The sequence below is a fragment of the Coregonus lavaretus genome (genome assembly GCF_964263955.1).
Source record: "Coregonus lavaretus genome assembly, chromosome: 10".
In the NCBI taxonomy this organism is placed as follows: domain Eukaryota; kingdom Metazoa; phylum Chordata; class Actinopteri; order Salmoniformes; family Salmonidae; genus Coregonus; species Coregonus lavaretus.
Genome location: NC_139997.1, coordinates 41,491,258 through 41,635,436, shown reverse-complemented (window position 1 = coordinate 41,635,436; position 144,179 = coordinate 41,491,258). Strand labels below are relative to the sequence as shown.

General features: G+C 44.6%; 3 pseudogenes across 3 annotated transcripts in view; 1 reads left to right on the top strand and 2 right to left on the bottom strand.

Annotated features, from left to right (window-relative positions):
* The window catches only part of LOC311136339 (peroxisomal sarcosine oxidase-like), a 20,904-nt pseudogene extending 18,815 nt beyond the window's left edge, over positions 1 to 2,089 (top strand). Inside the window, exon 8 of the transcript in view lies at positions 1,969 to 2,089. The product of the transcript in view is annotated as a peroxisomal sarcosine oxidase-like (transcript). The remainder of the gene's footprint in view (positions 1 to 1,968) is intronic.
* Positions 2,090 to 26,135: 24,046 nt separating this feature from the next.
* LOC311135696 (unconventional myosin-XVIIIa-like) lies at positions 26,136 to 138,778 on the bottom strand (annotated as a pseudogene). The gene is made up of 40 exons: positions 137,783 to 138,778; positions 104,732 to 104,797; positions 103,714 to 103,801; positions 103,385 to 103,491; positions 103,050 to 103,226; positions 98,796 to 99,006; positions 98,432 to 98,675; positions 98,135 to 98,198; positions 97,718 to 97,862; positions 95,343 to 95,546; positions 92,719 to 92,809; positions 92,386 to 92,578; positions 91,589 to 91,675; positions 87,062 to 87,191; positions 85,768 to 85,927; positions 85,498 to 85,684; positions 83,234 to 83,441; positions 82,950 to 83,059; positions 81,307 to 81,372; positions 79,558 to 79,686; positions 67,696 to 67,839; positions 67,384 to 67,473; positions 64,850 to 64,969; positions 64,570 to 64,684; positions 63,246 to 63,373; positions 62,963 to 63,117; positions 61,901 to 62,024; positions 61,562 to 61,762; positions 61,371 to 61,481; positions 60,719 to 60,823; positions 55,935 to 56,081; positions 55,569 to 55,682; positions 53,711 to 53,827; positions 53,320 to 53,403; positions 51,767 to 51,904; positions 51,179 to 51,364; positions 50,947 to 51,089; positions 50,278 to 50,322; positions 28,269 to 28,391; positions 26,136 to 27,624 (listed from the first exon to the last, which is right to left on the bottom strand). The product of its transcript is annotated as an unconventional myosin-XVIIIa-like (transcript).
* LOC311135764 lies at positions 106,346 to 108,175 on the bottom strand (annotated as a pseudogene). Its single transcript has 3 exons — positions 108,137 to 108,175; positions 107,879 to 107,908; positions 106,346 to 107,109 (listed from the first exon to the last, which is right to left on the bottom strand). The product of its transcript is annotated as an uncharacterized misc_RNA (transcript).
* Positions 138,779 to 144,179: the final 5,401 nt, after the last annotated feature.

The window sequence follows — 144,179 nt, the reverse complement described above, 5'->3', positions numbered from 1 at the left end:
TTCTTGGGTATGACGCTACAAGCTTGGCACACCTGTATTTGGGGAGTTTCTCCCATTCTTCTCTGTAGATCCTCTCAAGCTCTGTCAGGTTGGATGGGCAGTGTCGCTGCAGAGCTATTTTCAGGTCTCTCCAGGGATGTTAGATCGGGTTGAAGTCCGGCTCTTGCTGAGCCACTCAATGACATTCAGTCATTGCTGAGCCACTCAATGACATGTCCCGAAGACACTCCTGTGTTGTCTTGGCTGTGTGCTTAGGGTTGTTGTCCTATTGGAAGGTGAACCTTCGCCCCAGTCTGAGGTCCTGAGCGCTCTGGAGCAGGTTTTCATCAAGGATCTCTCTGTACTTTTCTTTGTTAATCTTTCCCTCAATCCTGACTAGTCTCCCAGTACCTGCCGCTGAAAAACATCCCCACAGCATGATGCTGCCACCACCACGCTTCACCGTAGGGATGGTGCCAGGTTTCTTCCAGATGTGACGTTTGGCATTCAGGCCAAAGAGTTCAATCTTGGTTTCATCAGACTAGAGAATCTTGTTTCTCATGGTCTGAGAGTCCTTTAGGTGCCTTTTGGCAAACTCCAAGCGGGCTGTCATGTGCCTTTTACTGAGGAGCAACTTCCGTCTGGCCACTCTAGCATAAAGACCTGATTGGTGGAGTGCTGCAGAGATGGTTGTCCTTCTGGAAGGTTCTCCCATCGCCACAGAGGAACTCTGGAGCTCTGTCAGAGTGACCATTGGGTCCTTGGTCACCTCCCTGACATTTACATTTTTACATTTTAGTCATTTTAGCAGACGCTCTTATCCAGAGTGACTTACAGTTAGTGAGTGAGCTACACGGCGCCCTTCTCTCCCGATTGCTCAGTTTGGCCGGGCGGGTAGCACTAGGAAGAGTCTTGGTGGTTCCAAACTTCTTCCATTTAAGAATGATGGAGGCCACTGTGTTCTTGGGGACCTTCAATGCTGCAAAACATTTTTGGTACCCTTCCCCAGATCTGTGACTCGACACAATCCTGTCTCTGAGCTCTACGGACAATTCCTTCGACCTCATGGCTTGGTTTTTGCTCTGACATGCACTGTCAATTTTGGGACCTTATATAGACAGGTGTGTGCCTTTCCAATTCATGTCCAATCAAGTTGTAAAATGATCAATGGAAACAGGATGCACCTGAGCTCAATTTCAAATCTCATTGCAAAGGATCTGAATACTTATGTAAATAAGGTATTTCAGTTTTTTATTTTAAATTTATAATAGATTTGGAAAAATAAATAAAAACCTGTTTTCACTTTGTCATTATGGGGTATTGTGTATAGATTGAGTATTTTTATTTATTTAATCCATTTTAGAATAGGGCTGTAATGTAACAAAATGTGTTAAAAGTGAAGGTGACTGAATACTTTCTGAATGAACTGTTTATCTAACATCACTGACTGCAGGCCTGAATAGTAATGAATCCGTCAGGATCAGACAAAATAGATTCTGCTAGCCCTATTGCGTATCCTCTCTCATTCTCTTGTTGTACCCTCTATCCCTCCTTCCCTATCTCTGTGTGACACTGTATGCCTGTCATGGCCGGGACCTGTTCCCTTAGGTCTGCCTCCTCTCACCTCAATAAGATTAATGTATTTTGGGGACAGCACAATCACCCTTTCAGTGGTCCTCTCCTCTCCTCCCCTCACCTTCCAAACGCCTCTGTCCTCTTATCTGCTTGAACAGCTATTCTTATAGAAAAGTGAGAGACAGAAAAGAGTGAAGAAATTGAATGAGGTGAAGTGTGAAAAAATACTATTACCTGATTATAGTTATTAAGCAATTCAAGGTCTCCCACATCCTCCATAATGTTCTCATTCTGTAGAGCCTTTTGTTCGTAAAATATTTACTCTTAATTCTACACAGATTTTTCTTTAGACACTATTACTGTATATGCACATTTTGGACTGACATAAGGTCACTGAACTCTTTATTTCCCCAGGTCATGGTTTCAAGTTTGGCCCAGTCGTTGGGAAGATGCTGTGTGAGCTGAGCCTTGGACAGATGACCTCTCACCTTTCAAAATCCAGCGGTTCCAGTCCAACCCCAAATCCTCTTTATAGAACTAATCACAAAGGGGGGAATTCCGACCCAAGTTAAGTGTGCGTAAATGGAAAGTAATTCATTTTTATGCACTTTTCTCTCTATGCGTATTCTGACCTTGAACTTAAGCATGAGAATAGCATGCTATTCACCTACTATTCATTTGGGGTGGAGATCAAATAAATGAAGGTGTGGCAGAGGTGTGTCTACAGATACACCGTTTTCGAACATTACTTAATTCCCTTATAATTCCACCACCTTTAGACGCAAGGAAACCATGAATAAGGTCACGCGAACCTGCCGGTTCCAAGTGGAAAAAGAATCTACTTTATTTTTTTCGATAGAATCTCCATTCGCTGTAATTGATAAATTGATATGAGCTATTGATAAGAGCTAGGTAAATTGGTAATCTGTTTGGGGAAGGGGATTGTAAATAAACATAGCCTAGCAATTGCTTTAGACAATTTTTCCTTATGTGGAAATTTCATCCTTGCAAGTTATAAGGCCAGCATTTCATAAACTTCACTGTATAAAAAGGTGATATAGTATGTTGTTATGCTTCAGTTTGCTGCCATATGACTGGTTTCACATTTGTCTCCAGCAATCATAAGGTAAAATAGATCTAAAACAATTATAATGTATATTTACAATATCCTTATCCAAACGGCTTACTAATTTACCTAGCTCTTATCCATTTGTAAATAACAGTGCATGGAGAATGGTGTTATTTCTATGGAACTGACAGGTTGCTTGACTTTATTCATCGTTTCATCGCGGGTAAAGGTGGAGGAATTCTTAAGGAATTAAGCCAAGTTCAGAATACGGCATATCTATAGACACACCTCCACCACACCTTCATTTCTTTGATCTCCACCCCAAACGAATAGCGGGTGAATAGCATGCTATTCTCATGCTTAAATTCAAGGTCAGAATACACAGAGAGAAAAGTGCATAAAAAGGGAATTACGTTCCATTTGGCGTGCTTAACTTGGGTCGGAATTCCCCTCAAAGTAAACAACTGGAATCCGTAGGAAGTATTGATCCACTATGTTTAATCTGACCACAGACTGACAAGTTCCAATGTGAACATTGTTATGAAAGCGGAGTATCCAAGTGAATATGATTAGAATACCACCTCTTTGTGAATGATGCAAAATACCATAAGGACTACTGTCCCACTAGGAAAAAACTGGTTGAATCAACGTTGTTTCCACGTCATTTCAACCAAGAAATTCAATGTGTATCATAGGTTTTCAATCCTTGCCTTGGCACTCCCTTTGATTTTCTCCCCCAGTGTTTCTCCCTGTAGTGACAATCCCCTCATAAAGCAAACACATTATTAAAACGTCATCAGCTGTGAAGCCATTAGTCTTCTGCCTTGGCAGCTAACTGCTAGCCCAGTAATCACCGTACCTGTTCTCTCTGTAAACATTTTATCACTAATCAGCCAGACACACAATGACCAAAGTTCATCAGCTTCAACTGAGAAATTATACAATGAGTACATCACTGGGATATTTATTCACAGAGCTGGAAATGAATTTGTATTGATTGAGCCAGCCACATAAAAAGGCCATTACACCAGCAGCACAGGGCTAAATCCATGCCTCTCCCTAAGCAGGAGCAGAGACTGCAGGAACAGAAGGAGACAAGCATTACATTACATTACACCATTTACATGAGTCATTCTCCGGACAAATTAATTTGTCGGGTGATTTCATCATTTGGGCCATTTTTACACCTCATGCATTCTGCTGCCTTCAGCTGTTAGTTTGATGTTTTATTTTGGAACAGTTGGATCTCTACAATGAGCTAGCCTTATATTAAAATAGCAAGCTGAAATCGAGCTTCAGTAGATGGGGTGATTTGAAACAGGCAACACATAAGATAATACTAATGACAAAACACCCACATTCAGAAGAGCACCTGCAACACACTTCAAACTCGAGTCTATGGTCCTGCTTTTCTGACTGTGTTCAGCATGTAACGAAAAGCCTTTAGAAACTCATCAGATCTGTGACTTCTAATGCTCTTAGCATAAATTATTCCCAAACACAAGAGCAGGAAGATGGGTCAATGAGCATAAATTCCTATGAGCACATTTAGCCAATTTAGCTAATTCCATCATCGCTTATCTTGCTGCACTCCTGTCCTCTATTCAAACAGAATTTGACAAAGTGAGATTCACGGCTGCTTTTAGGGAAACAAGAATGCAACGTTTAAGGGTTTCTTTCCAGCTTTTCAACGCCATATTTCGTGGTGGCCTAGATTACTTATGATTTATACAACAAGGACGTTTGAAATGAAACACAGGCATAGTAAATGCAAGGTGTCAACAGGTAACTATGACAACACCTTGTTTTCAAGTGGAGAAAGAACAATGGGTGTGAAATCACTTAGAAGGGAGTGGGGGCTCACATTGGTGCCAAAATGATATAATATAATAATAATATAATAATAATATATAATATAATATGCCATTTAGCAGACGCTTTTATCCAAAGTGACTTACAGTCATGCGTGCATATATATATATTTTTGTGTATGGGTGGTCCCGGGGATCGAACCCACTACCTTAGCGTTACAAGCGCCGTGCTCTACCAGCTGAGCTACAGAGGACCACATGATAGATTGACATTCACTTCTTTACCTTCTGATTTGAAATATTTCATATAGAGTTCAAGATCACAGACCTGGCCAGTGGGGGAAAAATGCATGAGCTATACTGAAAAGTCAGAAGACAAACAACACTTCCCTGCAGCATGGGTTACATGAAAATGCAATGAAAAAAATCACTGTATGCATTACTGCATGTGGAGGTTTGTGCATCATACATTTTAAGGAAAGTCTAAGCAAAGTTACACCAAAGCAAAGTTAAAAAAGCAAAACATTGATACTCATGAATGTTGCCAATAGGGAGACAGAGAGGGCAGGTGAGATTAGACAACAGGAATAGAATCACAGCACAGCGGTGAAACCAGCGGCCATATTTAGAAGTGTAATGAGCTTGGTGCTTTCGGGAGAATGTGAAAGTGTCAGATGGTTTTTCTACAGCTTCTCACTGTCAGAGGGCCTTTAGGGAGGATTTCTCGCTCCCTCTTTTCAATCCCTAAGACAGAGCAAGCTGCTCTGGGAAACATCCTGAGACCTCATCACAGAGGCACAGCACTTCCACTTTGGCAGGGACACAGAGCATGGCAGGAGTGTTTTGGCCACCTGCATGCTTGCAGTTGCAGTAAAGAGCTCCAGTGCTGAATTTGGTTGGAGACATAACAGCGTTCACTTTTTTCCACCCAAAGGGTTTTAATGATTCTGTTTCTGGCTCACAGTAAGCTTGAATATAGCTGTGTGGTAAGAAAAAATGGAATCAAATAGTTTCTCCTATACAGGCGATATCATTGAATCACCCACACACAGAGGGGAAATGCTTGTATTGTTCCCCAGGCCCTGTAAAGACCTATGCAAAATATAAACATTGTTTGAGCCTACCTCTGAGCCCTCTGACAAATCCCACTACTGTGCAGTGTTCATTAGAGTGGAAATGATGTGCAAACAAAGGCAAGCGACCAAAGCAACACTCCACTGAGTCTTTTCATCTCAGAATTGCAAACGAATGCAGCTTCCTCACCTGGCTCCTGAAGGCGGTATCCCAGCGCCTCCAATCATCCTGTTATTGACAGAAGGTTGCCTGCAGGAAACTGTGAGCACTAAGCACAGAGGATGAGGCCTGAGTTAAGACACATCTCCTCTGCCTGCCGGTACCTTGGCGGGCCGCACCATCCAAGGTCAAAATGTGGAAATGTCCCCTGATCAAATGGAATGCCACACACCAACACCTGCTGGGTAAGATACTAATCCACTATTTTTAAGTGACATCACACTTTAGGATGAATGAACCCAATCTCCTGGGTGGACGTGGACAGCATTCTAGACCCAGCCAAATGCAATGTCTGAATAGGGCAAGTGTGGCCGCATATCGACTCATTGTAACAGAGAGCTATGTGGGGCCATGACAGCGAGTGAAACTCCAACAACAGTGATGGTAAACAGCTAAAGAGCTCAGTAAAAACACCAATGCCTGCCATTGTTAGGGTGACGCCTCCCTGCTCCATTGAGTTGTGTAACAACGTTACCGCCAAATAAGTAAATCAGGAGGAGAATTTAATCTGCCATTCAGTGGAAAGGCTTTAAAGCTAGAATCCTTAATTTAAACAATAACAAAGTGGTCACCCCACCTCTGTTTTGGTATATAGCTGAGGGATGGGCCCAGATAAATGTAACCACTCAAATTCATTGATAGAGCTATGGATGCAAGGACTGACCATCCACGAAAATTATACACTGCTCAAAAAAATAAAGGGAACACTTAAACAACACAATGTAACTCCAAGTCAATCATACTTCTGTGAAATCAAACTGTCCACTTAGGAAGCAACACTGATTGACAATAAATGTCACATGCTGTTGTGCAAATGGAATAGACAACAGGTGGAAATTATAGGCAATTAGCAAGACACCCCCAATAAAGAAGTGGTTCTGCAGGTGGTGACCACAGACCACTTCTCAGTTCCTATGCTTCCTGGCTGATGTTTTGGTCACTTTTGAATGCTGGCGGTGCTTTCACTCTAGTGGTAGCATGAGACGGAGTCTACAACCCACACAAGTGGCTCAGGTAGTGCAGCTCATCCAGGATGGCACATCAATGCGAGCTGTGGCAAGAAGGTTTGCTGTGTCTGTCAGCGTAGTGTCCGGAGCATGGAGGCGCTACCAGGAGACAGGCCAGTACATCAGGAGACGTGGAGGAGGCCGTAGGAGGGCAACAACCCAGCAGCAGGACCGCTACCTCTGCCTTTGTGCAAGGAGGAGCAGGAGGAGCACTGCCAGAGCCCTGCAAAATGACCTCCAGCAGGCCACAAATGTGCCTGTGTCTGCTCAAACGGTCAGAAACAGACTCCATGAGGGTGGTATGAGGGCCCGACGTCCACAGGTGGGGGTTGTGCTTACAGCCCAACACCGTGCAGGACGTTTGGCATTTGCCAGAGAACACCAAGATTGGCAAATTCGCCACTGGCGCCCTGTGCTCTTCACAGATGAAAGCAGGTTCACACTGAGCACATGTGACAGACATGACAGAGTCTGGAGACGCCGTGGAGAACGTTCTGCTGCCTGCAACATCCTCCAGCATGACCGGTTTGGCGGTGGGTCAGTCATGGTGTGGGGTGGCATTTCTTTGGGGGGCCGCACAGCCCTCCATCTGCTCGCCAGAGGTAGCCTGACTGCCATTAGGTACCGAGATGAGATCCTCAGACCCCTTGTGAGACCATATGCTGGTGCGGTTGGCCCTGGGTTCCTCCTAATGCAAGACAATGCTAGACCTCATGTGGCTGGAGTGTGTCAGCAGTTCCTGCAAGAGGAAGGCATTGATGCTATGGACTGGCCCGCCCGTTCCCCAGACCTGAATCCAATTGAGCACATCTGGGACATCATGTCTCGCTCCATCCACCAACGCCACGTTGCACCACAGACTGTCCAGGAGTTGGCGGATGCTTTAGTCCAGGTCTGGGAGGAGATCCCTCAGGAGACCATCCGCCACCTCATCAGGAGCATGCCCAGGCGTTGTAGGGAGGTCATACAGGCACGTGGCGGCCACACACACTACTGAGCCTCATTTTGACTTGTTTTAAGGACATTACATCAAAGTTTGATTAGCCTGTAGTGTGGTTTTCCACTTTAATTTTGAGGGTGACTCCAAATCCAGACCTCCATGGGTTGATAAATTTGATTTCCATTGATAATTTCTGTGTGATTTTGTTGTCAGCACATTCAACTATGTAAAGAAAAAAGTATTTAATAAGATTATTTAATTCATTCAGATCTAGGATGTGTTGTTTAAGTGTTCCCTTTATTGTTTTGAGCAGTGTAGTTTGAGACATGTTTTGAGGCTATACAGTGTGTTTACATTTACATTGTTTACAAACATTGTAGTAAAACAAGCTTAAATTTTGGGTTCTCATGGGGTATGACAGTTGAACTAAGCTCCTGAGGCATTTATAAGTGATATTTTTCAAGAATCAATGGTTATATATCTTTCATTTCTAAGTCCATAAATGTATGTAGCAACTAAGAATTCTAGTTTTAAGGAAAGAAAGACTCACGCAGTCAGATTACTGGGGAAATTCCCCATCGTAGGGGGCAGCACAGAACGGTTCGTGGTGAGGAATAGAGGATTACAGATTGGGTGGATGGGGGATTCTAGATAGTAAACAGGGGATTCTAGATAGTAAACAGGGGATTCTAGATAGTAAACAGGGGATTCTAGATACAGTGGGGGAAAAAAGTATTTAGTCAGCCACCAATTGTGCAAGTTCTCCCACTTAAAAAGATGAGAGAGGCCTGTAATTTTCATCATAGGTACACGTCAACTATGACAGACAAAATGAGAAAAAAAATCCTGAAAATCACATTGTAGGATTCTTAATGAATTTATTTGCAAATTATGGTGGAAAATAAGTATTTGGTCACCTACAAACAAGCAAGATTTCTGGCTCTCACAGACCTGTAACTTCTTCTTTAAGAGGCTCCTCTGTCCTCCACTCGTTACCTGTATTAATGGCACCTGTTTGAACTTGTTATCAGTATAAAAGACACCTGTCCACAACCTCAAACAGTCACACTCCAAACTCCACTATGGCCAAGACCAAAGAGCTGTCAAAGGACACCAGAAACAAAACTGTAGACCTGCACCAGGCTGGGAAGACTGAATCTGCAATAGGTAAGCAGCTTGCTTTGAAGAAATCAACTGTGGGAGCAATTATTAGGAAATGGAAGACATACAAGACCACTGATAATCTCCCTCGATCTGGGGCTCCACGCAAGATCTCACCCCGTGGGGTCAAAATGATCACAAGAACGGTGAGCAAAAATCCCAGAACCACACGGGGGGACCTAGTGAATGACCTGCAGAGAGCTGGGACCAAAGTAACAAAGCCTAACATCAGTAACACACTACGCCGCCAGGGACTCAAATCCTGCAGTGCCAGACGTGTCCCCCTGCTTAAGCCAGTACATGTCCAGGCCCGTCTGAAGTTTGCTAGAGTGCATTTGGATGATCCAGAAGAGGATTGGGAGAATGTCATATGGTCAGATGAAACCAAAATATAACTTTTTGGTAAAAACTCAACTCGTCGTGTTTGGAGGACAAAGAATGCTGAGTTGCATCCAAAGAACACCATACCTACTGTGAAGCATGGGGGTGGAAACATCATGCTTTGGGGCTGTTTTTCTGCAAAGGGACCAGGACGACTGATCCGTGTAAAGGAAAGAATGAATGGGGCCATGTATCGTGAGATTTTTAGTGAAAACCTCCTTCCATCAGCAAGGGCATTGAAGATGAAACGTGGCTGGGTCTTTCAGCATGACAATGATCCCAAACACACCGCCCGAGCAACGAAGGAGTGACTTCGTAAGAAGCATTTCAAGGTCCTGGAGTGGCCTAGCCAGTCTGCAGATCTCAACCCCATAGAAAATCTTTGGAGGGAGTTGAAAGTCCATGTTGCCCAGCGACAGCCCCAAAACATCACTGCTCTAGAGGAGATCTGCATGGAGGAATGGGCCAAAATACCAGCAACAGTGTGTGAAAACCTTGTGAAGACTTACAGAAAACGTTTGACCGGTGTCATTGCCAACAAAGGATATTTAACAAAGTATTGAGAAACTTTTATTATTGACCAAATACTTATTTTCCACCATAATTTGCAAATAAATTCATTAAAAATCCTACAATGTGATTTTCTGGAGAAAAAAATTCTCATTTTGTCTGTCATAGTTGACGTGTACCTATGATGTAAATTACAGGCCTCTCTCATCTTTTTAAGTGGGAGAACTTGCACAATTGGTGGCTGACTAAATACTGTACTAAACAGGGGATTCTAGATAGTAAACGGGATTGTAGATAGTAAACAGGGGATTCTAGATCGTAAACAGGGGATTCTAGATCGTAAACAGGGGATTCTAGATCGTAAACAGGGAATTTGTTAGGTTGAACGTCAACAAGTGTAGTAAACTATAGTAATCCATTACTTAGCATCTACAGTACCCGTCGAAAGTTTGGACACACCTACTCATTCAAGGGTTTTTCTTTATTTTTACTATTTTATACATTGTAGAATTATAGTGGAGACATCAACACTATGAAATAACACATATGGAATCATGTAGTAACCAAAAAAGCGTTAAACAAATCAAAATATATTTGAGATTCTTCAAAGTAGCCACCCTTTGCCTTGATGACAGCTTTGCACACTCTTGGCATTCTGCTTCATAAGGTAGTCACCTAAAATGCATTTCAATTAACATTAACTACTCCTGAGTGGCGCAGTGGTCTAAGGCACTGCATCGCAGTGCTAACTGTGCCACTAGAGATCCTGGTTCGAATCCAGGCTCTGTCGCAGCCGGCCGCGACCGGGAGAATCATGGGCGGCGCACAATTGGCCCAGCGTCGTCCAGGGTAGGGGAGGGAATGGCCAGCAGGGATGTAGCTCAGTTGATAGAGCATGGCATTTGCAACGCCAGGGTTGTGGGTTCGTTTCCCAGGGGGGGGCCAGTATAAAAAATATAAATGTATTCACTAACTGTAAGTCGCTCTGGATAAGAGCGTCTGCTAAATGACTAAAATGTAAAATGTTAACAGGTGTGCCTTGTTAATTTGTGGAATTTCTTTCCTTCTTAATGCGTATGTGCCAATCAGTTGTGTTGTGACAAGGTAGGGATGGTATACAGAAGATGGCCCTATTTGGTAAAAGACCAAGTCCATATTATGGCAAGAACAGCTCAAATAAGCAAAGAGAAACGACAGACCATCATTACTTTAAGACATGAAGGTCAGTCAATCTGGAAAATTTCAAGAACTTTGAAAGTTTCTTCAAGTGCAGTCGCAAAAACCATCAAGTGCTTTGATGAAACTGGCTCTCATGAGGACCGCCACAGGAAAGGAAGACCCAGAGATACCTCTGCTGCAGAGGATAAGTTCATTAGAGTTAACTGCACCTCAGATTGCAGCCCAAATAAATGCTTCACAGAGTTCAAGTAACAGAAAAAGCAATTTCTCAGACTGGCCAATAAAAAGAAAAGATTAAGATGGGCAGTCTGAGATATGGCTTTTTCTTTGCAACTCTGCCTAGAAGGTCAGCATCCCGGAGTCGCCTCTTCACTGTTGACGTTGAGACTGGTGTTTTGCGGGTACTATTTAATGAAGCTGCCAGTTGAGGACCTGTGAGGCGCCTGTTTCTCAAACTAGACACTAATGTATTTGTCGTCTTGCTCAGTTGTGCACCGGGGCCTCCCACTCCTCATTCTATTCTGGTTAGAGCCAGTTTGCGCTGCTCTGTGAAGGGAGTAGTACACAGCGTTGTACGAGATCTTCAGTTTCTTGGAAATTTCTCACATGGATTAGCCTTCATTTCTCAGAACAAGAATAGACTGATGAGTTTCAGAAGAAATACATTTGTTTCTGGACATTTTGAGCCTGTAATCAAACCCACAATTGCTGATGCTCCAGATACTTAACTAGTCTCAAGAAGGCCAGTTTTATTGCCTCTTTAATCAGCACAACAGTTTTCAGCTGTGCTAACATAATTGCAAAAGGGTTTTCTAATGATCAATTAGCCTTTTAAAATGATAAACTTGGATTAGCAAACACAAATTGCCATTGGAACACAGGACTGATGATTGCTGATAATGGGCCTCTGTACGCCTATGTAGATATTCCATTAGAAATCAGCCGTTTACAACATTAACAATGTCTACACTGTATTTCTGATCAATTTGATGTTATTTTAATGGACAAAAAAATTGCTTTTCTTTCGAAAACAAGGACATTTCTAAGTGACCCCAAACTTTTGAACGGTAGTGTAGGTAGAGTTAAAGTGACTTTGCATAGATAATAAACAAAGAGTGGCAGCAGCTTAAAATATGGGGTCGGTGGGGAGGAGGGGGACAACACAAATAGTCTGGGTAGCCATTTAATTAGCTTATGGCTTGGAGTAGAAGCTGTTAAGAATCCTTTTGGACCTACACTTGGTGCTCTAGTACCGCTTGCCATGCAGCAGCACAGAGAACAGTCTATGACTAGGGTGGCTGGAGTCTTTGACAATTTTTAGTGCCTGGTGTGGTCCTCTGTAGCTCAGCTGGTAGAGCACGGCGCTTGTAACGGAAAGGTAGTGGGTTCAATCCCCGGGACCACCCATACACAAAAATGTATGCACGCATGACTGTAAGTCGCTTTGGATAAAAGCGTCTGCTAAATGGCATATTATTATTATTATTCCTCTGACACCGCCTGGTATAGAGATCCTGGATGGCAGGAAGCTTGGCCCCAGTGATGTACTGGGCCGTACGCACTACCCTCTGTAGTGCCTTGCGGTCAGAGTCCGAGCAGTTGCCATACCAGGCAGGGATGCAACCAGTCAGGATGCTCTCGATGGTGCAGCTGTAGAACTTTTTGAGGATCTGAGGACCCATACCAAATCTTTTCAGTCTCCTGAGGGGGAATAGGCTTTGTCGTGCCCTCTTCACGACTGTCTTGGTGTGTTTGGACCATGATAGTTTGTTGGTGATGTCGACAACAAGGAACTTGAAGCTCTCAACCTGCTCCACTACAGCCCCGTCGATGAGAATGGGGGTGTGCTTGGTCCGCCTTTTCCTGTAGTCCACAATCATCTCCTTTGTCTTGATCACGTTGAGGGAGAGGTTGTTATCCTGTCACAACACGGCCAGGTCTCTGACCTCTTCCCTATAGGCTGTCTCATCGTTGTCGGTGATCAGGCCTACCACTGTTGTTTTGTTGGCAAACTTAATGATGGTGTTGGAGTCGCGCCTGGCCATGCAGTCATGGGTGAACAGGGAGTACAGGAGGGGACTGAGCACGCACCCCTGAGGGGCCCCCGTGTTGAGGATCAGCGTGGCAGATGTGTTGTTACCTACCCTTACCACCTGGGGGCAGCCCGTCAGGAAGTCCAGGATCCAGGGAGTTGTTTAGTCCCAGGGTCCTTAGCTTAGTGATGAGCTTTGAGGGCACTATGGTGTTGAACGCTGAGCTGTAGTCAATGAATAGCATTCTCACGTAGATGTTCCTTTTGTCCAGGTGGGAAAGGGCAGTGTGGAGTGCAATAGAGATTTCATCATCTGTGGATCTGTTGGGGTGGTATGCAAATTGGAGTGTGTCTAGGGTTTCTGGGATAATGGTGTTGATGTGAGCCATGACCAGCCTCTCAAAGCACTTCATGGCTACATACGTGAGTGCTACGGGTCTGTAGTCATTTAGGCAGGTTACCTTAGTGTTCTTGGACACTATGGTGGTCTGCTTGAAACATGTTGGTATTACAGACTCAGTCAGGGACAGGTTGAAAATATCAGTGAAGACACTTGCAAGTTGGTCAGCGCATTCTCGGAGTACACGTCCTGGTAATCCGTCTGTGAATGTTGACCTGTTTAAAGGTCTTACTCACATTGGCTACGGAGAGCGTGATCACACAGTCGTCCGGAACAGCTGATGCTCTCATACATGCTTCAGTGTTGCTTGCCTCGAAGCGAGCATAGAAATAATTTAGCTCGTCTGGTAGGCTCGTGTCACTGGGCAGCTCGCGGCTATACATCCCTTTGTAGTCTGTAATAGTTTGCAAGCCCTGCCACATCCGACGAGCGTCGGAGCCGGTGTAGTACGATTCAATCTTAGTCCTGTATTGACGCTTTGCCTGTTTGATGGTTCGTCAGAGGGCATAGCGGGATTTCTTATAAGCGTCCAGGTTAGAGTCCCGATCCTAGAAGGCGGCAGCTCTACCCTTTAGCTCAGTGCGGATTTTGCCTGTAATCCATGGCTTCTGGTTGGGGTATGTACGTACAGTCGCTGTGGGGACGACGTCATCGATGCACTTATTGATGAAGCCAGTGACTGATGTGGTGTACTCCTCAATGCCATCGGAAAAATCCCAGAACATATTCCAGTCTGTGCTAGCAAAACAGTCCTGTAGCTTAGCATCTGTGTCATTTGACCACTTCTTTATTGACCGAGTCACTGGTGCTTCCTGCTTTAATTTTTGCTTGTAAGTAGGAATCAGGAGGATAGAATTATGGTCAGATTTGCCAAATGGAGGGCGAGAGAGAGCTTTGTACGCATCTCTGTGTGTGGAGTAAAGGTGGTCTAGAGTTTTTTTTCCCTCTGGTTGCACATTTAACATGCTGGTAGAAATTAGGTAAAACGGATGTAAGTTTCCCTGCATTAAAGTCCCCGGCCACTAGGAGCTCCGCCTCTGGATGAGCGTTTTCCTGTTTGCTTATGGCCTTATACAGCTCATCGAGTGCGGTCTACAAAAAATATAGATGAAAACTCTCTTGGTAAATAGTGTGGTCTACAGCTTATCATGAGATACTCTACCTCAGATGAGCAAAACCTTGAGACTTCCTTAATATTAGATTTTGTGCACCAGCTGTTGTTTACAAATATACACAGACCGTCACCCCTTGTCTTACCGGAGGTGGCTGTTCTATCTTGCCGATGCAGCGTAAACCCCGCCAGCTGTATGTTAACCATGTCGTCGTTCAGCCACAACTCGTGAAACATAAGATATTACAGTTTTGAATGTCCCGTTGGTAGGATATTTGTGATCTTAGCTCGTCTATTTTGTTATCCAATGATTGTACGTTGGTTAATAGGACTGATGGTAGAGGCAGATTACCCACTCGCCGTCGGATCCTTAAAAAGGCACCCCAACCTACGTCCCCGATATCTCTGTCTCTTTCTCCTGCGAATGATGGGGATTTGGGCCTTGTCACGTGTCTGAAGTAAATCCTTCACGTCCGACTCGTTAAAGAAAAAAGCTTTGTCCAGTACGAGGTAATCGCTGTCCTGATATCCAGAAGCTCTTTTCGGTCATAAGAGAAGCACAGACCAAAGTTATATTTCTAAGATACAGTTGAAGTCGGAAGTTTACATACACTTAGGTTAAAGTCATTAAAACTTGTTTTTCAACCACTCCACACATTTCTTGTTAACAAACTATAGTTTTGGCAAGTCGTTTAGGACATCTACTTTGTGCATAACAAGTAATTTTTCCAACAATTGTTTACAGACAGATTATTTCACTTATAATTCACTGTATCACAATTCCAGTGGGTCAGAAGTTTACATACATTAAGTTGACTGTGCTTTTAAACAGCTTGGAAAATTCCAGGAAATTATGTCATGGCTTTAGAAGCTATTGATAGGCTAATTGACATCATTTGAGTCAATTGGAGGTGTACCTGTGGATGTATTTCAAGGCCTACCTTCAAACTCAGTTCCTCTTTGCTTGACATAATGGGAAAATCAAAAGAAATCAGCCAAGACCTCAGAAAAAACATTGGAGACCTAGTCTGGTTCATCCTTGGGAGCAATTTCCAAACACCTGAAGGTATCACGTTCATCTGTACAAACAATAGTATGCAAGTATAAACACCATGGGACCACGCAGCTGTCATACCGCTCAGGAAGGAGACGCGTTCTGTCTCCTAGAGATGAACATACTTTGGTGTGAAAAGTGCAAATCGATCCCAGGACAACAGTAAAGGACCTTGTGAAGATGTTGGAGGAAACAGGTACAAAAGTATCTATATCCACAGTAAAACGAGTCCTATATCGACATAACCTGAAAGGCCGCTCAGCAAGAAAGAAGCCACTGCTCCAAAACCGCCATAAAAAAACCAGACTACGGTTTGCAACGGCACATGGGGACAAAGATCGTACTTTTTGGAGAAATGTCCTCTGGTCTGATTATACAAAAATAGAACTGTTTGGCCATAATGACCATCGTTATGTTTGGAGGAAAAAGGGGGTTGCTTGCAAGCTGAAGAACACCATCCCAACTGTGAAGCACGGGGGTGGCAGCATCATGCTGTGGGGGTGCTTTGCTTCAGGAGGGACTGGTGCACTTCACAAAATAGATGGCATCATGAGGATGGAAAATTATGTGGATATATTGAAGCAGCATCTCAAGACATTAGTCAGGAAGTTAAAGCTTTGTCGCAAATGGGTCTTCCAAATGGACAATTCCCCAAGCATACTTCCAAAGTTGTGGCAAAATGGCTTAAGGACAACAAAGTCAAGGTATTGGAGTGGCCATCACAATGCCCTGACCTCAATCCTATAGAAAATGTGTGGGCAGAACTAAAAAAGTGTGTGCGAGCAAGGAAGCCTACAAACCTGACTCAGTTACACCAGCTCTGTCAGGAGAAATGGGCCAAACTTCACCCAACTTATTGTGGGAAGCTTGTGGAAGGCTACCCGAAACGTTTGAACCAAGTTAAACAATTTAAAGGCAATGCTACCAAATACTAATTGAGTGTATGTAAACTTCTGACCCACTGGGAATGTGATGAAAGAAATAAAAGCTGAAATAAATCACTCTACTATTATTCTGACATTTCACATTCTTAAAATAAAGTGGTGATCCTAACTGACCTAAAACAGGGAATTCTTACTAGGATTAAATGTCAGCAATTGTGAAAAATTGAGTTTAAATGCATTTGGCTAAGGTGTATGTAAACTTCCGACTTCAACTGTAGCTGCTGGGATGGTGTAAATAAAACTAGGCTGCATTACACACTTCAATGGATATTCCAACCCTGAGCCCTGGCCTGCTCTGGCTGATCAAAACCTTTTTTGTGTGCTGCCTAACCAATGGCTGTGCTGTGTAGGCCTACAGTGGCAGATCAGGAAGAGAGTCAAAGGCTTCTTCTGAAAATAACTTTTGATTAGGCCTAGTCCGAAAAACACCTATATCCTATGTTCTGTTCAGTTCAGTTTGAGAAGGAGAGCGCGAAGATGAGGAGGAGGCCCGGAGGTCAACTTTGATAGCTTGCTACTACTATAATTGATTTGATTAAAAACAATGTTTCTAGCCCATGATGTAGGCCTATTTATCAGCGTTATTGACCTCACAATAAGCCAGATTCGAGTAATTTATAGTGCCTTCAGAAAGTATTCATACCCTTGACTTATTCCACATTTTGTTGTGTTACAGCCTGAATTCAAAATGGATTGCATAGATTTTTTTCTCTCACCCATCAGAAGTCTCATTTACAGTGTAGATTTGTCCTTGTGTTTTAGGTTATTGTCCTGCTGAAAGGTGAATTAATCTCCCAGTGTTTGGTGGAAAGAAGACTGAACCAGGTTTTCCTCTAGGAAAACTGACTGAGGGACCTTACAGATAATTGTATGTGTGGGATACAGAGATGGGGTAGTTATTTAAAAATCAGGTTAACCACTATTATTGAACACTGATTGAGTCCATGCAACTTATTATGCAATTTGTTAAGCACATTTTTACTCCTTAACTTAATTAGGCTTGCCATAACAAAGGGGTTGAATACTTATTGACTCAAGACATTTCAGCTGATTTTTTATATTAATTTCAAACAATTTCTACAAACAAAATTCCACTTTGACATTATGGGGTACTGTGTGTTGATCAGTGACACAAATGTAATATTCAGACTAACACAAAATGTGGAAAAAGTAAAGGGGTGTGAATACTTTCTGAAAGCACTATACATTGTGGTGTTGAAACTTGAAGCAGCAGCTGCGGCACAATCAATCGGAAATGGACAGCTCATGGTGCTGAAAGTAGGCATAATTAATTTCTAACAACAAGAGGGCTTTGTGTTGTTGCCTATTTTTTCCTATTTAAGAAATGAGGTAGGCATACCTGTGTTGACAAACGAAATTAGGCTATATGCTGCTATATCCATAGATTTGTCGGTCAATTCCTCCACCCACCATGCACTCTTTAAATAGCCTACATCCCTGTCAGTGAAGGGCTGATAAGTTCAAACCAAGACTCGAATTGAGAGGGTATGACATAGGCCTACCTTTTATTAAAGAACATTTAAAAAAAATCAAAAACACAGGACTACCCCTTAGTTAGCTTAAGATAAGAAAATAAAACAGATCTGATTATGTAAAGTAATCTATAACAGCGCTTTGGTCCGTGATGCTTTATGCTAGAAACAAGCTGTAAAATGCCCAGGAAAGATGTGACTGATGCATATGGGTATATCAGCGTTTCTTTTATTTGACATTCAGAGGCTGAGTTACAACCTCCTATAGCCAAGGAGATACATTTTTGCTTTTGCTTGGGAGTGATCTAATTGTCACTATCAATTGATTAAGCTATTTACTTTCTGTACAACAGAAGATGTTGAAACCAAGACCGCTTTTAGGGAAACACGTGACCTTCTCTGGTTGGGTTAAGCCACAGAAGAAGAGTAGCCAGCAGTTAAAGATTACATTTTTCTGCTAGACCTACTCTGTCTGGGGTGGAAAGGTAAGCCTAACTTTTGAAAGTACCATGCTCAGATTCCTAAGATGTCACAGATTTAATTATTTGCAAACAGGGCCAGTTTCGTTGCAACAAGACACACTGATTTGGCATTGGAGAAATCTGATTAGATAAACACATTAGGCCCATTTCTCAGTCCATTCTTAGCCTGTAATTTCAGTAGTTTGTGTGGTATTAAAAAGGATTCTGCTAATATGTAAAATGACATAGAATTGCATGAAATGTTTATAAAAAGGGATATTTTTTCCTCTGACCTGCAAATACGAGGAGATTTATGCAATGCTTTTACTATAAAGGATATCTTTCAACCACTACTCTTGTCCACGGTGGTCTGCGAACCCACAACCTTCTGGCCCGCAACCCTGTGCAAAATTCCTGCGTTGCCATGTAATGCTTAAAGTACGAAAGAACATGTTCTAAAGCTGTACAGGCTCTGGTGTGTCCAAGAAGTGAGGGTAAACGGTAGGCATGTTTTCTGCTATCCACTTAATGTTTTAGTTATTATTTTGGGTATAGGGGAGGGTCACTTATTTTTTAAGCGTTCAGGGAGGGTTTAGGTCAAATATATTTTGCTGAAGGGAGGGCCATCCATTTTCATTTCTGAGTGGTCCGATTTTCTCCATGTAACCCTTATTATAAATAAACGTTCACTCCCTTAGTCTTACATTTTGTTTACCGGTATAAGCTAGTTGCATAGTTCGTTAACAACACGACAGTGAGTGTGAGCAGTGTTCAGACATTTGCTGTGGTTGTGTCTGGTTGTAATTATTCATTTCAATAAAGTGTTTGTTTTCTCTCTCCTCTCCAGGGGAAAGATGGATGGTATGATCAAGTGATGCACTTGAGATGAGAAAAACATTTCTGTCAAGCACATCAGTAAAATGGTCCTGCTGTTGTCAATAAATAGCTCATCCTTATTTCCATTAAAAACATTTCCATAGGATGATGAATTCTGCTCCAAACTATAACCGTATTACCATTCCACCACGCAATAAGACACAATGTTACTGAAAACAAACACCTGCATTTATTTACATTAAAACTAAAGCAAAAAATAATTCCTATCACAAGTGGTAAATTGTTCAATATGATGAAAATAAACAAACCAGTTTGAAAAGCTATGATAAATCATACAATCATTTCAAACATTTTATATATTACGTGTGTAAAGCCAAAAATGCCTCTTAAGATGCAAACATAAATTGTATTTAACAAATCACTACTCAGAAGCATTGACATCAAATTGTCCTGTGTTCCATATTAATATTCGTATCTAATGCATAGACAAACTGGAAATGGAAAAAGATATGCAGAGTTATGCTCCCACTGAGAAGATATGCAAAATAGTCTGTCCCACACTTTAAACATGTCCTTCCAATGCACATGAACAGACAGGAGCAATGGAAACATGGACACATGAAAACACCCTTGTGGACATGCACGCACGCATGCGCACACTACATAGAGATACATAATTTGCATATTTATTATTGAAAATTCATAAGTTCACATTAAACTAAAGCATAGCATTGTCACTCAGTAAGGCCAAATTCATTCCATGAAATTAGCGCCTTTTGCATCCTTGATATTTTATGTAGAAATTGTACACCAATATTGCATTTCTAAAAGCCTGTTGTATTAATTGAAGTGCCCTTTAATATAGATAACATGGAGAATTCAATAAATCAGATTTTTATATGTAAAAAACAATTTAATCATTTTGACATGTCCCTCAGTGCACCCTCTGAGATATTAGACCGCTTAATCCCAAAATATCTAAACATTTTCACCATCGTTGTTAAGCCCTAGTTATTTTGTTGTTTTGACAAAAAGTCATTTCTGAAGAATATTGTTTATTTCATGTGATTAGTGATTTGTTTACATCTGTCCCTCATTTTAAAAGTTATTTTTTACAACCAAATCTCTATTTTCTATGTACATGGCATGTTATAAAACATGAACAAAGGCTCCAAAAACACCAAAATATATCCTTTTAGAAACGACAAAGCTCTCAGTATAGTGACACAGGTCTTTAGATGCTGTACACATGAAATTGTGTCATTCTTTACTTTATCCGCACTGTTATATTCCCTTTTGTGCGACTCAAGCCATTTCCCCTATCCAGCGGTTCCATTCTCTGTGTAGCCTGATGCTACAGGTAACTGCCAAAAGAAAGAAAACACCAATATAAAAAGTGTCTTAATAGGGCGTTGGGCAACCACGAGCTGCCTGAAAAGCTTAAATGCGCCTTGGCATAGATTCTACAAGTGGCTGGAACTTCCTGTGTGGAAGCACCCCATGCTTTCAATAGACTATATACTTTGTTTCACTCATTTACTCACGTGTTTCCTTTATTTTGTAGAAGGTACCGAGCGGTATCGCTCGAGTCACAACAAAATGGAATAGATCATTGCGGATTCGAAAATGACTTATTTGGGTATTTTTGGAGCCTTTGTTTATGTGTTTTGTGGGCCCACCTACTACACAACGAGGATGAGAAAGTGATTTGCTGTTTGGGGTAAGTTTCTCAAAAACATGTGAAATCACAAAAAGGTGTCTGGACCTGTCTATAACATGCCATTTACAATCAAAAATAAAGATCTGGTTGTAAAAAAGAAAAATATGTCTCCTTTAAAGTCAACCCTGCTATGTGAACTGAACTCTCATTTTAATGTGGTGAAACTATTCATTTTCTTATATTTTATTCTAAAGAAACATTGAACACCTAATAGTCAAACCATAGTGTAAAAGCAGGTGAGCTGGTTCTACTCTTTTTGGCCATGTTCTGGTGTTTTGTGGTGGAAAAGTGAACGGGTTGAACATAACATGTCAACTCTGTTACCGGTAGACAGGCTAGACATTTAACAATTATACTTTTTTTGTGAAGCTTACTTTCAATTGCCCCTCCCTGTTGCACACAACAAACGTCCATTCCTCCTGTCACAAAGGCTGTTTTAACATTAAATTGTCAACCCTTTTACTTTAATTTGGCACTTAGTCACTTACTAGTCATTTCTTTTCATTTACCCTCTTGACATGTTGTTTATGAAGGTGCATGTGCTCTTTATGACAGAATGTTAAAATTAGGTGTTACACTACTCAAAAGGCAACCAATTAGTGGAACGACACAGGTTTATCCTACATGAGAAAATTCATCATGGGATTATATCAGAACTTCTGTTGCAAACATGCTTTTTTCCCAGTGAGGGACAGGGAGCTTATAGCACTTAGGGCAATTTGCCTCATAAAACCAATTATTTCCCCTGATATCCAGTGCATGTATATCTTGATAACTAAGGAAAGAGAACAAGATCCCTAGAAAGCCCCTGTCATAGCAGATAGTAAATGCATTCCCTTTGAAAACCAACAGACATGACACGAGGAGACAAATGCATGGCTGAGCTTCAAACGAGCCAGACCAAAACCATTACAGCATCAACTACTGTATGCAAATGTACCAGATCCAATGCATGTGACATAAAGCACAATCCCCTCACAGCAGCTCTCCCTCCCATTCTCTAAGAACCATAAAAAATCTAAACAGTATTGAAGCAAGATAAATACTTGAGTGTCTTTCTTTCTTCTATACACTGATATTGGCTAAATATTCCTTGAAGCGCAAGAGCAGATACAGTCCAAACACATGTAGAGGAGACAAATGCATTTCTAAGTGGTAAGGAGGATATGCTGGAGTGTCAGGCGTATGGACCTGCAGTGAGAAGTCAGGTTGTAGGGGAGACAGCCTGCTACAGTTCTTTGAATAAACCACAAGCTCTCCAGCCCTCAAACAGAGATGACAACAGGAGCTTAAAGATGCACTCCGGGATCCAAATTCATAACATATTGCACGAATTGGATTCGTAACGTATCACACAAATTGCAAAATTCGTAACATATCACATGATGACGTACTACCCAAAAAACAGGGACCACTATTGGCTCGTGAGCACCACATTATACAAAAGTTTGAGAATGTATCTTGAAGTTAGCCTATGAAAAGCAGTTATCTTAAATAAGCCAGTGGTGATAAACTCTACAGATAGCTCTTAAAATATGTCAGTGGTGCTAAGCTCTATTTATATCACTTCAAAGCTGTAGAGCTGAGGTGGACAATATGTTGTGAGAGATGTTGTGAGAGATTGTTATTTTCAAAGCTCTTAGTAGCAAGCGAAAATGGCTATACCACGTTTTATTTCAATAGAACCACGATGAGTTGTATGTGCACTCTAACTTTCCCCTGCCCTTGCCTCTGGTGCTAGCTAGCATTGCTCACTGATGTTCATATGAGGATGTATGGGGGAGGGGTATTATGAGTATATAAAGGATGGTATATCAGTCTCTGGTGTGTTCGTGTAGGATGGTGGTGGAAACGAGAGATGTAGCATTAGTCTCTGTTACGATGTGGACTCTGCCAGCTTTGCATCACTGTCACATTCCTTCAGGGACTGTCTGCTGGAACCCCGCTCCTTCTCATCCTCTTCACTGAGGTGTCTCCGGTACAGAGGAGGGCTGTGGGAGGAGAGAGAGGGCTTTATATAGGAGAAACACTGCTGAACTGAACCCTGGCTGAAAACTATGGGTGTTTGAGATCTGTAGAGGTCACAGGTCACATATCAAGTTTCCTCCAGGGGTCAGGGTCAGGGTCAGCAGTATAAGCTGCTCCAATAGCAGTGCAGCACAATGACCCTTTCCACTGTATCAATCAATACTGCAGCAAAGATCATGCAGTGCTGCCAAGGGCCAAACAAACCAAAACACTGGATTTCAAGGTCAGAACATATGCCTGTGTTTAACATTTTTGACAGTGTTATTTTCATTTCTCTGGAAGCTTTGTAACAGCCATTTGGTGAGGTGGAAGGATAGAGTGAAAATAGAAAGGGTTTAAGGTCAGCATGGTTAGGGTTCAGGCTTTCATAACCCTGACTCAGGGCTAAAGTAGAGTTCAGTGTTTACTTTCAACATCATAACGAAACAAAGACAAAGCAGTGGTACAGTAAATATACTATGATGACTCTGCAGGAAAGCTGGGTAACTTCACATCTATAGTCAAAGTGACACTGCCCACATTTCTATAATTCTCATGCTGTTAAAGAAACTGACCATTTTGTTGTATTTATTTTTCTCATTTTGTTTTATTTTTCTCAACACTGTTGTTGTTGTTTTATTGTACTTTTTTTATAAAAAAAATAAATGCATTGTTGGTTAAGGGCTGTAAGTAAGCATTTCACGGTAATGTCTACACCTATTGTATTCGGCGCATGTGGCAAATAAAATTTTATTTTATTTGACCTACGGTATGTAAATAGTTACCATTAATGTAGCATATTAAATACATGGTGGCTATATGCAGTAATCCGTGTTCATGTTCAATTAGGTGTATAGTTATGTCTTGTTGAGGCCTGGAGGGACCACATTTAAAGTGGTCGTGCTTGATGGATGGTTGTGTACCAGGGCTTGTGCTGTACTGCAGTCATTAATCACATGGGCACCTAGCTGTCTATTAGTTTGTACACCAACATGCATTTAGCATTCAAAACATCACCATGCATCACGTTCAGGGAGAAATTTATATTTACATGCACAGCCAATTACAGTGGGGAGAACAAGTATTTGATACACTGCCGATTTTGCAGGTTTTCCTACTTACAAAGCATGTAGAGGTCTGTAATTTTTATCATAGGTACACTTCAACTGTGAGAGACGGAATCTAAAACAAAAATCCAGAAAATCACATTGTATGATTTTTAAGTAATTAATTTGCATTTTATTGCATGACATAAGTATTTGATACATCAGAAAAGCATAACTTAATATTTGTTACAGAAACCTTTGTTTGCAATTACAGAGATCATACATTTCTTGTAGGTCTTGACCAGGTTTGCACACACTGCAGCAGGGATTTTGGCCCACTCCTCCATACAGACCTTCTCCAGATCCTTCAGGTTTCGGGGCTGTCGCTGGGCAATACGGACTTTCAGCTCCCTCCAAAGATTTTCTATTGGGTTCAGGTCTGGAGACTGGCTAGGCCACTCCAGGACCTTGAGATGCTTCTTACGGAGCCACTCCTTAGTTGCCCTGGCTGTGTGTTTTAGGTCATTGTCATGCTGGAAGACCCAGCCACGACCCATCTGCAATGCTCTTACTGAGGGAAGGAGGTTGTTGGCCAAGATCTCGCGATACATGGCCCCATCCATCCTCCCCTCAATACGGTGCAGTCGTCCTGTCCCCTTTGCAGAAAAGCATCCCCAAAGAATGATGTTTCCACCTCCATGCTTCACGGTTGGGATGGTGTTCTTGGGGTTGTACTCATCCTTCTTCCTCCAAACACGGCGAGTGGAGTTTAGACCAAAAAGCTAAATTTTTGTCTCATCAGACCACATGACCTTCTCCCATTCCTCCTCTGGATCATCCAGATGGTCATTGGCAAACTTCAGACGGGCCTGGACATGCGCTGGCTTGAGCAGGGGGACCTTGCGTGCGCTGCAGGATTTTAATCCATGACGGCGTAGTGTGTTACTAATGGTTTTCTTTGAGACTGTGGTCCCAGCTCTCTTCAGGTCATTGACCAGGTCCTGCCGTGTAGTTCTGGGCTGATCCCTCACCTTCCTCATGATCATTTATGCCCCACGAGGTGAGATCTTGCATGGAGCCCCAGTCCGAGGGTAATTGACCGTCATCTTGAACTTCTTCCATTTTCTAATAATTGCGCCAACAGTTGTTGCCTTCTCACCAAGCTGCTTGCCTATTGTCCTGTAGCCCATCCCAGCCTTGTGCAGGTCTACAATTTTATCCCTGATGTCCTTACACAGCTCTCTGGTCTTGGCCATTGTGGAGAGGTTGGAGTCTGTTTGATTGAGTGTGTGGACAGGTGTCTTTTATACAGGTAACGAGTTCAAACAGGTGCAATTAATACAGGTAATGAGTGGAGAACTGGAGGGCTTCTTGAAGAAAAACTAACAGGTCTGTGAGAGCCGGAATTCTTACTGGTTGGTAGGTGATCAAATACTTATGTCATGCAATAAAATGCTAATTAATTACTTAAAAATCATACAATGTGATTTTCTGGATTTTTGTTTTAGATTCAGTCTCTCACAGTTGAAGTGTACCTATGATAAAAATTACAGACCTCTACATGCTTTGTAAGTAGGAAAACCTGCAAAATCGGCAGTGTATCAAATACTTGTTCTCCCCACTGTATGTGTCCCGTTTTATATGCTTAGAGATGGGGAACCTTTTGCCACAAAGTATGTTTCATCTAAGCAATTGTCATGAGTCATCTTTACTCCTCAAAAAGAAATGCATTATTCTGTGGTATTTCACATCTACCTGGACCCACATTGAGTTGATGAACACTTATTTACATTATAGTCATTTAGCAGAAGCTCTTACCCAGAGCGACTTACGGTAGCAATTAGGGTTAAGTGCCTTGCTCAAGGGCACAGACAGATTTCTTACCTAGTCAGCTCGGGGATTCGAACCAGCGACCTTTTGGTTACTTGCCCAATGCTCTTAACTGCTAGGCTACCTGCCGCTAGGCTACCTTCAAGTTCATACCTGGCATGAACTTGTATCAAATGAATAAATACGTAATCAAACAAGGTTAACATGTTAATAATGTTGCTGTAAAGTCAACAGGTTTGGTTAGAGTCACACCATGCTTTCACTCCATTCCCAGGCATAACCTGGGCCAGGGGCTTTAGTCACTATAAGGATTGTAGAAATACTTCATCACTGTGCTGTCCAACTTTTCTTCTTCTTCTCGTCCTTCTTACTTTGGGGTCTCTGTTCAGCGCCCCCTTCCTCATCTGAGGCAGGGCGGGCTGGACCTCTCTTCACACTGTTGGAGCTGCGGTAGGAGTCAGTTGAGGCCGAGCTGGAGGAAGAGGACACCGAAGAGGAGGCTTCAGACTCGCTGTCCTCCTTCCTGGAGCCCTTCCTGGACTTCTTGCCTTTCTTCGTGGAGCTCCTCCTGTTGTGACGGTCGTCTTGAGTCTGAGTACCTCTTCTTCTTGGCCTTGCCTCTGTGGGAGCTGGAGCTAGTGGTGCTGCAGGAGCTGAAGCTGCTGGAAGACCTGGTGCTTTAGTCCACCGCCGAGCCAGACACTGAGCGACGCACACTGGACGCACTACGGCCCAGACCCTAATCATCCCCGTTCACACTGTGCAAACTCTTCATCATCCTCCTCTTCCTTCTTCTCCTCCTCTTCTTCTTCTTCTTCGTCTAGTTTGCTGCGTTTGAACTTGATGGGCTTGAAGCTGAGGACCTAGTTGATGGCCTTCTCCAGGTCAGGGTCAAGGTAGTTGCGGTGGGTGACAGCCTTAACATCGGAGGTGTCTGGGGGGTTGTTGTCAGAGGAGCGGGGCCGGGGTGGAGACGCTGCAGCCCAGGCAGCAGGGGCTGTAGGCAGAGGTTCCCTGACTGAAGGCCATGCTCAGAGCATCATCATTGTTGTCGTCGTCCATGTGCAGGCCGAACTCACTAAGCCAGCTGCTGCGGGCCACAGATATACGAGAGTCAGCCTTGCTCACGCTGCCTGGGCTGTAGCCCCCAGAGCGCCTGCTCATGCTGGGGCTGACCGAGGTCCTGTACGAGTCGCGTCGCCCGTCGTCCTTCCAGGAGGTGCTACGTCGCAGGCCACGGGGGCTGGTACGGTTCACACTGGTGATGCTGCTAATGGTGGACATATTGTCATCATCCATGTTCGGCATGCTTCTACGGGTGGACCTGCTGGGGGCCAGGAAGGACACCATGGAGTCCTTGTCAAGGTCAGGGCTGTGTGGGGCCCAGCAGCACTCCAGAACCTTCCTGGCCCTGCTGGTGGCCTCAGAGTAGGCCTGAGAGATGACCGAGCCATGATCATCATCTTGGGACTTATTTTAGGAGCTGACCGACATGCTATCGTCCTGGTCTGTGGACTTAGACTTGGCTTAGGGTTAGACTTGACTTAGACTTGGCCTTGCATAGGGAGGAGCGGTCCAGGGTGTTGGACTGTTCCTTCAGCGTACTGAAGAGGGAGCTCTCATCCCCCTGGCCTCCGATGGAGTCTTTCAGGATGGAGCACTTCCTGTAGCTAAGGGAACTCATCACAGACACCGACCTGCTGTCTACTTCTTTGCCTTCCTTGCTCCCACCTTTCATCTCCCTACCCTCTTTCCCTTCCTTGGCATCTACATTCACTGCATTTCTAAGAGGCCATGAGGAGGAGGGTGTAGGAAACATGGACACCATGGAAACAATCAATAGAGATACATGAAAGAAACAGAGAGAAAACAGATGAGAATTTAGAGACTTGAGAGAGAAATTATTAAATTAAAGCGAGTCTAATAAGGAAAGTTAGGTTGTGAGTTGATTTACTAAAGCTCATCAAAGAGAGCAGGTATATACGGGGCTAACCTGTGCTGTCTGCCAGGGGGGAGGAGATGTGTTCATCTCAGGCAGAGCAGAGAGGGGGGGCATTTAGCAGGCATGCCAGCTGGCCATGGGCCACTTCAATAAATCTGACAGGCAGCACAGCGCCCACTTCCCTCTTCCCTCTGCCTGCTGTCATTAGAGGGATGATAGGGAGGCAGAGAGAGATGACACCTAATCTCATGAAATACTTACCCTTCCATTCCACCCTGCCTCAGGTAATCCTGGGCTCTTTAGCTCTCAGCAGGGTAAACGCATAAAGGATGGGAATGAGGAGGCCTGCACTGCTCTATCAGGGACCAGCCAGAATGAAGGGGGGTGATATCATAATGAAGAGCCTGAGGACTGAGGAGGATGATAAACAGACCGACAGACAGAGAAACACACACACAGAGACAGACAGGACAACACAACACTGACCTGGAGCTCTTCAAACTGCGCTCTTCTGAAAGGGTCTTGGTGGAGCCCTTATTCTTGGACAGCCAGGACTTGACACCGTCCACACGGTCCTCCACCTCTGAGTCCGTGTCCGACTCGTCACCACTGTGAGAAAGAGACCGAAGGAGAGCAAACAGTGTTATGTTGTTGTTGTTGGCAGGAGGCAGAGCTGTTTGAGCCCAGTGAGGGCTATTGCACAGGAAGTACAATACAGAGATGACTCACACACACAGACCAATCAAAGGTTTTGAATGTCATAACATAACAGCTCTCTAATGCAGTTAGTCAAACAGCAGATCATGGTAGCAATAAACTGTGGTTAGAGCAATGTAAAGGCAGGCAAGGTTTAGGGAGACAACAGCAGCCTATTGACTTCGAGCAATGACAGATCCATATGCACCCATTCGCAAACTAGTTTACCAGTCAAAAGTGTTGTACTCCTACTTCCTGAATATTAATCAAAATATCTATCACGAAGCTAAAGTTATGCCAAATTAAATACGTTTAATTAAAAAACTAAAACAAAGCTAATTTGAAAGCAAGAATAAACAGCTATTAGTTAATTGGTGCATCCATAAATATGGGTACAGTGGCAGGAGTGCCGCCGGAGAAGATGGCTGCCGTTTTACAGCCCTCTCACAACATTCACAAGGCCGCAGGGCCAGACGGATTACCAGGACGTGTACTCCGAGCATGCGCTGACCAACTGGCAAGTGTCTGCACTGACATTTTCAACACGTCCCTGACTGAGTCTGTAATACCAACATGTTTCAAGCAGACCACCATAGTCCCTGTGCCCAAGAACACTAAGGTAACCTGCCTAAATGACTACCGACCCGTAGCACTCACGTCTATAGCCATGAAGTGCTTTGAAAGGCTGGTCATGGCTCACATCAACACCATTATTCCAGAAACCCTAGACCCTAATTTGCATACCGCCCCAACAGATCCACAGATGATGCAATCTCTATTGCACTCCACACTGCCCTTTCACACCTGTACAAGGGGAACACCTACGTGAGAATGCTATTCATTCACTACAGCTCAGCGTTCAACACCATAGTGTCCTCAAAGCTCATCACTAAGCTAAGGACCCTGGGACTAAACACCTCCCTCTGCAACTGGATCCTGGACTTCCTGACGGGCCACCCCCAGGTGGTAAGGGTAGGTAACAACACACCTGCCACACTGATCCTCAACACGGGGGCCCCTCAGGGGTGCGTGCTCAGTCCCCTCCTGTACTCCCTGTTCACCCATGACTGCATGGCCAAGCACGACTCCAACACCATCATTATGTTTGCCGACGACACAACAGTGGTAGGCCTGATCACCGACAACAATGAGAGAGCCTATAGGGAGGAGGTCAGAGACCTGGCCGTGTGGTGCCAGGATAACAACCTCTCCCTCAATGTGATCAAGACAAAGGAGATGATTGTGGACTACAGGAGGAAAAAAAAAAGAGGACCGAGCACACCCCCATTCTCATCGACGGGGCTGTAGTGGAACAGGTTGAGAGCTTCAAGTTCCTTGGTGTCCACATCACCAACAAACTATCATGGTCCAAACACACCAAGACAGTCGTGAAGAGGGCACGACAAAGCCTATTCCCCCTCAGGAGACTGAAAAGATTTGGCATGGGTCCTCAGATCCTCAAAAAGTTCTACAGCTGCACCATCGAGAGCATCCTGACTGGTTGCATCACCGCCTGGTATGGCAACTGCTCGGCCTCCGACCGCAAGGCACTACAGAGGGTAGTGCGTACGGCCCAGTACATCACTGGGGACAAGCTTCCTGCTATCCAGGACCTCTATACCAGGCGGAGTCAGAGGAAGGCCCTAAAAATTGTCAGACTCCAGCCACCCTAATCATAGACTGTTCTCTCTGCTACCACACGGCAAGTGGTACCGGAGCGCCAAGTCTAGTTCCAAAAGGCTTCTCAACAGCTTCTACCCCAAAGCCATAAGAGTCCTGAACAGCTAAATAATGGCTACCCGGACTATTTGCACTGCCCCCACCCCATCCCCCTCTTTTCCGCTGCTGCTACTCTGTTTATTATTTATGCATAGTCACTTTAACTCTACCCACATATTCCCTCAACTAGCCAGTGCCCCCGCACATTGACTCTGTACCGGTACTCCCCTGTATATAGCCTCCCTACTGTTATTTTATTTTACTGCTGCTCTTTAGTTATTTGCTTTTATGTTTTTTATTTTACTTTTTCTTTAAAAAACTGCATTGTTGGTTAAGGGCTTGTAAGTAAGCATTTCACTAATGTCTACACCTGTGGTATTCGGCGCATGTGGCAAATAACATTTGATTTGATTTGAGTGCTCTCTCTTCCCGTTAAGTGTATAATCTCTTACGACGGGGGCGGTCGAGCGAAACAACTCGTGGTGCCTCCGAGCAGAGCAGAATGCAAATGAATGGAGCTCATGAAGGCGTAATTAACTCGGTGGCCATAGGCAGGCTGTTAAGGCCTCTGTGGTGTGTGGCTGAGCGTGGCCTGTTGATGTAGATTGTTATTGGGGCTGAGCCGATGACAGCCCTCTAGCCCTGGGCTTGACAATAACAAGCAGTAAACAGAGACTGGAGGGAACCCAAGGAGAAAGTATATTAGATCACGCCTCGGAAAGGTCGGCAGGCACATTTCAATCCAGATTCATCTGTTCCTCACTCCCAGAGGTGAAGCATCTCTGCCTCAGCATTATGCATCTGTTTGCCTCAGGGAGAGGAAGAGAGAGGGGAGGAGGGGAGAGGGAGGGCACCCACAGGGGCTAAATACTTAGATTATGAACAAACATGTCTGAGAACCATTAAACCTAGCAGTGTTCATTAGTTTATAGTAACAGAATGAGCTATAAAGGAACATCCTCAAAGAACACACACTGCAGTTGAGGAGCAATTTACATTTTAGTCATTTAGCAGACACTCTTATCCAGAGCGACTTACAGTTAGTGAGTGCATACATGTTTTGTTTTTTTCATACTGGCCCCCCGTGGGAATAATTTGGATCATAACCAACAGGCAGTGTCTGATGTCAATCAATACAACAATTTTCAGTTTCTGTTGTGACGTGACATCAATACAAATTCCAAAGCAAGGCACAGATCTCCTTCGTTCTTTGACTAGCTTATCTGGTAAGACTGGGACAGAATGCAAAAGTGCCAACATAGTGCATCATATTCAAAGAGGTCTCCAATGACGGCCTTCTTTAATGGTATAGTTAAATGGTATAGACCGCTGGGCTGCATCCCCCTGCTCACATATTTACATATTTATTAGCAATATGTTGCTCAGGGCAAGGCGATCTATCACACGTTCAATCAAGTCTCCATGGAGAACAAAGTGTTTTTGTTGCCTCCTCTCTACCTGCATGGGGACAGAGACAGTCTCACGGACTGGATGGAGAGACCGCTTTGGGGGAGAGGAATAGAGCCAAATCTGGCCATTGCGGCAGTCTGTGGACATCAACATTCGCTACCTTATTAGATTCAGTCACTCAGGGTCTCTCTCATTTTCAATGTACATTTACATCATTTAGCAGACGCTCTTACCCAGAGCGACTTACAAATTGGTGCATTCAACTTATGATAGCCAGTGGGACCACCACTTTTTTTTCATTTTTTTTTTATGGGGGGGTGGGGGAGGGAGGGGTAGAAGGATTACTTTTATACTATTCCAGGTATTCCTTAAAGAGGTAGAGTTTAAAGTGTCTCCGGAAGGTGGTCAGTGACTCCGCTGTCCTGGCGTCGTGGGAGAGCTTGTTCCACCATTGGGGTGCCAGAGCAGCGAATAGCTTTGACTGGGCTGAGCGGGAACTGTGCTTCCGTAGAGGTAGGGGGGCTAGCAGGCCAGAGGTGGATGAACGTAGTGCCCTCGTTTGGGTGTAGGGTCTGATCAGAGCCTGAAGGTAAGGAAGTGCCGTTCCCCTCACAGCTCCGTAGGCAAGCACCATGGTCTTGTAGTAGATGCAAGCCTCAACTGGAAGCCAGTGGAGTGTGCGGAGGAGCGGGGTGACATGAGAGAACTTGGGAAGGTTGAACACCAGACAGGCTGCAGCGTTCTGGATAAGTTGTAGGGGTTTAATGGCACAGGCAGGGAGCCCAACCAACAGTGAGTTGCAGTAATCCAGACGGGAGATGACAAGTGCCTGGATTAGGACCTGTGCCGCTTTCTGTGTGAGGTAGTGTCGTACTCTGCAAATGTTGTAGAGCATGAACCTGCAGGATCGGGTCACCGCTTTGATGTTAGCGGAGAACGACAGGGTGTTGTCCAGGGTCACGCCAAGGTTCTTTGCACTCTGGGAGGAGGACACAATGGAGTTGTCAACCGTGATGGCGAGATCATGGAGCGGGCAGTCCGTCTTGCCGAAGAGCAGCTCCGTCTTGCCGAGGTTCAGCTTGAGGTGGTGATCCGACATCCACACTGATATGTCTGCCAGACATGCAGAGATGCGATTCGCCACCTGGTTATCAGAAGGGAAAGGAGAAAATTAATTGTGTGTCATCTGCGTAGCAATGATAGGAGAGACCATGTGAGGATATGACAGAGCCATGTGACTTGGTGTATAGAGAGAATAGGAGAGGGCCTAGAACTGAGCCCTGGGGGACACCAGTGGTGAGAGCACGTGGTGCGGAGACAGATTCTCGCCACGCCACCTGGTAGGAGCGACCTGTCAGGTAAGACGCAATCCAAGAGTGAGCAGCGCCGGAGATGCCCAACTCGGAGAGGGTGGAGAGGAGGATCTGATGGTTCACAGTATCAAAGGCAGCAGATAGGTCTAGAAGGACGAGAGCAGAGGAGAGAGAGTTGGCTTTAGCAGTGCGGAGAGCCTCCGTGACACAGAGAAGAGCAGTCTCAGTTGAATGACCAGTCTTGAAACCTGACTGGTTTGGATCAAGAAGGTCATTCTGAGAGAGATGGCAGGAGAGTTGGCTAGAGACGGCACGCTCAAGAGTTTTGGAGAGAAAAGAAAGAAGGGATACTGGTCTGTAGTTGTTGACATCGGAGGGATCGAGTGTAGGTTTTTTGAGGAGGGGTGCAACTCTCGCTCTCTTGAAGACGGAAGGGACATGGCCAGCGGTCAAGGATGAGTTGATGAGCGAGGTGAGGTAAGGGAGAAGGTCTCAGGAAATGGTCTGGAGAAGAGAGGGGATAGGGTCAAACGGGCAGGTTGTTGGGCGGCCGGCCGTCACCAGTCGCAAGATTTCATCTGGCGAGAGAGGGGAGAAAGAAGTCAAAGCATAGGGTAGGGCAGTGTGAGCAGGACTAGCGGTGTCATTCCAGCCGTGTGCCGACCACGGCCTCGGGGACGACCAGGAGGACGCGGAGCAGGGCGCGCGGGATGGTCCCGGTGGAACTCCGACAGGAGAGATGGGTCTAGGATGTCCCTCCGCGGTACCCAGCACCGCTCCTCCGGGCCGTACCCCTCCCACTCCACGAGATACTGGAGACCCCCCATCCGGCGTCTTGAGTCCAAGATGGACCGAACGGTGTACGCCGGAGCCCCCTCGATGTCCAGTGGGGGCGGAGGAGTCTCCCCTATCTCATTGTCCTGGAGTGGACCAGCTACCACCGGCCTGAGAAGAGACACATGGAACGAGGGGTTAATATTCTTATACTCAACAGGTAGATGTAACCTATAACACACCTCGTTCAATCTTCTCAGGACTTTAAAGGGCCCCACAAACCGCCGACCCAGCTTCCGGCAGGGCAGGCGGAGGGGTAGGTTTCTGGTAGAGAGCCAGACTCGATCTCCGGGTGCGTACACCGGCCCCTCACTGCGGTGGAGATCGGCGCTCGCCTTGTGACGAAGGACGGCCCGCTGCAGGTGAACGTGGGCAGCGTTCCACGTCTCTTCCGAGCGCCTCATCCAATCATCCACCGCAGGGGCCTCGATCTGGCTCTGCTGCCAAGGTGCCAGAACCGGCTGGTAACCTAACACACATTGGAAGGGGGTTAGGTTGGTAGAGGAGTGGCGGAGAGAGTTCTGGGCCATCTCGGCCCAGGGAATGTACCGTGCCCACTCCTCCGGCCGGCCCTGGCAATACGACCTCAGAAACCTACCCACATCCTGGTTGACACGTTCTACCTGCCCGTTACTCTCCGGGTGGTACCCTGAGGTAAGGCTAACCGAGACCCCCAAACGCTCCATGAACGCTCTCCAAACACGGGAGGTAAACTGGGGGCCTCGATCAGACACTATATCCTCGGGTACCCCGTAATGCCGGAAGACGTGGGTAAATAGGGCCTCAGCGGTCTGTAGGGCAGTAGGAAGACCCGACATAGGGAGAAGACGACAGGCCTTAGAGAACCGGTCCACAACGACCAGGATGGTGTTATTCCCCTGAGAGAGGGGAAGGTCTGTCACAAAATCCACCGAGAGGTGGGACCATGGTCGTTGTGGAACGGGCAGGGGTTGTAACTTACCCCTGGGCAGGTGTCTGGGCGCCTTACACTGGGCGCACACCGAGCAGGAGGAGACATAAACCCTCACATCCCTAGCCAAAGTAGGCCACCAGTATTTAGTGCTAAGGCAATGCACTGTCCGGCCAATACCCGGATGTCCAGAGGAGGGTGACGTGTGAGCCCAGTAAATGAGTCGATCCCGAATCTCGAGCGGAACGTACTTCCGACCCTCAGGACACTGTGGAGGGCTGGGGTCGGTACGCAACGCTCGCTCGATTTCGGCATCGTCCTCCCACACCACCGGTGCCACAAGGCAAGACTCCGGTAGTATGGGAGTAGGCTCAACGGACCTCTCCTCCGTGTCATACCGCCGGGACAGCGCATCTGCCTTACCATTCTGGGACCCAGGGATGTACGTGATTTTAAATACGAACCTGGTGAGAAACATACTCCATCGAGCCTGGCGAGGGTTCAGTCTCCTCGCTGCCCGGATGTACTCCAGGTTCCGATAGTCAGTCAAAATGAGGAAAGGGTGTTGAGCCCCCTCAAGCCAATGCCTCCACACCTTAAGGGCTTGAACTACAGCTAACAGCTCCCTGTCCCCAACATCATAGTTACGCTCCGCCGGGCTGAGCTTTTTTGAGTAAAAAGCACAGGGGCGGAGTTTAGGTGGCGTGCCGGACCGTTGAGAGAGAACGGCCCCTATACCAGCCTCAGACGCATCTACCTCAACCTGAAAGGGTAATGCGGGATCCGGATGCGCCAGCACCGGAGCCGACGTAAACAGGTCCTTCAGTCTCCTAAAGGCCCTGTCCGCATCAGCTGACCACTGCAGGCGCACCGGACCCCCTTTCAGAAGGGACGTGATGGGAGCTGCCACCTGTCCAAAACCCTGGATAAACCTCCGGTAGTAATTCGCAAAGCCCAAGAACTGCTGCACCTCTTTTACAGTGGTTGGAGTTTGCCAATTACGCACAGCGGACACACAATCCACCTCCATTCTCACCCCTGACGCGGACAACCGATAACCCAAAAAGGAGACCGACTCCTGGAAAAACAGACATTTCTCTGCCTTGACATATAGGTCGTGCTCCAACAGCCTCCTCAATACACGACGCACCAGGGTTATATGCTCGGGTCGGGTAGACGAGTACACCAGAATGTCATCAATGTACACGACCACCCCTTGTCCCTGCATATCCCGGAAAATGTCATCTACGAAGGATTGGAAGACTGATGGAGCATTCATCAACCCATATGGTGATACCTGACGTGGTACTAAACGCTGTCTTCCATTCGTCGCCCTCCCTAATGCGCACCAAGTTATACGCGCTCCTGAGATCCAATTTTGTGAAAAACCGCGCTCCATGCAATGACTCTGTCATGGTCGCAATCAGAGGGAGTGGATAACTGTATTTCACAGTAATCTGATTGAGACCATGGTAATCAATGCACGGGCGCAACCCTCCATCTTTCTTCTTCACAAAAAAGAAGCTTGAGGAGGCGGGAGAAATGGAGGGCCGAATGTATCCCTGTCTCAAAGATTCGGCTATGTAAGTCTCCATAGCTTTTCTCTCCTCTTGAGACAAAGGATACACGTGGCTCCGTGGGAGCACTGCTCCTGCCTGGAGATCAATCGCACAATCCCCCTGTCTATGAGGAGGCAACTGCGTCGCCCTAGTTTTACTAAACACGAGAGCTAAATCCCCATATTCAGGCGGAATGTGCAGTGCGGGCACTTGGTTTGGACTTTCCACCGAAGTCGCCCCCACGGAAACACCCAGACATCGCCCCTCGCACTGAGCAGACCACCCTTCGAGAGCCCTCTGTTGCCACGAAATAGCAGGGTTATGGGTGCTTAACCAGGGAATTCCCAGCACCACTGGGTACGCAGGAGAGTCGATCAGATACAGCTGTATAGTCTCTTCATGACCCCCCTGCGCACACATCCTAAGTGGTGCTGTGATCTCCCTAATCAACCCCGACCCCAACGGGCGGCTATCTAAGGCATGAACGGGAAAAGGTTTGTCAACAGGTAGGAGAGGGATCCCTAAATCTAAACAAAACTTCCGATCAACAAAATTCCCAGCTGCGCCTGAATCTACTAGCGCCTTATGCTGGGAATGAGGTGCAACCTGTGGAAAACACACAGGTATACAAAAGTGCGCAACAGAAAGATCTGGGTAAGTGGGACGTCTACTCACCTGGGAGGCCCCCCCAGTGCGTGGCCTGTTGTCTTCTCCCCCGGAGAACCCTCCCCAGCACCTGGCCGCAGTGTGCCCTCCACGACCGCACTTGGTGCAGGAGACAGGCCCCCTTGGGCTCCTCCTCCTCCTTTCTCTAGCGCCGGCACCCCCGAGCTCCATAGGGCTCGGCTCGGAGGTGCCGGAGGGCGGAATGGACGGACCCCCCTCGGGACATCCACGGGTGGCCAGCAGGGTGTCCAGACGGATGGACATATCGACCAACTGGTCGAAGGTGAGATGGGTATCCCTGCAGGCCAACTCACGTTGAACGTCCTCCCGTAGGCTACATCGAAAATGGTCGATGAGGGCCCGTTCACTCCACCCTGCGTCCGCCGCTAGAGTCCGGAACTCTAGAGCAAACGCCTGTGCGCTCCTCCTCCCCTGTCTAAGGTGGACTAGACGCACCCCCGCCGCTTTGCCCTCAGGTGGATGGTCGAACACGGCCTTGAAGCGGCGGGAGAACTCGGCGTAGGAGATGGTGTTGGCGTCCATCTTCCTCCACTCGGCGTTAGCCCACTCCAACGCCTTGCCCGTGAGACAGGAGATGAGGGCGGAAACGCTCTCGTGTCCCGAGGGCACCGGGTGTACAGTGGCCAGGTAGAGCTCCACCTGCAGGAGGAACCCCTGACACCCGGCAGCTGTTCCGTCATACGCCCTCGGGAGCGAGAGCCGAATCCCCCTGGGTTCCGGACCTGGGACTGGTGGACCGGCCGATGGGGTTGGCAGGGTAGGTGGAGGTGTGGGTACCCCGCTGGCCTCCCATCGGTGCAGGGTGTTGATGACATCCTGTAGAGCGGTCCCCAGTTGTCGTATCTAGTCATCTTGGCCGCGAACATGCTCCTCGAGCGACTCAGGCGTAACTGCAGATCCTGCTGATTCCATTCTGGTGTGTGATTCTGTCATGGGGTGCTGAAGGTGGGTGTGGTGCATGAATCAAGCGCAGGACGCAGAAGCTCAGTCCAAAAGACTTTAGTGCAATATTCACGTAGAAAATAAGCACAATAAGCCCGAAGGCGAAATAACGGCGCACACAGGCGTCAAACAAACGGCGCACTAACATGTGCGAAAAACCTCTCCAAAACACTGGAGGGAAGTACGTAGCTCCAACACAAAACAGAAGAGCAATCACACACAAAGACAAACACACACAACGAGAACTAAATAGGACACTAACGAGGACTAACAAGACACAGGTGTACAACATCAAGACAAAACCAAACGAACATGAAACATAGATCGGTGGCAGCTAGTACTCCGGAGACGACGACCGCCGAAGCCTGCCCGAACCAGGAGGAGGAGCAGGCTCGGCCGAAACCGTGACACAAAGCTTTATGGGAAAGATAATTTAAGGACTGACACCCACATAGTCTACACGGCAAAACTACTCTTTCCCACAGACACACAAACACCTGCACTGGAGCAGCTGTGGGACAGACAGAGGCGGCTTGTAATCAAGTGCTTTGCAAATGGTGTCACACAATTTATGTCCTTGGCCTCACACCACTTGCTAAGCAGCGCTGAGGCTCCAGGGAGCACCGGATTTAGAGCTCGACATTAATGGCTTCTGACAATCGGTCTCCACTGGTTGTATATCGCCGTTACACATACTTATATACATCATAAAGCTCCTATGGATTGTTCCTGTCTACCGTACTCTGCACATAGATCGTCTTGGTCCCAGCATCTCAGAGACAGTTCCACTAAATCCATGTCATTTGAGCACTGTGTACACACACAGACTCACATACGGTACTGTACACTCATCAAGGATTGGTTTTGTGTGATCTTCCTATGACCATGACAGGATACATTGGACAAAGAACTGCCTGAAATAGAATAGTGCACTGGAAAGATGACATACTTTCCTCTTTTAATGTTTAAAGTGCTTCTCAGAAAACATGGAAAAAGATGTTCAAACGTTTCAGACCTTTTCATTATTCTTTATCCCTTTTACTCGCACACAAAAATCAATCCTACCATTGTCACCTTTTTACTGAAGCAATTACTACATTTAAAGAACAAATGAGAACACTAATCCGTCTGAACATTCCCTTCACAATTCACTGACAAATCAATTATTCCATTATTGTTTATCTCGCTGCTATTACATACAGATCAAAGGTGGGGACAAATTTGCTCCTAAGTAACCATGGGTATTCACTTTATTTTCTCTTGAGCATCTAAGTGAGGAATCCACAGGCTTGACGCTAACATACAAAGACAGTGCACTGTGCTGATTCACATGAGCTGCCTGTCTGTCTGCTGGCAAATGAATGAATAACAATAAGAGGAATTGAATCACAGGGCAGGGAAGTGTTCTCTATTGGAACAAGCAATTAGAAGTTAATACTGATACAAATAATGCATGCTGAGAAAATGAACTGCTAACTAACTACAAATCACACTCTTTCATCCAAAATAGTGATGCACATTTGCATTTTTTTATCAAAACATGACGAGCTACAACTGGAATAGGAATGTTAACTTTAATTATGGGTCTTTAGAATGAATGCTTAACCAGAAACAGACTTTTATGTCGAAGTCGAAAGTGAGTAAGCTAGACCATATTAAACAAGCAGCTCAACCAGACTCTACAGAGAGCGAACCTACCCTACCTACAAAGACTATAGGGCGATTCCATGCCAGCAGAAAATATTTTTTGGTATCTCAGATTGTTCGGGCAAATCTCACATAGAAACTTCATTTGGAGGAAGGATGTTTGACATGCTTTTTACATTATCACAAACGATTTGAGAAAATCTTATTTGAGAAAATGTTAGGCCCTTTTTAGACCTATACATGTCTCCCGTAAGACTATGATCTATGAACATGATACAGACATCTAGGTGTCATTATGCTCCTTATAGTGTGCTCTAAAATACGGATCACTACTCTGAGCTTTTAACACAATGCACATTAGTGATATCTGCTGGTAATCAATAAAAGCAGTGTTCAATGCAGTTTTAAGAAAAGGGAAAAAAAGTGTTAAGTAAAAAATTGATAAGTAAAAAACAGTAGGGAGGCTATATACAGGGGGTACCGGTACATAGTTAATGTGCGGGGTTACCAGTTAGTCGAGGTAATTGAGGTAATATGTACATTTGGGTAGAGTTAAAGTGACTATGCATAGATAATAAACAGAGTAGCAGCAGCGTAAAAGAGGGGGTGGGGTGGGGGGGCAATGCAAATAGTCCGGGTAGCCATAATTGTTCAGGAGTCTTATGGCTTGGGGGTAGAAGCTGTTAAGAAGCCTTTTGGACCTAGACTTGGCACTCCGGTACCACTTGCCGTGTGGTAGCAGAGAGAACATCTATGACTAGGGTGGCTGGAGTCTGACAATTTGTAGGACCTTCCTCTGACACCGCCTGGTATATAGGTCCTGGATGGCAGGAAGCTTGGCCCCAGTGATGTACTGGGCCATACGCACTACCCTCTGTAGTGCCTTGCGGTCGGAGGCTGAGCAGTTGCCATACCAGGCCGTGATGCAACCAGTCAGGGTGCTCTCGATGGTGCAGCTGTAGAACCTTTTGAGGATCTGAGGACCATTGCCAAATCTTTTCAGTCTCCTGAGGGGGAATACGCTTTGACGTGCCCTCTTCACAACTGTCTTGGTGTGTTTGGACCATGATAGTTTGTTGGTGATGTGGACACCAAGGAACTTGAAGCTCTCAACCTGTTCCACAACAGCCCTGTCGATGAGAATGGGGGCGTACTCAGTCCTATTTTTATTTCCTGTAGTCCACAATCATCTCTTTTGTCTTGATCACGCTGAGGGAGAGGTTGTTATCCTGGCACCACACGGCCAGGTCTCTGACCTCCTCCCTATAGGCTCTCTCATTGTTGTCGGTGATCATGCCTACCAATGTTGTGTCGTCGGCAAACTTAATGATGGTGTTGGAGTCGTGCCTGGCCATGCAGTCATGGGTGAACAGGAAGTAACGGAGGGGACTGAGCACACACCCCTGAGGGGACCCCGTGTTGAGGATCAGCGTGGCAGATGTGTTGTTACCTACCCTTACCACCTGGGGGTGGCCCGTCAGGAAGTCCAGGATCCAGTTGCAGAGGGAGGTGTTTAGTCCCAGGATCCTTAGCTTAGTGATGAGCTTTGAGGACACTATGGTGTTGAACGCTGAGCTGTAGTGAATGAATAGCATTCTCACGTAGGTGTTCCTCTGGTCCAGGTGGGAAAGGGCAGTGTGGAGTGCCATAGAGATTGCATCATCTGTGGATCTGTTGGGGCGGTATGCAAATTGGAGTGGGTCTAGGGTTTCTGGAATAATGGTGTTGATGTGAGCCATGACCAGCCTTTCAAAGCACTTCATGGCTACAGACGTGAGTGCTACGGGTCGGTAGTCATTTAGGCAGGTTACCTTAGTGTTCTTGGGCACAGGGACTATGGTGGTCTGCTTGAAACATGTTGGTATTACAGTCAGGGACATGTTGAAAATGTCAGTGAAGACACTTGCCAGTTGTTCAGCGCATGCTCGGAGTACACGTCCTGGTAATCTGTCTGGCCCTGCGGCCTTGTGAATGTTGACCTGCTTAAAAGTCTTACTCACATCGGCTACGGAGAGCGTGATCACAGTCATCCGGAACAGCTGATGCTCTCAAGCATGCTTCAGTGTTGCTTGCCTCGAAGCGAGCATAGAAGTAATTTAGCTCGTCTGGTAGGCTTGTGTCACTGGGCAGCTCGCGGCTGTGCTTCCCTTTGTAGTTTGCAATAGTTTGCAAGCCCTACCACATCCGACGAGCGTCGGAGCCAGTGTAGTACGATTCAGTCTTAGTCCTGTATTGACTCTTTGCCTGTTTGATGTTTCGTCGGAGGGCATAGCGGGATTTCTTATAAGCGTAAAGGTTAGAGTCCCGCTCCTTGAAAGCGGCAGCTCTACCCTTTAGCTCAGTGCGGATGTTGCCTGTTATCCATGGCTTCTGGTTGGGGTATGTACGTACGGTCACTGTGGGGACGATGTCATCGATGAACTTATTGATGAAGCCAGTGACTGATGTGGTATACTCCTCAATGCTATCGGAAGAATCCCGGAACATATTCCAGTCTGTTCTAGCAAAACAGTCCTGTAGCTTAGCATCTGCGTCATCGGACGACTTCCTTATTAACCGAGTCACTGGTGCTTCCTGCTTTAGTTTTTGCTTATAAGCAGGAATCAGGAGGATAGAGTTATGGTCAGATTTGCCAAATGGAGGGCGAGGGAGAGATTTGTATGCGTCTATGTGTGTGGAGTAAAGATGGTCTAGAGTTTTTTTCCTCTGGTTGCACATTTAATATGCTGGTAGAAATGAGGTAGAGCGGATTTAAGTTTCCCTGCATTAAAGTCCCCGGCCACTAGGAGCGCTGCTTCTGGATGAGCATTTTCCTATTTACTTATGGCCTTATACAGCTCATTGAGTGCAATCTTAGTGCAAGCATCGGTTTGTGGTGGTAAATAGACAGCTACGAAAAAATCTTGGTAAATAGTGGGGTCTTCAGCTTATCATGAGATTCTCTACCTCAGGCAAGCAAAACCTCGAGACTTCCTTAGTATTAGATTTTATGCACCAGCTGTTACAAATATACACAGACCGCCACCCCTTGTCTTACCAGAGTCAGCCGTTCTATCCTGCCGATGTAGCGAATATCCCACCATATGTATGTTATCCATGTCGTCGTTCAGCCACGACTCAGTGGAACATAAGGTATTACAGTTTTTAATGTGCCGTTGGTAGGATAACCTTAATCTTAGGTCGTCCAATTTATTTTCAAATGATTGAACATTGGCTAATAGGATTGATGGAAGAAGCAGTTTACTCGCTCGCCGTCGGATTCTTACAAGGCACCCCGACCTACGTCCACGATCCATCTCTTTCTCATGCGAATGACGGGGATTTGGGACTTGTCGGGTGTCTGTAGAATATCCTTTGCATCCGACTTATTGAAGAAAATATCTTCGTCCAATACGAGGTGAGTAATCGGTGTCCTGATATCCAGAAGCTCTTTTTGGTCATAAGAGATGGTGGCAGAAACATTATGTACAGAAAGAATTACAAATAACGCGAAAAAAACACATACTAGTACAATTGGTTAGAGCGCTGTAATACATCAGCCATCTTTTCCGGCGCCATTCTATCTACCGCCATAAAAAGTCAAACAAAATCGTGTGCTATCTAGTCCGACAATTAATCCATAGATTAAAGGGGAAACCTAGTTCGTTTCTAGTAATCTCTCCTCCTTCATTCGTCTTCTGTGGACTTTATATATTTTTAATTTCACCTTTATTTAACCAGGTAAGCCAGTTGAGAAGAAGTTCTCATTTACAACTGCGACCTGGCCAAGATAAAGCAAAGCAGTGCTAAAAACAACACAGAGTTACATATGGGGTAAACAAAACATAAAGTCAAAAATACAACAGAAAATATATACAGTGTGTGCGAATAATATAATAATAATATAATAATAATATGCCATTTAGCAGACGCTTTTATCCAAAGCGACTTACAGTCGTGCGTGCATACATTTTTGTGTATGGGTGGTCCCGGGGATCGAACCCACTACCTTGGCGTTACAAGCGCCGTGCTCTACCAGCTGAGCTACAGAGGACCACAATGTAGTAAGTTATGGAGGTATGGCAATAAATAGGCCATAGTGCAAAAGAGTTACAATTTCGTATTAACACTGGAATGATAGATGTGCAAAAGATGATGTGCAAATAGACATACTGGGGTGCAAATTTGCAAAATAAATAACAATATGGGGATGAGGTAGTTGGGTGGGCTAATTTCAGAAAGGCTGTGTACAGGTGCAGTGATCGGTAAGCTGCTCTGACAACTGACGCTTAAAGTTAGTGAGGGAGATAAGAGTCTTCAGCTTCAGAGATTTTTGCAGTTCGTTCCAGTCATTGGTAGCAGAGAACTGGAAGGAATGACGGCCAAAGGAGGTGTTGGCTTTGGGATGACCAGTGAGATATACCTGCTGGAGCGCAGACTACGGGTGGGTCTTGCTATGGTGACCAGTGAGCTAAGATAAGACAGGGATTTGCCTAGCATTGATTTATAGATGACCTGGAGCCAGTGGGTTTGGCGACGAATATGTAGTGAGGGCCAGCCAACAAGAGCGTACAGGTCACAATGGTGGGTAGTATATGGGGCTTTGGTGACAAAACGGATGGCACTGTGATAGACTACATCCAATTTGCTGCGTAGAGTGTTGGAGGCTATTTTGTAAATGACATCGCCGAAGTCAAGGATCGGTAGGATAGTCAGTTTTACGAGGGCATGTTTGGCAGCATGAGTGAAGGAGGCTTTGTTGCGAAATAGGAAGCCGATTCTAGCTCTAACTTTGGATTGGAGATGCTTAATGTGAGTCTGGAAGGAGAGTTTACAGTCTAACCAGACACCTATGTATTTGTAGTTGTCCACATACTCTAGGTCAGACCCGCCGAGAGTAGTGATTCTAGTTGGGTGGGCGGGTGCAAGCAGCGTTCGGTTGAAGAGCATGCATTTAGTTTTACTAGTGTTTAAGAGCAGTTGGAGGCTACAGAAGGAGTGTTGTATGGCGTTGAAGCTCGTTTGGAGGTTTGTTAACACAGTGTCCAATGAAGGGCCTGATGTATACAAAATGGTGTCGTCCGCATAGAGGTGGATCCAAGAGTCACCATCAGCCAGAGTGACATGATATACACAGAATAGAGTCGGCCCGAGAATTGAACCCTGTGGCACCCCCATAGAGACGGCCAGAGGTCCAGACAACAGGCCCTCCGATTTGACACATTGAACTCTATCTGAGAAGTAGTTGGTGAACCAGGCGAGGCAGTCATTAGAGAAACAAAGGCTATTTAGTCTGCCAATAAGAATAAGAATGCGGTGGTTGACAGAGTCGAAAGCCTTGGCCAGGTCGATGAAGACGGCTGCGCAGTACTGTCTTTTATCGATCGCGTTTATTATATTGTTTAGGACCTTGAGCGTGGCTGAGGTGCACCCATGACCAGCTCGGAAACCAGATTGCATAGCGGAGAAGGTACGGTGGGATTCGAAATGGTCGGTGATGTGTTTGTTAACTTGGCTTTCAAATACTTTCGAAAGGCAGGGCAGGATGGATATAGGTCTATAACAGTTTGGATCTAGAGTGTCACCCCCTTTGAAGAGGGGGATGACCGCGGCAGCTTTCCAATCTCTGGGGATCTCAGACGTTACGAAAGAGAGGTTGAACAGGCTAGTAATAGGGGTTGCGACAATTTCGGCGGCTAATTTTAGAAAGAAAGGGTCCAGATTGTCTAGCCCAGCTGATTTGTAGGGGTCCAGACTTTTCAGCTCTTTCAGAACATCAGCTGTCTGAATTTGTGTGAAGGAGAAGCGGGGGGCATGGCCAGCTGTAGCAAAATGGTTGTTGAAATTCTCTATTGTAGAAGATTTATCTGTGGTGACAGTGTTTCCTAGCCTCAGTGCAGTGGGAGGAGGTGCTCTTATTTTCCATGGACTTTAGTGTCCCAAAACCTTTTGGAGTTAGTGCTACAGGATGCACATTTCTGTTTGAAAAAGCTAGCCTTTGCTTTCCTAACTGATTGTGTATATTGGTTCCTGACTTCCCTAAAACGTTGCATATCGCGGGGGCTGTTCGATGCTAATGCAGTACGCCACAGGATGTTTTTGTGCTGGTCAAGGGCAGTCAAGTCTGAGGAGAACCAGGGGCTATATCTGTTCTTAGTTCTGAATTTTTTGAATGTGGCATGCTTATTTAAGATGAAGAGGAAAGCACTTTTAAAGAACAACCAGGCATCCTCTACTGACGGAATGAGGTCAATATCCATCCAGGATACCCAGGCCAGGTCAATTAGAAAGGCCTGCTCGGTAAAGTGTTTTAGGGAGCATTTGACAGTGTTGAGGGGTGGTCGTTTAACCGCGGACCCATTACGGACGCAGGCAATAAGGCAGTGATCGCTGAGAGCCTGGTTGAAGACAGCGGAGGTGTATTTAGAGGGTACATTTGTCAGGATGATATCTATGAGTGTGCCCATGTTTACAGATTTAGGGTTGTACCTGGTAGGTTTGTTGATCATTTGTGTGAGATTGAGGGCATCTAGTTTAGATTGTAGGTTGGCCGGGGTGTTAAGCATATCCCAGTTTAGGTCACCAAGCACTACGAACTCTGAGGATAGATGGGGGGCAATCAGTTCACATATGGTGTCCAGGGCACAGCTCGGGGCTGAGGGGGGTCTGTAGCAAGCGGCAACAGTGAGAGACATTTCTGGAAAGGTGGATTTTTAGAAGTAGAAGCTCAAACTGTTTGGGCACAGACCTGGATAGTATGATAGAGCTCTGCGGCTCTCTCTACAGTAGATTGCAACCCCACCCCCTTTGGCAGTTCTATCGAGACGGAAAATGTTGTAGTTGGGGATGGACATTTCAGAATTTTTGGTGGCCTTCCTAAGCCAGGATTCAGACACTGCTAGAACATCAGGGTTGGCGGAGTGTGCTAACGCAGTGAATAACTCAAACTTAGGGAGGAGGCTTCGGATGTTAACGTGCAAGAAACCAAGGCTTTTACGATTACAGAAGTCAACAAATGATAACGCCTGGGGAGTAGGAGTGATACTGGGGGCTACAGGGCCTGGGTTAACCTCTACATCACCAGAGGAACAGAGGAGGAGTAGAATAAGGATACGGCTAAAGGCTTTAAGTACTGGTCTTCTAGTACGTTGGGTACAGAGAATAAAAGGGGCAGATTCAGGGCATTATGTACAGAAAAGGATATGGAAGGATATGAGTACAGTGGAGGTAAACCTAAGCGTTGGGTAACAATGAAAGAGATAGCATCACTGGAGGCACCGATTGAGTCGGTCTCCGTGTGTATGGGGGGTGGGACAAAGGAGCTATCTAAGGCAGGTTTAGCTGGGCTGGGGGATCTACAGTGAAATAGTACAATAAGAAATAACCGAAACAGCAATAAGCAAGGCATATTGACATGGGAGAGAGGCATAAAACAATCACAGGTGTAATTCGAGAGAGCTAAGACAACAGCTGGTAATGGCGACAAAGTTTGGGCTGAGGCTAAACATAAACAGGATGCGGTACCGTAAAAAGGAACAGTCCAGCAGGCATCAGCTGTATAGCTGAGTTATCATAAGGTCCGGTGAACAGCAATAGGAGTTCGGGGGCTGCTATAGCACTAGTGAGCAAGAGGCCACGGCTAGCGTGTGCTAGCAGGCCGGGGCTAGCAGATGGATCTTCGTGGTCGACGTCGTAACGGGAAGCCTGTTGTAACCACATCAGACGATTTCGTCGGCAGACCAGTCGTGTTGGATCGGCGGGGCTCCGTGTCAACACTAGGAGGTCAAGTCCGGTTGACAGAGAGGTAGATAGCCGGGAGATGGGCCTGGCTCAAGGATAGCTCAGGGCTGATTAGCCAACCACAACGTCCATTTGGTTGCAGCTAGCTAGTAGCGATGAATCCGGTGTTAAAGGTCCAGTGATTCAGTGATTCCGGCAGAAAAACAGATATGTTCTGGGTTGATAACGCGCTGTGCAGACAGTGAAGACTGGCCGAATAATAGTCCAGGCTAGAGCTGGCTGGTAGGTAGTGCAGGCCACGGACAATGGTGAAAAACCGCTAACGGTGGCTAATAGCAAGTAGCTAGTTAGCTGGCTACTCCCGTCCGGTAGACAGAGAGGTAGATAGCCGGGATATGGGCCTGGCTCTAGGCTAGCTCAAGGCTAACTGCTGCTTGCATCGGGGGCAGTGGTGATTAGCCAAACAGCAACATCCATTCGGTTGCGGCTAGCTAGTTGCGATCCGGTGATTAATGTCCAGTGATTCAATTATTCCGGCAGAAAAATCAGATGTTCTGGGTGAAAACCGCTAACGGTGGCTAATAGCAAGTAGCTAGTTAGCTGGCTAGCTAGTTTCAACTGGAGATTCTAGATAAAAGGTAAGTCAATAATAGAATCCGTTCCACATTGAGTGAGGCGGGTTGCAGGAAAGTATATTTTGTAGAAGGATGAAAAGTGTGATAGGGAAATATGTACGAAAAATACAAAAAATACAAACAAAAACAGGCTATTTACAGACACACAACAAAGAACACGACCGCACTGCTACGCCATCTTGGATATGGCGGTTGGCAACCAACTTTAAGGTGCATTATCACCACCAACTGGATATGGACCTCAGTTAATTTTTCAATCACCCACGAGGGTATATGCTCCAAAAAAACAATGAGGAGATGGGAGAGGTGGGACATGCAGAGCGTCAAGCATCAAAAATAGAACCAAGTTCTATTTTAGCGCCTGGCTACGCAGACGCTCATTGACACGCGCAAGTCCCACCTCTCCCATCTCCTCAGTGGTTTTTAGGAGCATATTTCCATGTAGGTGATTGAAAAAGGAACTGAGGTCCACAGTCCAGTTGGTGGTGGTAATGCACCTTAAATCTGGTTGCCAACCGCAAAAAGACGACGAAGTAGAGAACACACGATTTTGTGTGACTCAAAATTGGGTAAAATTCTACAAAGATCCAGAAAAAAAGGACCTTGTGCATTTCAGGTAAAATACCAACCCAATGTTTATATCCCAGGACAAATTAGCTAGCAACAGCAAGCTAGCTAGCTAAATGTCCATGAATGTTTCATGTGTTTCGACCTGTCCCCAAATTAATACAGTTGGTTCAGAGTTCATTTTGATGGATGTACAAAATCAACATGCACGCGATGGTGAACGCACACGCGTGCCTGGTCTAGTCAGCATGTTAGTCACAAGTCTAGTAGCCTACAATCAGTTACCAGAGCAGGTTCACACCTTCCATCATGCTTCCCTTTTTTTTGTTGCTGTGAATCCAATTTATTTGCTATCAAAAATGGTGAATCTATGGCATTATTTAGGATGCTTAAGACAGAAGCTTATACTTTACTAAATACAACTAATTGTTTGAACAATGTGCAGAAAGTGTGGTGTCAAATAAAACGATTTTCAAAATAATATCACTTCGCAGGGATTCGACCCCATTCCCTGTTGTCTGTGAATGGTTCTGGTCCCCGAGACCCCGACTCTACCTGTTAGGGATACCGTTCAAGTGATGCTACATGAAAAAATCCTTACTACATTGGAAGTACGGTGTCCAATAGAGGTTGGTGTTTGAAAGCAACTTGGAATCGAAGACACTGGAACCACGGCGAAATCAGTGGGATTTTGCATTTTTCAACACACTGTTTGAAAAACCACATGATCAAACTAAGCTTCAAGACGTCATTGATCACATGATAATGTTTATTTGAAACGAGCATTGGAGCTCCGTTATCAATCATCCCATCACTATAAATGTATATGTATAAAATTGATCACCTCATTAAAAGTACCAGAGAGCCGACTCTGGAAATTTGACGTTTGAAAAGTATATGGTTACAAACAATGTAAAGAAATTATTTTATTTAGTTTATTTAACCTTTATTTAACTAGGCAAGTCAGTGAAGAACAAATTCTTATTTACAATGACGGCCTACCCCGGCCAAACCCGGATGACGCTGGGCCAATTATGTGCCGCCATATTGGACTCAATCACGGCCAGATTGTGATACAGCCTGGAATCGAACCAGGGTCTGTAGTGACGCCTCTAGCACTGAAATGCAGTGCCTTAGACCGCTGTGCCACTCGGGAATGAACACTTGTATTTCAGAATCTACATATCTACATACCCCATATTTGAGAGAACACTAAGGAGTATGACACCATTAGGAGGCATATATCGGTTTAAAAAGGGCCTGAAATGACCAATTTCATCATGATTTTCTCAAAAATAATTTGTAATACAATATTAAACATCCTTCCTCCAAATGAAGTTACAATCTGAGAATTGCCAGAACAATCTGAAATACCAAAAATATTTTCCGCTCCCGCCTGGAGTGGAATTGCCCTTGTGTTATTAATAGGTTGTACTGTAGAGAAAAGTAACAATGCTCTTAAACGCAATGAAATGAGTTAATAGGTTGGTTATTGAAAGTATTAAATGCATGCATGTAGAATGGCATGTCACATAACACAGGATGCAGGGCAGAGGTCCATGGTTGTTGTGTAAACAGGACAATGGCTAATGATATTTCATGGGAAAGTGATGCAGTATCTTCAGGTATTCTATTTGTTTTTAATTTTCCACAGCGGTGAGAATCCCTCAAACAGTAAGATAGAGACGTTAACCTTACAGTAATTTGAACCAAGTTCCTTCTGCTCAAAATGTCATCATAAACAGCAGAAGTGCAATGTCTCCTGAATACAGCACCATTCTCTTGTGTGGCAGTGATTTTAAAACCAGGAAATCAAACAATACTGAGAAAAATAATGGATGCATTGTCCATTCTCACGTTTTGTTCTTTCGTTTCTGATACTTTGTCACCATGCCTTGTAAACTGGCCGATTAGTGGGAGAGGAAACAACAAAAAAAGGGGAAAAGAGAGAAACAGAAAATAAGAAATACAGCCAACAGATTGTGAAAAATAACAACCCGGGGATGTAGTGTGCCTCAGGATAGATGGAGCTACATTGTTCGCGAAAAGAGGACAATAAGCCTGAAAACAACTGCTGCAGAAAATCTGATGAACATCATCCATACTGCACAGTTTTGGGCATTGATTCAGAATACCAACTCACTCATTCTCTCTCTGACCCCATTGTTTTAAAAGGGAAGAGGGAGTCTAAACTCATTCTCAGAGGCCATGTATGGCTGCCATGTTTACTTCAGTGGTGCTCAGAGGTAGTGTAACCCTGAATCTGCCCATAAAGAGACCTCAGCAGGCAGCTAAACAAGTGGAAAAACATTTAGCACAGGGGAGCAGATTAAACCAGGATCATTGACCAATAGCTGAGAGGATACAATAGCTGAGAGGAGAAAAGAGAGGGAAGAGAGAGGAAAGAGAGAAAAGAAGAGAAGAATGTGGAGAAACTACAAAATCTGGTCAAAATAATGAACAGGTGTTTTCTGACAATTTTATTACTAAGATAAACCATCCTTCAGGAGAGAGGGAGGGACCTACTTGTTTATGAGGTCATCTTCTCCGTCGCTGTTGACCATCTCGTCCTCGATGGCAGCTTGCAGGTCTCCGATCCTCTTGAAGGCCAGTTTGAGGTCCGCCTGCAGGCTCTGATTGGCTGCTTCCAGACTCTCTATGTCCATGTCCTATTGGGTCAGGATGACACAGAACTAGTGACCGTCACCCCAAAACGCTTGCCCCACCCCACAAATGTGGACTGCACGCTCTTCCTTACCAGCTCGTGCTTCTTGCGGCTGGCCTCAGCCTCCTTCTTGGACAGCTCAGCCATCTCCTCTTTGATGTCCCTCATCTGTCTCTGCATGCGTTTGTTCTGCTCCTTCTCCCTGTTCTCGCCGTTCCCGCGGTGGTCTCTCTCCTCTGTCATCTTCTCCAGGTTCTCCTTAAGACGGCCCGTCAGGCTCTGGGGACGAGGAGACGGAACCGGGTCAGAACTTTCTAGAACCTCATTGAACACACAGCTGAGACGTCCTGCATAGGTGCCGGAACAAATTTCACTTTGAAGTTTGTGGTTAATGTAGTTGGAGAAGGGTTAAATTGAGGCCACTGAGAATTTCAATTGAGCCCAGGTGTGAAGAAATCACAGCTGGCCAGAGAAAGATAGTATGGCTGTCGTAAAATTTGGTCAATGACCCAAATGTGGCCTCACAGCTTTCCCTCTACCTCCCACATACAAGCCCCTCTCTCTCACTTGCTCACACACACACACAAACAAAACTCTCCCTCCCTCCTTTTCCCACCCCCTCGCTACCTCCCTTTACCTTCCTCTCTCTCTCCCATTCCCTCTCTACCTCCCTCGTCTCACCTCCAGGCGTTTGATCTGGGTCCTCTCGTACTCTAACTTGGTCTCCAGCTCGCGGATCTTGGCCTCCTGCCTGCTTACCAGGGACTTCTCCACCATTGACTGCTCCTGGAACTCCAGCTGGCTATGCAGGGATTGCATCTGGAGGGGGGCAATACACACAGAAGAGTACTATTTACACCGCTCTGAACACCCCCACTCTGCCCTACACAACAGACCTCTCTCTTCTCTAATCAATACTAGGCCGCCATACTTTTACAACAGATGAGTGTTTATGGCAAAAATAAATACATTCTCCTCTTCCCTTCATCTGCATTGTGAATAGCATCTCTCCCAGCTGAATTTATGGGAATCTAGCCAGCATTATTGTTGCCCTACATGCTATGCGTATCTAATGTTAATATCCAATAAGCCAAGGATAACATAACCCCAGTAGCCTGTAATGGCCAGAAGGAGAGGTGGAGAACCAGGCCTGAATAACGATCACAGATTCCACTACACAGCTTTGTGGAGGGGAAGAAGATCAATGCTTTGCAAACTTGTTCCATCTTAAGACTTTTCTCATAACTGATAAGAGGATGAAAGAGATACACTAAATAAAAGTACCCAAAATGCACCAGGGCTACTAATGAGGAGCTTTGCATCTGATAGGAGGATTTGGAGCTGGCCTTTCATGTGATTAAAGAACACAGTGTTCCTATCATAGTGGATCTGTTAATCACTACAGGGCTACAGGATTTAGATGGCTATCTATTGCTGCCTTTGGTGGCAGCTCTTAAAACCCCCTTACAGCCAGCAGTGTTAGCGGTAAGATCAGGCACTAAGCACACAGACAGAGCTCTGAGCCTCTCCAGGTAAAGGTCAAGGTAATAGTGTAGGACAACATGTATGACTGTGCTGAGGGCATGTTGTCCTCTGAGCGGCTGACGAATGTGCAGGACTCCAGTCACCCGAGCCAGTCTGATGACCCTCTTAACATCTGGCAAACAGTATCGGCGCATCGGGTCTCAGACCAACAGGCTCCGAGACCGCTTCTACCACCAGGCCATCAGACTGGTGAACAGCTAACCCTAGCTGTGTACCTGCTCAGACCTGCATCTTAGACTATTTGCATTGACTATCCACACATCCAACCCGTACACACAAGCATACACACACAGTCAACGCTGCTGTTCCATTTATTAAACTGCAGACAAAGACACTATCCACTTTATATTTGTAAACACAGTCATACTCGATGTTACACATTCATAATTTATACTGAATATCCTATTATTGTGTACATATCAGCTTTATTCTTTTTCTTACTACTTACTTCTACTTGTTATTTTAGATTTGATTGATTGACATTCTACTGCACTGTTGAGGGAGCCTGAAAGTAAGCATTTCACTGCACTGTTTATACCTGCTGTGAACTGTGTATGTGACGAATAACATTTGATTTTATTTGTAGATAGGTGTGACAGGGATGGGTAGAGGGGGATAGGTGGGGGACATTCAGTGGGATCGGGGTTCCCCTGGCGGGCAGCCATGGCAGTTTGTGTTGTAATGTGTACCTTGTCCTGGATCTCCTGCTTCTCTTTCATGGCTTCCTCCAGCTGGGCCTGCAGGTCACTGATCTGGGCCAGGTCTCTGGCAGACTGACATCACAAACGCACAAGAGACAGTTACAGTAGTTTCTTATGTGGAATGGTAACATTGAACGTAGGTATTTCTTCTTAGGAGGTGGGTTAATATCCAATAGTAAAGTATTCCAAATAATATATATTGTCGCAATCTTATTATAATTAATATAATCTCTTGTGGAACAGATTTAATCTCTCTGAATGCTATTTAGTGGCATTTATCTCTAACGTCCCAATAAAGTAGCTGAGAGGGATGTATGTGCCATAGTTACAGTGCAGGTCTATAGAAAAGAGGGTGTGTGGGTGTTGGGGGCAGGGTTACCTGGGAGGCGGCAGCCTTGTGTTTCTTCATCAGCTCGTTCATGTCCTCCTGGTCCTCCTCCATACGAGACTGCAGGTCGTTCTTCTCCCTCTGCAGACGTGACACCTGCTCCTCAAGCTGAGAGAGAGGGGGGAGAAAGAGAGAGAGAGAGAGCAAGAGACAGAAAGGCAAACTTTAGCACCTAATATTAAGCTGTTTTTCAACCAGAGCCAGTGAAAGTAATCAATGGCCATCAGCTGGTCAGTCCCAGACCCAATAAGTATTGAATGGCCATCAGCTGGCCAGTCCCAGACCCAAGCAGTGTTGAATGGCCATCAGCTGGCCAGTCCCAGACCCAAGCAGTGTTGAATGGCCATCAGCTGGCCAGTCCCAGACCCAAGCAGTGTTGAATGGCCATCAGCTGGCCAGTCCCAAGCAGTGTTGAATGGCCATCAGCTGGCCAGTCCCAGATCCAAGCAGTGTTGAATGGCCATCAGCTGGCCAGTCCCAGACCCAAGCAGTGTTGAATGGCCATCTAAATGGATATCAACCCGTGGCCTGGCCCTGGTGGTGGATTAGTGTGATTTACTATAAAACCTGATTGGGTCATTTAGGCCTTCAGACAGACCTGTGTGGCCAAAGCACCATGTATTGGCACTAGTGTCCTAAGGCAGATCATCCGATCTTCTCTGAAGGGAAAGACACCTGTAGGCTCGGCCCTAATTTATGTGCTCTCTGTCACCTGGAAAACAAAGGACAATGCCCAAGGACTAGTCAGCCCTTTCCCCTCTGAGGGGGCCAAAATGTATCTCTGTTACAGTATACAGAGGACTGACTACTGTGATAGAATGTATGGTAGCTATCTGAAACTTGTTCACTGAGGAGACTCTGATGCTATCTATATGGATGTATGATCTTTGTGGTAATTTGTATCTGTACAGGGTGAACTCTGAATTACTCCATTATGCCTAATGCTTGCTTGTATATTTTAATTATCTTTATGGCGTCAGATAAACATTTTAAGTCAAGTGTGATGTATATATAATTTACTGTATATTCACATATACAATATTACTGCCCACTACACACCCAGCCTCTCAGTATGCCTTCCCAAACTAGAGACATTTAGAAGACCTTTCATAGCCATAAACGCACCAATTAGCAGTTCAGACTACAGGGCCGTCATGACTTTCTGCCCTCCCCAGAGGACCACAAGTGTCACTCTCCTCCCATAATTTTCTCTAAATCACAGAGAGCACTCTCCTGGGGAGACGATTATGGAACGGATTAATGAGGACAAAAAATATAAACAGTTAATTAATCCATTAGCACATAACCGAGAAATGCAACATTTCCAGAAAAAAATACTTATCATTTCAATGTTCCATGATGGTGGGGAAAGATGTGTACATTTTCATGGCAGTGTTTTTACACAATATTAAAATAGTCTGCCGTGTGTGAAAGGGGGAGTAAAAGATGCAACAGGCTCGCCTGCTGTTTCTAATAACACTGTGGTTTGTTTTTGTTGTGCCATCTAAAACGTGATAAAACGCTGTAATTACACAAGGTCATTTGGTGTGTAGTGTTGCAGAGATTACAGGTTTGAACCTCCACTCTTTGTCTCTACACAATGAACACCTGGCTGAGACACACAGAGGGCTGTAGGAGGGAGACTCGTGGTGTATACAACAGTGGACTAATGAAATAAACACCAAAATATAGTTTTTGAGGGGTATTTTCCTTTAAAAGGAAATGGAAATGCAGCACACTGATGTGCACGTCCTCCGTACTCTGTGTGCAGTTCACAGTAGGCATTAGGCAGCTATAATGGTAGGGACTCCTCTCAAAACGATCTTGGCAACGGAAGGATCTCACTCACCGACATCTTGACTTTGACCACATCCTCCATCTGGATGTGCAGGTCCTCGATCTCCATCTCCATGCCCTTACGAGACTTCACCGCCGCCGCACATGTGAACTCGGACTCCTCCAGCTGTGAAGGGAGATATAGCAGGAGGGAGAAGAGAGGGGGAGAGAGGATTACAAGGTGAGGGTCAGGGCGAAAAGCTAAATCAGGATCTTCCGAAATCAGAAAACTCAACACCCTGTCCTTGATCAGGAGAGCAAGCGCAATTCATTTTGACAGGATCATTTGTAGTGGTAGAGCTGTCAGAATGTCACTAAAGTACCAGATTGACATGATGATAATAAGATGGGCCATTTAGCGTAATGTATGGTGGTGTACCTGGTTTTTGAGCTGGGCGGTCTCTCTCTTGCTGGGGGCGTTGTTCTTCAGGTGGTCCAGCATGATCTGGGCGTCAGCCAGCAGCACTTTGGTGTGTTTCAGGTCCTTCCTCAGCCTCTTCTCTGTCTCCACGTCCCTGCAGCCCACCTAGAGTAGAACCCCTAAACAGTAACTACTGGGTTCACCATGAGCTCCCACCTCACAGCAAACTATCAGAGCCCATTACAAGACACAGAGGTAGATCTTGTTGTGATGAACTTGTGGGACATAATAATCAGTATTCCCAGACAACATCAAGGTTAAAGTGGTGGGCACACATATTCACGGCTCGCCCACACACACGAAAAAATGCACTACACACGCAACACACACCAGACCTCGGTTCAAATTGACCTTGGTTCAAATTGAAATAGGACCTTTCAATTACTTTCAAAGACATTTAGAAATACTCAAAAACAAACTATTTTCAAATACAAATATTAAAATATTCCCATGCATTTGAACCCAGGTCTCTTTGGTATTTCAAATAATCTATTTGGAAATAAGGATTTGAAAATATTTTCAAATCGTGTGCTATTTATACGAAATTATTTGAAAATACTTTCAAATACTTCCAATAGAAGTAGCTGATTCGGGCCACATTATTTGAAAACTCAAATACACATAGAACAAGTATTTAAATAACAAATAATCAAATTCAAAGGTATTTATTGGTCACATGCATCGTAAACAACAGGTGTAGACTAACAGTGAAATGCTTACTTACGGGTCCATTTCCAACAATGCAGAGTTAAGATAAAAAATATATATAAAATTGAAAGTGACACAAGGAATAAATACACTGTGAATAACGAATAAAAATACCATGGCTAGAAAATAACATGTTTATATACAGGGAGTACCAGTATCGAGACGATGTCCAGGTGTACGAGGTAATTGAGATAGCTATGTATTGTACATATAGGTAGGGGTGAAGTGACTAGGCAACGGGATAGATAGACAGTAGCAGCAGCATATGTGAAAGTGTGTGTGTGTGTGTTGGGGTGTCAGTGTAAGTATGTGTGAGTGTGTGGGTAGAGTCCAGTGTGTGTGTGCATAGAATCAGTGCAAGAGAGTTGGTGCAAAAAAGGGAAAATGAAGGTAGTCCGGGTAACCATTTGATTAGCTAAATAGCAGTCTTGTTTAGAAGTCTTATGGCTTGGGGGTAGAAGCTGTTCAGAGTCCTGTTGGTTCCAGACTTGATGCATTGGTACCGCTTGCCATGCAGTAGCAGAGAGCACAGTCTGGGCCTTCCTCTTACACCGCCTGGTATAGAGGTCCTGGATGGCAGGGAGCTCGGCCTCAGTGATGTACTGGGTCGTACACACTACCCTCTGTAGCGCCTTGCGGTCGGATTCCAAGCAGTTGCCATAAAAGTGGTGATGCAACCAGTCAAGATGCTCTCGATGTTGCAGCTTTAGAACTTTTTCAGGATCTGAGGGCCCATGCCAAATCTTTTCAGCCTCCGGAGGGGGAAGAGGCATTGTTGTGCCTTCTTCACGACTGTGTTGGTGTGTTTGGACCATGATAGATCCTTAGTGATGTGGATACAGAGGAACTTGAAGCTTTCGACCTGCTCCACTACAGCCCAGTCGATGTGAATGGGGGCGTGGTCGGCCCTCCATTTCCTGTAGTCCACGATCAGCTCCTTTGTCTTACTGACATTGAGGGAGAGGTTGTTATCCTGGCACCACACTGCCAGGTCTCTGACCTCCTCCCTATAGGCTGTCTCGTCGTCTTCAGTGATCAGACCTACCACCGTTGTGTCCTCCGCAAACTTAATGATGGAGTTGGAGTCGTACGGAGGGGACTAAGCGCACACCCTTGAAGGGCCCCCGTGTTGAGGGTCAGTGTGGCGGATGAGTTGTTGCCTACCCTCACCACCTTGGGGCTGCCTGTCAGGAAGTGTCCAAGATCTAGTTGCAGAGGGAAGTGTTCAGTCCCAGGGACCTTAGCTTAGTGATGAGCTTTGAAGGCATTATTGTGTTGAATGCTGAGCTGTAGTCAATGAACAGCATTCTCACGTAGGTGCTCCTTTTGTCCAAGTGGGAAGGGCAGTGTGGAGTGCAATAGCGATTGTGTCATCTGTGGATCTGTTGGGGCAGTATGCGAATTGAAGTGGCTCCAGGGTATCTGGGATAATGGTGTTGATGTGAACCATGACCAGCCTTTCAAAGTATTTCATGGCTACAGATGTGAGTGCTACGGGGCGATAGTCATTTAGACAGGTTACACTTTCGCATTCTTGGGCACAGGGACTATGGTGGTCTTCTTGAAATGTTTAGGTATTACAGACTGGGTCAGGAAGAGGTTGAACATGTCAGTAAAGACACTTGCCAGCTGGTCAGCGCATGCTCTGAGTACACGCCCTGATAATCTATCTGGCCCTGTTTGAAGGTCTTACATCGGCTACGGAGAATGATAAGGTTTGAACATTAACACCCGCCAAATGTGGGTCAATTTTGTCATTGGCGGGTAAGAATGTCTATTTCACCAGCCACGTTGGCAGGTGGTCACATAGAGCATTTGGGAACATTCCTTTTTTTTTATCCAAAGGCCACATGTAGAAGTTGGTCGAATTGACAAGAAAGGCTACTAAAGTGTGACTTTGTCCTCATGTTTTTTGGCCAGTTGGTTGTTTTTCAATGTTAGTTTGAGTTCGCTGCAACTGTCTGCTGCTAGGAAGACGTTCCAGTCAGAGATTTCTTTAATCACAGACCAGCAAGTGCCCAAGTTACCATGGTAAAGGGGCAGCTGAACATTTTTGTCTCACCTAATGATTGTGCTTGATTGAGCATGGATCACTCCTAAAAACGTTGTAATTTCTTATAATTAAAACACACAAATACTTTAATTTGTTCTCCTAGATATATTTGTGTGCTTCTACATTTCTACTTAGAAGCACATCATGTACTCCTTGTAAAAAATGTCAGCGTAGAGCCCTGAACTATAATAATAAATAAGCCACATCACTCAGCCTTTTGTGGATGGGTAGGCATTTTGTTGATTCTTGATGTTCAGTTGTAGAAGCAACACACCCCTTTACTTATTACTAGTAATACATTTCTTGTTTTAGAAAAACAAAGCATGCTCATCCGTTTATTTTGTATGTTTTTGGTGTAATTATGGGGCAAAACAAATGACGGTTGGTAAAACAAATTTGAGTGGCTGGTAGATTTCTTTAAATCTACCTGCCACAGTGGCTGGTGGACCAAAAGGTTAATTTCCCACCCTTAGCATGATCACACAGTCGTCCGGAACAGCATCTCTCGCATAGTTCAGTGTTGCTTGCCTCGAAGGGAGCATAGAAGGCATTTAAATTTGTCTGGTAGACTCGTATCACTGGGCACTCATGGCTGGGTTTCCCTTTGTAATCCGTGATAGTTTGCAACCCTGTCACATCCGACGAGCATCAGATCCGGTGTAGTAGGATTTGACATTAGTCCTGTATTGACGCTTTGGCTGTTTGATGATTCGTCGGAGGGTGTAGCGGGATTTCTTATAAGCGCCCAGGTTAGTGTCCCACTCCTTGAAAGCAACAGCTCTAGCTTTTAGCTCAGTGCGGATGTTGCCTGTAATCCATGGCTTCTGGTTGGGATATGTACATACGGTCACTGTGGGGACGACATCTTCAATGCACTTATTAATGAAGCCGGTGACTGATATAGTAAACTCCTCAACAATATCGGATGAAGCCCAGAACATATTCCAGTCTGTGCTAGAAATACAGTCCTGTAGCTTAGCATCCGCTTCATCGGACGACTTCCGAATTGAGCGAGTCACTGGTACTTCCTGTTGAAGTTTTTGCTTGTAAGTAGGAAATCAGGAGGATAGCATTCTAGTCAGATTTCCCAAATGGAGGGTGAGGGAGCGTTTTGTATGCGTTTCTGTGTGTGGAGTAAAGGTGATCTAGAGTTCCCTGTAGTTGCACAGGTGACAAGCTGGTAGAAATGAGGTAAAACGAATGTCAGCTTCCCTGCATTAAGTCTCCCTGCATTAAAGCCTTAGTGCCAGCATCTGTTTGTGGTGGTAAGTAGACAGGGAAGAAAATTATAGATGAAAACTCTCTTGGTACAGCTTATCATGAGGTATTCTAACTCACGCGAGCAGAACCTTGAGACTTCCTTAATATTAGAGGTTGTGCACCAGCTGTTGTTAACAAAGAAACACACACCTGCCCTTAAGTTTACGAGACGCTGCTGTTCCGTCCTGCCGATGCATAGAAAAAACAGCTAGATTTATATTAACCGTGTCCTCGTTCAGCCACGACTCTGTGAAAGACAGGATATTACAGTTCTTCAGGTCCCATTGATAGGATAGTCTGGAACGGAGCTCGTCCAGTTTGTTCTCCAGTGATTGTACATTCGGCAATAGAACAGAGGGTAGAGGGGGTTTATTTACTCTCCTCCATAGTTTCGTCAGGCTGCCCCCAAGTCAGCCTCTATATCTCTGTCTTTTCCTCTTCAGAGTGTCGGGGATTAGGACCTGGTCCTGGGTGAGCAGTGTGTCGGGGATTAGGACCTGGTCCTGGGTGAGCAGTATGTCCAGTGCGGCCGAGTCATTGAAGTAGAATTATTCATTCAAATCGAGGTTAGTGATTGCTGTTCTGATGTCCAGAAGCTCTTTTCGGTCATAGGAAACGATGGGGGAAATATTATATCCAACCCATGTGACAACATTTGTACAACATTTGAACCCATGTGTGACGCACACACACAGTGGTCAGTGACAGTGTGATGGTGTACCTGGTCCTGGGCAGACAGTAGCTTGGCCTCCAGCGCTCTCCTCTCACGCAGGACTTTTTGCTTGTCATCATACTCCTCCTCCAGCTGTACCTCCATCTGCTTCAGCTGTAGGATGGACAGACCGACAAGACAAGACAGGAGGGAGGTCAGTAGACTCAGGACAGGAACTACACAGTCATTGGGACAGGCTGACAGATGACCATCACTGCAGTGTCACCCACCAACATCTATCACACCACATGTTGTCCTCATAGGTCTAAGGTTAGAGGGCCAGATCAATGTCATACTACATGTGGCATTATATGTCTGACTGTCAATGTGAAATTACTGTGTGTAAGAAGTTCCCTGCAAATGTGTAATTCTAGAAGTATGTCCTCAAAACGTTCCAAACAACATGTCAAGTCGACAGCCATTACCAGATCTGGTTGTCATGCCATGACTGAATTCAGAGTGTAGTGTAATTTGACACATGATTGCCTACACATTTAATGTGTGTGTTTGTTGACGTGCCGGTCAGAGCTGTTTGCTGTATACGTGACATGGGTTGGCATGTTGTTACTCTAAAGTGGTGAGGTTATGCATAGGTGATAAAATCACAAATAGGCCTGCTGTGGAAAATACATCAGTCACATATTATGTGCATCCGTCCTACCTTCTTACTGCAGGACTGCCTGATCTCCTCCACCTCCTCATCCTTGCCATCGATGTCTTTGGAGTGGGTCTGCCTCAGACTCACCATCTCCATCTCCAGACGCAGCTTGGCCTGAAGGACACACACACAAACAAATAGACAGTTCTAGACCGAAAACTTCTATATGGGCTCTGTATTCTTCCTTTCTTCACCTGCTCCAGCATCTGGATGGTCCCAGCCTGTTCGTCCAGCTCCTCCTCCTGGTCGTTGACCTTGGCCTCCAGGTCGCGGAGCGTCTTCTTGGTCTTGGACAGCGACGCATCGTCCTTGGACTCCTGGGAGGACAGGTCCTGTAGCTCCACCTCCAGATGCTCCACCTTCAGCTGGACGGCACACAGGTCCATGTCCTTGTCCTGAAGGCAGGCAGGCAGGGGGCAGCACAGAGACATGGACACTCAAAGGACTCCTGGACTAGGCCAGACATAGAGAGGACATGGACTCCCCAGGGGGAACGATTACATTGTGATCTATCATCTGTGTCCAGGTTGTACCTGCAGCTGCTGGCGCAGACTGAACAGCTCCCCGGTCATCATGTCTCTCTCCCGGCCCAGCTTCTCTCTCTGTGTCCTCTCGCTCAGCACTTCGTCCTGGGACTGGCTCTGCTCCAAGTCAAACCTGCAACACATAACACTACTGACAAGCCTTCATACACAGACCTCTCCTTCACTCTCCACTGAGTTCGGTCTTACAGACAAACCCAATAAATCATCAATATTACAGATCATTTTCATCCAATAGGTTGTTGGATGCTATGAATGAAGTAGAAGATTTGATGACGCAAGCAACAACACTTTCAGTCTAAGATCAAATATTTAAGCAGGCCCATTTGTTGAATTAAATCACTTAGAACTTAATTCACTGCAATAAGAGGAACCATTTCACCTCCTCTCATCCCACTGAGGACTATTACTAAGAGTACAGCCTCCATTCTAGACTCATTATCAGCACTCAGCTTTAAATGTTAACAGTGGGCTGTTAATTTACAATAGCATTCTCATCATGACCATAATGTTCTATTCAAATGTCTGGGGCAGCCACACTTAGGAGTGTTCAACTGCATTGTGAAGTGTTCTAACTGTCAGGTCCCTTAATTCTCTTCTTTCTTCTCTAAGAGAAGCGGTCCTCGGCTTTGCACAGCTGAAAATGATTACTCCCACAGAGCATCTTCAATTAGCCCCAGGGGAGAGATCACGTTCTGCCACAGCACAAACCTCTCAAGTGCTAAAAGTCTGACTCATTTTCTCAGCTAATGCAATTACACAGATTACAGCCTGTCTCTATTCTCTGTTCAAATGAAGAAATGTTTATTTGTCTCCTGGGTAGGTCAGCTAGTGTATGTAAGAACATTTCAGGAGACAAAAGAAACAGGTTTCTCACTTCTCACTCTTCTGGATGGTAAGGCATCTAGTGCTGTATGTGTCCAAATGGAAATTTCTTTGAAAATTATTTATATAGTAATTGTTCTAAAACCAGAGCTGTTGAATGAAGGCTTTGCTCTTGTGTATTAGTGTGTGTGTGCGCGCGTGTGCCTGCGAGTGGGTGCGTGTACATACTTCCTCTGTTTCTTCTCCAGGTCGTGGTTGCGGCTCTGCTGGCCCTCCAGGTGCAGCTTGGTGTCCTGCAGCTCAGCCGTCAGTCTGCTACACTTCTTCTTCAGCTGCTGCACAGAGCGCTGCACCTCATCGTTGTCCGCCTGCAGGTCCGTCAGCTACACACACACACACACACACACACACACGTATGAATGTTATGATGCATATGAACATAACTCCGGTGAATATGTGCACCAGAGTAATACATGGTAAGGCCAGAATGAGTGTAACACCCAGGCCATACCCTCCTCTCCAGAGTTCTTTTACTCTGCTGCTCCGTCTCCAGCTTGTCTTCAAACTCCCGCTGAAGTCTCTTCTTGGTGAACTCAGTCTCCCGGATGGCTCGGTCGTACTTCAGACGCCACTCTCCTCCTGTGGGACAGACCAGTGACAGTACATAAGGTCAGGGAGTGACCGAGACAGACCATGTGACATTTGGAGTGACCGATCCTCTAATGCTGGACTGGCTGACTGAACGAGGCTCAACGCTGCTGAGGATCATTAGGATTTAGAAGATTTGCAGTGTCTCTCACATACACATGTTGCCAATAACAGACAAACTTTTCTTCTACCAAACTCTTCATCATGACTTGACAATACAAGTGGAAAAAGCTTCAAGAAACTCAACAAGGGAACAAGAATATCCCTGAAGATATCGTCTCAAGGTAAGATGACATTCAAAGTTCATCAACTACCAGTAAATACTTTTAAAGATTGACCGGACACCATTGAAACAGACTATAGAATCTGTAAGGGTTTAGTGGAGAGGCAGAACCTAATATGGCATATAGAGCTCTAACTGGGCCCAGAGCAGTGGCTGTCAGAGCCTATCTACACTAGAGCAGTGGAGACTAGAGGCGTGTCCAGGTTCATTTCTCAGATGTTTGAGAGGCTCTCCATTCCCCCTTCACACAGGAACACTGTAGCTTTCCACTACGAACAGACATTTGCATATATATAGCATATTGACAGCTTCAAGGGGCCACCGGCTCTGATCCACAATATTATTTTCTCATTTATCTGAAACCTTCAAACTCTGGCTTTATTCCTGAGGGTGTGGGGGCTGGGTACTCGATCGCCTTGATTTAGGGACAAAGAGACTCAAGGACAATAAACTCACAGCATGATGCCTCGGTAAATGCAGAAGGAGATCAGAGAGAAAGAGAGAAAGGACTAAGGCCTGACAGTGGGCATCTTAATCCCACACCTGTAAATCCATAGAAGATGGGCCAATTCATGGGCAATTTATGTCATTATGCAACTTTTGACCCAATTCTCCTACTGTATGTAGTCTCAAATAATGTACTACTGATGAGTCACACAACACCCTTCATATTACCAGCTTGGAACTATTAAATACCATGGGCCACTTTCTAAGCTGTGTCTGTTTGCCTCTGAAAAAACAGAAGTTGCAATTTACATCCTAGTCTTTACTATGTAATACATGGGTATCCTCTTTTACAAGTAGTCAAATGCATTTCCTTTCCTCAGCCATAATTACAACTGAATAGTCGCCATGCCTACAGTGAGTTTTGTGTAGATAGTCATTAGGCATCAGAAGAACTCACCTGAATCGTCATCATCGTCCACGTCCCCGTTGAGCTCTGCTGTTCTGATGAGACGAGCCTCTATCACCTCTATCTCCATACACTCCATCTGCTTCTTCATCAAGTCAAACATAGCCTAAGGTAGACAGAATATTGAATATTCCCTCTACTAAATATTACGTCCATGCACCAACTTACATGTCCTATTACTTAGGCTCACTGAGAAAAAAAATTGACTAGTCAACAGTAGGTTAAGTACAGCTCCTCAAGAGTGAGTGAGTGCGCATGTGTCGGTCTGTACCTGTAGGTCCTTTATGTCTTTCTCCAGTTTCAGTCTCTCAGACGTCTCGGTCTCCAGCAGCTGGGAATCCGACTCTCCAGTGTTCCTCTCGTCTGCAAGCTCCGCTGACAACTCTGAGATCTGGAGGAACACACAGCAGTCAATGTATATGCCCCATGGCCCGGCCTACTCACCATAAAAAGGCTTCCTTATGAAGCCTGAGAGTGATATCCTCAGACTACTTTTCTTATCACAGACGGAGTCAAACAATGAACAACGGTGGACTGTTTGAGTTGATAACCTGACACAGCTTCTGGTGAATAAAGCCAGTATGACTGAGCTAGGGCTGTGGCGGTCACAAAATGTAATCAGCCGGTGATTGTCAAGCAAATAACTGTCGGTCTCAGGGTAATTTACCATTAATTTAACAAACACACTTAGCATCTCCTGGCTTCCACACATAGCCTATAAGCCACTGATGCAGACCTTTGGAACATTACATTTTAAAAAGTCTAATAAATCCATGTAATATAGCTTACACCTTCACAATAAATCCATTATTTATTTTAGACAGGTCTAAAGAAGCATGATATGAAGAAAATGTAGTCTATTTCAGAAGAACAGAATAGCATTCTCTGAGTTGTCCTTATGTTAGGTGCTGATGTGGCTATGCCAAATGGCTGTGGGCTACACTAGTTCATTTAGCAGACAAAATGTGCTTAGAATTCCGTGGCATTATTTTATAGTATGAAGAATACAATTTAACAAAACAGAATAAAATATAAATATTTTCTCCAAACGATTTGAGGGAGTGCGCACATGCAGCTATTCTGTGTTGAGCAGTTAACAAAGAAATAGGTACTCCTATATGCTTAAGTTAGAGTTATTAATGTAACTTTAGTTGTTCTACAAACGTTGGGCTATATGTTTAGATTTTTAATACATTTTAAAGCTGCATGATGCGACTAATGATGATCTTCATTCAAATCGGGGATGCAACTGTGCGATTCCTTATCCAATTCCGAGGTGCATATTGAAGATATTGGAAGAACTGTCCACATTTACTTTTCATCAGCCAACAAGATGAGTAAGCCTAATGAACATCAAAAGCACTAGCCTATGTCAATCTACTATCCCCCATAGTAAAAAAAATCTACCTATTTTATTCTGTGCAAGAAGTAAATATTCCAAACATAGTCTGGGACAGTTGTGGGATGCAATAGATCCCACATTAATACAAACACTAACATATAAAAAAAAAAACATTTTTTACGCAATATGGCTGACACAACAGATCAGAACGTTTAGCTTAAAATGTTGATAAACTATTAGGCTATTTCTTCACATTATAAGCGCAGCAATGTGCACATGGCAGTAGGCTATAAGCGGGTATGTTCCATTAGCGGGAAAACACCATTATCAAAAGTGACCGCAAATGCGATTATGCATATAAATGCTTTTATTGTAAAGGTGCATTTTTATGTTGAAAATTATCTTCCCCAAACATCAAACTCACGCGCTGCTTATGTATGCCAGTTAGGCTCTAAATCCCTTGTAAAGCTTAATTTTAAGACATTTTTGGCCACTTATCAAGACATATAGGCCTATGGGCTAGGTTACATGAGGTGTGCGACTATGATTCACAAGTGATAATATATCATATATAATTCACAAGTGATAGGCAAATATTGTCACCCATCAGACTATTCTTGATTTAATCTTGTCTTTACATATACTAAATAATGTGTGAAATTTGCTTTGATTTAGAATGGACAATTATCATGCACCTGTCTAGAAACAGGGGCGGCGGGAAAGAATAAATGTCATCTATGCACTTAAATGGAGGGCGCCTTTCCCGTGGTTCATTTTCATGCCAGCCAGGTAGGCTATACTCCTGTTTTAAAGATAAGCAATGTGCTTAATATTAGGAAAGTTGAGAATTAACTATAGTAGGCCTAGCCTACAGAAAGCTGATGGGATCCTCCTCTATTTAGTAGAGGCCATCACTCTGTTTCCTCATGCAATTGTCCCCTGTAGCTCAGTTGGTAGAGCATGGCGCTTGCAACGCCAGGGTTGTGGGTTCGTTTCCCACGGGGGGCCAGTATGAAAATGTATGCACTCACTAACTGTAAGTCGCTCTGGATAAGAGCGTCTGCTAAATGACAAATGTAAAATGTAAAAATGTAATTGCATAGCTTATAGAAATGTTGCGCAACATAAACTCATGGGCTCTCATGAAGTGTTTGATTCGATTTTCGAACACATTTGCATTGATGTCAGAGTGATTAGAGGGACAATAGAGTGCTGAGTACCAGGCAGTAAGCAAGTTTGGTAGGCTTCTAATGACCATCAGCAGCTTGGAGAAGCATAATTACCGTGACTAAAAGGTCACGTGGAATTTGACTCCCTTCATGACTCGTGACCGCCGGTGTGGCGGTAATACGTCAGGTAATACGGTCACCGCAACAGCCCTAGACTGAGCTACTGTATACCACTTCTGCAGCAAATGCTCTCCCAGAAAGCAGTGCATAGAAGAAAGGCCCCAGGAGATTCACCCTGCTCTCCAGTCGATCACTGTTCAGTCTCAGTTCGTTTCTCTCTTTCTCAGTCTTCTCCAGCTTCCCCTTTAGATGCTGGATCTCCTCCTGGAAGAGAACATACAGTACAATGAAAATTATAAGAATGGGAAAGAGACAGTAGAAACAGCTGAGGTAGCCATGTTGGAATCCTATGCAACACTAAGGAGATATTCATCACTCCCAGCTGACATCATACAGCAATTCTGGAGACTTGAATCAGATTTGCAGTGGGTGTGAGGTTGGATGGCTAAACAGGCTAACATGTATAGTACAGAGAGAGACACTCACGTCTTTTCCTCGGATCTGTTCCTCTGTGAGCTGCACCTCAATGAGGGGCCGTACGGTGGTAAACAGCTTCCACCAGGGCCAGCCCTTCACTCCTTTGTTCTTTGTGATGTTCTTCTGGATGCAGCGGATGGCCAGGTCATGGGTCTGGTCAGCACACAGAGAGAAAGAGTGGGTGTGACCATACTGGTCTGTACTGTATGGGGCTGAGAGTGGGAATACAGAGGAGTGAGTGGAAGCATAATGCAGTACAGTGCAGAGGTAGTGCTGCAGAGCCATCTCTACTAGGCCTACAGAGTACAGAGATCGTCAGTGTGTTGCGTGGATCTCTGGTCTTAACTGTAGAGAATGAATATCTCATCAGATTAGTATTATCAGTCTAAAGTCCAATGTGATTCACTCTCGCTGAACCCCACATGTATATTGAATAACGTGCCATTTCTGATCTTGAGAAACCCTAGCCCTATTAGCCTCCATGTTCTTGACACACAGAATTGATGGAATCCCATATTGTTTTGCAGAATCGACTAACCAACCAGGCCTCGTCAGTCAGCCTTCTCTGGAGGGTTGCTACTACAGAGCATGTTCCAAGGCTGGAAGCTCTTTTGATTAATTAAATCAATACATCTTGGCAGCCGATTCCAAGTGTTACACGATTTCCATGCGGCTTGTGCCGGAGCATCTCTAGTAACGGCAGATTATGGCAAAACCCAATTAGAGCAACACAATATTCTCAGCATTCCACCCCGAAGGCCAATTAGGATTTGTCACACCATGAAAGCCGAAACACAATGCTACATTCAGCAAATCTGAGACAGACACATTCAACAGGACTCATTTGTGATGTTTAGACCATAATGAATAAGGCAAACAGAAGATTAGGCCACTTGTAAGACGAGAATAAACACAAGGCTATTCATATTGAGAGGGTATGTCTGTCTACTGTATATCAGTCTGGAGAGAGGATGTGAATCCTGGGCCAAGATTCAGACAATAATCTAGGACTAGGGGTGGATGTCATTTGCAGGGTGATAGCTTTGGTTTGTTGGGTCTTTCTCCTTGCCCGAGGTGTGGGTGTGCCTGTGCGTGAGTGTGTGTGTGTGTGGTGAGCATGCATACATGCACTGTGCATGTGAAGACTGAGCACTAATTGACTGTGCAGGAGAAGCACCAGCCCACGCCACCTGCTTCCACTCAGCACCGCTCTCCCAGACTTAAAACAAGCGCTTCATTAAGAAGCCCATCGGCTGCTCTGTTCAATTGCCCCTGGCTCCCAGAGGTATATGTCAGGAAAGAGAACACACAATGGAACACTGGGCTGTGTGTGTTTCAAAAGAAAACATCCTGTTTTCCATATGCCCCCTCCACTACGAGGGAAAGAGGAGAAAGGCATACACGTTCAAAGATAAATTGTTACTTCTGAAAAGGATGTTACAGTGCCTTGCAAAAGTATTCATCCCACTTGGCATTTTTCCTATTTTGTTGCATTATAACCTGTAATTTAAATTGATTTTTTATTTGGATTTCATGTAATGGACATACACAAAATAGTCCAAATTGGTCAAGTGAAATGAAAAAGATAACGGAAAAGTGGTGCGTGCATATGTATTCACCCCCTTTGCTATGAAGCCCCTAAATAAGATCAGGTGCAACCAATTACCTTCAGAAGTCACATAATTAGTTAAATAAAGTCCACCTGTGTGCAATCTAAGTGTCTCATGATCTCAGTATATACACTGCTCAAAAAAATAAAGGGAACACTTAAACAACACATCCTAGATCTGAATGAATGAAATAATCTTATTAAAATACTTTTTTCTTTACATAGTTGAATGTGCTGACAACAAAATCACACAAAAATTATCAATGGAAATCAAATTTATCAACCCATGGCGGTCTGGATTTGGAGTCACCCTCAAAATTAAAGTGGAAAACCACACTACAGGCTGATCCAACTTTGATGTAATGTCCTTAAAACAAGTCAAAATGAGGCTCAGTAGTGTGTGTGGCCTCCACGTGCCTGTATGACCTCCCTACAACGCCTGGGCATGCTCCTGATGAGGTGGCGGATGGTCTCCTGAGGGATCTCCTCCCAGACCTGGACTAAAGCATCTGCCAACTCCTGGACAGTCTGTGATGCAACGTGGCATTGGTGGATGGAGCGAGACATGATGTCCCAGATGTGCTCAATTGGATTCAGGTCTGGGGAACGGGCGGTCCATAGCATCAATGCCTTCCTCTTGCAGGAACTGCTGACACACTCCAGCCACATGAGGTCTAGCATTGTCTTGCATTAGGAGGAACCCAGGGCCAACCGCACCAGCATATGGTCTCACAAGGGGTCTGAGGATCTCATCTCGGTACCTAATGGCAGTCAGGCTACCTCTGGCGAGCACATGGAGGGCTGTGCGGCCCCCCAAAGAAATGCCACCCCACACCATGACTGACCCACTGCCAAACCGGTCATGCTGGAGGATGTTGCAGGCAGCAGAACGTTCTCCACGGCGTCTCCAGACTCTGTCACGTCTGTCACATGTGCTCAGTGTGAACCTGCTTTCATCTGTGAAGAGCACAGGGTGCCAGTGGCGAATTTGCCAATCTTGGTGTTCTCTGGCAAATGCCAAACGTCCTGCACAGTGTTGGGCTGTAAGCACAACCCCCACCTGTGGACGTCGGGCCCTCATACCACCCTCATTGAGTCTGTTTCTGACCGTTTGAGCAGACACATGCACATTTATGGCCCGCTGGAGGTCATTTTGCAGGGCTCTGGCAGTGCTCCACCTGCTCTTCCTTGCACAAAGGTGGAGGTAGCGGTCCTGCTGCTGGGTTGTTGCCCTCCTACGGCCTCCTCCACATCTCCTGATGTACTGGCCTGTCTCCTGGTATCGCCTCCATGCTCTGGACACTACGCTGACAGACACAGCAAACCTTCTTGCCACAGCTCGCATTGATGTGCCATCCTGGATGAGCTGCACTACCTGAGCCACTTGTGTGGGTTGTAGACTCCGTCTCATGCTACCACTAGAGTGAAAGCACCGCCAGCATTCAAAAGTGACCAAAACATCAGCCAGGAAGCATAGGAACTGAGAAGTGGTCTGTGGTCACCACCTGCAGAACCACTTCTTTATTGGGGGTGTCTTGCTAATTGCCTATAATTTCCACCTGTTGTCTATTCCATTTGCACAACAGCATGTGACATTTATTGTCAATCAGTGTTGCTTCCTGAGTGGACAGTTTGATTTCACAGAGGTGTGATTGACTTGGAGTTACATTGTGTTGTTTAAGTGTTCCCTTTATTTTTTTGAGCAGTGTATATACACACCTGTTCTGAAAGGCCCCAGAGTCTGCAACACCACTAAGCAAGGGGCACCACCAAGCATGCGGCACCATGAAGACCCAGGAGATCTCCAAACAGGTCAGGGACAAAGTTGTGGAGTAGTACAGATCAGGGTTGGGTTATAAAGAAATATCTGAAACTTTGAACATCCCACAGAGCACTATTAAATCCATTATTTAAAAATTGAAAGAATATGGCACCACAACAAACCTGCCAAGAGAGGTCCGCCCACCAAAACTCACGGACTAGGCAAGGAGGGCATTAATCAGAGGCAGAGACCAAAGATAACCCTGAAGGAGCTGCAAAGCTCCACAGCGGAGATTGGAGTATCTGTCCATAGGACCACTTTAAGCCGTACACGCCACAGAGCTGGGCTTTATGGAAGAGTGGCCAGAAAATAACCATTGCTTAAAGAAAAATATAAGCAAACACGTTTGGTGTTCGCCAAAAGGCATGTGGGAGATTCCCCAAACATATGGAAGAAGGTACTTTGGTCAGATGAGACTAAAATTGAACTTTTTGGCCATCAAGGAAAACGCTATGTCTAGCGCAAACCCAACACCACTCATCACCCCGAGAACACCATCCCCACAGTGAAGCATGGTGGTGGCAGCATCATGCTGTGAGGATGTTTTTCCATCGGCAGGGACTGGGAAACTGGTCAGAATTGAAGGAATGATGGATGGCGCTAATTACAGGGAAATTCTTGAGGGAAACCTGTTTCAGTCTTCCAGATATTTGAGACTGGGACGGCGGTTCACCTTCCAGCAGGACAATGACCCTAAGTATACTGCTAAAGCAACACTTGAGTGGTTTAAGGGGAAACATTTAAATGTATTGGAATGGCCTAGTAAATGCCCAGACCTCAATCCAATTGAGAATCTGTGGTATGACTTAAAGATTGCTGTACACCAGCGGAACCCATCCAACTTGAAGGAGCTGGAGCAATTTTGCCTTGAAGAATGGGCAGAAATTCCAGTGGCTAGATGTGCCAAGCTTATAGAGACATACCCCAAGAGACTTGCAGCTGTAATTGCTGCAAAAGGTGCCTCTACAAAGTATTGACTTGGGGGGGGGTGAATAGTTATGCACGCTCAAGTTCTGTTTTTTTGTCTTATTTATTGTTTGTTTCACAAGAAAAAATACTTTGCATCTTCAAAGTGGTAGGCATGTTGTGTAAATCAAAATGATACAAACACCCCAAATATCAATTTTCATTCCAGCTTGTAAGGCAACAAAATAGGAAAAATGCCAAGGGGGTTGAATACTTTCGCAAGCCAATGTACAGTGGGGGAAAAAAGTATTTAGTCAGCCACCAATTGTGCAAGTTCTCCTACTTAAAAAGATGAGAGAGGCCTGTAATTTTCATCATAGGTACACGTCAACTATGACAGACAAAATGAGAAGAAAAAAATCCAGAAAATCACATTGTAGGATTTTTTATGAATTTATTTGCAAATTATGTTGGAAAATAAGTATTTGGTCAATAACAAAAGTTTCACAATATTTAGTTATATACCCTTTGTTGGCAATGACACAGGTCAAACGTTTTCTGTAAGTCTTCACAAGGTTTTCACACACTGTTGCTGGTATTTTGGCCCATTCCTCCATGCAGATCTCCCCTAGAGCAGTGATGTTTTGGGGCTGTCGTTGGGCAACACGGACTTTCAACTCCCTCCAAAGATTTTCTATGGGGTTGAGATCTGGAGACTGGCTAGGCCACTCCAGGACCTTGAAATGCTTCTTACGAAGCCACTCCTTCATTGCCCGGGCGGTGTGTTTGGGATCATTGTCATGCTGAAAGACCCAGCCACGTTTCATCTTCAATGCCCTTGCTGATGGAAGAAGGTTTTCACTCAAAATCTCACGATACATGGCCCCATTCATTCTTTCCTTTACACTGATCAGTCGTCCTGGTCCCTTTGCAGAAAAACAGCCCCAAAGCATGATGTTTCCACCCCCATGCTTCACAGTAGGTATGGTGTTCTTTGGATGCAACTCAGCATTCTTTGTCCTCCAAACACGACGAGTTGAGTTTTTACCAAAAAGTTCTATTTTGGTTTCATCTGACCATATGACATTCTCCCAATCCTCTTCTGGATCATCCAAATGCACTCTAGCAAACTTCAGACGGGCCTGGACATGTACTGGCTTAAGCAGGGGGACACGTCTGGCACTGCAGGATTTGAGTCCCTGGCGGCGTAGTGTTTTACTGATGGTAGGCTTTGTTACTTTGGTCCCAGCTCTCTGCAGGTCATTCACTAGGTCCCCCCATGTGGTTCTGGGATTTTTGCTCACCGTTCTTGTGATCATTTTGAACCCACGGGGTGAGATCTTGCGTGGAGCCCCAGATCGAGGTAGATTATCAGTGGTCTTGTATGTCTTACATTTCCTAATAATTGCTCCCACAGTTGATTTCTTCAAACCAAGCTGCTTACCTATTGAAGATTCAGTCTTCCCAGCCTGGTGCAGGTCTACAATTTTGTTTCTGGTGTCCTTTGACAGCTCTTTGGTCTTGGCCATAGTGGAGTTTGGAGTGTGACTGTTTGAGGTTGTGGACAGGTGTCTTTTATACTGATAACAAGTTCAAACAGGTGCCATTAATACAGGTAACGAGTGGAGGACAGAGGAGCCTCTTAAAGAAGAAGTTACAGGTCTGTGAGAGCCAGAAATCTTGCTTGTTTGTAGGTGACCAAATACTTATTTTCCACCATAATTTGCAAATAAATTCATAAAAAATCATACAATGTGACTTTCTGGAAAAAAAATTCTCAATTTTTCTGTCATAGTTGATGTGTACCTATGATGAAAATTACAGGCCTCTCATCTTTTTAAGTGGGAGAACTTGCACAATTGGTGGCTGACTAAATACTTTTTTCCCCCACTGTATGTACTGTATTTGTAATGAAGTCACACTGGGACTTCAAAAAAGCTCTGAAAGTCATGATTAATCAATCAACTTACAGGACATTATATGGCATCAACCACCATGTTTCTAAGTATGTTTGCCAGCCTGACATTTCTGTTTGAACTACAACCGTATGGATTCAGACGTGTGTGACTTCAGAAGTTGTGCTCATCTCAGTTGCCGCTGCCATAGAACACATTCCTAACACCCTCAGTGTATTTCCATCTAACCATGGCATTTCTGTTAAGAACGGATACGTCATACACTGAAAGTGGAATCATGGAAGCCTAATCAAATTTCATGAACGGGGAAGACAGAGTGAGAGCACTAGTGGGTTTTTATTATACAATCATTATTATAAAACAGGCCTCTGGATAGAGACACTCAGTTAATCTTCCTGCAGGAGAGGGAGGGAGAAGGGAGGGAGGGTAAGGGGACCCGACACAGTAATATACCACTTCATCGCATTCCTCCAATTACACTGGTCTTGGGCTGGTGCATTTGGAATAACTACTTTTTTACCTACTGCATATATTTGCCATTCAGGTGATTTTCAGGGCAGACCGAGAAATGCAAATGGCCTAGTCTATCATCATTATCACACTGACTAAACCAGACAGACTCTTAAGGTTTCCAATGAAAACCCATTGTTTTATAGGTAATCTAGGTCTATGACTTTATTATGTTACAGATGAACTGTACATTATCTAAAAAGTTAATAGAAGGTGCAATCAGGTAAAAAACCTGGTGAACAATGAACCACTAAACCAAGAATTACTCAAACAAATAAATCTTTAGACTGGAATAGAAATAACTGTTGATACACTGATATGAAACAACCACTCTTAACCAGATGAAATCAGAGAACCTTAGCCCTCATACTACATCTCACCACACAAAAACCTGAAATTTAGTTCAGAGACAAAGATTTTACAAGAAAAAATATATTGAATCTTATTATTTTTCTCCCCAATTTTGTCATATCCAATTCCGATCTTGTCTCATCTCTGCAACTCCCCAACGGGCTCGGGAGAGGTGAAGGTTGAGTCTTGCATCCTCCGAAACATGACCCGCCAAACCGCGCTCCTTACCACCCGCCCGCTTAACCTGGAAGCCAGCCGCACCAATGTGTCGGAGGAAACACCGTTCAGCTGACGACCGAAGTCAGCCTGCAGGCGCCCGGCCCGCCACAAGGAGTCGCTAGAGCAGGATGAGCCAAGTAAAGCCCCCCCGGTCAAACCTTAACCCGGACGATACTGGGCCAATTGTGCGCCGCCCTATGGGACTCCCGGTCTCGGCCAGTTGTGACACAGCCTGGGATCGAACCCGGGTCTGTAGTGAAGCCTCAAGCACTGCGATGCAGTGCCTTAGACCGCTGTGCCACACGGGAGGCAGAATCGTATCTTTCTATTGAGGAAACAGAGAAGGCATTCAGAAAAACAATAGGCGAGCAGTCTTAATGGATTTAGTAATGGTACAGTTAGCCTTCACACAGTTCCTCAGTGCAGATTTCCTGCCCTTTCCAACTGATTAAATGGCGCTCCTCTCCCTCAGCATGCCTCAGTCTCTGAACGATGCCCTTTGAACTTCATAAGAGAAAAACATTGGGCTTTTCCAGGTTCCTATTTCCACCACATTCCCATTACGCAAAAGCTGCTTATGTCTACCTAATTTCTACCAGCATGTTAGACCATCTTTACTCCACACTCTAGACCATCTTTACTCCACACACAGAGACACATACAAAGCTCTCCCTCGCCCTCCATTTAGCAAATCTGACCATAACTCTATCCTCCTGATTCCTGCTTATAAGCAAAAACTAAAGCAGGAAGCACCAGTGACTCGGTTAATAAAAAAGTGGTCAGACGACGCAGATGCTAAGCTACAGGACTGTTTTGCTAGCACAGACTGGAACATGTTCTGAGATTCTTCAGATAGCATTGAGGAGTACACCACATCAGTCACTGGCTTCATCAATAAGTGCATCGATGATGTCGTCCCCACAGTGACCGTATGTACATACCCCAACCAGAAGCCATGGATTACAGGCAACATCCGCACTGAGCTAAAGGGTAGAGCTGCCGCTTTCAAGGAGCGGGACTCTAACCCGGACGCTTATAAGAAATCCCGCTATGCCCTCCGACGAACCATCAAACAGGCAAAGAGTCAATACAGGACTGAGATTGAATCGTACTACACCGGCTCTGACGCTCGTCGGATGTGGCAGGGCTTGAAAACTATTACAGACTACAAAAGGAAGCACAGCCGCGAGCTGCCCAGTGACACAAGACTTCCAGACAAGCTAAACCACTTCTATGCTCGCTTCGAGGCAAGCAACACTGAAGCATGCATGAGAGCACCAGCTGTTCCGGATGACTATGTGATCACGCTCTCCGTAGCCAATGTGAGTAAGACTTTTAAGCAGGTCAACATTCACAGACGGATTACCAGGACGTGTACTCCGAGCATGTGCTGACCAACTGGCAAGTGTCTTCACTGATATTTTCAACATGTCCCTGACTGAGTCTGTAATACCAACATGTTTCAAGCAGACCACCATAGTCCCTGTGCACAAGGACACTAAGATAACCTGCCTAAATGACTACCAACCCTTGGCACTGACAGCTGTAGCCATGAAGTGGGGTAAGCAGGTAGCTTAGTGGGTAAGAGCGTTGTGCCAGTAACCGAAAGGTCGCTGGTTCTAATCCCCGAGCCGACTAGGTGAAAAATCTGTCGATGTGCCCTTAAGCAAGGCACTTAACCCTAATTGCTCCTGTAAGTCGCTCTGGATAAGAGCATCTGCTAAATGACTAAAATGTAAATGTAAATGTAAGTGCTTTGAAAGGCTGGTCATGGCTCACATCAACACCATTATCCCAGAAACCCTAGACCCACTCCAATTTGCATACCGCCCCAACAGATCCACAGATGATGCAATCTCTCAGGGGTGCGTGCTCAGTCCCCTCCTGTACTCCCTGTTCACCCATGACTGCATGGCCAGGCACAACTCCAACACCATCATTAAGTTTGCTGATGACACAACAGCGGTAGGCCTGATCACCGACAACGATGAGACAGCCTATAGGGAGGAGGTCAGAGACCTGGCCGTGTGGTGCCAGGATAACAACCTCTCCCTCAGACAAAGGAGATGATTGTGGACTACAGGGAAAAAAAAGAGGACTGAGCACGCCCCCATTCTCATCGACGGGGCTTTAGTGGAACAGGTTGAGAGCTTTAAGTTCCTTGGTGTCCACATCACCAACAAACTATCATGGTCCAAACACACCAAGATAGTCGTGAAGAGGGCACGACAAAGCCTATTCCCCCTCAGGAGACTGAAAAGATTTGGCATGGGTCCTCAGATCCTCAAAAAATTATACAGCTGCACCATCGAGAGCATCCTGACTGGTTGCATCACCGCCTGGTATGGCAACTGCTCGTCCTCTGACCGCAAGGCACTACAGAGGGTAGTGCGTACGGCCCAGTACATCACTGGGGCCAAACTTCCTGCCATCCAGGACCTCTATACCAGGCGGTGTCAGAGGAAGGCCCTAAAAATTGTCAAAGACTCCAGCCACCCTAGTCATAGACTGTTCTCTCTGCTACTGCACAGCCAGCGGTACCGAAGTGCCAAGTCTAGGTCCAACAGCTTCTACCCCCAAGCCATAAGACTCCTGAACAGCTAATCATGGCTACCCTGACTATTTGCACTGCCCCCCCACCCCCACCCCATATTTTTACACTGCTGCTACTCTGTTAATTATTTATGCATAGTCACTTTAACTCTACCCACATGTACATATTACTCCAACTACCTCAACTAGCCGGTGCCCCCGCACATTGACTCTGCACTGGTACCCCCCTGTATATATAGCCTCCCTACTGTTATTTTATTTTACTTCTGCTCTTTTTTTCCCTCAACACTTTTTTGTTGTTGTTTTATTTTACTTTTTTATAAAAAAATAAATGCACTGTTGGTTAAGGGCTGTAAGTAAGCATTTCACTGCAATGTCTGCACCTGTTGTATTCGGCGCATGTGGCCAATAAAATGTGATTTGATTTGATCATAAAAATAAATGAATAAAAAGATTCACAACTCTTTAATAGATGCAGTGATAACAAAAATGGCTAAACTAGCTATAAAACAATTCCCCTAGACCTACTTGGGAAGATATTGCAGCGTATGTCCGTTTCTCAGAAAGCTTAAAGCCATATTAGATTAGAGTTTAATAGTCACATGTACTGGGTTACAGATGTAATTACACGGTACAGTGAAATTGTTGAGCTCCAACAATGCAGGACAAAGTGAAATAAAACAAAAATAAAAATAGATAATAAAAAAAATTGAACTAACTACAAATAATAATACATTTCCATTGGGGAGGCGGGGGGGTCCGGGGAGCCAGGAGGGGGACAGGGGGAGCAAGTAGCTGACTAGTGGTGGCTATTCAGCAGCCTGATGGTCTGGGGGTAGTCTGAGTGATGGAAACGGGGAGAACAGGCCAAGGCTCGGGTGGCTGGGGTCCCAGATCTTCTTGACCTTCTTGCGACACCTGGTGTTGTAGGTGTCCTGGACGGCAGGCAGCGTGCACCCAATGGTGCGTTCGGCTGCATGTACCACCCTCTGTAGCACCTTGCAGTCCGCGGCGGTGGAGTTGCCATACCAGGCTGAGATGCAGCCCGACAGTATGCTCTCGATGGTGCTTCTGTATTACACTGTGAGGGCCCTCAGGGACAGGTCGAATTTCTTCAGCATCCCAAGGTTGAAGAGCCGCTGTCGTGCCTTCTTCACCACGGTGTCATTGTATGGATGCTGCCTGAAGACAATGAGTGTAAACAACGATGACTGATCTGTAAATGGTAGTGTAGGTGTGGAGGTGAAGGATAGGTCCAGCCAGTGAAGGTAGTGATGTCCTGTGGGTGGTTGTGTACCAGCCAGAGAGTTCAGGGCTGGCCAGACAGATGAAGACAGCCTCCTCACTTAGAGTGTAATCACACACAGTGGAGGAGAGGAGAGCTGCATTCCATACATCAGTTGCAGAGATGCTATCAGGGCCAGAGAGATGGCCCCATCTCATGGAGAGAGATAAATGGAGGGAGAAGTAGAGCTAGAATGGAGAAGAAGGAAACGCTAACACGTATGATAGGGTGTGATTGAGGGGGACATGTCACCCCGTAGCTGGTGCAGATGGTGACAGGGTGCATCAGGTAGGAGGAAGGGGGGATGGGGAGGGGTTAGGCTGATGGATTTACTAAGTCCTAGTTAGAGATTTACAGCAGAGGTAGCTGTAGTCCTATGGCAGAGCAAACATCCTCTAAAATTAGGAACAGGCTCCTTCACTCCACAGACTCCAAGGCAACCACATAGACCACAATCAACTTGTTTTCTGTCTCAAAATGATCATCTCAAAATGATTTATCAATGTAAATCATGGAAAATAAATAAAATTCTAACTATAAAACAGATTTTGATCATATTGGACAGTCACAGTCAATAGCCTTGACATACACAGTACATCTTTGTCTCCTTCCCTGCTTATGACTTTCTTCTCTGACAGGTACACTCCAAGAAGCAGCAGCTAGCTGGATGACCGTGAAGCCGTGGTGTAGTCATGCCTACCTTCCTCTTCCTGAAGGCCTGTCTGGCCAGGTATCCACTGCAGGCTGCTTGGAACAGGGTGATGTTGCGTCTGGTCTGCTCCTCCCTCTGCTCCTCCAGTTTCACCAAGGTCCCCGCTCTGAAGAACAACTGGGGACAAAAGAACACACCTTTTAGTTCATCATCAAAAAAAAGGGATATAGTCATGTTTGTTCAATTTCGGAGTGGATTCCAATCAATAATTTTGGCACATAACTGACCTCAAGAAAATATCTGCCTTTTTAGCACCTACTATACAAATATATTACATTAACTGGAAATATTATAATCCATTCATTGTAGTCTAAAGAAAAGGAGAGAAGGCAATCTATTGGGTGATGAAGTCGCTATCTCTGACAGTGTTAGCATTGTGTCCCTATTAGCTGGGTCAGAGGTGAAACAGATTTAAAAGGGCCAGTTGAAGTGCCATCACATGACATGCTCCTGTCATTCACACACACAGAGACATAATCACACCAGGGCTGTGTGAAGCAGTGTGAAGGCTGGTGGCAGTCAGTCAGCTGCTTAAGGCGAAGGACAGATAGTGATGGGAGAGCCGTTTCTATCCAAGGCCTCCGTAGCCAGGCTCCAGTGCTTTATAAATGACCAAACCTTCCTGGCATACATGAAAGAACCAGGAGGTGGAACTGACCTGAAGTTAAGGTGACCAGATTTTTGAAATTAAAATCAGGGGACATTTTTTTCTCTCGCTACGGGCATGGAACTATATTTAACTATCAATTTCCGCTTTAGATATAGTATATAGCCCGATATTGAGAAGAGGGCTACATACTGTACAATCATGTTAGAGGGACAATGTCATGAAATTGGCTTCAAAATCAAACTGATGTTTCTCTTTTGTCCTCTTAGAAAAACTCTCTCTACATAGGGTAATGGAAAGAAGAAAGAAGTGTCAGCCGTACTTTGTCCATACTGTAACCGTTTCTCCACCAGTGAGGAGATTTGTCTGGGTTCTATTATGATCAGAATGGAGACATTAAATGTGACACCATCTCGTTAGCCATGTGACTTCCAGTTGTGACAGTGTTTACCACAGCGAGAGTTGTGTGGACCCAGTGTCATGACAAGATTTGGTGCTGCTGTTAATTGGCATTCTGCTGGGGTCACTGCTGTTGCTAGGACGCCATTGGAATGCTTTGCGAAGCACCATCTTGGTGCTAATCTACTCCGGAGCCCAGATCAAACCCCAAAGGCAACTGCAGTGGTCTCCAAAATAATTACCATCTCTCCCATGTTGTAATTTGGTCCAGTAAATTACCAGCATCTGGGAGCATAGGAGCCATTGTTTCTCCCAACGTTGTTTCTCCTGATGTTCTTGTTGGCTTTGGGCCACTTCCCAACTGATGGGATTAAAAGTCCATCACCTGCCAGAAATGACTCCATATTGACATGAATACAAAGGAGACATGATTGTGTGTCTCACAGTGAGGCTGGAAGGCAGGCACGCCTCTCAGATCCATCCTCCTCAGCAAAGAGACTTCCAGGGCAGCCAACACTTGCCAGACAGTTCACACAATGACAAACACATTCCTCAAGGAGAAACACCTGGAAGGAGGAATCTATAGCTACAAATTAAGGAAACCTACTGTATGCAACATTCGGTTTTTGAGTTTCTATAACCCCTCTCACACAATATAATATAAACCGAGGTAGTTTTACCAGTGACTCATTCAAGGTGTGAGGTTTTACTGTGGTAGTAGTGGTACTCACCCTGCTCAGTCCCATGTGATAGCTGTTCTTCTCCAGGTCCAGGGACTCCAGCAGCTCCTCCACAGCCTGGAAACACACACAGATCAGTCACTGCCCCTCTACCCCCGGATTCTCCCTCTACAGCAGTCCCGCAGAGCTGACCACTGACACAGAGGATCCCAACAACCACTTCTCTTATCAGACAGAATCCTGAACTGTATTCCTTTCACATTCTCCCCTCACACCTCTGCCCCCAATCCCCACTCTCTCCTCCAGGACACAGAGCATGTGCAGGGAGAGAGGCAAATTAAAACTGACCAGACAGCTAGTCCTCCAGAATCCACCTGCTCCAGGCTCATCCCTCCTGACCCTGTGGTGGTCTCGGCCCCATAGCAGACTTGAACAAATACAGCCTCTGCAGAGAGGCACCGCCTGCAGCTCTCCCTCTGTGTTTCTGTCCATCTCCATGAGTCTCTCTGCCTTCCCCTTCCCTGTGTGGTGTGGACAGGTCTACTTGAGCCCCCAGCCTGAAAGCCCCCATCTAGATTACACTGTGAGAGGGGCTGCAGCCCAGAGCACTGAGGGTCTTTTGTCTGATGCTGTTTCAATAGAAACCCCGCTCCGAGAAGCTGACGCAGGGGAAATCTGCTTTTCTCTGTTTTTACCCACTTCGCTCACGCTCTCATGTTTATTCCCCACCGTTTCACTTCAGCCAGGCTCCTCTTGCAGGGGACCAAGACACAATTGACCCTCATTGATAGTTAACCTGAGAGTGGAACAGTCATTAGCAATCCTCCCTTCACAGGTTGGGTTACACTAAAACACTTTTAAAGGACCAGTGCAGTCAAGTGATTTCTCTGTGTTTTATATACATTTCCACACTATGAGTTTGTAATAATACTGTGAAAATGATAATGCCCTTTTAGTGTAAGAGCATTTTGAACAAACCGCCTGAGATTTCAACCTGTTTTAGTGGGATGGAGTTTTGGCCTGCCTGGTGACATCACCAATTAGTTAACAGACCAATCAGAAAGAGAGTTCCAAACCTCTCTGCCAATAAAAGCTAGTTTTCCACCTCCCCACTCAGACCACTCCCAGACAGTCCTAGCAAAATTCTTGCTTAAGAAATTGCTCTTTGCTAAGATACTTTGATTGATTTCAATGAAAATTGTCAAATAAACAAAAGTAAGGTACTTAATTGTTACCCAGAAATGATTTGATATTGAGATAAAAATGGCTGCAATAACCATTAGGCCCTCTCACCAGTCACATCTCACATAAACCAATGCAGTGGGGAGCTCCCTTCATAAGCAAATCATTAGGGCAAAACCACCCGCCAGACGGCCTCCAGGTTAGACAATATATTTCACAAAGTTGATAAGTGCAGTACCAAGTTTTGGGTATTTTGTTCAGCCTTAAACCCCAGTGCTTCCTGTCTCTGCTCCTTATTGATTAGACTTGGTAGTGAGTGGGATGCAGCTGTGGCTAAGTTGATTAGGTCATCACAATGGCCCTGATTAATAGAGGTTAATTCCTCTGTCAGTGGGCTACTGACAGCCACGGAGGAGATTGTCTATTCAGCTCATTAATATAACAATGCAGACCTCGGGTTGGCCTGAATCATATTATTTTCTCCAAACACACACACAGAAAAATAGACTCACCCTCTTCTCATCCTTCACCATGTAGTTGCGGCCAAGTTTCTTGTTCAGGTGTGGTGCCAGCACGTTGAAGCGGCGGCGGAACTCGGAGAAGACCATGTGATCAGGGTATCCTGTAAAGACAAGGACATCGGGGCAAGGTTATAAAGCTCTATTTTTCTTACATAAAGATTTATTTAAACACTGCTCTTTGTGAAGAACAGCAGTGTTCATCGTTTGGTTTGAGAGACCCTTCCAGACCTTTCTAGTCTAACATCCACAGCCTCCAGTCCAATCAGCTTTCTCACCTTGTCTGTAGATTCTGAGGGCGTCCAGCAGCTTGGAGCCGCGGAGCTGGGTCCGGAGCAGGGCCACATCCAGCTGCATCAGGCCAGAGTCTCCACTCTCCCCCTGGGCCTCCAACTCCGCTCTGCCCACCCGCAGGGCATCAGCATTGGGCAGCAGGCAGTGGATAAAGTGAACCCTGGACCTCCGCACAGTGTCCAGCAGAGCATCCTGCAGGAGAGAGGGGAGTTAGCTGGGACTCAAATGGTAACAGTGAGTGCTATGAGAGAGGACAAGGCCTCAACATGCATCGAGAGAGTAACCGGCCTAATCAGAGACCAAACCATTAATCATATGCAAAGGCTCCATACACTGGCTCTCACTAATGGATATAAACTAAAAAAAGAAACGTCCTCTCACTGTCAACTTAACATGTGTAAATATTTGTATGATCATAACATGATTCAACAACAGACATAAACTGAACAAGTTCCACAGACATGTGACTAACAGAAATTGAATAATGTGTCCCTGAACAAAGGGGGGGTCAAAATCAAAAGTAACAGTCAGTATCTGGTGTGGCCACCAGCTGCATTAAGTACTGCAGTGCATCTCCTCCTCATGGACTGCACCAGATTTGCCAGTTCTTGCTGTGAGATGTTACTCCACTCTTCCACCAAGGCACCTGCAAGTTCCCGGACATTTCTGGAGGGGAATGGCCCTAGCCCTCACCCTCCAATCCAACAGGTCCCAGACGTGCTCAATGGGATTGAGATCCGGGCTCTTCGCTGGCCATGGCAGAACACTGACATTCCTGTCTTGCAAGAAATCACGCACAGAACGAGCAGTATGGCTGGTGGCATTGTCATGCTGGAGGGTCATGTCAGGATGAGCCTGCAGGAAGGGTACCACATGAGGGAGGAGGATGTCTTCCCTGTAACGCACAGCGTTGAGATTGCCTGCTATGACAACAAGCTCAGTCCGACGATGCTCTGACACACCGCCCCAGACCATGACGGACCCTCCACCTCCAAATCGATCCCGCTCCAGAGTACTGGCCTCGGTGTAACGCTCATTCCTTTGACGATAAACGCGAATCCGACCATCACCCCTGGTGAGACAAAACCGCGACTTGTCAGTGAAGAGCACTTTTTGCCAGTCCTGTCTGGTCCAGCGACGGTGGGTTTGTGCCCATAGGCGACGTTGTTGCCAGTGATGTCTGGTGAGGACCTGCCTTACAACAGGCCTACAAGCCCTCAGTCCAGTCTCTCTCAGCCTATTGCGGACAGTCTGAGCACTGATGGAGGGATTGTGCATTCCTGGTATAACTCGGGCAGTTGTTGTTGCCATCCTGTACCTGTCCCGCAGGTGTAATGTTCGGATGTACCGATCCTGTGCAGGTGTTGTTACACATGGTCTGCCACTGCGAGGACGATCAGCTGTCCGTCCTGTCTCCCTGTAGCGCTGTCTTAGGCGTCTCACAGTACGGACATTGCAATTTATTGCCCTGGCCACATCTGCAGTCCTCATGCCTCCTTGCAGCATGCTTAAGGCACGTCCACGCAGATGAGCAGGGACCCTGGACATCTTTCTTTTGGTGTTTTTCAGAGTCAGTAGAAAGGCCTGTTTAGTGTCCTAAGTTTTCATAACTGTGACCTTAATTGCCTACCGTCTGTAAGCGGTTAGTGTCTTAACGACCGTTCCACAGGTGCATGTTCATTAATTGTTTATGGTTCAATCACAAGCATGGGAAACAGTGTTTAAACCCTTTATAATGAAGATCTGTGAAGTTATTTGGATTTTTTACAAATTATCTTTGAAAGACAGTGTCCTGAAAAAGGGACGTTTCTTTTTTTGCTGAGTTTAATAGTACATTTCATACATTAAGCAATCCGCCAGTGTTTTAATAAATGGTATAGTTAAGGAAAGTACTCTCAGGAGCAGGAAATCGAATGCCTAGGACCTACACGTGGATGTCTCCTAGCTCCTACGCTTTCAAGCTGTAATAATATGGTAAAAACACAGGAAGATGGATGATCTCCCAAACGCTATGCGAACACCTCTTCCGGAGGGAGGGTATATATTAGGTAGTGCTAATTAAATGACTCCTATTACTGAATCAGCCCATGGGTAGGATTCAAATGAGAGGCCCTGTGGCCCAACAACTTAGCTGGATATGCCCAGACTGTTACAGGAACAGAAGTGTAAATATGATTTTTTGGGAAGCCCTCTCGCTTTCCTTCTCTCCACCAGATCTGCCCCCTGCAGACGGCCCCCAGCCTCTTACCACTTGTAGTTTGATCTGGATGCAGTGGGACTTCTTCTTGACTGCCGCCACCCCAGTGGTGAAGGTCTTCCTCATGCTGGTGGCGCGCCGCAAGGTCAGCTGTGAAACACCCTCCATGCCCGCGATGGAGCCTGGCAGGATGGTGGCCCCGCCTCCTCGGCTCATAAAAAGACCACTGATGTTCTTCCTGGAAAGGAGAGACACCAATCAGGGTCAGACATGTCTGTTGCAAGCATTGCCAATCAAGCTAAAACATTATGTGGGTCTTACTTGTGGGAGTCCTGCAGGAGACTCCCTGCGTTGGTAGAGGCAGGGTTCTGTTTGGCATGGCTCAGCCAACCACGGGCGTCATACTCCACCCAGTCTGTCCCATGACTGTGGCCCAACAGGAAGTGATGTGGCTTCCCACTCTTCAGCAGCAAGGTGTGATCTGACAGGTAGTGAGGGAAAAGGAGTTGATAACCATTATGTATTTCAATGAATGTTTGCGTCTGTGGATGGATGTTTATATATGTGTGCATTGTGTGGCAATGAACATATATGAAGAAGAAAAACATACAAATATATTTATCATATCACCGGACATTGTATTTTCTATAAGGCACTTTATTTTTGTATATATATATATTTTTTTCAAAACACTATTTTAACTCAACATAGTGTGAAATGCACATATAAACAATATCCTAAATGTAGGCCCATTTTGCTGGGAGGCAATGAGGAGACTCGGGATCTTTCCCCCACGGCCCTTTCCCCCCCACACGTTTCCATGGCAATTCTATTGTTTTGGTATTTATTTGGATAGTGAAGCTAAAACTTTTTATTTGGCTCTATACTCCAGCATTTTGGATTTGAGATCAAATGTTTCATATGAGGCAACAGTATAGAATGCCACCTTTTATTTGAGGGTATTTTCATACATATCAGTTTTATCGTTTAGAAATGAAAGCACTTTATGGATCTAGTCCCCCCATTTGAAGATATAAGTATTTGGACAAATGCACATATGAGTATTGAAGTAGTCAACAGTGTAGTATTTGGTCCCATATTCCTAGCACGCAATGACTACGTCAGGCTTGTGACCGATTATGTTGTGGTGGCCAATAGAAATGAATGGTAAATAATGTACTGTGTCATTTTGGAGTCACTTTTATTTTAAATAAGAATAGAATATGTTTCTGAACACTTCTACATTAATGTGGATGCTACCATGATTAAGGGTAATCATGAATGAATCGTTAATAATAATAATAATAATAATAATAAGTGAGAAAGTTAGAGGCATAAATATCATGCCCCCCAAAAAATGCTAACCTCTTACCATTACCAATAAAAGGGGAGGTTAGCATTTTTTGGGGGGCATGATATTTATGCCTCTAACTTTCTTGTGTGTGTGTGTATGTGTGTGTGTGTGTGTGTGTGTGTGTGTGTGTGTGTGTGTGTGTGTGTGTGTGTGTGTGTGTGTGTGTGTGAGTGAGTGAGTGAGTGAGAGAGAGATAACAGATGTGACTGTTGTTGAGCTGTGCCTGAGTGATGAGCAACAGATTTGACTGTGTGTGTTCACCTTTGCGCTCTCCCTTGGCAGGGCCATAGTAGCTGAAGAGGCGTCCCAGTAGAGTATCCTCTGAACCCCCAGGCTGCAGAGCCTCCTCCTCCATCAGCCACAACAGGCCCCGCGCCTCATCAGTCCTCCGCTGGCACACACACATGCATACACTGGTCAGACATGCCTCTACCCAGTCCTTCGGATGGTTGTACAGTGCTTTCAGAAAGTATCCATACCCCTTGACTTATTCCACATTTTGTTGTGTTACAGCCTGAATTCAAACCCATCTACACACAATACCCCATAATGACAAATTGATAACCTGTTTTTAGGAGAAAAAATTAAATGCATAAATATCTAATTTACATCAGTATTCACACCCCTGAGTCAATATATGTTAGAATCACCTTTGGAAGCGATTCTTTCTGGGTAAGTCTTTAAGAGCTTTGCACACCTGGATAGTACAATATTTGCACATTATTATTTAAAAAAATTATTCAACGTCTGTCAAGTTGCTTGTTGATCATTTCTAGACAGCCATTTTCAAGCAGATTTCAGTCAAAACTGTAACTAGGCCACTCAGGAACATTCAATGTCGTCTTGGTAAGCAACTCCAGTGTATATTTGGCCTTGTGTTTTAGGTTATTGTCCTGCTAAAATATGAATTTGTCTCCCAGTGTCTGTTGGAAAGCCTGAACCATGTTTTCCTCTAGGACTTTGCCTGTGCTTAGCTCTATTCAGTTTATTTTTATCCCCAACAAAACTCCCTAGTCCTTGCCAATGACAAGCATACCCATAACATGATGCAGCCACCACCCATGCTTGAAAATATGAAGAGTGGTACTCAGTGATGTGTTGAATTTGCCCCAAACATAATGCTTTGTATTCAGGACATATTTTACCCACATTTTTGGCAGTTTTACTTTAGTGCCTTATTGCAAACAGGATGCATGTTTTGGAATATTTTTATTCTGTACAGGCTTCCTTCTTTTCACTCGGTCATGTAGGTTAGTATTGTGGAGTAACTACAATGTTGTTGATCCATCCTCAGTTTTCTCCTATCACAACCATTAAAATCTGTAACTGTTTTAAAGTCACCATTGGCCTCATGGTGAAATTCCGGAGCGGTTTCCTTCCTCTCCAGCAACTGAGTTAGGAAGGAGACCTGTACCTTTGTAGTGACTGGGTGTATTGATACACCATCCAAAGTGTAATTAATAACTTTACCATGCTCAAAGGTATATTCATTGTCTGCTTTTTTTCCTTTGTCATCCATCTACCAATAGGTGCCCTTCTTTGGGAGGCATTGGAAAACCTCCCTGTCTTTGTGGTTGAATCTGTGTTTGAAATCACTGCTCAACTGAGTGACCTTACAGATGATGTGGTCATTCAAAAATCATGTTAAACACTATTATTGCACACAGAGTGAGTCCATGCAACTTATTAAGCACATTTTTACTCCTGAACTTATTTAGGCTTGCCATTACAAAGGGGTTGAATACTTATTGACTCAAGCCAGTTCAGCTTTCCATTTTTAATTCATTTGTAAACATTTCTAAAAATATAATTCCACTTTGACATTATGGAGTATTGTGTGTAAGCCAGTGACACTAAATCTAAATTGAATCAATTTTTTAATTCAGGCTGTAACAACAAATTGTGGAAAAAGTCAAAAGGTTTCTGACCCTCTACTTTGTAGGAATCATTCTATAAGCCTTTGGAAATGTCGGCAAACCTTTTTGTTACAAGGCTTTTCACCTGTAATAGCACAGCACCTTTCCCAACTCTCTCCTGACTATATTTCCACAACAAACGATAACTAAAAACGGTGTGATTGAGTCAGCTGATCATATTTACCACCAAAATATTTCACTGACAACACAATGAAACACTGGCCATGTCCGAAATCTGTCTTGCCTACTACTTACTAAAACGACATACTGTGTACTAATCATACTACATACTATTTAGAACACACTGTTTAGTTATGCAATAAGCAACAAATATCAACATACTAGGCTGAGAATGCGTCATCTAATGCGCAATTGCATTCATTCCAACCATTCGTTCATTTTGGTATAGCGCGTCACTTATCATCTGTTGTCAAACACACGTGTCTCGAAAGACGATTTTCTTCCTCAAGTATGCAGCGAATTCTACTAGACGAAAAGCCGAAATTAGTATGACATCCTGGCATTTAATGCATACTCAAATTTCACATACTATAAAACGTTCTATTTTCGCATACCCAAAATGCCTACTATTTAGAATGCAGTACGGGTATTCGGACACAGCCACTGCTTTCAGATTAAGGCTTTTATTGAATAGCAACCACAAAAATACAGTCGTTTTTCATAAAGCAATTGCAGTAGTTTGTTTTCTGAGGTCCAGACGGCAGAGAGAGACAGGCCATTAGACATGACTCTCATTATGCCCAGTATCAGAGAAAGACCTCAGAGAGCACTGGAGCACTCAGGAAGCCTGCACTCCACACAGGCCACTTCAGCAATTATCACTAGAATGCCAGCCACAATTGAGCTTTTTGGTATAACTGAACTCTAACCCGTTTCTCTCTTGAAATGTCTCTTTCTAAATTAAAGAATATATACCCACTTACGGGCAGACTTATCAGTGTTATCACTGCTAGGCAAATCCCCGCCTTATCTTAGCTCATTGGTCACCATAGCAACACCCACCCGTAGTATGCGCTCCAGCAGGTATATCTCACTGGTCATCCCCAAAGCCAACACCTCCTTTCGCCGCCATTCCTTCCAGTTCTCTGCTGCCAATGACTGGAACAAACTGCAAAAATCTCTGAAGCTGGAGACACTTATCTCCCTCACAAACTTTAAGCATCAGTTGTCAGAGCAGCTCACCGATCACTGCACCTGTACACAGCCCATCTGTAATTAGCCCATCCAACTACCTCATCCCCATATTGTTATTTATTTTGCTCATTTGCACCCCAGTATCTCTATTTGCACATCATCTTCTGCACATCTATCACTCCAGTGTTAATACGAAATTGTAATTATTTTGCACTATGGCCTATTTATTGCCTTACCTCCATAACTTACTACATTTGCACACACTGTATATATATTTTCTATTGTGTTTTTGACTGTACGTTTTGTTTATCCCATATGTAACTCAAATTTTGCCATGGCTTATTCCGTGTTCTTATGCTGAGTGACTCAAACATAACAAAATCAATGGGGGCCCCATGCCATGACATTTTGGGGATTTTAGATTTTCCCTGACTGTCTAGTTTTATTTTGGTGGTTGTTAGTTCTCAAAGATGATCTTATAAATACATAGCTCCATTATCTTTTCTATATACTTTATATCTGGTTTTTCTATATACTGTATATCTGGTTTTAGTCGTTTAAGTTTACACGTTTTACCATCCCAACATTTTTATATAAATATATTTTTGGGGGGAGTGGTGGGAACGATTAATATAGGAGAAACACTGACACTTAATATTAGGGGATGATAATTAGTATTGTTGAATTCTTTGAACCTAGATATATCAAAAATAATCCCTCTGTCAGTTTGGACGCGCACACGCAGGCAGCCACGCACACCCACAAATACCTCTTCCTGGACCACTAAAAGCCTTCATAGCAAACAAACAGAGCCCAGTGAACCCATGGGTACTGACTTTTTAATGTCAGGGGACAACATTTGAAGAGTGTCAGTGTAAATTCAACTGTCAGCTTTCATCCTTGTGTCTCGACATGAACAGAGAGTGCTCTCTAATGGCGTGGGCTGTGCCATTCTTTTGCTTTGTCAGCCTTTAAAAAGGCTTTGGCCTTTTGCAGCCATCTGCTGTACACTGGTTCAGTGCTTTTGAAGACTGCTCCAGCAGGGCCAGGACCCCTTAAAAAGCAGAGCACTCAAAGCAACCAACCAGGAATTATTACACAGCTAGCTCTTACACTGTCAACACCGTGTCATTTCTGTTTCCATGGCACACACTTCACACACTGGAGGAGAAGCGAAAAAATGTTTTCTTCCACCAGAGTAAGTTTCCTAGTTTTTGTTTGCTGAATGAAATATCTTCCTTTTCCTTCACCTTTATTTCTGTTGATTCCTCTACGGAGGCATTCATATATTATATTAACCTCTTCTAAGGTGAAAAAAATTAACGGAACATTAAACTGAAAATTCTAAAATCTGCAAAAATTGATACAATAACGCTAGACTGACTAACTGTGAATCACAAAGGACTCATGAATGTAATTATAATATGCATAAAGGTGCACCGTGAAAACTATGGCCAGTCAGAGCGGCAGGGTGCCATGATTACAGAGATCTGGCAGTTCAAAGTACCAAGAGATTCATAAGGGAGTTAATGTTAGATAATGTTGCACTGGACTGTGCCAATATCAAAGAGAAATCCCATAGAAAGGTGAAGAGAGAACTCCTGTACAGCATGAAGCTGCCATGGTCATAGAAAGCAGGACATAGGGCCCTATTCATTCAAATTCTCTAACCGGGTAAACTCTGGTGTGAATATAGATATTGAAGGAGTGTACTTACCAGTGCTTGACTTGAAGCTTGGTCTACTGCAGCTACAGACAGAGATGTTCTGGGCTCCATGTCATCTAATGCAAGCTCTATGTTCTCCTAAGGGGGAACAGAGGGGATGATTAGGAACCAATGACAGTAACATAGATATGAAGAAAGGGTGCCAAGTTTTTTTGTTGTCTACTATAGGAATTAGTTCATTATGTTACTCATTATCAGATATAGTATATACATAGTAATAAAACTGTTATAAACTGCTCATAAACTGCTGATAAACAGCTACAGGCTATGAAAGTGAAACCATTGTGTTTTGTATAATGGGAGTGATTAGCCACACATCAGTTAGGACAGAGTTGTCAGGGATAATTCAGCCCTCTTATGACGGGTGTATAGACTAGCATTAGAGAGTAGATCTGCTGTGTGAAGAGAAGAGGCAGTTAAAGACAGAGGTGTTATTCTTCATCAGCCAGCGAGGCTCAGTAAGCAGCTCAACCCAGTTCACACAGCCAGTGATGAGTGAACTCACTTTGGGCCCGGCAGGGGAGGAGAGATGGCAATCATATGGGCCATTATATGGGCTCACGGTGTCACTGACAGTATTGATGAGGGGGTAGAAACCATGAAATCTATGAAGCTCTAATTTGCAATGGCTTACAGGAAGTAATAATGTGTCATCTTATGTCCGTATGTGAGAATGTATATTTGAATCCTTAAAAGTGTGTGTGTGTGTGTGTGTGTGTGTGTGTGTTTACGTATGTGTTAGTGTGTGTGTGTGTGTGTGTGTGTGTGTACTGTGCATATTAAGATACCTCTTTGTATCTCTCTAGCTCCTGTACAAAGGTGCGCTGATAGAACAGCATCTGCAGGCGCTCCTGGGTGTAGTTATGGCAGAGTTCTTCAAAGGTGGCTCCGCGCTCCCGCTTGGCCAGGCGAGGGTTCTGAAAGCCCGGGGTGTCCACGATGAGCAGGGAGCACAGAGAGTGCTGGCTGGTCTTCAGAGCACTGACACACACACACAGTCAGACCGAAAAAACATAACATCAAAACAACAAGTACAAGGCAGCAGAGCATAAACAGAGAACCAACTGTAGTGGCGCATGCCTGCGTCATCTCCCTCCATCTCTGGTAAAATGGTGACTAACCGGTTGATGAGGGAGACGAGGAGGGTGAAGATCTCTGAGTACAGCCCAGATGCCATGGCTTCTAAACACTCCATGGCTGTGGCCTTGGAACCTGGTAGGAGAATAGGTGAAAAGAGACAAATTCACAACAACGTCCCTGTCATCAGATCAGACAGCATACATAGCAACTGCAGAGGCACGGAATGCTCGGCTCACTCCAGTGAGTGTGACATTTTAAATGGGATAACTGCAGGAAACCAGCTAAACCTAGTGCTATTGCCCTTGAATCTCTGAGGTGGTAATAGAGGAAGACAGGTAAATCACAACCATGTCTGATGTGTGGCAACATTACTGTAACCTACTGGCTCTGTATTCTACTCACTAATCTAGGAAGGTTTAGACTGACTTGTCAGCAGTGCTCAGATCAAACCACACACAACATCCACATGTATGCCTCATGGCAGTGTGCATCTGGTAAACCTTTGTGTAGATGTGAAAGCTATCCCATGTCAGTAAGGTTTACCAGGTGCCCAGTGTCATGAGGCATGGATGTGGATGTTGTGTGGTTTGATCTGAGAACTTCTGACAAGTCTGAGTCTGGCCACAAAGCACAGTGTAATCTAGGAAGGTTCAGAGTACAGAGCCAGAATGATACAATAATCTACCATATCCAGGAATATAGCTACTGAGCTAAAGGTGGCTGGAGGGAGGTCACAGACAAGGTAAAATAAAGGCCAACTGTCCAGTTCTCCTGTGATACGGTTCTGACTGCCTATACAGTGAGGGAAAAAAGTATTTGATCCCCTGCTGATTTTGTACGTTTGCCCACTGACAATGAAATGATCAGTCTATAATTTTAATGGTAGGTTTATTTGAACAGTGAGAGACAGAATAACAACAAAAAAATCAAGAAAAACGCATGTCAAAAATGTTATAAATTGATTTGCATTTTAAATGAGGGAAATAAGTATTTGACCCCTCTGCAAACATGACTTAGTACTTGGTGGCAAAACCCTTGTTGGCAATCACAGAGGTCAGACGTTTCTTGTAGTTGGCCACCAAGTTTGCACACATCTCAGGAGGGATTTTGTCCCACTCCTCTTTGCAGATCTTCTCCAAGTCATTAAGGTTTCGAGGCTGACGTTTGGCAACTCGAACCTTCAGCTCCCTCCACAGATTTTCTATGGGATTAAGGTCTGGAGACTGGCTAGGCCACTCCAGGACCTTAATGTGCTTCCTCTTGAGCCATTCCTTTGTTGCCTTGGCCGTGTGTTTTGGGTCATTGTCATGCTAGAATACCCATCCACGATCCATTTTCAATGCCCTGGTTGAGGGAAGGAGGTTCTCACCCAAGATTTGACGGTTCATGGCCCCGTCCATCGTCCCTTTGATGCGGTGAAGTTGTCCTGTCCCCTTAGCAGAAAAACACCCCCAAAGCATAATGTTTCCACCTCCATGTTTGACGGTGGGGATGGTGTTCTTGGGGTCATAGGCAGCATTCCTCCTCCTCCAAACACGGCGAGTTGAGTTGATGCCAAAGAGCTCAATTTTGGTCTCATCTGACCACTACACTTTCACCCAGTTCTCCTCTGAATCGTTCAGATGTTCATTGGCAAACTTCAGACGGGCATGTATATGTGCTTTCTTGAGCAGGGGGACATTGCGGGCGCTGCAGGATTTCAGTCCTTCACGGCGTAGTGTGTTACCAATTGTTTTCTTGGTGACTATGGTCCCAGCTGCCTTGAGATCATTGACAAGATCCTCCTGTGTAGTTCTGGGCTGATTCCTCACCGTTCTCATGATCATTGCAACTCCACGAGGTGAGATCTTGCATGGAGCCCCAGGCCGAGGGAGATTGACAGTTATTTTGTGTTTCTTCCATTTGCGAATAATCGCACCAACTGTTGTCACCTTCTCACCAAGCTGCTTGGCGGTGGTCTTGTAGCCTATTCCAGCCTTGTGTAGGTCTACAATCTTGTCCCTGACATCCTTGGAGAGCTCTTTGGTCTTGGCCATGATGGAGAGTTTGGAATCTGATTGATTGATTGCTTCTGTGGACAGGTGTCTTTTATACAGGTAACAAACTGAGATTAGGAGCACTCCCTTTAAGAGTGTGCTCCTAATCTCAGCTCGTTACCTGTATAAAAGACACCTGGGAGCCAGAAATCTTTCTGATTGAGAGGGGGTCAAATACTTATTTCCCTCATTAAAATGCAAATCAATTTATAACATTTTTGATATGCGTTTTTCTGGATGTTTTTGTTGTTATTCTGTCTCTCACTGTTCAAATAAACCTACCATTAAAATTATAGACTGATCATTTCTTTGTCAGTGGGCAAATTTACAAAATCAGCAGGGGATCAAATAAGTTTTTCCCCTCACTGTATGTCCTTCACATTATGTGTGTCAACCCCTGATAAAACTCTCAGATACTGTACAATGAAATTAACATTTCAAGGGCAATGCATAAGGAAGACTTCTAAAATCGTCCTGAGATTTTTTTTATACCTACCCATCAATAACCACTCTGGGACTGTAGTCATTACTTAGATAAGCTTTAACATTCAGAGAAGCGTGTCGTGTCTCCTAGGTGATGAGCTGAGGGGCATGTGTGTGTGTGTGTGTGTGTTTAGTCCCAGGTGTACCTGAGGAGTCTCCTGGTGCATCGTCTGTCCCCTGACGTATAGAGCTGGCTCTGGGCAGGGTGCCCTTGGCCTGGTGCTTGAAGATGGAGGAGGAGAGCTCTTCTAGAGTGCAGCCCAGCAGGTAGGCAGCCTTCTGCGCCCACTCATGACGTGCAAATTGTTTCCTACCGGCTGAGACACACAGAAATACCATCATTATCTCCTCTGCCAACAACCATGGGGACAGTGTGTCTATCCACGACAGGAGACTGCAGTTACTGACAGAGGCGATGTGTGTCTGGGTCAAGTCGACCCTGCCCCAGGCTAACACAGCTGTGATAGTAGAAGAGCTAATAATAATAAACAACAACCTCATCAGGATAGTGAAATGTAGCCTACAAAGCACATTCAAGGTACTGTGCATCTAAATGGTATAAATTCAAAATTCTCCTACTTCTCTACAGTCCCATTAACTAAAAGCTTTTTTGCCGCTACCGTTTAACGTAGTTCTGAAAGATCTTACATTTTTCTCAATGTTATTTTTCTCACAGCTACAAGTCCTTCATCCAGACATCCACAGGAAATAATTACAGGGACTATCATTCTAAAGTATGAAGTTGCAGAAACACAAGCCTTGGTCTGCAAACCAAGTCTGGTGGATGGGTGATGAGAGTGAGTGGATAGAAGTGGGTTTTAATTTCAGTGCGGTATTGGAGAGGAACCTTCCCTCAGACACTTAAGAGGGCGACTGACTGGGGAACATCAGACATTTGCGCTTCTGACTGAGGCATAATGGGATCTCCCTGTTTCATCGTGCCTATGAGAGCATCCCATGCCACCGTGTTGTGACAAGCAAGAAGGTTGTGAAGACAATCAAAGAAAAAGACTGAGAACTTCATTAAAATGCTAATGACACCATGTCTGCATCACAGCGATAAATGCACAGAGGCAGAACATAACAATATGGAGAGGGTGTTTTTACCTTTGTCTGTGTCTGCAATGCAAGGGGAGCAGCATGCAACATGCAAGTAAGAACAGGTGGTTAGAACAGAACAACAGTTGGAGCAACAGTAGCAATGTATACAGTACATGAAAAGACAAACGCTCACACACACACACACATCACTCAAACAGCAGCAATGGGCACGCTTTAACAGGGTCTGACTAACACACTGCATTCAGGAGCTTCATTGGAAAACAATTTACAGAGAGTTGAGGAATAGAACAGCCCACACTTGTCAGAACACCCAATCAACCTCCCGTTCATTGTCAGATCTACTGATAGCAGGTGGATAGTCATGCACTTCTTCTGTGTTTTGACAGTGCAACTCATGATGAATAAATGTCTATGCTGCCCTCTGGTGTTACCTAGTCAAACTGCACTGCTTATCATTAGGGTGTTTCATCAAACCTCCAATGAACACACCAATTTCTAAACTCTTTATAATACTACAAAGATGTTGTAGTATTATAGGAGAGGGCAGCAAGTGTAAACAGATTTCCACCAAGTGGCAACTGACAGATTTTTTGGTCAATGATCTGACAGATTGTAACCCAGCAAATATGTATCTTTAGATTGGAGTTTATCAATTAACACTTCGGAGACAGAGAGGAAGAGAAGGTGATCAAAAGAGTAGAAGACACAAACACACCCAGAAGGGTGTTTGTTTGGGATCATTACCAATTTCCTCTATGACTGACACTGCAGAGAAGACAACATTAGACAATGTGAATAAGCATTCCAACTGCACACACATCCATTTTCATTACTACAGTGTAAACAATCCGTCTCGTTCTGGGCTGTCAGGCAAATAGAAATCAAACACACTGGGTTGTTCTCTGCGGAGGCACAGCAGCAAGCAGACATTGGGAGCTTTCCAATGACAAGGCATTTAGTCAGTTTAAGGCTGAAGTTGGGCTGGGACTTTGTTGCTTCTTGAGTTGGAACACTTAAAACTCATCAGTTGTCGCCCGACTGTCTCAAACTGACACCAACCATTTTGGTACTTGTGTTGCGCATGGCTGAACGGTAAAGGAACGCAATGAACATCTCTCCTGCAGATGGTAAAATGTGGAATTATTGAAAGTGCTCTTAGACTTCAGAACTGTCACAAATGTTCTCTGAATGTTCTCAGATCGAAAAGCTCCTTGAAACAAAAAGGCCCTGATAGATGGCAGCTACACCCAGTGTCTCTTTGCTTGGCTTTACTCTTTCAGATACACTATGCAAATGTATTCTATTTTTGTTGAATTCAGAAAACATGCATCTGTCATGTTAGTTGTAAGTGTTTCATGGAATTTAAATACAGAATGCAGCTCCATTATTAGCCTCTGAATTGAACATCTGACATTGTGTCAGAGTAGGCTCCTGGTGTGTACAGTTCTGCAGGTCTTACCCTTGGTGGCCCCTGCAGCCCCTAGGTGGTAGATGGCCCCCAGGACCAGCCAGAAGGCCCTCTGTTCCTCCCCACTGATGCCCAGGACCTTCATGGCTGCCTGCAGCTTGGTGAACTGCTGGGAGGCCCGCTGCTTGTCCTCAGACTGGGCAAGCATTGGGGGGAGAAACGACAGGTGTTAATATGGACTGTCTTTATTTTACCTTTATTTTAACAGTGAGTCCCATTGGGAGCCCTGCATCTTACAATTACACAACAAGTTACACATAGGAAATACAGCAGAAAATAAAATACAAAGAGAATACAAAAATAAAACACTTGCATAAAAAGCAGTGTGAGTCTATTCACACAACCAAATAAAACTTTCCTGACACAAGGTCTTTCCCACAAGGTTTTTGGGGACCTGGGTAGAGTTACCTTGGGTTGAGGCACGATTCCAAAAGCACTGTTTTCAGCAAAGTGGTTGAAGTGCAGCTTAGTCCTGGGAAGGCAATATGAGACAAGCTGTCATTCAGTCACAATGACAAGAGTATACCTGACAGAGCTACTCAAGAGTTTCTGACCTTCAAAACACACACTTTAAAGTAAATGGAGAGAGAGTAGAAAGATGGAGAGGTGAAAGGGAGAGAGGTGAGAGAGGGAGCGGAGAAAGAGAGAGTTTGGCAAAGGTGTAGGTCCACTCCACACAGAGGTCTGAGGAAAATGACAGCTTACTTGAGAGAGCTGTCAGCTCCAGCCATCATGTAGTAGAAGACGTTGAAGGTGGACTCTCCCTCTGGCCGCCTGGTCACTCTTAGCTTCTCTAGCAGCATGGTCTGAATGGAGGCCGAGGCCACCTGGCCAGCCTGGTCAACATCCAGGGACACGATGTGAGAGAAGCGACTGGCATTTTCGTTCATGGAGGTGGAGCTGTTCCCAAAGGCCTCCAGGATTGTGTAGACTGCCTGCCACTTCTCCGCTGGGAAACACACAGAAACAGGCCAAATAGAGAATAGCAGGCAAATAGTGGACTTGCAAATGAAAAATGTAAATAACTTGTTCCGTAACGTACTGCATATTCGTTCCCCTCAAAACCTACCAGAGAAGGTCTTGCCAGTGCTGCCAGCGATGGTGACCAGGTATTGGACCAGGTGTTGACAGTTGGTGGTCTTGCCGCTGCCGCTCTGCCCCAGTAGCACAATGGACTGGTCCTGACGCGTGGTCAACAGGTTCCTATAGGCTGACTGGGCCACGCCATAGATGTGAGGCGCTGTGTCCTCCCTCCTGCACCCCTTAAACATGTGCATCACCTGGAGAGAGAGAGAACTGAGTGTCATTCTCACCATATAAAGCCTCACCAATCAGCTTTAATATTGCAGATACATTGACAGAACCCACTCTAATTGTCTGCATCATTTCCAATCCTCCATATAGATAGATAAGCTAGATAAGATATATATATACACTGCTCAAAAAAATAAAGGGAACACTTAAACAACACATCCTAGATCTGAATGAATGAAATAATCTTATTAAATACTTTTTTCTTTACATAGTTGAATGTGCTGACAACAAAATCACACAAAAATTATTAATGGAAATCAAATTTATCAACCCATGGAGGTCTGGATTTGGAGTCACCCTCAAAATTAAAGTGGAAAACCACACTACAGGCTGATCCAACTTTGATGTAATGTCCTTAAAACAAGTCAAAATGAGGCTCAGTAGTGTGTGTGGCCTCCAAGTGCCTGTATGACCTCCCTACAACGCCTGGGCATGCTCCTGATGAGGTGGCGGATGGTCTCCTGAGGGATCTCCTCCCAGACCTGGACTAAAGCATCCGCCAACTCCTGGACAGTCTGTGGTGCAACGTGGCGTTGGTGGATGGAGCGAGACATGATGTCACAGATGTGCTCAATTGGATTCAGGTCTGGGGAACGGGCGGGCCAGTCCATTGCATCAATGCCTTCCTCTTGCAGGAACTGCTGACACACTCCAGCCACATGAGGTCTAGCATTGTCTTGCATTAGGAGGAACCCAGGGCCAACCGCACCAGCATATGGTCTCACAAGGGGTCTGAGGATCTCATCTCGGTACCTAATGGCAGTCAGGCTACCTCTGGCGAGCACATGGAGGGCTGTGCGGCCCCCCAAAGAAATGCCACCCCACACCATGACTGACCCACCGCCAAACCGGTCATGCTAGAGGATGTTGCAGGCAGCAGAACGTTCTCCACGGCGTCTCCAGACACTGTCACGTCTGTCACATGTGCTCAGTGTGAACCTGCTTTCATCTGTGAAGAGCACAGGGCGCCAGTGGTGAATTTGCCAATCTTGGTGTTCTCTGGCAAATGCCAAATGTCCTGCACGGTGTTGGGCTGTAAGCACAACCCCCACCTGTGGACGTCGGGCCCTCATACCACCCTCATGGAGTCTGTTTCTGACCGTTTGAGCAGACACATGCACATTTGTGGCCTGCTGGAGGTCATTTTGCAGGGCTCTGGCAGTGCTCCTCATGCTCCTCCTTGCACAAAGGCGGAGGTAGCGGTCCTGCTGCTGGGTTGTTGCCCTCCTACGGCCTCCTCCACGTCTCCTGATGTACTGGCCTGTCTCCTGGTAGCACCTCCATGCTCTGGACACTACACTGACAGACACAGCAAACCTTCTTGCCACAGCTCGCATTGATGTGCCATCCTGGACGAGCTGCACTACCTGAGCCACTTGTGTGGGTTGTAGACTCCGTCTCATGCTACCACTAGAGTGAAAGCACCGCCAGCATTCAAAAGTCACCAAAACATCAGCCAGGAAGCATAGGAACTGAGAAGTGGTCTGTGGTCACCACCTGCAGAACCACTTCTTTATTGGGGGTGTCTTGCTAATTGCCTATAATTTCCACCTGTTGTTTATTCCATTTGCACAACAGCATGTGACATTTATTGTCAATCAGTGTTGCTTCCTAAGTGGACAGTTTGATTTCACAGAAGTGTGATTGACTTGGAGTTACATTGTGTTGTTTAAGTGTTCCCTTTATTTTTTTGAGCAGTGTATATAATATATTTAAGCTGGGTAGGCACACTTTTTGGCTCAAGGGTTTTCAAGATTCAACGGAGGGCTGCACAGATTTTTCTATATTGTTTTTGGACTGATTTTTGTTTGTCAATCAATTTGCAGATCAGAAAAAGCACAGTCATTTTAAAATACACTGCTCAAAAAAATAAAGGGAACACTGGAATGGAATAGACAACAGGTGGAAATTATAGGCAATTAGCAAGACACCCCCAATAAAGGACTGGTTTTGCAGTGGTGACCACAGACCACTTCTCAGTTCCTATGCTTCCTGGCTGATGTTTTGGTCACTTTTGAATGCTGGCGGTGCTTTCACTCTAGTGGTAGCATGAGACGGAGTCTACAACCCACACAAATGGCTCAGGTAGTGCAGCTCATCCAGGATGGCACATCAATGCGAGCTGTGGCAAGAAGGTTTGCTGTGTCTGTCAGCGTAGTGTCCAGAGCATGGAGGCGCTACCAGGAGACAGGCCAGTACATCAGGAGACGTGGAGGAGGCCGTAGGAGGGCAACAACCCAGCAGCAGGACTGCTACCTCCGCCTTTGTGCAAGGAGGAGCAGGAGGAGCACTGCCAGGGCCCTGCAAAATGACCTCCAGCAGGCCACAAATGTGCATGTGTCTGCTCAAACGGTCAGAAACAGACTCCATGAGGGTGGTATGAGGGCCCGACGTCCACAGGTGGGGGTTGTGCTTACAGCCCAACACCGTGCAGGACGTTTGGCATTTGCCAGAGAACACCAAGATTAGCAAATTCGCCACTGGCGCCCTGTGCTCTTCACAGATGAAAGCAGGTTCACACTGAGCACATGTGACAGAGTCTGGAGACGCTGTGGAGAACGTTCTGCTGCCTGCAACATCCTCCAGCATGACCGGTTTGGCGGTGGGTCAGTCATGGTGTGGGGTGGCATTTCTTTGGGGGGCCGCACAGCCCTCCATGTGCTCGCCAGAGGTAGCCTGACTGCCATTAGGTACCGAGATGAGATCCTCAGACCCCTTGTGAGACCATATGCTGGTGCGGTTGGCCCTGGGTTCCTCCTAATGCAAGACAATGCTAGACCTCATGTGGCTGGAGTGTGTCAGCAGTTCCTGCAAGAGGAAGGCATTGATGCTATGGACTGGCGCGCCCGTTCCCCAGACCTGAATCCAATTGAGCACATCTGGGACATCATGTCTCGCTCCATCCACCAACGCCACGTTGCACCACAGACTGTCCAGGAGTTGGCGGATGCTTTAGTCCAGGTCTGGGAGGAGATCCCTCAGGAGACCATCCACCACCTCATCAGGAGCATGCCCAGGCGTTGTAGGGAGGTCATAGAGGCACGTGGAGGCCACACACACTACTGAGCCTCATTTTGACTTGTTTTAAGGACATTACATCAAAGTTGGATCAGCCTGTAGTGTGGTTTTCCACTTTAATTTTGAGGATGACTCCAAATCCAGACCTTCATGGGTTGATAAATTTGATTTCCATTGATAATTTTTGTGTGATTTGGTTGTCAGCACATTCAACTATGTAAAGAAAAAAGTATTTAATAAGATTATTTCATTCATTCAGATCTAGGATGTGTTATTTTAGTGTTCACTTTATTTTTTTGAGCAGTATATATATATATATTCCTTCTTTATCATTTTCCCCTAACCCTACCATCCCTCCCCAAATTGGAGTAAACTAATGGACAACAATACTTACAGCTTATACGTACTATATACATTTTACAGACACAGTATATTTTACATTAGTAATCTTTTATTCGTTTTTAGTCCCACCCTTCAGCCCGCCTCAACCCCTCCCATCTACAGTATCTCTGAAGACCATCCAGTTTTGATTTCTAATTGCCACATATTTTTCAACTGTGCTGTGATGTTTCACAAAAGTTCTGAACCTTTCAATTCTCCGAGTTTCTACAGTGTAAATTAAAGATGAACATTTTTACTAAGAGTATTATTATATTATTGATCGATTGACTACAGCTTTTCAAGTCACCCAGCAGTGCTATTTGCAGAGTTGGCTCCAGGTAAATGTTGCAATTATTCAGCAAATTCTGAACCTGCGACCAAAAACAAGCTACCTATGGGCAGTACCAAAACAAGTGATCTAATGATTCTGTCTCTTCGCAGCAAAATCTGCAGAGCTGGGATGGTTGTATCCCCCATATATATAACATTCTATTGGTTGCAAGAATGTTGTATAATAATTGAAATGGAAAAACTCTGGTGTACTTGCTACTCTCCTAGAAGATATCCCCTCCCCTATCCTGCTAACCCCAGGCTCCACCCAGAACAGTACCTTCTCAGAGTACATGGAGGGAGCGCTGATGGGGTTGATGACCACCATGTTGGGCCCAGCATGGGTGTGGATGAGGTTGCCCCCGTAGCGCTGGCGCAGGGAGTGCATCACACTGGACTCATTGAGGTACTGCAGCGAGGACAGGTCCTCCACACGGTCAAACGATGGAGGGTTTGCCTACACACATGGGTCAGAGTTCAAAGAGTTGATACACCACAGACTCTTCTCTTCAGATAATGACCCAATAAAAGTAAAAGGATCCAATAGGAGAACAATTCAATTAGGTGCACTACAGGGGCCAATCATCATGTACATTTTGATGAGTTTAGGTCTACCTTCTCCACATCATCCTCATCCACATCCAGCAACGAGCCGTCGCTCTCCAGTCTGATCTTGACTTTCCCCTCTGGCAGACTGCCTGGCTCCGTCTTCAACAGGGTCGCTGTGGTGACCAGTCAGAACAGTCAGTATCATTATGATCTACAGCCACTGATTATGTCACAGATCAAATGTTTGTCTAGGCTGCATGATGTGTTATATTGAACACATTTACAAAATCAATACAAATAAGGATTACTACTTCACTCAGATAAATCAACAGTTAATTGAATATGCTTAAATGTTGATCATATTGGGGTGAATGGCGGCGTTCATGTCTACTAACCCAAGGAGAATCCATCCTTGTGAACCAGCCATACTTTCTCGGTCCCGTACCAGGCCTTCTCAGCAGCTATCTGCTCCTCAGTCTTCACCTGTGAGAGAGCGGGCCCACAGACAGGGTTAGTACATTTCTAAAAGAGGAAAAGCTAGAAGGCAGGAGCAGAGGTGTATACCCAGAGAGATGAATGAGCTAGATGAATTAACACCAGTGAAGAGGTTGTCATCCTCAGTAACCGGACATCTTTGAACTGGAGGACAGGAACAGAACTGGGCTTTGCATTGCAGTGTCATCCTCTCCGTGAGGGAGGAGGAGTTTTGGGGTTTCAGCCCTTGTTCTTCCCCACGGAACACTTGACCCGACCACCCACTTCCCCTACCCTCTTACCTTGCAAACCCACACCTGGCCTCCAGAAAGCCCCTCATGGCCTACTAGGCAGGCCCCTGGTCCCTACTCTGTGTGTTACCCATCAGATCACTCCCTGCAACCAAACTACTGAGAATCCACTCTCACTGAAAGGATAGGGAGTCATGAATAAAGCATGCTACATAACCTAACACCATTACACAGCACAAGTTACACAGCACAACACATGACTGGACTGGCTGCACATCAGTACCACAGCACTTCACCACAAATATTCATGAAGAATGTGATAGAGATATAATACGAACAAACTAAACACACATCATATGACAATTAATCTGTGGACACATCATGCAATTTGAGTTTCTCAGGATCTGAAAATCATACTGAAAAGCAAGCCACATCACTAGACAAGAATACACTCTCACTGTAAACCTACTAGACAGGGTAGAATACTGAGGAACTCACTTCACCATCATCAGATAAAAAAGGGCTTAATAAGTCATGTATTTCAAGAGTTTCTCAATATTCTAATGGTTCATCACAGATACAAAATCCCAGCTGAGGATGTAGGCTCTGTGATTCACACACAACACATCCAGGGCAGAACTGAAGGAGATGCATGGGGTATTGCAGTCAGGCATAGCAGTGGGCAGACCTTGGGTTGAGAAGCGGCCATGTGGGCCACCTGCAGGAGGGACACGGGGTCCTGATCCACCAATGTCTGGAGGAGGGCAGGAAGAGGGGGTCAATCCAGAGGTCAGAGATCAACTTTGAGGACCATACTGCATGTTCAAACACTTGCCAACAGCCAAGTAACAAGTATCTTTTGTGAATTTGGGTGGAAGGTAGGATAACACATGCAGATGAAGAAAATAACTGACACCCACACATTGGCTGTGAAAAACAACAAAAGAAAGCACATGTTAATCCTTCTAGCTTTACCAGTCTATGTAACTATGTCCTGCAGAGGCCGTCTCTGTGGGAGAGGTTAGGTCATATTACTGGGACTTCCAGCAGTGCTTCACGGACAGAGGGAAAGAATTCAGTCCACAACAACATGGTGAGGGAATGAGTATGGGGTGCAGACAGAATCCCTGGTGGGTGAGACAGGGGTAGGGGACGGCGAGGTCAGTTAAAAGAGAGCACGAAACATGAGCACACACTCCGGCCAGGCCTTGTGTGAGGGCAGTGGGTGGGTGGCCATCCTAGGAAGAGGTGACAGGGGACGGACAGTACCTGAGAAGCCGCCACCGGATACGCACACAGCAACGAGGACAGCAGCAAGCAGAGATGCAACACAGATACACAAAGGGAGAGACAGAGAAGAAGAGATGAGACCGCAGAAGGAGGACTGAGGAGATATTTAAAAAACAGATCACAGAGTGTTTTTAGAGTGGATGTGACAGCTGGGATCTGGAATCAACAGGTTCAGTCGCAATCCAGCATTAAAAGAACACAATATCCTCCCCAAGTGGATAAAAACAGACTTCAACCTCAGGGGAAATGAACACCCATTTGTCAGAAAGTGAATGACAAAAGGACAGAATACATCAATGTAAGAACATAGACATTCCTGTGGATCGGGCAAATGAGGACCCACACAGGACCCTTATTCATATGAGCCCTTATCCATAGGACTAAGGAGAGCTCCTAAGCCATGATAGGAGGCCATATGACAGACTGACGTAGGCTATAAGCTCTAAGCTGAAAAGACATAACACTGATGCTGCTAGTCAGGGTTCCAATTACAACACCACAGGGCACCTCCATAATTCAAACCCTGCTGCTAGTGATCAACACCAGTTTGGGGCCACATGAGACAGTGCACCTGTCCCCATGCTGAAGCACAGAAGGGTGGCACGGACCCATGGCAAGGTAAGACTGGGTAATAGCACAGCAGAGCAGGCAGACATACAGGCTGAAAGAGAGAGGTGAAGTTACAGTAGAGCTAGCTCCGGTAAGGATCTTCCTCAGACGCCTGTGGTTCTCCTCTGTAGGGACCAGCTCCGGAACCTACAGTAGGTTACATCACCAACCCAGGTGAGTCCCCACCCAGACACACCAGAGTCTATTGATGCCATGGTTCTTCTAAAGGTTTGTTATGCACATCCTTTGGCCTAGCCCAGGTAACTTACTGTACGATGACTGTGAAAAGTATAATCAATAGGCATAATTCTTAATTGTGTTAATTTCACACACAGAACAGGTTAATAAGTGTTCAGTGCACATATCACAACCGCATGATCCATTGACTAATGTAATACTCTCTCTAGGCAGGCATTTGAAGGCAGGCACTCTGTACCTCTGGTTTCTTTACAGCCGATGAGCGAGGGGCAGGGACGAACCCTGGAAGAGGGGCCGGGCAAGAAGATTTTGTTTTGGGGCAAAAAGGGCCTGGAGGAGGGGCAAAAAGGTTGTTTTTTGGGACAGGGAAGAAACCTGGAGGGGGGCGAGGGAGTTGGCTTTGGGTGTGAACCCTATTGGATGTATGAGGGGGTTGAATTTGGGGGGAGCTGGGGTGGGAGGAACAGGGGTAGGAGGTGCAGGGGTAGGAGGAGTAGGAGTGGACATGGAGGTGGAGTGGCCTCCTCTGCTTTTTCCTCTGGAGGCTCCTGGCTCTCTACTTCCTTCTCCTCCTCTTTGTCCTCCTTGCGGTCCTGGGTGCGGGTGCTCCTTGGTCCTCCCTCGGCCCATCAGGCTGGCCAGGCCCATGGAGATGTTATCCTTCTCGCCGGAGAGGGGCGCAGTCTTGAGTAAAGACGTGGCAATAGGGGAAGCTTTAGCTGGCTCTGTGCTGGGGGCTTGAGGGTGCTCCTCCACCCCAGGCATTACCCTGCTCACCACCCTCCTAACAACCCTAACCACCTTCTTCCGGGTGGAACCCTGGTCCTCTGTGCTGTCCTGCTTGGAGGTGTTGGTGGCTGGTGGGTCAAGGCCTCCCATTGCACTGTCACTCCTGGTTGTGTCGCTGGTTGATGATGTCTCCAACTGTGGGTCACCACTTGCTTCTGTTTCAGCTTCCTCACCGTCAGACTGAACACACATATAGTAAAGAGGAGCCAATAGCAGAGATACTGTGTATCAGACCCAAACCTTTAGAGATGCTGTTCATAAAAGCATAATCAATTGTTCACTGGCCAAAGCCCATGTTATTTGTAGAGTGGCTGTGGCCATACTGTAGTTCTATTTACCAAGCAGCTGTCTACTCTACAGGAAGGACAGCTGTGTCAAACATCCAAACAGCAGACATGAACTGTATATCCCTTTAGTTTAGAACACTAGTATTTCACACTGTACTTTCCTACTTTTAAATCTTGAAAATATGTAAAAATGTGGCTACACAGAGATTAGCTATAATAATACCTCAAATCATAATGACTGGAAGAATTCCTTTCTCACAGATTGTCAACATCAGATTAAGTGTGGTTAACGTTGGCTTATACAGGTCCAACATTACAAAGACCTCTCTCAGATGGAATATGTGGATGAATGGCTCAGTGTTTGCCCAGTATTATTCTTCCTATAGTGTTTACTCTGTGACTACATCAAGGCCTGCAGATGACATCTCTACTGGTAATATGGTGTTCTATTGTATACCCAACTAAAGGCTTAGGAGATGCCTGTCTTCTGTGCTTCATCTCTGAAAAACACCCTGAGTCAATGACACGGGTGAGGAGAGTGCCACTTCTCTGAGAGAAGAAAAATCTGTGACCTCTAACAACCTAGAAGTAGGTCCCTTGAAGCGTTGACATTAAATGCAAAGATGATATTATCCAAAAGCACACAGCGACGTTACACTTACATCAGAGGCTGGCTTGGTTTCAACTTCAACCTACAAGAGAGGCGGATCAACCCCAGAAATGAAGCTTAGTCTACATGCAAGAACACCATGCATATCTCTATCACTAACATCCTTCCTCTGTCTAGAGACAAAATAATATCTCTTCAGCCTAAAGCTCAGCAGACAACAGCATTAGCAAATTATTAGAAAAACTGTCAACAATGTGCAGGAATCTACTGAAGGCATCGGTGCACACACAAAAGGTAAAACAAGACTTCCCTTTTGCCGAAAGAATGAAAAGCGCAAACTGTAAGTCATGGGCTGAGCTGGGAGAGTGGAGGTGACAGGAATGAGGGAGGAAAAGAGAGGGTGGGAGAGGGAGAGATAGACAGAAAGTGAGAAAGTGATAGAAAGTAGGAGAGGATATGAGGAAGGACTGATGACAGTGAGTGAGTGCTTAGGGATGGATGGTAGGGTAAGGGGACGAAGACTGGTGTCTTCACACTAGCTACTACCAACAGGGCAGTAGGAACATGCAGGCTGAGGCAGCACTGAGGACAGAAGACATAAGGAACAGGATGGAATGGATACATATGGTACAGGGAGACAAGGATACTTCAGGGAGACAGGACATCAGTTTACATTCACACTATGGAAATAGATCAACCTTTTGCAAATATTATTTTTCCTTCTAAAAAATAAAATTACAATAAATAGAATGACAGCTATAGTTATCATCATATGTTCAGACATTCTCCTCTGCTCTTATTTGACTACAGTACTATGCCCAGTGGTGATTTTAGCATTTCAATCTTGGTGGGGCAAACTCCCCTAAACATTTTTGGATGCCAGAAAAGCCCCTACACAACACTAAACAATACATTAATTGCACTATAACGGTGACAAACAGTGCCCACAAACTGTTAGGGCCTACAAAAAGCTGTCCCAATAGCAGAGTCCCAACAGCAGTCCCAACACCTTACCACTGCTACACCTGGCTATCAGCAGAGCCTTGTCTGGCAGCGAAACAGTTCATTCAGCCTCATTTACTGCCTTAAAAAAATGTTTACATTGCTGAGATGGCTGACTTGCTTAAACAAATGTGGTTTCTACTGACAATTGAGATGTACAAACTATGGCATAAGGGGACGACGAGCGGATAAGAGGCAATCAGTAATTTTGATTAAGACATTAATAAGCGAGATATATTGACTACGTCCGTCATAAGTATTTGTTCAGCACTTTTGAAATGTACAGCGACAGAATTCAGAACATGGGCCGTTCTTACAGTGTTCTCCCTGTACACCAAGTCAGGATAAATATATAAGCAGACAATGAAAGCTCTTACAATATTCAATGACATTTCTCTAAAAACAGACTATAGGCTAATGTGCACCACCAAGTCAGAACAGTAGGCGAAATTAAGAGGGGAAAAGAGAGGAAATAATTAGGGTGAGGCACATGGCCTATTAACAGCTTACTACACAACATACACTTAGTATTACTTTCTTAGCTACAGTATACATATCTCCCTGGCATATTACATTTACGCAGCAGCATACAATACATTTTTGGACTTACCTTGTAAGTATATATTTTATATTTGAGATTCTTCAAAGTAGCCACCCTTTGCCTTGATGACAGCTTTGCACACTCTTGGAATTCTCTCAACCAGCTTCATGAGGTAGTCACCTGGAATGCATTTCAATTAACAGGTGTGCCTTCTTAAAAGTTAATTTGTGGAATTTATTTCCTTCTTAATGGGTTTGAGCCAATCAGTTGTGTTGTGACAAGGTAGGGGTGGAATACAGAAGATAACCCTATTTGGTAAAAGACCAAGTCCATATTATAGCAAGAACAGCTCAAATAAGCAAAAAGAAATGACAGACCATCATTACTTTAAGACATCAAGGTCAGTCAATACGGAACATTTCAAGAACTTTGAAAGTTTCTTCAAGTGCAGTCGCAAAAACCATCAAAAGTTATGAAACTGGCTCTCATGAGGACCGCCACAGGAAAGGAAGACCCAGAGTTACCTCTGTTGCGGAGGATAAGTTCATTAGAGTTACCAGACTCTGAAATTGCAGCCCAAATAAATGCTTCACAGAGTTCAAGTATTGGTATTTGGTATTTTATTAGGATCCCATTAGCAGTTGCAAATGACCCCTCTTCCTGGGGTCCACACAAAACATGCCATAATACAGAACATTAATAGACAAGAACAGCTCAAGGACAGAACTACATACATTTGTTTAAAGGCACACGTAGCCTACATATCAACACATACACACAAACTATCTAGGTCAAATAAGGGAGAGGCGTTGTGCCGTGAGGTGTTGCTTTATCTGTTTTTTGAAACCAGGTTTGCTGTTTATTGGAGCAATAGGACATGGAACGGAGTTCCATGCAATAATGGCTAAATATAATACTGTACGCTTTCTTGAATTTTTCTGGATTTGGGGACTGTGAAAAGACCCCTGGTGGCATGTCTGGTGGGGTAAGTGTGTAAGTGTCAGCTGTGTGTAAGTTGACTATACAAACAATTTGGGATTTTCAACACATTAATGTTTCTCATAAAAATAAGAAGTGATGCAGTCAGTCTCTCCTCAACTCTTAGCCAAGAGAGACTGGCATGCATAGTATTTATATCAGCCCTCTGATTACAATGAAGAGCAAGACGTGCCGCTCTGTTTTGGGCCAGCTGCAGCTTAACTAGGTCTTTCCTTGCAGCACTGGAATACACGACTGGACAATAATCAAGATTAGACAAAACTAGAGCATGCAGAACTTGCTTTTTGGAGTGTGGTGTCAAAAAAGCAGAGCATCTCTTTATTACAGACAGACCTCTCCCCATCTTTACAACCAGTGAATCTATATGTTTTGACCAAGTTTACAATCTAAGGTAACACCAAGTAATTTAGTCTCCTCAACTTGTTCAACAGCCACACCATTCATTACCAGATTCAGCTGAGGTCTAGAACTTAGGGAATGATTTGTACAAAATACAATGCTCTTAGTTTTAGAGATGTTCGGGACCAGTTTATTAGTGGCCACCCATTCCAAAAACAGACTGCAACTCTTTGTTAAGGGTTTCAGTGATTTCATTAGCTGTGGTTGCTGATGCGTATATGGTTGAATCATCAGCATACATGGACACACATGCTTTGTTTAATGCCAGTGGCAGGTCATTTGTAGAAATAGAAAAGTGGGCCTAGAGAGCTGCCCTGTGGTACACCACACTTTACATGTTTGACAGAGAAGCTTCCATTAAAGAAAACCCTTTGAGTTATATTAGATAGATAGCTCTGAATCAACAATATGGCAGAGGTTGAAAAGCCATAACACATACGTTTTTTCAACAACAGGCTATAGTCAATAATATCAAAGGCGGCACTCAAATCTAACAATACAGCTCCCACAATCTTCTTATTATCAATTTCTTTCAACCAATCATCAGTCATCTGTGTCAGTGCAATACATGCGGAAAGTCTGTTGTACATTTTCTTTAGCAGAGAAATAGCATTGTATTTGGTCCCCCCCAAAAAAAATCCAACAGTTTGCTAAGAGCTGGCTGCAAGCTTATAGGTCTGCTGTTAGAACCAGTAAAGGCCATTTTACCATTCTTGGGTAGCAGAATTACTTTGGCTTCCCTCCAGGCCTGAGGACAAAGACTTTCCTCTAGGCTCAGATTAAAGATATGACAGATAGGAACAGCTATAGAGTCAGCTACCATCCTCAGTAGCTTTCCATCTAAGTTGTCAATGCCAGGAGGTTTGTCATTATTGATCGATAACAATAATTTTTCCACCTCTCCCACACTAACTTCACAATGCTTTTCTTTCATTATTAGTTTTTTTATGCATGAATACGATGGCTCACTGTTCATTGTTGGCATTTCCCGCCTAAGTTTGCCCACTTTGCCAATGAAGTAATCAATAAAATAATTGGCATCAAATGGTTTTGTGATGAATAAGCCATCTGATTCCATCATTCTTTATATCATTGATCTTGCCTTCATAATACAGTTTCGTCCTCTTTTTGTTGAGTTTAGTCACATAATTTCTCAATTTGCAGTAAGTCAACCAGTCAGATGTACAGTCAGACATATTAGCCACATCTCTTTCAACCATACAGTGTTTTAATTCCTCAATCAATGGAACCTTAACAGTTCTAAACAGTCAGTTTCCTAACAGGTGCATGTTTATCAATAATTGGAAGAAGCAATTTCATAAATGTATCAAGTGCAGCGTCTGGATGCTCCTTATTAATCACATCAAACCAACAAATATTTTTTACATCATCCACATATGAGTCACAGCAAAATCTTTTGTATGATCTCTTATATACTATTTTAGGCCCAGCTGTTGGAACTTTGGCTTTCCTGGATATAACCACTATATTGAGATCACTGCATCCAATGGGTACGGATACAGCTTCAGAACAAAGTTCTACAGTATTAGTACAAATGTGACCGATACATGTGGATGATCTTCTTCCTGTACTTTGTGCATGACAAGTAATTTTTCCAACAATTGTTTACAGACAGATTATTTCACTAAGTTGACTGTGCCTTTAAACAGCTTGGGAAATTCCAGAAAATGATGTCATGGCTTTAGAAGCTTCTGATAGGCTAATTGACATAATTTGAGTCAATTGGAGGTGTACATGTGGATGTATTTCAAGACCTACCTTCAAACCCAGTGCCTCTTTGCTTGACATCATGGGAAAATAAAATCAGCCAAAACCTCAGAAAAAAAATTGTAGACCTCCACAAGTCTGGTTCATCCTTGAGAGCAATTGCCAAACGCCTGAAGGTACCACGTTCATCTGTACAAACAATAATACGCAAGTATAAACACCATGGGACCACGCAGCCGTCATACCACTCAGGAAGGAAACGCGTTCTTTCTCCTAGAAATTCACGTACTTTGCTGTTGTTCTGGGATTGATTTGCACTTTTCGCATCAAAGGACCTTGTAAAGATGCTGGAGGAAACAGGTACAAAAGTATCTATATCCACAGTAAAATGAGTCCTATATCGACATAACCTGAAAGGCCGCTCAGCAAGGAAGAAGCCACTGCTTCTTTGGAGAAATGTCCTCTGGTCTGATGAAACAAAAATAGAACGGTTTGGCCATAATTACCATTGTTATGTTTGGAGGAAAAAGGGGACGTCTTGCAAGCCAAAGAACATCATCCCAACCGTGAAGCACCGGGGTGGCAGCATCATGCTGTGGGGGTGCTTTGCTGCAGGAGGGACTGGTGCACTTCACAAAATAGATGGCATCATGAGGAAGGAAAAATATGTGGATATATTGAAGCAACATCTCAAGACATCAGTCAGGAAGTTAAAGCTTGGTCGCAAATTGGTCTTCCAAATGGACAATGACCCCAAGCATACTTCCAAAGTTGTGGCAAAATGGCTTAAGGACAAAAAAGTTGAGTTATTGGAGTGGCCATCACAAAGCCCTGACCTCAATCCTATAGAAAATGTGTGGGCAGAACTGAAAAAGCATGTGCGAGCAAGGAGGCCTACAAACCTGACTCAGTTACACAAGCTCTGTCAGGAGGAATGGGCCAAAATTCACCCAACTTATTGTGGGAAGCTTGTGGAAGGCTACCCGAAATGTTTGACCCAAGTTAATTAGAATTTGGTAGCATTGCCTTTAAATTGTTTGAGTGCATGTAAACTTCTGACCCACTGGGAATGTGATGAAATAAATACAAGATGAAATAAATCACTCTACTATTATTCTGACATTTCACATTCCTAAAATAAAGTGGTGATCCGAACTGACCTAAGACAGGGAATTTTTACTAGGATTAAATGTCAGGAATTGTGAAAAACTGAGTTTAAATGTATTTGGCTAAGGTGTATGTAAACTTCTGACTTCAACTGTGTATTCATATGGGCTATTTTCAGCCCTTTCCTGGAAGCTCATCAGAGATAGACATAATACTGAAAAGAGCAAACACAGCAAGAGAAAAAATATATACATTCAGCAGTCCATTAATCAATTGGTGTGTGTGTGTGTGTGTGTGTGTGCGTGCTGTGGGGTTGAAGCCATAGTAAGACACCTTTAACATCAACTGTTCAGAGGAGACTGCGTGAATCAGGCCTTCATAGTTGAATTGCTGCAAAGAAACCACTACTAAAACGACACCAATAAGAAGAAGAGACTTGCTTGGGCCAAGAAACACGAGCAATGGACAATAGACCAGTGGAAATCTGTCCTTTGGTCTGATGAGTACAAATTTGACATTTTTGGTTCCAACCGCCGTGTCTTTGTGGGACGCAGAGTAGGTGAACGGATGAACTCCGCATGTGTGGTTCCCACTGTGAAGCATGGAGGAGAAGGTGTGATGGTGCTTTGCTGGTGACACTGTCTGTGATTTATTTAGAATTCAAGGCACACTTAACCAGCATGGCTACCACAGCATTCTGCAGCGATACGCCATCCCATCTGGTTTGGGCTTAGTGGGACTATCATTTGTTTTTCAACAGGACAATGACCAAACACACCTCCAAGCTGTGTAAGGGCTATTTGACCAAGAAGGAGAGTGATGGAGTGCTGCATCAGATGACCTGGCCTCCACAATCCCCTGACCTCAACCCAATTGAGATGGTTTGGGATGAGTTGGACCGCAGAGTGAAGGAAAAGCAGCCAACAAGTGCTCAGCATGTGGGAACTCATTCAAGACTGTTGGAAAAGCATTCCAGGTGAAGCTGGTTGAGAGAATGCCAAGAGAGTGCAAAGCTGTCATCAAGGCAAAGGGTGGCTACTTTGAAGAATCTAAATATAAAATCTATTTTGATTTGTTTAACTCTTTTTTGGTTACTACATTATTCCATATGTGTTATTTCATAGTGTTGATGTCACCACTATTATTATACAATGTAGAAAATAGTAAAAATAAAGAAAAACCCTTGTTCTAAAACTTTTAGTAGTGTGTGTGTATATATATATATATATATATATATATATATTTTAGTAGTGTGTATATATATATATATATATATATATATATATATATATATATATATATATATATATATATATATATATATATATATATATATATATATATATATATATATATATATATATACACATATACAGTGCCCTCCACAATTATTGGCACCCCTGTTTAAGATGTGGTCGAGGACTTCCAAAAATTCTCCTTTTTTTTTAAACAACATAGAACCCAAATGCAAAAAAAGAGAAAAATCCAACCTTTTATTTAAGTACATTACTTTGGTGTAAAAAAATAAAAATCACACATTTAGAAAAAAAAAAAACTTGAAATCATGTGTCCCACAATTATTGGCACCCCTGATGTTAATACTTTGTACAACCCCCTTTTGCCAACAAGACAGCACTTAATCTCCTCCTATAACATTTCACAAGATTGGAGAACACAGAGAGAGGGATCTTTGACCATTCTTCTTTGCACAATCTTTCTAGATCATCCAGTGTCCTGGGTCCTCTCTTATGCACTCTCCTCTTTAGCTCGCCCCACAGGTTTTCGATTGGGTTGAGGTCTGGGGACTGAGATGGCCATGGGAGGACCTTGAGTTTGTGACTGCTGAACCATTTTTGTGTAGATTTTGCCACATGTTTTGGATCATTATCCTGCTGAAAGACCCAATGACGACCCATCTTCAGCTTTCTGGCAGAGGCCATCAAGTTTTTATTTAAAATGTCCTGGTAGTTCAAAGCGTTCATAATGCCATGCACCCTAACAAGGTTACCAGGGCCTTTGGAAGAGAAACAGGCCCACAGCATCACAGATCCTCCACCATACTTCACGGTGGGCATGAGGTGCTTTTCGGCATACTCATCTTTTGTTTTACGCCAGACCCACTTAGAGTGTTTGTTGCCAAAAAGCTAAATCTTAGTCTCATCTGACCAAAGCACACGATCCCAGTTGAAGTCCCAGTGCCGCTTAGCAAACTCCAGACGTTTACGTTTGTGAGTGTTAGTGAGAAAAGGCTTTTTCCTTGCATGCCTCCCAAACAGCTTGTTGGCATGTAGAGAGCGTCTGATGGTTGTTTTGGAGACTTTGTGACCCCAAGATGCCACTCTTTGATGCAATTCTGTGACAGTGAGCTTAGGACTTTTTTTTACTTCTCTTACCATCCTCCTCACTGTGCGTTGTGGCAAGATAAACTTGGGACCTCTTCCAGCCTTGTTTGTCACTGTTCCAGTTGTTTTAAACTTCTTAATGATTCCTCTGACTGTAGATACGGGCAAGTTAAGGCGAGTGGCTATTTTCTTGTAGCCATTGCCTGACTTATGAAGGTCGACACAAATCTGCCTTACTTGAATGGTGTGTTCTATTGTCTTTGCCATGTTGACAAATGGGTAAGAGAATTAGGCCTCTGTGTCACGTCATATTTATACCCCAGGGAAACAGGAAGTCATGAATTACTAATTAAAAGTTCCTAGATACCCTGACCAACTTTAGCAACTACAGAAAAATATATTTTTTTAAAAATCAATTAAAATTTTCAGCGGAATTGTTAGGGGTGCCAATAATGGTGGGACACATGATTTTTTTTTCTAAATGTGTGATTTTTTTTTTTACCACCAAAGTAATGTACTTAAATAAAAGGTTGGATTTTTCTCTTTTTTTGCATTTGGGTTCTATGTTGTTTAAAAAGTCCTCGACCACATCTTAAACAGGGGTGCCAATAATAGTGGAGGGCACTGTATATGTGTGTGTATATATATATATATATATATATATATATATATATATATATATATATATAAAAAATATAAAAATAAAACACACACACACACACACACACACACACACACACAACTGACATTTCAGACTCAATTCCTTTTGTTCTATGTTAGGAGAGTTCAGAGCTAAAATGTCAGTGAATGGTTACCACTGGAGAATACCCTCGCTCACCAACAGACCTCAGATTTCTGTGTTAGTTGTAACGTTCCCTAAAGTAAAGAACATAGGATTTGCAAGCATTAAAAAGCTCAGTTCCATAAAGGAGAAAAAAGGCTACAGGCCAAAATAAAACCAAGCAAACAGTCATACAAACACAAAGAACATATGGATTAGTCTCATGTTGATGAGGCACTAAACAGATCTGTGGACCTGGCTATCCATGCTACCAGGTCAACCTCGACGGGCCTTCATTAGAGCATAATCAAATCTCCAATATTGTTTCATTCAAATTTGCCAATCAGCCAAGAACAATGTCAACAGCCCAAAACCAGCTCAAAACTATGGTGCATGACAACCACAGAGTGTGCAGTACAGAAAGTGGGCACACTGGGCATTCGTTATACTAGTTAAGCAGCAGAGCTGAAATGAGTGGTGCAGCAAGGAGTTTCACCATCCTGCCCTAGCTTTCATCAGACAGCGTCCACTCCTATTAATAATAGTTACAAGCAGCAGAGGAGGCCCTTCTGAGACGCAACTAGAGCCCTATTGGTCATGGTACACCAGACACACACACACTCCAAGCGGAACACACTACCAGGCCCACAGAGTCTGGGACACTCTTCCGTTAACTTGTGTGGTCTGGAGGCCCGATCAGTGATGTCTCCCTCACCAGATCAGGGCAGGGTTGGACGTGGGTTTGAGGAGAACATGGTAGCTAGTCCAGGTAGAGTAGGAGGTTAAGTAGAACCACACTGCCTGGAGATGTCACAGCCAGCACTGCAGGCAGGGCTGGGTTAGGGCTCTGTCTGGAACGCTGGGGAGGGAGACAGACGGAAAGGGGACAGCTTCTGGGATACAGAGGGGGCTATAAATAGCAGCACACAACAAGCACCATGATACTACCATGCCAATTACCATGGGCAAGTCCAGTGTTTCCACTATATTCATTTAGCAACAACGGGCCGCCGTTGCTAAATCTTTGCCGCCACTCCAAAAAAATATGATTTTAGAAAGTAATTTTCAGGATGGTAAAACGTTTTCAGTGTAAACTTAAAAGACTTAAACCAGAAAAAGTATGTAGAAAATATTATGAATGCATATCTCCATTAAGATCATCTTTCAGAACTAACAACCACCAAAATAAAAACTAGTTTTCCTAAAATGTAATGGCATGGGTCCCCCATTGATTTTGTTATGTTTCAGTCACTCCGATAGCATAAGAACATGGCATAAGTCACTGCAAAATGTTTAGAATTGCAGGAAATTTGCTTCAAAACTGCACAATTTGGTCTCTGTGGCCAAGAGGGCCTTTAAAATGTTAGGCCATAGACCGCGCCATTGGTTGCGTCCATTACTATGCCGCCGCCCCCCCCCCCCAACGCTAACTATACCATCACTGCTGAAAGAAATCCTAGGGGAAACGCTGAAGTCAAATCTCTTGGTCCTTTAGGGCCATGCACAGAAGAAGTAGGATAAAGACTGAGAACTACATTCATGAGGTGTCAAAACAACACAGGACCACAGCATTAAGGCTATTAACACTGCTGGTCCTGCTCACACTGCCCTACCCTATGCTTTGACTTCTTTCTCCCCTCTCTCTCCAGATAAAATCCTGCGACTTGTGACTGCAGGCCGCCCAACAACCTGCCCGCTTGACCCCATCCCCTCCTCCCTTCTCCAGACCATCTCCGGTGACCTTCTCCCCTACCTCACCTCGCTGATCAACTCATCCTTGACCGCTGGCCATGTCCCTTCCGTCTTCAAGAGAGCGAGAGTTGCTCCCCTCCTCAAAAAACCAACACTCGACCCCACTGATGTCAACAACTACAGACCAGTATCCCTTCTTTCTTTTCTTTCCAAAACTATTGAGCGTGCCGTCTTTAGCCAACTCTCTTGCTATCTCTCTCAGAATGACCTTCTTGATCCAAACCAATCAGGTTTCAGGACTGGTCATTCAACTGAGACTGCTCTTCTCTGTGTCACGGAGACTCTCCGCACTGCTAAAGCTAACTCTCTCTCCTCTGCTCTTGTCCTTCTAGACCTGTCTGCTGCCTTTGATACTGTGAACCATCAGATCCTCCTCTCCACCCTCTCCGAGATGGGCATCTCCGGCGCGGCTCACTCCTGGATTGCGTCCTACCTGACCGGTCGCTCCTACCAAGTGGCGTGGCGGGAAGCTGTCTCCGCACCACGTGCTCTCACCACTGGTGTCCCCCAGGGATCGGTTCTGGGCCCTCTCCTTTTCTCCCTATACACCAAGTCACTTGGCTCTGTCATATCCTCACATGGTCTCTCCTATCATTGCTACGCTGACGATACACAACTAATCTTCTCCTTTCCCCCTTCTGATAACCAGGTGGCGAATCGCATCTCTGCATGTCTGGCAGACATATCAGTATGGATGACGGATCACCACCTCAAGCTGAACCCTGGCAAGACGGAGCTGCTCTTCCTCCCGGGGAAGGACTGCCCGTTCCATGATCTCGCCATCACGGTTGACAACTCCGCTGTGTCCTCCTCCCAGAGTGCGAAGAGCCTAGGCGTGACCCTGGACAACACCCTGTCGTTCTCCGCCAACATCAAGGCGGTGACCCGCTCCTGCAGGTTCATGCTCTACAACATTCGGAGAGTGCGACCCTGCCTTACACAGGAAGCGGCGCAGGTCCTGGTCCAGGCACTTGTCATCTCCCGTCTGGACTACTGCAACTCGCTGTTGGCTGGGCTCCCTGCCTGTGCCATTAAACCCCTACAACTCATCCAGAATGCCGCAGCCCGTCTGGTGTTCAACCTTCCCAAGTTCTCTCACGTCACCCCCCTCCTCCGCACACTCCACTGGCTTCCAGTTGAAGCTCGCATCCGCTACAAGACCATGGTGCTTGCCTATGGAGCAGTGAGGGGAACGGCACCTCTGTACCTTCAGGCTCTGATCAGTCCCTACACCCAAACGAGGACATTGCGTTCATCCACCTCTGGCCTGCTGGCTCCCCTTCCTCTGCGGAAGCACAGCTCCCGCTCAGCCCAGTCAAAACTGTTCGCTGCTCTGGCACCCCAATGGTGGAACAAGCTCCCTCACGACGCCAGGACAGCGGAGTCACTCACCACCTTCCGGAGACATTTGAAACCCCACCTCTTTAAGGAATACCTGGGATAGGATAAAGTATTCCTTCTAACCCCCCCCCCCCCCAAATTGTAAAGTGGTTATCCCACTGGCTATAGGGTGAACGCACCAATTTGTGAGTCGCTCTGGCTAAGAGCGTCTGCTAAATGACGTTAATGTGCCCTTGAGCAAGGCACTTAACCCTAATTGCTCCTGTAAGTCGCTCTGGTTAAGAGCGTCTGCTAAATGACTAAAATGTAAATGTAATAAACACAACTGCAAGCATCAGTCATGCCAATGACTGAGCCAATGAAGAGCTCATCTTGATTTAGAATCATAAATTTGGACAAATTATGTATTCAGCATATAAAGGCATCAGAAAAGCCTTGATCAGTAGAGTTCACAGACCACCACTAGAGGGACATCGTACTTTACTTTTCATTCACTGAGTTTCACTTTGCTTCTAAAACCACAAGAGGGAGCTATAAGCACCAAAACATTTAGGTCCGCTTCTTAAATTCTAGGAAGGTATCAGTTAATCTACTGTCCCATATTGATAACAGTACGAATTTAGCCTGTGGCTGGGAAAAAAATATTACTGCAGAATAAAATGCCCTGTGAGAAAACCGGTGACACATAACACGTGGTCTACGCCTGGCCTGGAAGGAGAGTAGAGCGTTCAGCTTCTGATTGGGTGTGGTGGGCAGGGGGAGTGGCTGCAGGAGGACAACATGGAACTGCAGGCAGTGCAGACGTGCTAGATCAAGCTGGTGGAATCCAATCTGTCTGCTGTAACACAGCCTAGCCTGCTGATCCTTCCCCACAGTGTGTGTGTGTGTGTGTGTGTGTGTGTGTGTGTCTGAGCAAGAGCGTGACAGCGTGTGGCTGACGGTCTATACATGTTGAAACTGAAGCAGGACCCATGGGATTTATGAGATGAGATTCTGTCATGACAATGACCCAGACTATACAGTCACAGTAAATACAGACCTGATTACAACACTCATAGAAAGCAGGCCAAGAGTTAACATTATGCAGATGGGGAGTAGCCTACAAACAACCTGATCCCGCTCTGTTAGAAAGAGGTGTGAACACACGCAAGGCTGACAAATGACTTACGAGGAAGTGATTATCAAGCTCATTTAACGAGATGTAAATCAGCCTTTACTACAGGACCGTTAGATTATAACATGGCAAAGTGTTCTTGTATTCAGCTGGAGACAATAGTCATTTACCAGGAGGTGAAAAGACACTTCAACACGTTAAAACTGCCTCATCATCATTCGGGAGAGCAAAGTGTGCGTGGAAGCAGAAGGGAAATGGAAGCAGACAGACAGCAGGTCAATGGAAGATGACAGACCGGGAGAGCCTGAGAGGAGTGTCACAGAGACAGACGGGACAGTGTTGGAGACAAGGAGGTCACCGCCAACAGGCTATGGTCTCAGAGACATGCGAGGATACAAGAGGTACACCATGCTGCCCTCACTGCCACTAGGGACTCCATTGTGTCCCCTTCAGCCTGCCACTCAGGACACTGCACGACACCCATCACAGACATCTTCTCAGTCCACACGCACACCAACTCTCAAAACTCTCACACACTAACGCATGCACGTGCAGCATGGATTCATTCACTGGTCTGAATAGATGGGTGTGATGGAGACCATGGAGAGGAGGGAGGGAGAGGGGAACAGAGAGACCCACACACAGGGAAATAGAACAGATTCATCCCAAGGTGGACTACACTAGGGGTGGGACTGGGTGATAAAATCAATTACAACACCACATTTCACTCTCTCCACAGATAAGAGGGTTTCAGGGCAACAACAATAGCTTTAGACCATTCCAGACATAAAACACAGTGACGATTAAGAGCAATGGCAGCCGCTATCAGAAAGCTGAAAAACTGAGGGTGTGTCTGTTTAAGGACTGATGTCCAAACACAGCAGAAAGAGGAAGACTATGTCAATGAAATTCCTCAGCAGACAACCACACACAGCTTTGTTCATGAATGTTTGCCTGAGAGATATGAAACTGCAAATAAATCATTCCCTTCCTGATTTAAACTGGCTGGCCTATGTGAGAGGGCAATATGGCGCTTGACTGGCTACAGTGGTAGGGGTCATGACCTCAGGCTACAGCCTCTGTCCTATAATAAGAACACTCGTGTTAATCGCCTCTTAACAATGAGGAAGAACCTGGAGGAGTGGAAGAGAGGAGGAAGTGGTCACTGTGGTCACTGTAGTCCCGCCCCTCCAGTAAACCTGACAGCTCTATTATTAGCCGTGGAGCCCCGCCCATCTAATCCCAGCGTCTGTACTAATGCTGAGTGCTTACTGTGATAGCCTAGCATCGCCTCCCTGGGATGGGATATGTCATTGAACTGATTCAATGTGGATTTAACAAGTGACGTCAATAAGGGATCATAGCTTGTTAAATCCACTTTGACTCAGTGTAGATGAAGGGGAGGAGACAGGTTAAAGAAGGATTTTTCAGCCTTGAGACATGGATTCTGTATGTGTGCCATTTAGAGGGCGAATGGGCAAGACAAACGATTTAAGTGCCTTTGAACGAGGTATGGTAGTAGGTGCCAGGCGCACCGGTTTGTGTCAAGAACAGCAATGCTGCTGGGTTTTTCATGCTCAACAGTTTCCTGTGTGTATCAAGAATGGTCCACCACCCAAAGGACATCCAGCCAACTGGACACAACTGTGGGAAGCATTGGAGTCAACATGGGCCAGCATCCCTGTGGAATGCTTTCGACACATGGCAGAGTCCATGTCCTGACGAATTGAGGCTGTTCTGAGGGAAAAAGGGTTGGGGGTGTGCAACTCAATATTTGGAAGGTGTGACTAATGTTTGATACACTCCATACAATTTAAAATATTTTACTGAGTTACAGTTCATATGAGGAAATCAGTCAATTTAAATACATTCATTAGGCCCTAATCTATGGATTTCACATGACTGGGAATACAGATATGCATCTGTTAGTCACAGATACCTTAAAAAAAAGGTATGGGTGTGGATCAGAAAACCAGTCAGTATCTAGTGTGACCACCATCTGCCTCATGCAGCGCGACACATCTCCTTCGCATAGAGTTGATCAGGCTGTTGATTGTAGCCTGTGGAATGTTATCCCACTCCTCTTCAATGGCTGTGCGAAGTTGCTGTATATTGGCGGGAACTGGAACACGCTGTCGTACACGTTGGTCCAGAGCAGGCCATGGAAGAACTGGGACATTTTTAGCTTCCAGGAATTGTGTACAGATCCTTGTGGCATGGGGCTGTGCATTATCATGCTGAAACATGAGGTGATGGCGGTGGATGAATGGCACGACAATGGGCCTCAGGAACTCGTCACGGTATCTCTGTGCATTCAAATTGACATTGATAAAATCCAAATTGTGTTCGTTCTCCATAGCTTATGCCTGCCCATACCATAACCTCACCATGGGGCACTCTGTTCACAACGTTGACATCAGCAAACCACTTGCCCACACGACGCCATACAAGTGGTCTGCGGTTGGGAGGCCGGTTGGCTGTACTACCAAATTCTCAAAAACTGTTGGAGGCGGCTTATGGTTGAGAAATGAACATTCAATTCTCTAGCAACTGCTCTGGTGGACATTCCTGCAGACAGCATGCCAGTTGCACGCTCCCTCAAAACTTGAGACATCTGTGGCATTGTGTGATATAACTGCACATTTTAGTAGCCTTCTATTGTCCCCAGTACAAGATGCACCTGTGTAATGATCATGCTGTTTAATCAGCTTTGTGATATGCCACACCTGTCAGGTGGATGGATTATCTTGGCAATGGAGAAATGCTCACTAACAGTGATGTAAACAAATTTGTGCACAGAATTTGAGAGGAATAAGCTTTTTGTGCACATGGAACATTTCTGGGATTTTTTATTTCAGCTCATGAAACATGGGACCAACACTTTACATGTTTTATATTTTTGTTCAGTACACACACACACTATTGGAATTGTCCGGAGTCCAACGCATTTACACATGCACACACATTATCACCAGGTGTGTCTTGGTGTGCCACAGAGTGAGAGAGGAATGTCAGTCTGAGAAGCATGTGGGTCTTAGTGGTATTGACAGGGGACAGGCCTCATCTTGTCAGAGATGGTTGGCGCTTCCATTCCAAAATTACTTAGCATTCTCATAATCCCATAAAACAATAAAACACATAAAAACGTCCTCTCATAAGACAATACTCCTTAAGGAGCCAAGAACGTCCAGAATCCAAAATTAGTGTCAAATTCATTATAATTGTATGTGTTGTTCCAGCAAGTCAGTATTTCTATTGTGTTTGTACTTTGAACAGTTTAGAAAGGGTAGCAACAGTGAACAAACTAAGGGGAGGACACACTGATACACAGTACTGATAGGGAGCACAGACTGGTACTACTGAGTAAGGATCAGGTAGCTCACCATCACAACTAATCAGACAGTAACTGACAGCTATGTTGTCTTAATTCATTTAGACATCTGCCAAGATGGTCAAATTAAGCTACTGGTATGCTAACAAACTTGTAATAAAGACAATAACAAACAGAAGCTATTTTCCACTGTGTGGAAACTACAAATTATACTGGATGTTGTCTTTGTCCACACGTTACCTGCTAAGGTAGGGATTTAGTGTTTGACTCACAGTACATTCATGTCAGTGCATGCATGCATGCACTTCGATACCATCAAGCTGGCAAAAGATAAAATGCTAAATCCACCTTTATTCTCAGGATTTTCATAAAGCCCATTGCCATTGTTAAGAGGAAAACTCATGTCAAACAGCTGTAGCCATAATAGTATCTTCAGCAGTTCAATGCACTTTGGCCCAGTCAGCCCATTCAATCACATGAAAAACTGACACACTGTTCTTTAGCAATCATACAGTATTAACATTAACGTTTCTTATTTTCATACAGTCAATGATATGTTTACGTGCTCCTTTTTGACTATTCAATGAAAGTTTCATGTTTCAACACCACAATTGAAACCAGTCAGGTCACTGTGCAGCTCCTACCGCTGACTGACTATGTAATCCTTCCACACCTCACCTAGTCATTAGCATGTATGCTTACACACAGTAAGACCTTAGATCAAGAGCATTGTTCCAGCTCTTCCACCACCGTCTCCTTCCATTTAAAATCTAGAAGGCTGCACAGGAGAGCTAGCGCACAACTGTCATTTGATGCTTGGGTTGACTGTGTGAGCAGCGTTACAGTAGTCTGATGTAAACAACTGATCCAGCCACTGAAGAAAAGAAAGCAAATTCACATTGCTTTTTACTCTTACATCAACACAAAAGGGCATAACTGCTATGTTCATAGAGAGCTGGTCAATTAATCCTGGTACCTACAGTGGATTTAAATCAGTGACAGTAATGAATAGATTTCAACTGTTCCCAAGTGAACAATGTACAATGTTATCTATTTGAGAAGCAGAAGCTTCCAGAGTCTATGGAGGGAGCACCTCCTGACCCATCATCTTCACACAGAGAGCTTACAAGAGGACTGCCAGTGGCCACAGTGCAGTGCAGTGAAGTATGGCAGGCCTGTAAACAGGGCTATAGTAGTTTCCTGCTCACCATGTAGAGATGAGGGGCCTGCCGTCTGGACACAGCACCCAGCCCAGCACATGCACACCGGCTCAGTCCCTGTATGACAGGCAGGTCCCAGTCAGAACCCTGGTGACCTGAGGGCAGCGTAGGCCCAACAGCCACAGCTAGGGACCCAGCTAGGGACACACAGCTCCCAAAACAGGCCAGGAAACACACTGGCAGCTCTGGGGAAGAGAGGAAAACAGAAAGGGCAGCAGCTGGTCCCAGGCCCTGATGATCCATTACATAATCTAATTTGGTCCAAACATTCATTGAGGAGGCCATTCAGAAACTGGTTGTGTTACACAACAGGCTGTGAGCACTGGACATTAGTGGGCGTTAACATCCCAGTATATTAAACCCCAGAGGTGAAGCCTTGTCAGTGACAACTGTGTTGGAGGAAAATGTGTACTATCTGCTAACAGCTTCCAGCCTATGAGGGATGGTTTGGTATACAACCTAAATGCAAACCATCCAACGGTGGTGAGGCACACACACACACACACACACACACACACACAGGACACTTTGGTTGAAAATGTGTCGATGTACCCTTGAGCAAGGCACTTAACCCTAATTTGCTCCAGGGGAACCATACTACTATGGCTGACCCTGTAAAACAACACATTTTACTGCACCTATCCGGTGTTTGTGACAATAAAAAAATATAATTAAAAATGAAAGTAGTTTTTACACTACTGCTACTCGCTGTTTATTATCTATGCATTGTCACTTTACACCTACATCCATGTACAAATTACCTTGACTAACCTGTACCCCTGATCATTGACTCGGTACCGGTACCCCATGTATATAGCCTCATTATTGTGATTTTATAGTGATTTTTTTGTTTTTTACTTTAGTTTATTTAGTAAATATTTTCTTAACTCAATTTTCTTAAAATTGCATTGTTGGTTAAGGGCTTGTAAGTAAGCATTTCACGGTAAGGTCTACACCTGTTGTATTCGGCGCATGTGACAAATAAAATGTGATTGGATGTAAAAAAAAAAAATGTATGTATGTATGTATGTATGTTGGTTTGATGTGTATGAGGAAGTGAATCCAGATACAGCACTGGAAGTATTTATAAAATTATTCATGCCAATTGTTGACAAGCATGCACCTGTTAGGAAATTACTGTTATAGAACTGTTAGAGCCCCCTGGATTGATGAATTGAAATTGTTTGGTTCAAAAGAAATTATGCAAAAGAGGTGGCACACAAATCAACCTTCTCAGCTGATTGGTTGACATACTGTAAACTGAGAAATGTTGTGACTAAACTTGACCAAACAAAGAAATTACATAAAACATAATGCCTTAAATGATATCATGGGCAGAAAATCAAATTCATCTCAATCGTTCATTGAAGTTGATGGGTCATTTATAACAAACCCTTTTGATATTGGCAATCATTTCAATGACTATTTCATTAGTAAAGTGGAAAAAGTCAGAAGTGAAATGACAACATTGAACAGTGAACCATCATATTTATTTTATAAAATATCTACTAATGAAAGAATGATTTCGGTTTTGAATTTGGTCAAGTTAGTGTGAGAGGTGGAAAAACTATTGTTATCCATCAATAAAGATAAGCCACCAGGTATAGACAACCTTGATGGGAAACTATTGAGAATGGTAGTAGACTGTATTGCCACCCCTATTTGCTTTATCTTTAACCAAAGCCTAAAGGAGTGTATGTGTCAACAGGCGTGGAAGGAAGTTAAAGTCATTCCACTACCTAAAAATAGTAAAGCACACTTTGCTGGCTCTAACAACCACCCAATCAGTTTGTTGCCTGTTCTTAGTTAGCTGATGGAGAGAATTGTGTTTGACCAAATACAATGCTATTTGTATTTGGTCAGTATCAGAATGGGTGATTAATAATAAACTGGTCTTAAATACATCTAAAACTAAAAGCACTGTATATGGATCAAAATGTTCTAAGACCTAAACCTCAACTGGAGTTGTGCATAAAGGGTGTGACCATTGAGCAAGTTGATTAAGCTTACCTCCTAGGAGTAACATTGGTTGGTCAGATATCATGGTCAAGTCATATTGACAAAGTGGTTGGGATGATGGGGAGGGGTATGTCTGTTTTAAAAACCGTTTGACACAAAATTCAACTGTACTAGTTGTTCAGGCTCTGGTCTAGTCCCATCTTGATTACTGTCCGGTAATATGGTCAAGTGCAGCAAAGAAAGACCTAGCAAAGCTGCAGCTGGCTAAAAACAGACCAGCACACCTTGCCCTTAACTGCACAGAACTAACAACATGCATACCAGTCTTTCCTGGTTGAGGGTTGACGAGAGATTAACTGAATGTCTTCTAGATTTTATGAGAGATATTACTGTGATAAAAATTCCAGATTGTTATTCGATTATGCACACATTCAGCTCAGACACCCATACATACCCTACAAGACATGCCACCAGGGGACTCCTCAGTCCCAAAGTTCAAAACTAATTCACGGCAACGCACAGTATTATACAGAGCCATGATCACATAGAACTCCCATCTCTAATTACTCAAGCAAACAGCAAAAATTACCTTTAAAAAACATTAACATCTTATGGAACAGCAGGGGCTGTGAGGGGGCGCACACACACACTCTCAATACACACATTTTAGTTGTATTGTTTGTATTGTTTTGTTGTACTGTTTGTATATCATTGTATTTTAAATGTGTGTGACTGTTCTTGTCTCAGTGTTTAGTTACTTCTCATGTTTTGTGTTTTTTGTGGACCCCAGGAAGAGTAGCTGCTGCTTCTGCAAAAGCTAATGGGGATCCAAATAAAAAGAAACGCGTACACGGACTTTTCATACCGGCTTTTCACAAAACAGGCTCACTTGTTGAGCCCTCAAGACACAAACAGTATGTGAAGCTACATATGGGCTTTCATGTCACAAGCAGACAATGCAGTGGCGGTCGGTGCCGTTTATGATGAGGGAGGATGATAATTTTTTGAATGAGCATGGCCTTATTTCTATTACAGCATATTGGAGGACTGTCATTCATATTCCATTTACCCAGCTCAATGTAATAATCGATAGATTTAGGCTACTACATGATACTCAAATTTTCCCTGTACCCTTCATGAGGTTGCTACAACTTAGCCTATGAATGAAAGTTCACAACATACGTGCACAGGACAAGATAATTTTCAGTAATCAAGGTGACAGTGACACATTCAATACGACCTTGAACACTCTTACCTGCATCTAGCTGATCAATGGTGTAATCATTAGTCCAACAGTTGCAAATGAGAGTTTCTATTGGACAAATTCAGGTATGTTTATCCCCGTTACGTTAGCTTCCGTTTAAGAATTGTTTTAACAGAATCGGTGGAATGAATACACCCCTGATCACACGCAAACAGTTCACTTTCATAGCAGTCACATAAAAACACCATGATCCATTTGCTCGTATTATGTACAGTAATGGTCCTCTGTAGCCCGTGGTCCTCTGTAGCTCAGCTGGTAGAGCACGGCGCTTGTAATGCCAAGGTAGTGGGTTCGAACCCCGGGACCACCCATACACAAAAAAATGTATGCACGTATGACTGTAAGTCGCTTTGGATAAAAGCGTCTGCTAAATGGCATATTATTATTATTATATTATTACAGTAATACACACACACACACAACCAGTCAAAAGTTTGGACACCTCCTCATTCAAGGGTTTTTCTTTATTTTTACTATTTTCTACATTGTAGAATAATAGTGAAGACATCAAAACAATGAAATAACGCATATGGAATCATGTAGTAACCAAAAAAGTGTTAAAACAAATCAAAATATATTTTATATTTGAGATTCTTCAAATTGCCACCCTTTGCCTTGATGACAGCTTTGCACACTCTTGGCATTCTCTCAACCAGCTTCATGAGGTAGTCACCTGGAATGCAAAATCAGTTTGAGGGCTATCAACTAGGTAGCTAGTAATCAGATTTTTCTCTCACTCTCTCCGTGGCAATTTTTTTTCCTGTCAATATTTGTTAGAAAATCCCAGTGGATTGCATGATTGTGTATCCCTCTGATGTTCGAAAGCAATTTTATAATATAATATATAATATAATAAATATAATAATAATAAGCCATTTAGCAGACGCTTTTATCCAAAGCGACTTACATTTTCATGGGTGGATAACACTTTTACATGATCTGATGCTGTCAGAGGGTTCAAACTTTGTCAGAATGTTCCTACAACCTCTTCTGTTAATTGTATGCAGTTTTACAATGTTCTCGCTTATTCTTGGATTTATAACAATTTCAAACTTGACAACACAATGCCTTTTCCACATTTTGTTACGTTAGAGTTATTCTAAAATTGATTAAATTAATTGTTTCTCATCAAATCTACACACAATACCCCAAACGTGTTTAGATATTTCTGCACATTTATTACAAATAAAAAACAGAAATACCTTATTTACATAAGTATTCAGACCCCTTGCTATGAGACTCGAAATTGAGCTCAGGTGCATCCTGTTTCAATTGATCATCCATGAGATGTTTCTACAACTTGGAGTCCACCTGTGGAAATTTAATTGATTGGACATGATTTAGAAAGGCACACCTGTCTATATAAGGTCCCACAGTTGACAGTGCATGTCAGAGCAAAAACCAAGCCTTGAGGTCGAAGGAATTGTCCGTAGAGCTCAGAGACAGCATTGTGTCGAGGCACAGATTTGGGGAAGGGTACCAAAACATTTCTGCAGCATTGAAGGTCCCCAAGAACACAGTGGCCTCCATCATTCTTAAATGGAAGAAGTTTGGAACCACCAAGACTCTTCCTAGAGCTGGCCGCCCGGCCAAACTGAGCAATCGGGGGAGAAGGGCCTTGGTCAGGGAGGTGACCAAGAACTCAATGGTGACAGAGCTCCAGAGATCCTCTGTGGAGATGCGAGAAGCTTCCAGAAGGACAACCATCTCTGCAGCACTCTACCAGTCAGGCTTTTATGGTAAAGTGGCCAGACGGAAGCCACTCCTTAGTAAAAAAGGCACATGACAGCCCGCTTGGAGTTTGCCAAAAGGCACCTAACGGACTCACAGACCATGAGAAACAAGATTCTCTAGTCTGATGAAACTAAGATTGAACTCTTTGGCCTGAATGCCAAGCGTCACATCTGGAGGAAACCTGGCACCATCCCTACGGTGAAGCATGGTGGTGGCAGCATCATGTTGTGGGGATGTTTTTCAGCAGCAGGGACTGGGAGACTAGTCAGGATCGAGGGAAAGATGAACGGAGCAAAGTACAGAGAGATCCTTGATGAAAACCTGCTCCAGAGTGCTCAGGACCTCAGACTGGGGCGAAGGTTCACCTTCCAACAGGACAAAGACCCTAAGCACACAGCCAAGACAAAGCAGAGTGGCTTTGGGACAAGTCTCTGAATGTCCTTGAGTGGCTCAGCCAGAGCCCAGACTTGAACCCGATCGAACATCTCTGGAGAGACCTGAAAATAGTTGTGTAGCGGCGCTCCCCATCCAACCTGACAGAGCTTGAGAGGATCTGCAGAGAAGAATGGGAGAAACTCCCCAAATACAGGTGTGCCAAGCTTGTAGCGTCATACCCAGTAAGACTTGAGGCTGTAATCGCTGCCAAAGGTGCTTCAACAAAGTACTGAGTAAAAGGGTCTGAATACTTATGTGAATGTGATATTTCAGTTTTTTCTATTTTTAATACATTTGCAAAAATGTAAAACCCATTTTTGCTTTGTCATTATAGGGTATTGTTTGTAGATTGATGAGGAAAAAATACTATTTAATCCATTTTAGAATAAGGCTGTAACGTAACAAAATGTGTAAAAAGTCAAGGGTCTGAATACTTTCCGAATGCACTGTATATAAATTTCATGCTGCAAGAGCTCTGATAGGTTGGAGGACGTCCTCCAGAAGTTGTCATAATTACTGTGTAAGTCTATGGAAGGGGTGAGAACCATGAGCCTCCTAGGTTTTGTATTGAAGTCAATCTACCCAGAGAAGGACAGAAGTTAGCTGTCCTCCGGCTACACCATGGCGCTACCCTACAGAGTGCTGCTGAGGCTACTGTAGACCTTCATTTCAAAACAGTGTGTTTTAAAATCAACTATTTGGTGATGTGAATATATCTAGTATGATTTTATCTAAAAAGGATAACAATGTTTCACCATTTAGATTATGAAATTCACTGAGGAGGATGGTCCTCCCGTTCCTCCTCTGAGGAGCCTCAACTGATACAATGTCACCAGTTGATAGTGAGTGAGCCAATATCAGGTTTTATTGTCTGAAGATCAATGCAGGTGTATAATGTGGAAATACATGGGGTAGCCACTAGCTAGTAGGGCTGTCCCCAACAAAAAAAAAAATATTGGTCGACCAAGAGTAGTCTGTTCATTGGACCAATCGAGTCATCAACATTTTAAAATGGTATTTTTCCATATGTGTTTTAATCAAATCAAGCTTGTCTGATGCTTTAAGCGAAATGAAATAATTAAGACACACAAATGACTAGAGGGAGTCCGACCGCAATTGAGTTGATTGTGCCGGGCCTGGCTCAGACTTGATGCACTGTGTTAAGAAAAAGACAGCGAGTGACTGACTAGCACCCGTTGTCTCTCTCGCTCTCCTCCCTGCTTCATCGACCACCACAGAACATCTACATAATTACAGCCATTTCTGAAAAAAGTTATCGAAATCCCTACATTTGTTTAGGAAAAAAAACATTCCCTATTCTCTCAACCCTTGCGCTCTTTACGTGACACATGTATGCATGGCATGCACGTGACCAATAGGGCCTGACCTATAGCATATCATAGTCACATCAATAAATTGGTTATAAAAAAACTCTGCATCCATTTTGCTGTCACGTGTTACGGTGTTCAGAGGAAGTGACAAATAACCTCGAAACAGGATAATATTTACTGGTTGCTCAGGAGTTAAAATTGTAAGTCAGATGTGAGGAATAAATGTGACTAATTGTGGAAAATACTGGAGATCAAGAAAAAAAAAAGGTAAGGAGCAAGCGCTGCGTGCATATTATCTGTACCAAATAAGTGCTGTTAGATTACAATAATTTTTGACCATTTGGAACAACGTAAAACACTAAAATAATAAGCGTACCAGAGAGTCTGTTGTAAAGTTTTTTTGCTAAGTCTTTATTACATCAAAGACTAAAAACAGACGCATTCATTCGTGAATACAATTTTCTGAAATGGAACGGTTTCCATGCCAATGGATAATCATGTTTTCATTGATTGAGGGCAATTAAAGCCTGATCATTCTTGCACAAATAGCCACCCCATAAATCAACAAAATAGAGTTCTACAAACTGCAGCATTGACTTGATCTAGATCTTATTATAACCTATTAACAGAGCTGCTGGTTGGTTCTAGGTCACACTCTCATGCTATCATTTCTTACGGTTTGGTCATGATCAGTGATATCTGGGACACAGTTCCAGGGACAGGAATACTACTAAAAGAGGAGAGGGGGGTCCCTTCGCTGGGTACACACCATAGACCAATTAATCCCAGGCATCAATAGGCTCCTAAAGGTCTCTGGTTGCTCAGGTGTGTGGTGGGATGGGCAGTTTGAACACTCATTAAGACTGCACCATGTGAAGTATACACAACTGTTTCATGGAGCATCCAACAAAACAGTTTCTGACAGTCCTGTTCCTGTGACAAAGGAAAATCCACACTCCAGGTGTCAAACACTTTTACATTTCAACATCCTTTTGCAAAATGCCAATATGATGCAGAGTTACAGATCCTAACGGAGGTGCTCTGATGTGATGGTTCAGACCAAAGTCTATGGAGGAGCTAACAGAGGTTTAGAATGGAGACACATGGTTTTAATGAAACAGTCAAAGTAGAGCTCTCCCTCCCAGAGGACACCTCTCTGAATTGAATGAAGTGGTGAAACCTGAAAGGCAACCAGCTGAACTCAATCCAGTTAACAACTCCACTGTCAGAGGTTAAAACAGACATATACATATCTTCACAGATCTGAGTAGAGAAATTAGTCTGGCTGTCTCTTTCTTGCCAAGTTCCCTGCAGGTCAGGGATGGCTCAATAAAGAAGAAATTACCCAGTCAGAGTAGTGGCAGAAAAGGAAGAGAACTCAAGGTACCTCTCCTTGACACCCGCACACACCAGACTTCAGGAAATACTTGACATTTCCTCCCCACAGGAAAAACAGAATGGGATAGAATGAACGGCAGACTGAAATCCCAGAATTTTCTACCACTATATCAAAAGAGGATACCTCAGGGTAAATAAACACATAGGAGAAATGGACAATGAAAACGAATCGTTGGTAGTTCTGTGGGCTTTGGCATGAAACCACTCTAGTTATGTTCACATCAGGTTAGATTTTTATAAAATCATAATTTATTTGGTTGACATAAAATAATAGAATGGGTCAAAAAAAAAAGCAAGACTGTGGTGAGACAGCACATGTGATGAGTATATCGTAATGTTCACAGTTCCTTTATGGGTAAGCCTCTGAGCATCTGGTTGCCAGGTGTGTGCATCCTGCCTATCAAGCCTGAAACTGGTGGTGGCTATGGGAGAGTAACAGGAAACACAACCCCTTCATCGTTCACACTGCTTGTTTATGTGCAGTACAGTGTCAAAGTACAACATTCCCACCCACCCCCATCCATTTAAAGCTAGAGTCCTTAATTGAAACAATAACAAAGCGGGCACCGCACCTCTGTTTTGGTAAAAAGCTGAGGGATGGGAGAAATGTAACCACTCAAAATCATAGACAGAGCTATGGATGCAAGGACTGACCATCCATGGTAATCACAATTATAGTTTTAACCATGTTTTGAGGCTATACAGTGTTTACATTTACATTGTTTACAAACATTGGAGTAAAACAAGCTTATATTTTGGGTTCTGATGGGGTATGACAGTTGAACTAAGCTCATGAGGCATTTATAAGTAACTCTTTAATTATATATATATAGCCATTGATTCTTAATTTATAAGTTCAAAAATGGATGTAGCAACTACAGATTCTAGCTTTAACTAGAGGTGACCTGCTCACACTGGCAATATGAGCACATATTTTTTCAATCTTTACTAACGACTATACACGTCAGCTACTACAGCGACTGAAATGACTGCAACACTTAACAAAGAGCTGCAGTTAGTTTCAGTGGGTGGCAAGGAATAGGTTAGTCCTAAATATTTCAAAAACTAAAAGCATTGTAGTCGCTGGATTCCCTTGCCTTCAATGCTACGGGCGGCGGCAACAATGTCATACTCATTTCGACCAGACAGCATCAGATAGATGGCCTACACGTAGAGAGACAGAGGGGCGTTGGGGGGGGTTGTGAGATCTGGGTACACATATGGGTAGAACCTCAGAATCACCCTAGCAGCAGTGAACCAGAATACAGACTTCTGCTCAGTCTAGGGAATGGCAAAGGCTTGGACACCCTCCCCTGCTGCTACCGCTGTGTTTGTTTATGGAGCAAAGCAGCAAGAATCTCCAAGGTCCTTACTTGTGATGTCCCTATATCTCTACAGAACAAATGGGCATGCAATAGCCACTGCTTTCTTTTAGAATAGGCCCAAATAAGGAGGAATGAAAAGAGAATATTGATATTTTGCTGCAGAATCTTGTCAGTAAGTGTTGGAGGTGAGCAGGAGTGACAGACGAGTCCTACCAGAGCGATAACAGTAGAAAGACCTGCTACACAGGAACATGGGAGTGTGTATGGGGTTGAAAGGTTAGAAGTGGGAGGTTCAGGACCGAGCTTGTATCCATACTTCCAATTGCCACACTAACTCACTATAAAACAGAGCATAAAGTAATGACCAAAAGTCCATAAAATAATTATGAGAACCATAACAATATGCTTCTCTTTTAACTACTGCAGTGCAACTTGAGATTTTACAGACAACGTCAAACTGGACCTTCGCTTGTCATTTCATTTTTGTAGTCTTTGTGCTATTGTCCTACTCTCCAACTCGCCTTTGTTTGGTGTCAAAGGGGGAGGAGGAGGGGGGGTATGGAATTACATACCACACACACTGTACACTGTACAGCCTCTCAACAGGAGGCAGCTCCTCACACCAGGCATTTAGAAAAGAACGTGTCACCCTCTCTGTGACAAGACTGTGTAACCATGTAGTTAAGTGGTTACATAACAGAGGAAGGCATCCCTGCTGAAGAATGCCAAACATGAGAAAACACACTCATCTCTCTGATGCAGAGTGACAGAAGGTTCAGTATGGGTCTGTACAGCCATGCTTCAGATTCCCACGTGAGACAGAGTGGAAGGAAAGTAAACATTAGGCTAGTTTTCGTAATGTGCCCCTGAAAAAAGCAGTATTTAGTCATCAACTTGGTATACAGTGGGAAGAACAAGTATTTGATAACCTGCAAAATCGGCAGTGTTTCCTGCTTACGAAGCATGTAGAGGTCTGTCATTTTTATCATAGGTACACTTCAACTGTGAGACGGAATCTAAAACAAAAATCCAGAAAATCACATTGTATGATTTTTAAGTAATTAATTTGCATTTTATTGCATGACATAAGTATTTGATACATCAGAAAAGCAGAACTTAATATTTGGTACAGAAACCTTTGTTTGCAATTACAGACATCATACGTTTCATGTAGGTCTTGACCAGGTTTGCACACACTGCAGTAGGGATTTTGGCCCACTCCTCCAAACAGACCTTCTCCAGATCCTTCAGGTTTCGGGGCAGTCGCTGGGTAATACGGACTTTCAGCTCCCTCCAAAGATTTTCTATTGGGTTCAGGTCTGGAGACTGGCTAGGCCACTCCAGGACCTTGAGATGCTTCTTACGGAGCCACTCCTTAGTTGCCCTGGCTGTGTGTTTTGGGTCGTTGTCATGCTGGAAGACCCAGCCACGACCCATCTTCAATGCTCTTACTGAGGGAAGGAGGTTGTTGGCCAAGATCTTGCGATACATGGCCCCATCCATCCTCCCCTCAATACGGTGCAGTCGTCCTGTCCCCTTTGCAGAAAAGCATCCCCAAAGAATGATGTTTCCACCTCCATGCTTCACGTTTGGGATGGTGTTCTTGGGGTTGTACTCATCCTTCTTCTTCCTCCAAACACGGCGAGTGGAGTTTAGACCAAAAAGCTCTATTTTTGTCTCATCAGACCACATGACCTTCTCCCATTCCTCCTCTGGATCATCCAGATGGTCATTGGCAAACTTCATACGGGCCTGGACATGCGCTGGCTTGAGCAAGGGGACCTTGCGTGCGCTGCAGGATTTTAATCCATGACGGCGTAGTGTGTTACTAATGGTTTTCTTTGAGACTGTGGTCCCAGCTCTCTTCAGGTCATTGACCAGGTCCTGCCGTGTAGTTCTGGGCTGATCCCTCACCTTCTTCATGATCATTGATGCCCCACGAGGTGAGATCTTGCATGGAGCCCCAGACCGAGGGTGATTGATCGTCATCTTGAACTTCTTCCATTTTCTAATAATTGCGCCAACAGTTGTTGCCTTCTCACCAAGCTGCTTGCCTATTGTCCTGTAGCCCATCCCAGCCTTGTGCAGGTCTACAATTTTATCCCTGATGTCCTTACATAGCTCTCTGGTCTTGGCCATTGTGGAGAGGTTGGAGTCTGTTTGATTGAGTGTGTGGACAGGTGTCTTTTATACAGGTAACGAGTTCAAACAGGTGCAGTTAATACAGGTAATGAGTGGAGAACAGGAGGGCTTCTTAAAAAAAAACTAACAGGTCTGTGAGAGCCGGAATTCTTACTGGTTGGTAGGTGATCAAATACTTATGTCATGCAATAAAATGCAATTACTTAAAAATCATACAATGTGATTTTCTGGATTTTTGTTTTAGATTCTGTCTCTCACAGTTGAAGTGTACCTATGATAACAATTACAGACCTCTACATGCTTTGTAAGTAGGAAAACCTGCAAAATCGGCAGTGTATCAAATACTTGTTCTCCCCACAGAAAGAGAGTCAACTCTACTTGTCACACTCAGTTCAGTTCAGAGGCACGTTAGTGATAGAGTGTGGTAGATTTATGAAAAATAACGTGTTTAGATTATAAAATGTGCAGTGCAGCGGTCAACCTGTAAGATAATTAAATACCCACAATCATTAGGAAGGAATCAGCCTTTCCCAACAGAACCTTCACAAATTCTCATCACCAAAGACTCCACTGATATGTAGAATCTATTAGTGGCAGTATCTCTGCAACATGAATCTCGGAGAAACAGCAGCTCAGTCAGGCTGGTTCTTCAAATGGACTGCTATAACATTGTTGATAATTTTGAACAATCACGCTAAATTAGGTACTTACATTGTAGGCCTCCCTGCGGTTCCTCAGCCAGCAGCGGCTCAGCTCACTCAGCTCCACGATGGGCTGAACCTTCAGCCTCACAGAGTCCCCAGACTGACGGATCTTCTCCACAATCTCGTCCCGGTTCTTATTCTCCACGTTGTGCCCATTGATCTCCACCAACCTGTCTCCAGGCACCAGACCCAGTGCCAGGTCCTTGGTCCCGGCTCCAGGCTCAGCGAAGTGAACCATGCGGCGGTAGACCCCCCCATCAGGCCGCTGGTCCAACATGGTTGTGCGGCGCAAGGAGAAGCCAAAGTCTCCTGTGTTGCGGCGCTGCAGCTCCAGTTCCCTGGGCTCAGGCATGGGCGGTGCCAAGACGCCAGGCAGCCGCAGGTCTGCTGGGAAGGTCTTCTCCACCACCTCTGGGATATGAACCCTCTTACCAGCCCTGCCGTGGCCCTGGAGATGCAGATGGGAGCCATGTCTGTGGTGGTCAAACACCTTGTTCTCTATCTGGGGAGATGGTTGCGTTGAGCTTGGTGTGAAGGCCTCTGAGGCACTCTCCTCTTTGTTCTTCTGGGAGGAGAAGCGCTTCATGACCTGGCCCACCTGGGAGTTCTGCTTGGCCAGGCCGCCGAACTTGGCCGCTCGCTCCTTAACAGAGGAGTGATGGGGATCCTGTCCCCACTCCCCCTTGATGTCATCACTGGAGCTGGCGGCACTCATCTGGCCCAAATCCAGGACCATGCTGCCATGGTTGCTGAAGCGATCAGCATCTAGATCAGTAAGGCTGAGCTCTGTATTGCTGGCCACCTTGATAGGGATGGGGCTGGAGATCTCCAGCTTGCCTTTGTTGTCCCTCTTCGAGCCTCCTCGATGGAGGTTGAAGAAGCCCCGCCTCTGGCTCATTTCCTCCAGGCTATTCAACTCTGCCTGGGACATCCTCTCCTTTTTGTCCTTTTTGTCCTTCTTCCTCTCATCCTTGTCCTTGTCTTTCTTGATCAGATGGAACATATTTGGCTCCAAATAGCAACCCCCTCAAGGTTGGTTTGTGTAGGTTTAAACCAGGGGGGGTTACATATACAAGTGAAGTTTCAGTTCAGGCTTTCAACCCTGGTCATGGAAGCATCTGAGTGACAGTTTGGAATGTCATCAACAGAGGGGCCCTGAGGAGAGAGGATACAATAAAGTAAGTCTTTGGCCAGGCCATAATCCAACAATCATCCAGTACAATGGCAATGAGATATCATTACAGATCATGTGTCATGCCCATGGCTAAATACAATGACTCATCACAGAGAGTGTTTGTTACCTGGGAATGTCCAGGCTCATTTAACCCTTAAAGATAGTGTCTTATGCTGGAATATATTAAAGTAGCATTCTCCATACTACAGCAGATACAGAGTGATAGCTTGAACACACAAGAAACCTGTGAAATACCATTTATGTCATGCATGTTTATCCAGAACATAAGGGTGTGAGTCAGCTTTACAAAGCAATGCATTTCAATGTGTTAATTAACTTAAATCACCAAGGGCTAGGTAGAAGCAACCAGACACTGTTGTTGTAGTGAGGGTATCACGTGTTAGTATGAAAAAATGTATGCACTCACTAACTGTAAGTTGCTCTGGATAAGAGCGTCTGCTAAATGACTAAAATGTAAAATGTTAGAGGCTGCCTTTCATTAAATAACAATCTTGCTTCTTCTCTCTGTGAAACTTTTCAAAACCACTGCACTTACAAGTGATTTTAAGGGGACAATTTTCTAAAGCAGTTTATTATGGGGTTTCCTAAAGAAGTTGGTATGCTGATGTCTTTTGTAAGGTTCCATTGATGTGACACAAATAATACTTTCTGCAGGTTGTCAGTGGGAAGGATATGGCACTTAATAATGCAAAGACAGTGTGTCTCTGTGGCCCCTTCATAGAAAACGAATGTGTTCGAAGAAAAGGGACCAGTAGGAGTTCACTGTGTTTCTGAAGTATACCCCCTTTACACCAGTATAGTCCCAGTCCTGAGGAGCCAAAGAATGTGTGTTGGCTATCACAGCATAACAACTTATACATCCGTGTATGGATCATCATCATCTTCCAATCAGGTTGCCGATTCAAGAGCCATTCACTTCCTGACCACCTCACTCCAGCCCACCCACGCCCTACTGTTACACATCAAATCAAAATGTATTTGTCACATACACATGTTTAGCAGATGTTATTGTCGGAGGTGTCAGAGGAAGGCCCTAGAAATTGTCAAATACTCCAGCCACCCTAGTTATAGACTGTTCTCTCAGCTACCGCACGGCAAGCAGTACCGGAGCGCCAAGTCAATGCCCAAAAGGCTTCTCAACAGCTTCTACCCCCAAGCCATAAGACTCCTGAACAGCTAATCATGGCTACCCGGACTATTTGCATTGTTCCCCCCCACCCCCTCTTTTACGCTGCTGCTACTCTGTTTATTATCTATGCATAATCACTTTAACTCTACCCACATGTACATATTACCTCAATTAACCTGTGACCCCGCACATTGACTCTGTACCGGTACCCTCTGTATATAGCCTCCCTACTGTTGTTTTATTTTACTGCTGCTCTTTAATAATTTTTTATTTAAATGTTTTACTTAACACTTATTTATTTTACAACTGCATTGTTGGTTAAGGGCTTGTAAGTAAGCATTTCACTGTAAGGTCTACACCTGTTGTATTCGGCGCATGTTGCAAATAAAATTTGATTTGATTTATTTCGGGTGTAGCGAAATGCTTGTGTTTCTAGCTCCAACAGTGCAGTATATCTAACAATTCACAACAATACACACACCATCTAAAAGTAAAAGAATGGAATTAAGGAATATATAAACATCAGGATGAGCAATGTCGCCGTGGCATAGACTAAAATACAGTAGAATAGAATACAGTATATACACTCAGCAAAAAAAGAAACGTCCCTTTTTCAGGACCCTGTCTTTCAAAGATAATTCATAAAATTCCAAATAACTTCACAGATCTTCATTGTTAAGGGTTAAAACACTGTTTCCCCATGCTTGTTCAATTAACCATAAACAATTAATTAACATGCACCTGTGGAACGGTCGTTAAGACACTAACCGCTTACAGACGGTAGGCAATTAAGGTCACAGTTATGAAAACTTAGAACACTAAAGAGGCCTTTCTACTGACTCTGAAAAACACCAAAAGAAAGATGCCCAGGGTCCCTGCTCATCTGCGTGAACGTGCCTTAGGCATGCTGCAAGGAGGCATGAAGCCTGCAGATGTGGCCAATAAATTGCAATGCCGTCTGTGACGCCTAAGACAGCGCTACAGGGAGACAGGACGGACAGCTGATCGTCCTCGCAGTGGCAGACCACGTGTAACAACACCTGCACAGGATCGGTACATCCGAACATCACATCTGCGGGACAGGTACAGGATGGCAACAACAACTGCCCGAGTTACATCAGGAACGCACAATCCCTCCATCAGTGCTCAGACTGTCCGCAATAGGCTGAGAGAGGCTGGACTGAGGGCTTGTAGGCCTGTTGTAAGGCAGGTCCTCACCAGACATCACCGGCAACAACGTCGCCTATGGGCACAAACCCACCGTCGCTGGACCAGACAGTACTGTCAAAAAGTGCTCTTCACTGACGAGTCGCGGTTTTGTCTCACCAGGGGTGATGGTCGGATTCGCGTTTATCGTCGAAGGAATGAGCGTTACACCGAGGCCTGTACTCGGTAGCGAGATCGATTTGGAAGTGGAGGGTCCGTCATGGTCTGTTGCAGTGTGTCACAGCATCATTGGACTGAGCTTGTTGTCATTGCAGGCAATCCAACGCTGTGCGTTATAGGGAAGACATCCTCCTCCCTCATGTGGTACCCTTCCTGCAGGCTCATCCTGACATGACCCTCCAGCATGACAATGCCACCAGCCATACTGCTCGTTCTGTGTGTGATTTCCTGCAAAACAGGAATGTCCGTGTTCTGCCATGGCCAGCGAAGAGCCCGGATCTCAATCCCATTGAGCATGTCTGGGACCTGTTGGATCGGAGGGTGAGGGCTCGGACCATTCCCCCCAGAAATGTCTGGGAACTTGCAGGTGCCTTGGTGGAAGAGTGGGAAAACATCTCACAGCAAGAACTGGCAAATCTGGTGCAGTCCATCAGGAGGAGATGCACTGCAGTACTTAATGCAGCTGGTGGCCACACCAGATAAAGACTGTTACTTTTGACCCCCCTTCAGGGACACATTATTCAATTTCTGTTAGTCATGTCTGTGGAACTTGTTCAGTTTGTCTCAGTTGTTGAATCTTGTTATGTTCATACAAATATTTACACAAGTTTGCTGAAAATAAACGCAGTTGATAGTGAGAGGACGTTTCTTTTTTTGCTGAGTTTACATATGAGATTAGTAAAGCAAAAATATGTAAACATCAACTAAGCTACTGATCCTCCCGATGCGTTTCGTGCCTCATGGCACTGCATTGAGAAGCACATACATGCAAACACTGTGTAGAGTAGACCATCTAAATACAAACCGGTAATATCATAGTAGCCTATAATGTCTGCACGACGATAGCGTATGCGAGTCACTTGCCCTAGAAATATCCACAGTGGGAAATAAACAAATTAACGTAAATCAATGTAACCAGTTCGGTTACACCTGAAACATATTCCTAACTTACTTGATACATTGTCGCTGTCTACTCGTGTAGCCAATGCTGTGGAGAGGTTATTGTGGCGACTAGTCACAGCTTGGTCATAATGCGCTCCCTTTAAGCTACTTTGCCCTCATTATCACACCGGTGGCTTCAGATGACAAACAGTTTTATCGAGAGTAAAGATGTACACACCCGGGTCTATTTATGTATTTTATCAGGGGAATAGTAGGTTACTCACCACTCAGTGATATGCAGGTTTATAGTCGGGGAACAGTCCGATAAAGGGTTTAGCGAGATTGTCAGTAGCTTTTCACCAGTTTTATTGTAAAGTGTCGGTAAAGGGCAGTCGAGAAGTCCAGTCTATTAACGCAAGAGTTACCGTCAGCCGGTTCGCAGTGACCCCTCCTGGCTGGTTTGAGGACATATAGGGACCAAGCCTCAGCCCAGCGAAAGAAGAAAGGGATCATGGACTGATTGGGATACAGTGTGGTACTAACCTGTGCATTTAGCGTACTATAGAACAGGGCTCTCCAACCCTGTTCCTGGAGAGCTACCCTCATGTAGGTTTTCGCTCCAACCACAGTTGTAATGAACCTGATTCAGTTTATCAACCAGCTAATTATTAGAATCAGGTGGGCTAGATTAGGGTTGGAGTGAAAACCTACGGTATGGTAGCTCTCCATGAATAGGGTTGGAGAGCCCTGCATAGAATGATTGTGTGCAAAAAAATGTTGGTAGAAGCATTTATAGGTTATAGGTCCCTACTGTAGGCTACTGATACAGGCTATTGTCCGTAATTTAATAAATGTAATCATGTCAAAAGTCAGCCATCCTTCCAAACGTTGTCAATTTGTTATCCAATTGAGTAGGCTAATTTCTGATAGAAAATATTATGTAGACTCATTAACAATTAAACAAAAGTTTGGAAAACTATAAATTACATGACCATTTAGGAAAACAAATCAAGTGTGTTTTTTAAAAATACAATAGCTTCCTCGTCTGGACTAAAGTTGAATGGCATGTGGTTCATCATATACAAATGACCATGATAAAGGCATTTCAGAAAAGTATAGTCCCCAACTGTTCATAATTTAAAGGGATAGTTCACACAAATTACAAAATAACACTTCGGTTTCCTTAGCCTCTAAGCCAGGGGTGTCAAACTCATTCCACGAAGGGCCGAGTGTCTGTGTGTGTATGGTTTTTTCTTTCAATTAAGACCTAGACAACCAGGTGAGGGGAGTTCCTTACTAGTTAGTGACCTTAATTCATCAATCAAATACAAGGGTGGAGCGAAAACCCGCAGACACTCGGCCCTCCATGGAATGAGTTTGACACGAGCTGTAAGCAGTCTATGAACAAGGTATGACAGCAATCCATGCTTCGGTTTAGTTTCCCTGGCAATGTTTCCAAATGCATCTGTGGCACAAATCCCATTCAAGTCTTGGGACCAATATTAGCATTTTTCGCGCATCATGTTCAAATTATCAATAATTTACTTTGTTGAGCTTCACAATCAATTTGAGATACTTTCAGATGATTTGGACATGATGTGCGGAAAATGCTAATATCGGTCCCATGACTTGAATGGGATTTGTGCTACAAATGCTAAAACCATGCAAGGGAAATAGAACCAATGCATGGACTGCTGACATACGTTGTCCATAAACTGTTTACAGGGTAAGGAAACCAACGTGTTAATTTTTTATTTGGGTGAACTATCCCTTTAACAGCTGTCCTACTTTTCTTGGTTAGAGCTTAGATGT